This window comes from Otolemur garnettii, unplaced genomic scaffold (assembly GCF_000181295.1).
Source record: "Otolemur garnettii isolate 467f Iridium unplaced genomic scaffold, OtoGar3 scaffold00015, whole genome shotgun sequence".
Classification (NCBI taxonomy): domain Eukaryota; kingdom Metazoa; phylum Chordata; class Mammalia; order Primates; family Galagidae; genus Otolemur; species Otolemur garnettii.
This window is the reverse complement of record NW_003852410.1, coordinates 2,508,452-2,652,630: the sequence shown is the minus strand read 5'-3', so window position 1 is coordinate 2,652,630 and position 144,179 is coordinate 2,508,452. Positions and strand designations below refer to the sequence as shown.

The following is a 144,179-nucleotide window of genomic DNA, read 5'->3' as shown; positions in this document are numbered from 1 at the left end:
CTGGGAGGGCACTCTGGGGGCCCTTACGGCCTCCTAAGTCAGGAATGTTCAGGCCTGAGCAGGGCAGAGAAGGAAAACACAGGAGAGCTGGCGAGAAGGGAGAACACTGGACAAGTCCAGGCCAGACGATTACACTGCAAACAAGCAAAAACAAAAAACCCCACACACAACTCAGTTATGGTCCTTCAGGGGAAATGCCTGCTCCTTCATCCCTCCACTCCCCAGGCCCCACCGGATCCCATCCTCTCACCTTTCTGGTTAGTGTGAAGCCTGATGCTGAAGAGAGTTTTCCCGGCACAGGAAAATAAAGTGGAAATGCTTAAGAGAAGGACTTACTCCGCTTCTAAGAGCCAAGAGAAAAATCTAACCCCACTGGCCCCAGACAGCAGCCCCAGGAGGGTGCTCTTTCTCCCTTCCTCAAGGCTGCTGCCAGGAAAGGCTGCTGCCCCGGAGACGGCCCCGCCAGGAAGCCCACGGAGCAGACACAGACAGTCTCACAGCCACTCTGTCCACAGAGCAGACCCGTCGGTAAATATTACACCAGGCACATACCAGAGACACAGAGCAAACAGTATGTCATCCCCGTGCTGTGCTGGAACAGGTCCATGAGGAAATGTTGGACTCAGGGACTGTGTGGCCTGGTTCCCAAGTTACAAAGGATGATCTCCTGATACAGCGGGGCTTGCAGTGGGATTTGTACATCTTGCTACCATGGATTCTATTAAACATTTGGGCCCCACATCTGCAGGTCCTACATCCTAGGATTCAACCACCTGCAGATCAAAAATATTCAGGAAAAAAAACAATAAAAATAACAGTAAGACAATGAAAATAATATGAACTTAAAAATACATCATAACAACTATTTACACAGCACTTACGTTGTATTAGGTATTATAAGTAATCTAGAGATGATTTAAAGGTGAATGTGCACAGGGCACCCAAAACTATGCCATTTTATATAAAGGACTTGACCATCTGCAGATCCAGGGATCTGCAGGGGTCCTAGAAACGATCTCCTGGGATGTCGGGGGACGACTGTACTGAGTATCTCCCAACACATAGCCTAGCAGTGCTGGTGGCAAAGGAGATGTCAAGTTACTCTGGAGAGAAATAGGAAATTAACGGGTGAGTTACTTCCCCTCGGTGGCTGCCTCAGTTTTGCTTGTCTTTAAATGAGTGTAATCTGCATGTCACAGCATCATTGTGAGCAATTCAATGGGATAAAATAAGTTAATAAATGAAATAAATGTGTGGTTGGCAATAACAGCTTCACTTCGCGCTCCAGTGTATGTGTATAAGGTGTGGCATCTGGAGCTAAAGGTATTCATTCTAAGCGCATATTTGTATACCACATGTGAGACCAGAACTTTTCTTATTTTAGATACACTATTTCTATTAAATAAGCATAAGGGTGTGTTAGCTTTCTCAGTACATACCACTGAATACAACCACAAAGTGATACCTTCCCCTTTCTATTTTTTTTTACATGAACTGCAGTAAGCCACATCCCTGGAATTTTTACTGGTGTAACTGATGATCTGGGTTCAAGTACTGAAATGTCAACCACCCCAGTTAATCCCATTTTGTTAGATTGAGGCCCTAGCTCAGTCTAGCAAGATCCTTTGAAAGCTGTCCTCTGTCCTCAGAGAGCTTGAGGTCTGGGGCAGTGGCTTTCAAAATGCAATTTTCTGATTCCCTGAATCTGATTGAACTGAGATGTTTGTTAACAAGGCAGGTTCTATGCCCTTGTCCTAGACCTAATGAATCAGAATGCCTGGGAGTGGGTTCCAGAAACCTGCATTTTCGGCAAACTTCCCAGCTGATATTCATGTCCAATAAAGTTTCAAAAATCAATTCTATTTCCATTATTTATACATTGAAAAAAATTGGCTCTTGGACCAGCTGGATTTGACTCTCCCAGATGCCTGTCAGGAATGCCGGTCTCTGAGCATCCCTCACATCTAAGGAATCACAATCTCTGGATTTAGGAAGCAGTGTGTGTAACAAGCTCTCCAGGTGGTTCTTACTCTCACCAAAAGTGAGAACCAGTAACCTAATGAGTTGTAAAGCCTAGGAGCCACCCAGAGACCTTGTTAAAGCAGAGATTGCCAGCCCACCTCCACAGTACCTGCCTCAGGAGGTTTAGGGAGGGATCCAAGAATTTACATTTCTGACAAGCATCCCCCGCCTGGTGATGTAAATACTGCCAACATGGAAACCATACTTTGAGCAGCAGTGGTGTAAAGCAGATGTTATTCTCTATTTAAAAAAAATACACCCACATACAGAGGGTGCCTAAAAAAGTGTTAATACAGAGTTTAATGCATTCAAAGTTAGACCTTTAGTGCTGAAAATTTTCCATTAAAATTTAGGGTATTGGAGTGAGGGGCTGCATGTGATCCCACTTAATGGGCACAAGGTGTATGGCACACCTTCTGAGTACAGGACACAACTACATCAGGGATTCTTCCTAACAAATGCAGACATTGTAAACTAATTGTATCCTCATGTTAACCTGAAATTTTGAAAAATATCGGGGTAAGAGCCTGCAAAGAGAATTTAAAATGAATGTCCATTCAGTGGGGATCTGGAATGACTTCAATATTGGACACTTACTTGAATCCAGAATGTGTTTCTGTTTTTACACATTTATTACCTGCAGGTGAAATAACCGCCAAGCAAATGTCTCAAATGCAAATAACCACGAGGTCAAATAGGTAACACAAAATCTGAACCCGAAGGAGTGAAAGATGTTAGGGCTGAGCTGCTTGTTTTGCAGTCAAGTGTAATTTCTGCCTTGTTGTGTTGCCTATTAACTCACTGGACAGGTGAAACAAAATGGCAAAGGCCACCATTCTAGGAGCTGTGACAGCCTTCACCGAGACACGGTTTACGATTCCTATGTAAAGTGTCCCCCCAATTTTGAAATGAACTAAGTAACTTGCTTTGTGAACATTTCCAATCCCAAACAAAGAAAACATAATTAAGGGGATGTCTATTACGCGCCTGGGCTTGTCCATTTGCTACACCCAACGTAGTAAAAGAAAGAATACAACAGGAATGAATCAGCCCCACGGGACCAATCGCAGACTAAAAATTATTTGTTCATGGATACCTGAATTCTTTCTCAAAAGGCCTACAATAAAGAGTATAATAAGTTTATTAAAATAAATGTGGGAATGGTAAATCCAGACAAAGGAAAAGAGAAGAGGGAAAATATGAAACATGACCACATAGATAACAAAGAATTAGTGAGCAGCATCAGATTTGGCTGTGAGCTTCCTAGCAGCCAGAGGAAAAAGAGGAGATACTACGTAATTCTTAGTATCAGGACTAATGATTCTTAGATCCTTAAGAAAGAAAGTATTTTTTTTTTAGAAAATATTTTTTCTTAATGACAAGTTCTAAAAAAATTCTCAAATGGATAGAATGTCTCCTAATGATTGAAACATAAGGATTTAATAAGTTTTTTCTGAAAACTGCCAGTCTACTCTTACTGCTTTGCCCCTAACATTTTACAGCAGCGCCATGCAAACTCAGAAAGATACAAGCTATAGCTAAGAGAATATGGTGTATCAGGAGGCTGGTGGGAAGGACTCCAAGAGCTCATCACACATTCACAACACACACCCCTGGCAAAGCCATCAGCAACATCAAAATTAGTCTGCCCTACACATCTCTGACAATGGGGCAGATTGTCCCATCTCTGACAGTGGGACAATTCCAGAGTTAAATAGCTTTCCAGGAAAACAGAATGGATACTCTTCGAGTCCAGAAAAATGAACAACTCCTTTTTTGGAAAGGAAGAACTGTATTGGAGGCGTGGAAAAGATACATTCCTAGAGGAAAAATCAAGATATATGTCTCCTAGTTAGATGATGTGTCCTGAAGCAATAGATCGTTTCATCACCAACATTTGATGAAGTACCAAAGAGAGAGAATTTCTTCAAGAGGGGATTGCTGACTCTTTCATTTAATGAATCCAGTATGCCCTGGAGTAACAAGGACATTGTCAAGTGAAATGTATGCGGAAGTGGGAAATAGAAGGGGGAAATGTAGAAACAAGGCGATCGTGGTAAAGCAGAATTTTCCATTCCATTCTGTGTCTAAAGATACTTTTCGGTACTTGGGTTAGAGTTGTTAAGTCTAAATTTCACAGATCGATCACTGTTCCATTCAAAGTCTTTTGTAAGCAGCAATAGAAACTGCTTCAGGTTAACTTACGCAGACAACAAACTTTAGAGGGGTGACTCACAGAATCAAAGAAAACTTAGAAGATTTTTTTTAAGACTTCAGAAAGTGTACTCCATGATTGCATTAATGTACACAGTTATGCTATAAGAAATTTTTAAAAAAAGACTTCAGAAATTTAGAAACCAGGGCTCCTGAGAGCATGTTGGTGAACTCTGCCCCGTCCTTAGTATACAGCGTTCTTGACTAATCAATGCCCACCATGTGTCCCTCAGCTACAGAGTTCAATTCCGAGGAGGGAAGAGTCTGATTATTCCAGATTAGGCAAGTATCCACGTTCCAACCAGAGGAAGGCACCTCGTCCAGACCAGTGGTTGTTTTTTTGTTTGTTTGTTGTTTTATTAAATGATAACTGTGTACATTATTGCAATCATGGGGTACAGTGTCAGAACAGTGGTTGTTAATCAGTAGCTGTTTTGCCCTATAGGAGACATCTGGTACTGTCCACAGACAGTTTTGCTTGTCACGGCCAGGGGGCATCCAAGGACGCTGCTCAGTAAATAAGCTGCCGCGCGGAGGAGGACGGCCCCTTACATCAAAGAATCCTGCCCGCCGGCTTCCCAATGGCAATAGTGTCAAGGCTGAGAAATCCTGGATCGGATTAGCCTGACAGGAACACAGAAGAGGCAGCTCCTTAATGGAAAACGGAGGTGTGTGGCAGACAAGTCTACTGTCCACTTCACCAAGATGTCTTTAAATCCCTTTGACCTTCTCTCTGTCCCCGTCCTCCAGCTTTCCTTCTCACAACTTCGGTTCTACGAGCAGGCACCCACAATTCCAAGGACAGTCCTGGGCTACTCGAGCGATTTGCAATCTTAGAGACCTGGGAGGCCCTGAGAGTTTACACCCTGCATGGGTGACCTTTGGGGGTAAGAGAAAAACTCAGCTCTCTTGCTCCAGTCTGGTACATTTCACACTCCAGAGCTCCCGCAGGGGCGGGTGGGGCTGGGAGGCTGGGACAGGACTCCAACTTCACCCTTGCTTGGGATCTTCTCTGCCTCTACTTACCCATTGTCTTGCCAGTTTCTTTGGAGAACTTTCTTAATAGCTTACTTATACCCAAATCCTCTTTTGGGATTTTGAAGACCTTGGCCTAAGACAAGGTTCCATTACCAAAAAAAAAAAAAAAGAAGAAGAAGAAAAAGAAAAGATCACTGGATAGTCAAAAACAACAGAGGTCTCCTGCCTGGATTTCCCTGTCTCCCCTCACTCCATGAAAAGATGAAAGAAGCCTCCTCTCCCTTAGAAGTGTTCTAACCATCTGTTATCCAGAATTACACTTTGATAAGCAGAGCAAGAGACGTAGGGGCCCAAGCCAGAACCAAACAAGTTGATGTTTTCTACTCATTAATAGCAAGTTGACACTTTCTAATCAATAACACAAACAACAAAATCACCACTGAGGCTAAGCGTCAGACTTCACCCATGGGGAAGGCTAGAGAAGTGGGCTAGCCAACTCATCCAGGCAGGAAGAGAAGATTATTTAGAGGGAGAAATATGATGCTTAATCACAACAATGAGATGGGGAAAGACATGGGGAAAACCAACGTGTCCACTCCTGGGAAGCCGAATTACTGGTTTCCTGTAAATTTGAGCAGCTGAAATGCAAGGTTTAGATGAATGCCTTATGAATGAAATAAATGATTACTGGCCTGTAGATAATAAATTAGACGTTTGCAAGCAGCTGTAAAGAACCAATGGGAGTAAGCAGTTTCCATAGACCAGCAAAGTCCTCCAAGTGAATTGAAACCAAAGGACGTTAAAAGATACCTAAAATTGGGGTATAAATCTAGTCTCAGCATTGAAAGAGAAAAAGAAAAAAAACCCTCCTGTTTCAGTAACGACACTAAGGACTTTAAGTAAGAGGTGATGCCTCTTTAAGTAAGAAGATGCATTCTTCTAAGGCTTATAACTAAGACAGTAGCCAGTAGTCACATGGAAGATATTTAAATTTAAATTATTTAAAGTAAAATAGAATCTGAAATTCAGTGGTTCACGTGCACTGGGCTGTATTCCCAGCTCAGTGACTCGCTTAGGTAGATCACATCTCTCCCTGGACCTCACAATCCTTGTTGGTAAATAAGGGGGACTTATAAGGAGGTCTGCAAGACCTCCAGCGCTGATGTTGTACATTCTGTAGTCTGTCTCAGAAGAATGACTCAGAGGATCCATCTTGAAAATGATTCGTAGGGCTTGCATACCTACAGATTCAAGAAGGGCGTGTCCCAGTATACCCAGACCTGTGTTTCCCAGACCCTCCTTCCGGGAAGGATTTGTTGCCTCCAGGTCTTGGCTCTCTGGGGTGGCAAAGAGTGGTCCAACCCGACATCACAGGCTTCTAGGAGCATATCCAGTGACCGAGTGGGGGGAGGGAGCATAAAGGCCTAATGCCCCCACTGGGCTCTGAGAGCTTTGTTTGGCTTGCATAACACTTTAGCTTCCCCTCTGCGCAGCCCCCTCCGTGCCCACCCTTTCATTGGTTTTGGCCCCTACAGAGCATGGTGCACATAATAAGCATCTCGGGACCTACTTCCAGAAAACCCCATCTGTGCCAGTGTGGTATTCCAGAGGGGGCGTGGTGAAGCCAAACAAGTAGAATAAAAGGATTCGGTGACGATCTGACGCCATTACACCGTTGATAGCAATCATAACCGTTAACAATTAGGCGGCACTAACTAGCACCAGGCACTGTTTCATGCACTTTACATCTGTTAACCCATTCAGTGTTCATCTGACCCAGTGAATAAGACACTATTATTACAGATAAGGAAACTGAGGAACAGAGAGGCCGAACAACTGATCCAAAGTCCCAACACTAGGCTGCAACAGGAGCAGGATTCAAACTCCTGCAAGGTTGGCTTCAGAGTTGACCTTTTTATCCACCAGTTGGAGCCATTATTACCCATAAGCCCTGAGTAATTAACCTCCTGGGCTTCACTCTCTTCTATTGTGATGTGAGAAGCCTGCATAGTCTCTCCAGCCCCTTCCAGATCCACTCTTTGATGCCCTCTCTCCTCCCTGATGTGTCCATGGTCACCCAGAGCTGGTCACAGAGTCAGGCCTGGAACCCAAAAGTCACTGCTGCCCCCACACCCTGAGGCCCTTTGCTCTACTCTGGTTTGGCTTCCAGACGGGTTCTAATCATGTTCCACGCTCTTTTAAGGTGGGATAAATTGCTCCAGAACCACCTCCATTCCAACCCCCACTTAAGTCTTTGATCCTCTTCTCCCATCATCACAGGGTTTGACAGGGAATCCTGTCATGTTGGCACCCTGTCTCTCTGTCTCTCCAATCTGTCTCTGTGTGGGTCTCTCTCTCTCTGTCTCTCTCTCTCTCTCTCACACACATACACACACACAGAGACATACATGTACACACACAGAAAATGTGAACTGGGACTTTCTCTTAGGATTTAATATGTGCCAGGCATTGTACTAAAAGCTTTACATGTATTGAATCATTTAATCCTTACTACAAATGTGGAAATGGAGGCTGGGAGAGGGGAAATCATTTTCCCGAGGTCGTGAAGATGGTAATGTCAGAGCAGGATCTGCACCTGTGCAGATTCCACCACCTGAGCTCTGGATCTTGCTGACTCAGAGGCTTTAAGACACCCCCCCCAATCCCTACTGAACAGCCAGGGTAGTACCCCCAGTCCCAGCCTCACCCTTCCAGGTGCCAGAGACTAAGGGGGGATGGTGGAGAAGAGAGAGGGACAGAAGAGAAAGGAAAGAGAGACGGAAACAGAGAGATGGCTGCGTTGTTGGCCAGTGGTGCCTGCCGGTCACCATCTGGTCATCTAGTCTGATACCTGCTGAGCCAGCAGCTGGAATATTCCTTCCTTTTGCAGGGATGATAACTGAAGAGAGAGATGGTGGTGGAGGGCTGGAAGCAGAGGACAAGGATAAGTGACTGGTGGATCAAAAGGTCAACTCTGGAGCCAACCTCACTCCTCTGGTTAGGACCATGCCTGTCCTTGGCATAAGCACTTGGCCTGTGTCCATTCATTTAATTCCCACAACTTCTCCCTGACATAGGCACTTTATATCCCCATTTTTCAGGTGGGAAGAGTGAGGTACAGAATGCTAAATGTTTGCCCACAATCGCATGGCCAGTCGGCGTTCCCCCGAGTCTCATCTTTAAGTAGTTAACTATTTCCCCTCTCCTTGGTTATGAATTACCAGCATAGCATAGCGCCCAGCAGTGCTCGCCCACAGTGGGTGAGGAGAACACTGAGGAGGAGCCAGGAGACCTGCTTTCCGGTCCCGCTTTTGTCCTTGCAGATTTTGACCTTGGGCAGGTCCTTCTTCCCATTCATTAAATGAACTGATTGGATCAAATCAAGTAGTATTAGAAGTGGTGGTAAAAGTAGTAGTACATGTACTAATAGTAATAGTAAAAGTAATGGTGGTAATAGAAGTAATAATAGAATAATACTAATCATAGAACGGGTAATATTGAAGTATTAGTAGAAGTAGCAATAGTGACAAGTAAAATCATACCAGTAATAGACACTGTTGTCACAGCAGTAACAATGACAGTAGGATTGGTAGTAAAAGAAATAATACTAATGGCGGTTGTGATGGTAGAAGTCGTAGTGACAGAGTGGCAGTAGCAATAAAGGTAGTTGTACTCAGAGAAAAGCAGGAGGAGGAGGAGGAAGGAAGCCCTCCAGCATCGGTCCATGTGGCCAAGTGGGCCCCGTGACTGTCCTCACGTCTCTACTAGCTAGCCACTCACCATGATGCTCATTTCACAGACGGGCAAACTGAGATTTGGAGATGTCAGCCTGTGTAGGTGGAGCCTGGGCCCTGGTGCCACACCACACCACTGGCTGCCTCTCTCAGGACACACACTCCAGGCAGAGTGACTGTGTCCTTTCAACTTTCACAATGCTCGTTCCAAAAGTCTTGCTATATCCAATGGTTTGACCCCCTTGTCCTCTGAATCAGAAGGAGTCTTAGAATGGACTCCCCCCCAGAGAGGCTCTTGTAGATACTTTCTGTGGAAGGCCCTCTGTGCTTTACTTGAGAGACAGGCACGGGACTTGTCACCCAACTCTCTGTTGACATTTCCTTTCTAAAGAACATAACATGCATTCTTGGACTGGACTCTAACATTCTTACATTTTGCTTTTTAAAAAGGGAACTATTTATGGAAAACCATCATTATTGGAAAGGGTAGGTGGTAGCCCTGGGTCCTTCCTTCCTCTGTGATGATGATGGTTTGCAATGTCAGCCCTCAACACCCCTAGGAGAAACACTCTCCCCTCCAGCCCCACCCTTAAGGACAAAGCATCATCACAATAGTAAGTGAGGGTGCTGACCAAATAATTAGTGTCTTAGAAGCAGTGTGAAAACATTTTATACCCATCTTTTCATTTAATTCTCACCATAACCTCATGCGATTGGGTTGTCAATGTCAGCCCCATTTTACAGGGGATGAAACTAAAGCTCACAGGCCATAGGAAAATCACCAAGTTCCCCCAGGAAGGGACAAAGGAGGGCTCTTAGACACAGGTCTGTCTGAATCCAAGCCAGGACATGCAGACTGAGGGAAGGTAGCTGGAAGCTCCCCCTAAGGAAATGTACGTAACTCTGGAGAAAATGAAAACTTCAGATGAAGGACTAGGCAGCCACTGACCCATGGAAACAGTCACAAGAGAGCGCTGGAAGCACCCGAGCCGGGCTGGGGAGTGGGCAGGCTCTGTGGACATCTTCACATTCATCCAGCAGGGACCGGTGAAGAAGTAGGGCAAGCAGCAACACCCTCAACAGGGGCACAGCCCCGCGGGAGCTCACAGCTGAGGGGAAGGCAGCCAGTCCCCAGGCAATTGCAGTCCAGTGGACGAAATGAAACACTAACATTAACACAGAGGACCTTTTCTTTTCTCCTTTTTTTAAAATTAAATCATAGCAGTGTACATTAATACTATCACGGGGTACAGAGTGCTGTTTCTATATACAGTTTGAAATACTTTCATCCAGCTGGTTAACACAGCCTTCTTGTCATTTTCTTAGTTATTGTGTTAAGACATTTATATTCTACATTTAGAGAGATTCACCTGCACCCTTATAGGATCTTTAAAAATCTGAAAGAGGGACCAGATACAGCCTCAGAGGTGGGAGGTAAGAGCAAAGATTTCCTGGAGAAGGTGCCGCTAAACCATTATTTGAAGGACAAACAGAAGTCGCCAAGTGAATGTACCATGAAAGTGTCCTGGGCAGAGACAATGGCAGCACAAAGGCTGGAGCAAAGAGGGAACAGAGAAGAATGGAGAACTCTGCACTCATGGTCTGCATAATCTGATGATAGAGATGGAGACTTTGGTGACATGAGCCACTGAAGTCAGACCACTGAGAGCCAAGTCCCTGTTCCAGCTCCAGACTCACCACTTACCCTCTACTTGTCATTGGCTTCCCAGGCCGATTTATTTATGGGAAGAGAAGGTCTAGACAGAAGTTATATTTCAAATTTAAATTAACAAATTGATTTTCTAATTCTTGTTTACCTGTCTACAGTGAATTTGGCTATTACTCCTAAGTGCCCTGGAGCCCAGTCTCCTCAATGTCCAAGCCCACAGAGCCCAAAACCACGCACAGGACACAGTGTCCTCACTCTGTGTGGACCTACCTCGTGAGATGGATAACCTGCCCAGCGGCACCTGCAGCCAGGTCACACATCAGTGTTTGTTAAGCATTCATATCTGCTAGAATCTTTTTGATTGTGATCAATTTTAAAAAATAATAATTTAGAGTCTTAACAACAGGGAATTTATGATTTCGTATGCACAGGACCCCAAGTGGGTAAATTCAGTAGCTCAACCATGTCAATTACCAGATTTTCTCTCTCCTGTGGCCTTGCTACATTCCTGCTGTCTCCAGCAGAGATAATATTGATTAGAAGAGAGAAGAGTTTCCTGCTCAGTTCTTCACCAAAGTGCCCTGTGTCCAGTAGATTTCCCCTCACACTTCATTAGCCAAAAATTGATCACATCCCTCTTCTAAGTATTCAAGATTTGGTTGAAGAAAAGAAAGGGAAAAATAAGGATTTTTAGACTAGATCCATTGTAGGGAATAGAGAAAGTTTCGCCATGCCTGGCTCATGGCTCTAGGCAGAAGGACAAAACTAAATGACCAGAGGCTCTGCCAGCCAGGAAAAGTTGGGGGTGGGGGGTGGAAAATGGATATGGTTCATTGTGTGCTACGGTGCCCATTTACCCAGCATTCAGCAGGAGATCAATAAATGTTTCCTGAATGAAAGAACAGAACAAGCAACTTGGCATGGTCACAAGAAGTGGGTAACACAGTGGTGGTAGACACGTACTCAGCACAGCCCTTGGATTGCAAGAAATAGAAACCTAAACTAAAAGAGGTTTCAGAGAAGAATAAATTATATTTATCGGTTCATATAATTGAGAAGTTCAGGACTGCAATGGCTTCAGGCTTGGTTGGATCTGGGGATTCAAACAATACTTTCAGGAATTCATCTCTTGACACTGCTTTTCACAAGGTGGTCAACAGTAGCTGCAGGCATATGTCCTCCCAGCCAGCCCAACAACCCCCCCAGGACTTCTCTTCTCCAAGCTTCCAGTGGAAGCATCTGATCTGTGGCTCTGTGGCCTGACTCACAGCTCGGGCCCATCCCTGAGACACAGGCTGTGGCTGTGTGGGTGCCGATTGGTCAGGAGTGGATCACGTGCCCCTCCAGGTGGGGCCACATGACCCCCATGGGCTGGGGAAGCAGGAGAAGCCTATTCAGAGGTTTTCCTTAGCTGGTAGCTTAGCAAAAAGGATGTAGAGGCAGAGCAGGCAGGAGGCGCAGCAGGCAGGTAGAGGCTGGAAGAGACATGTGAGTTGGCCCCTCTCCGTCACTTTCCATTGCTTCCTCACAGCCTGGGCCTGATTTTACTTAGGGCAGATAAGAAACAACTGAGAAGTCGGTACCTTTCCTAGTCTCCTCTCCCTGCTGAGTACCTAACAAAGATGCCTTCGGAGGATCATTCTAAACCGAGAGGAGGATGGGTGGATGGAGAAAGACGTTCACATCTGATTAATGGAAGCTGAGGGTCATGAAAGAAGGTGGGTGGTAAAAACTTCCTCTGCCCTCGGGTTAGAAAGGGAATACTTAAGTGATAATCAATGAAGTTTCATTCTTTTTTTTTTTTTTTTTTTTTTGCAGTTTTTGGCTGGGGCTGGGTTTGAACCCACCACCTCCAGCATATGGGGCCAGTGACCTACTCTTTGAGCCACAGGCGCTGCCTGTGAAGTTTCCTTCTTTATGGCTGCAGAGAAAATAAAGGGGAAGTGTCATTGGTGTCGTTTGGTTCAAATGTGGCAATCTGGTCAGAGGCAGTGGTGTTCAGATGGGGAGGTGTGGGGATGGAGCAAACACAGCAAACACAGCAGGCACGCGGTGACAACGCACAGCCTGAGGCAAGTGCCAAGCGGCCTGTTTGGGAAGGAAGTTCTGAACACATGAGTGGTTTTCATGTAATTCGGAACCCACACTAAACACGCTCACTTCAAGACTTTCAGAATGGGGTCGTTCTGCTCCCCAGGAACCTGTAAGCTGCATCAAATCCCACACTCCCCGGAATGATTGTGTGACAAGCAGTAACAACAAGTGCACGCCTTATAAGTTTGGTTGGGACATAGTCCATGGCCCAGTGTTCCCAACGTGACATTCACCCTGTTCTCCCCTCCTGGAAGGCCCTTCTCTCTGATCTCTGCACAGCTGGCCCATCCTTGGTCTTCAGCTCTCAACCCAAATGCCACCTTGTCAGAGAGGTGTAGACCCCATGATTACGTGGCACTATTTTATTCCTCAGCATGTTCCCAGCTCATATATATTTGGTTTTTATTGGCACGTTCATAGAATTGTTTACATTACGGCTGAGGATGGCCGCATGAGGGCAGAGCCTGGTCCAATCTTTGTCCCCAGTAGATGGCTGATGCTGCCACCAACAACCAACATTCTTTTTTGAAAAGATAAATATTATCTCTGGCCCCTTCTTTCTGGCACGTCGCCCCTACGTGAGCTGTCTCAGACTTACTGGCTAGGCTCCAAACCCTTGCATCGGCTGTTCCCTCCACCAAAAATGCACATCCTTATCCACCCCCACACCACTGGACTACCTGATGAATCCCATTCATTCTTTAAGGCCAATGCCACCTTCTTTCTGTAGGCTGCCCAGATCCCCAGCTCAGCCCATGGGAAAGTATAACAGAAAGAGCACAGGCCATGAAGTCAGGAGGCCCTATGTTGGGCCAGCACTTACTATTAATAGTCATGGGTGCTCAGTAAAATGTTTAGCTTTCTAAGCCTCAGTTTTCTCATCTGTAAAATGGGGATCATAATAGCACAAAGTTACAGAATTTCTGCAAAGATTTAATAAGATCTAAATACATACAAAGTGCCCAGCTCCAGCACGTAGCACTATTGTTTCAGGATTCTGGCATCGATCCCAGCTATTTGCAGATGTGTCTACGCCAACAGGTTTTGTGAGCTCCTCTGAGAAGAGACTACGTGCTGCTTCCCTTCCTGTTATCCTGGCTTGCATTTTGCCTGTCACACAGTAGATGCACAGTAAATTAAATTGGGTGTCGTTCCAGCATTACCCAGGCATTCAAGTAGCTTCTGGGCCCCTTCTCCTTGACCTGCAGCTATCCAGAGAAAGCAAACCCACGTGGCTCATGTCTTAAGCAAGAATTTAAGAAGAAATGTTGCCATCATGAGAAAATAATCACACCCATGTTCCCACGTCAAGTTCTAGTCTGTGCACTCTGCCCCTATAACCCGCGTTTATTGATGTGAGCGATGAGGAGGTTACTGAGAGCACAGAACAGGCAGGAAATAACATTTGGGTGGTATCTGAACCTCTCGTCTCTCTCTGAAATGGGCACGTCTTCAGATTCACTTCTCAGGCTCAGATCTGTCTCCCCCACAAGTGGCTCAGAAAACACAAGACCTAATGTCCTAGCCTTTTGCTGCCTGGAGCTGCCAACCCTTCCCTTCTTCAGCCTCAAAGACTATGTCAACTTTAAGATCATGACCACAGGGCCACCAAGGAGCCAGACATGCTAACAAAATATTATTTGCTCTGCTGGTTTCTGGGGCATTAGACAGGAGCTTTCAGCCTCCAGAATCCCAAGACTCCACAAATTCCTGTTCCAACCCAGAGCTTCACCACTCACTCGGGCACTAATCATTTTATCAGACACTAATGGTGGCTCCAGCACCTCATTCCAAGTTCTGACTATGCTTTATTTTTTCCAACATTATGAATGTGTTTCCTTTTTAAAACATGTTTTTGTTGGAAAGCTCTGTATGTCCTCATTACTATTTTTCAGACCTGACCAGAGCAGAATATGCCCCTTAAAAAATCAAATACAACGTATTAAATACTTTTAATGCATACATTTAACAACAAGGCAATGAAATATGCTACATTACTCAAAGATGGGAGTGGAATTGGGAAGAAGCAGTGGGGACGGGTGTGAGGTCAGAACTCTCCATTGGGGACCATTCTTCATTCAGCAAGCTGTCACTTACTTGAAATATCTCCCCCGTTCCAGGGATTTTAGGCATATTTTCACATTCAATGGGAAAATAGAAGGAATAGGTCATTGAGATCTTTCATTTTTCTCATTCCAATCATATAAACATGAAGAAACTGCCCTCTCTTAGAATGTTGCTAAGTTAGGGCAGCCTAGGGATATGTCAAGCTTGCATTCTGGCCATTTCTCTCTGTTTTCTGTGGCTCCCTTTTCTCACATCTGATGAAAATAGCTCTTTCCATGGCAACACCGCATAGAGATATGGCAGGGGTTTATTATTATTATTATTATTATTATTTGGTTTTGCTTAAGCAATACTGCTTATCTTGAAACTGAACCAATTTCTCCCCCTTTTCCTCTCATTCCACAATCACACCAGTGTTGGCAGTGTCTCTCAAGAACACGTGAGGACACTTAGCCACTTGTACCAAGGAGTTGTAGTTCTCCTTTTCTGGTCCCCCAAATAACATTAGTCCTATATACTTGTAAATAGTTTTATCTTTGGGTAAAACTAAGGGCATATTATGCTCTGGCAAAGTCTGAAAAACTATAATGAGGGCATACAGAACTTGCTAGTGTAAGTTCTCAGCTTAAAGTTCAAAGCCATTCACAACTGCCCTGCTTGCTTCTCAAGTTTCATATCAACAATTCCTACATTTTACCTTGCAGGTTAGCAATCCTGAGCTGTTTGATCTGTGACCCAAATGTACCTGGACTTTCATGGCCAGCCTGTCATTGCATTATGGTCAAGTTCAAAATATTCACTCACCTCAAGCGCACATACTGACACACATATACACACAAATATATAGACACACAAATCTAGTCCCTATAGGATTTGGACAAAAAAGTAAAATTTTACTGAAAGTCTATGGAGGAAAGACTGAGGGAGGAAATTACACTGAGCATCACTTGGCCAGGTATCCTTTATAAATACCTTTTAGGGCAGGGCGTGGTGGCTCACACCTGTAATCCTAGCACTCTGGGAGGCCAAGGCAGGTGGATTGCTTGAGTTCAGGAATGAGACCCCATCTCTACTAAAAATGGGAGAATAAGCCAGGAATTGTACAGAAGCTATAGTACCAGGTACTCAGGAGTCTAAGGCAAGAGGATCACTGGAGCCCAAGGATTTGATATTGCCGTGAGCTATGATGCCACAGCACTCTACCAAGGCAACAGAGTGAGATTCTGCATCAAAATACACAAACAAAAACAAAACAAAACAAAAAAAACAAATTTCTTTTAAAACATTTTTTCACGTTTCCTTTCCCTGTAATAACTGTTCAATGTCTCTTTACCACTCTCACCAAAACTGCTGTCCAGTTGAAGTTAACTTTCTCCCCACCCCTCCAACAGCCCAAATATCTCACTGAATGAAATGAAATCCAGCTAGCTAGCTGAGAGGTTTCAGTAACAACAGATGATCAGGTAAACCCTGAAAACCCCTCCTTCCTGGTGAGGCCTGGGCTGAGGAGAGGTGGGCACTGATGCCCAATTCATGCCATTATGTACAGTTCACAGATGTACCAGACATCTCTGGCTTCAGGAGCACACCTGTTGTTCCTTCTCCCTAGAAGACCCTCCCCACATTGCCTATCTGATGGATCCTTTGAGGTTTCAAGATCCAGATCAGGAATCAACACTTCTGAGAAACCTTGGGGATTTCAGACATGTTACTTTATCTGAATGTCCAGAGCTAACCACTCTGACTTAGCACTGTTCACAACCTCTGGACTGGTGTGCTTATTGGTGTCTCTCTTTGCTTTATTTTCCTTTACCTGAAAGGGAATGTCTTCCCATCTGAGTCTCCAAATTTGGCGCAGCACCTGGTACAGAGTTTGCACAGAAGTATGCACAGAAAATGTTTGCCAGATGGCATTTTATTCTTTCCACACACCCAGGGGTTAGGCGGAGCAGGTGTTATGTATCAATAGACATCTTTAGGAAAATTATCTCCCCTTTCTGAACCACAGGGTATATTACGTGAATACTCTAATTGCTTTATATGCATTAACACATTGAATCATGAAGAGAGTCTTAGGAAATAAATACTAGTATCTTCCTCATTTTATAGATGACGAAGTTGAAGTTTAAATTTTCCTTTGGTAGATTTTATTATGGTTCCAAATGTTTGTCACCCATCCTGGGGCACCCCTACCCATAGGAGGATCATATACTCAGCCATGGCTACATAACTTGCTTTGTTCTATGAAAAGTAAGAAGTGATGCCTGTCATTCCCAAAGCTTTAGGAATCATCCCCCAGTCTGCCCTCTGAGCCACCTTTATTTCACCACCACAGGTGCCAGAATAAAGATGATGTAGAAAAAAAAGTACAGCTGACCCTTATGGCCACAAAGCACAAGCAAGAAATTAGCCTTTGATTTTGTAAGCCACTGAGATCTGGGGGGTCATTTGTTATCTCAGCATAGCTTATCTAAGCTGACTAAGCACTGAGATCTGGGGGGTCATTTGTTATCTCAGCATAGCTTATCTAAGCTGACTAAGCTGACTAAGCACTGAGATTTGGGGGGTCATTTGTTGTCTCAGCATAACTTACCCTAAGCTGACTAAGGAACTCTAACAAACCTGGTCTTTTATCAGTGTTCCCATGTCAGTGAATGAGATTAACATCCATCTTTTCACAAAAGTGATGAATCTGGAATACAGCTCTAGTGCCTCCTCTTTTTCCTCACAATAAACAAACAAACAAAAAAAAACAAATAAACAAACAAACAAAAACAACCACCAAAACCAAAAAACAAGCCCTGTCAGTGCAGCCTTTGAAATCTCCCTGGAATGAAACGTATCCACTTCTCTCTTGGTTTGCAATTCCCCACCCTAGGTCTAGACACCCGTTCTCTCTCCTTGATTGCTGAAATGACACGTCTACCCCCCAGCTCCATATTCCACCTGCCTTTTGCTCTCCAGCAGATGCTCTGTTATAACCTCTATTGTAAAGACAGCATGAATCCCCTTACCATGGTGCTCAGGCACCTCCAGTGCCTCCCCATCACTCTCTCTCGGTGACAAACCCTTCCAGGACCAGGCTCCTGCCCACCTCTCCAATCTCTTCTTACTCCATCCTCTCCATTGAACTCAATGATCAAGCTGCTCTCCTCTTCTTCCCACTCTTAAACAAACCATGTTTTCTCTGACCTGCTAGCCTTGCATAGGTTGTTCTTCTACCTGAGATTCTCTCTCCTATCCACCTTCATTCTCTGCCTCACAACTCAAATGACACTTCCTTGAGTAAGCCTCCGTGACCCCACCATCGGGGTCATGCCCGTTTACTACTTGTCTTTCATAGTGTTCTTCACAGTTGCAATTTTAGATGTATTTACAGTTTTATTAAGCTGCCTCTCCAGTGAGACCACAAGCTTTGTGGCAATGGAAATCATATCAAATTCATCTTTTCCCCTGGACATGCGACAGAGACCAAAACATGGTAGATGCTCAAATAAATGTTTGATGAATGAAGGAATAAATGAATAAGTGAAGGAACACCCTTTCCATTTTGATAATCTAGGGCTCCTTGTAAGGCTTAGAAAAATAAACTAGCTCGCTATCTCCCTTAAACAGGAATTAAAGACACCCTCCCCATTCAGCTTGCTGGGTCAGAAAACCCAAGGTAGCATAGTCGCCACATTTTTCTCAGTGTTTATCAAGGCATTTTCACATGTAATCTCATCCAGATGAATTACATCCATTTACGGTCATGCCCAGTCTCATCTGAACATGCCCAAGTTCATCTGATCTTGGAAGCTAGGTAGGATTAGGCCTGGTTAGTCCTTGGAAGGGAGACATTATATCCGAGACTTCCCTGAGACAGGGCCTGAACCTAAAGCAAATAAAATGAACGTGAGTTCTAGCAGGTTGGGCTGGGTCACAGCCGTTTCAGAATTAACTTAGTCATTCACTAAAATAGATTGTTGTCTTTGGGAATGTGTAGAGATGGTGACCCGAAACGGAGCACGGGCTGGTATTTTTCCTTAACAGCTAACGAGGGCTTTGGGCATCCCAGGGGTATGTTCCGGGCAGTTGAATGCAAACAGCCCCAGAAGCCCTCGGCGGGGCCCCTGTGTTTTTCTAGGCCATCAGTTGGGACATCGGCTGTACCACTGCTCCCATGGATGGTGCTGAGAGGGAGACGGGCTGGGCAAGCTGCTAAGAGATGCTTAGTGATTGGCAAAGCTCTGTTATTTCACAGAGTTTCAACCTGAGTTCTAGAAAACTGCCTTGTCAAAGTTCGCAGCACAGGAAAGACCAAGTTTGGCAGCAGCACAATGGGAGGAGCCACGTTCTGCCCATTCTTTGGGTTCAAAGCCTGGTGGCCTAGCCACTGACTAAGGATATTAAAGTTGGGCAGGTCATTGCATTTCCCTGAGCTTCCCTTGTCACACAGTGGGTGGGGCAAGGACAATTCTTTCAGCCTCTGGGAGGATTAAATGGCGTGATGCCTGGGAAGCACCTTGCACTGGTAGGTCCTCAGTGAACAGCCACGTCTGCTCTCCACCCCAGGCCTGCAGCCAAGTATGCGGCAGAGGAGAAGCCTCAGCTTTGTCTTCATAACTAAAAACGTGATTCTTTGAACCTCACACTCCCGTCTTCATTTTAATGGAAAGGATCAAGTTTTTTAGTTCCTTCCTAAGTATGACAGTTGAGGGTGAACTTGATGAAAACCAATGGAACGTTATAAAAATGGATAAATATTAAGCAGTCTCTCTCCTTCTGTTGTAGAAGCAACGACATCAATAACTATCTCTTCTTGAGTGTCCCCCAGGCCCAAGCCCTGAACTGGGTTGTTCCCATTTCTGTTACAAAGCACCTGTCTCTGCCTCAAGCTCATCTACTGTAAAGAAAGGTCACTATTAAGGTGTACGTAATAATACCTCCAGCACAGGATTGCTTCAGAGACTAAGTGGCATACCCTTAGATTTCCTTAGTACTATATGCTTATAAGTCCTCAGTAAATAAGTGATAGATATTTATTTGTTCATGAATTTTCTGAAGCCAGTACATAGTGACTCACAAGGAAAATTTGTGTGCATTTCTTCCCAACTGTGCTCAGTGACATCAGCCCTTGTGTATATATTTACACCACAGAAATCAACAAATACCACAAATAAGAAAAATAATTTTTTTTGTTGTTTTCCAGAAATCCAGTTAGTAACTATTTACTACATGTCACTCTATTCTTTCTGTTTTATTTAAGAAGAAAATTACGCCACTGGGGAGTTCAGTGACTCACCAAAGGTCATGCAGCCTGTGAGTGGCAGAGTGGAGGGTAAAATTAGGTCCATATGACCCCAGGTCCCGTGTTTCTTTTCTTTTCTTTTTCTTTTTTTTTACACAATAAATATGCTGACATTTAAAGTAAAAGAAGAGGGCCTAAGCCTGGTGGCTTACACCTGTAATCCCAGCACTTTAAGAGGTCAAGGCAAAAGGATTGTTTGAAGCCAGGAGTTCGAGACCAGCCTGAGCAATGTAGTGAGACCCCTGCCCCCATTTAAAAAAAATCCTAGCAGGCCCAGTGGCATGTGCCTGTAGTCCCAGCTTGTGAGTGTGAGACAGGAGGGTCATATGAGTCTGGGAGTGGAGACCACAGTGAGCTATGACTGAGCCACTACACTCCAGCCTGTGTGACGGAGCAAGACCCTGTCTCTCATTAAAAAAAAGAGAAAGAAAGAAAAAATAAAAAGTAAAGGAAGAGGATGCAACTTGCATTTTTGGTTCCTTATGTTATCATGCAGATCTTCAAGAGAATCAAAATACATGACCTACTGTTTTTTTTTTCCATTTTTTAAATTAAATCATAGCTGTGTACATTAATACTATCATGGGGTACAGTGTGCTGTTTTTATATACAATTTGAAATATTTTCATCAAACCAGTTAACATAGCCTTCCTGTCTTTTTCTCAGTTATTGTGTTAAGACATTTATATTCTACATTTAGAGAGATTCACATGTACCCTTATAAGATGAACCATGGACGTGATCCCACCAATACCCCTCCCTCCACCCATTCTCCCCCCTCCCCTCCCCTCCCTCTCCCTTTTCCCCATATTCTTGGGCTATAATTGGATTATAGCTTTCCTATGAAAGCTATAAATTAGTTTCATAGTAGGGCTGAGTACATTGGATACTTTTTCTTCCATTCTTGAGATACTTTGCTAAGAAGAATATTTTCCAGCTCCATCCAGGTAAACATGAAGGAGGTAAAGTCTCCATCTTTCTTAATGACTGCATAGTATTCCATGGTGTACATATACCAAATTTATTGATCCATTCGTGGGTCGATGGGCACTTGACGTATTGTTTTTAATTTACAAAATCCTACAACATCATCTAACTTTACCAGAGCTTTCCAAGTAGTAATTCACGTAATTCTAGTAGAGCTTATAAGGGCACTGTTATTACTATTTCACTTTACAGATGAGGTCCTGGAAGCACAGGCAAGCTAAGTAACTCGCCCAGGGCCACGCAACACAGCAGTGGTTCCAACCCAGATACACCAGACCCTAGTTTCTTGGCAATGGAGCTGGACTGTGCCTCTGTGTTACCAAGTGTTTGCTCCAAGCGTCGACATGAAATCCAGCCCCTTCCTTTGCCTTGGGAACTTAGTGGCACTTTTAAAAAGTATTTCTGGATGTTCTACACTTGCACCATGGGGGCAGAAGTCAGCTTGGACTGGTCTAACATGTGGATTCCTTCAATCAGCGAATTCTAATTATTTCCCGGGACAGCCCTGGTGCTGTTGAGAGCCCACGGCTGGGGCCTGTGAGAGGGCTGCCCGCGGAAGTGCGTGGGAAAGAGCTGTATGGCTTTTTTAACTTTGTAATACAGAAATTTCCAAACATTCACAGAGCTAATGACGTAGATCACTTTTGATTGGAGTACCAATTTCTTTACTCAGTGAGAAGTTAGTTTTCCATTCACAAGGTTAGGAGGAAAATGAGGTAAGTCCCAATATATTCAATTTCCAACCATGTCTCCCACCTCCACTGCTGGAACTTAGTCCAAGCAGATAGCACTGGTCCCTGGAAAACTTCCATGGCCCTGCTTGTGGGTCTCCTCTGCTCTTGTTGCCCTAAACTCTGTTCTCCGTAAAGTGAGCCCCGTGAAGTATAACCTAGATTACATAACACCTTCCTGGAAACCCTCCAGGGGCTTCCCATCACACAGGAATCAAATCCATTCAGGTAAGGTACACAGGACGCTGAGGCAGCCTCAGCTGTGTCCTCAACCTCCTCCCCACCAGCTTCCTCTGTTCTCTCAGCACCAGACAAGGGTTTTCAGTTCTTCAAACAGGCCAAATCCTTTCTTAGCCTTAGGGCCTTTGCATTTGCTATTTCCCTACCTTAAAACCTCTTCTCTCAGGGCAGCGCCTGTGGCTCAAATGAGTAGGATGCCAGCCCCATATGCCAGAGGTGGTGGGTTCCAAACCCAGCCCTGGCCAAAAACTGCAAAAAAAACTTCTTTTCACAAAATCAGGCCATGGCTGGCACCTTGTCATCATTCAAAGCTGAGCCCGAACACCACTTCCTGAGAGGCCTTCCTGGACTGTCCTTTAAAGCCCTCCTCTGATGTGCTCTAGCCATGTTCTGTGATCTTCGTGGCACTGGTCACTTGCTCAGGCCTGTCCTGGTTTGGTTGTCTGTTGACTCTCTCCCCTAGCTAGGATGTAAATTCCACGAGAACAATTGTGTCCCCAGTGTCTGAAATGCTGCCCAGCCCCAACAGGTGTTCAGTCAATATTTGTCAAAGGAACTAACGGGCAATGATGAGAACACACAGTGGGGATGACGCCCAACCCATGTCCGACAGTCTTGGAGTCCTTTTCCCAAATAGTAGGGTCGTTGTGGGTAAGAACGTGCTGTGGTTTCACTTCTGAATATAGTAAGAAGTCTCCGGAACAGAGGGACATCCAGCAGGAGGTCCTCAAGGAAGCAAAGCAATTTAAGGGGCAAAGAGGTGCCTGCCATCTGCCTGCATTACCTCCAGATTGGGAGGACTATGTGACAGACAGGCCCTCCTGCTATTCACGACTTCCTGCAGTCCCCCCACTACTCCCCGAGTGTGAGTGGAACCTGTGACTCACTTCTAACCAGTCAAACATGGTAATCATTCATTCATTTGCAGGAAGAGATTAGCCATCGTCATCCTATGATGACGTAACTCCTACATAATACTTCATTGGTGAATGGATCAACACAGGGTGATATATGTATACCAGACAGTACTACTTGGCTAGAAGAAGAATGACTTAAAGCCTTTTGCAACAATTTGGACAGACCTGGAGTGAAGTCTCTAAGGAGTGGACAATCAGACAGCACGTGTGTTCCCTATTACATTGTAATGAACTGTCGAGCCCACATGAGCACACAGGGGACTAAAACTCAAAGGAAATCAAGGGATGGGCAGAGGGGCTGGGAAAAAACCTACCTACCAGGTACACTTTTAATCCTGACACAAGCATTACAAAAGTAATCCATGTAACCAAAAACACTTAGACCCCCATAATACTTGGAAGTTTAAAGAACAGACTTCATCTCAGCAGACTGGAATGAATAGTTGCTGGCTGCTCTGCTGTGAGAAGCCTACGCACGGGGTGAGTGGCAGGGTGCTGCAAGTGGCCTCTGGGGCCGGAGAGTGACTCAGCTGACAACTAGGGAGAAAAGGGGCCTCAGTCCTACAACCACAGGAGATCGACTCTGTCAACAACCCACGGGGGCTTCGAAGAGGTTCTTTCCACAGGTGAGGCTGAGGTGAGGCCACTACCTGGGTTGCGGGCTGGTGAGACTCCCAGCAGAGGGCTCAGGTAAGCCGTGCCACACTCCACCAGAGGCAGTGTGAGGTAATAAACACTCGTGTTGTTTCCAGTGCTATATTTGTGGCACGTTGTTACCCAGCAATAGAAAACCAAATCAGAGGGGATTGTAATCATTCATTCATTTGCAGAGAGGCACCCTTCACTAGAGCTATCTGTACTAAGGCCAAGTCAGAAGCAATCAGAATTTATAGAGCTCTACAATGGAGAAACTAAAGAGCACGATGCTTTTATTTACCATTTCCAGGGCTGTCAAGAATTGTTAACAATAGCCGGTAAGGCTGTGTTGTCCCCTGGCAGTTAGAATTAAGTTAAGCAAGCAGGCTCGGCTCCCATAGCTCAAGTGGGTAGGGCACTGGCCATATGAACCAGGGCTAGTGGGTTCAAACCCAGCCTGGGCCTGGTAAACAACAGTGACAACTGCAACAAAAAATACCTGGGCGTGTAGTGGGCCCCTGTAGTCCCAGCTACATGGGAGGCTGAGGCAAGAGAATTGCTTAAGCCCAAGAGTTTGAGGTTGCTGTGAGCTATGACACTACGGTACTCTACCCAGGGCAAGATAGTGACACTCTTTCTCAAAAAAAAAAAAAAAAAAAAAAGTTAAGCAAACAGTCCCTATGGACTTGCTTCCTGGAGTGGCAGGAAGTGTCTGGAGACTTGGTCTGCCCCCAGCCAGGCTGGGGAGGAGAAGGTCCCAGTGCATGGGGAATACGGTGGTAGCTACTGAGAAGCAAATATACAGGCTGGCCATAAAGTTCGTGTGCAATTTAAAATAGCCAACTGTTTCAAATTACACACAAATTTCATGGACAGTGCTCGCTTCGGCAGCACATACACTAAAATTGGAACGATACAGAGAAGATTAGCACGGCCCCTGTCACAAGGATGACACCCAAATTTGTGAAGCGTTCCATATTTAAAAAAAAAAATTTCAGGGACACTCTGTAGTGGGCTGAGAACCTGGACTTGAAAAAAAGAAAGAAAATTTGTTGTGCACAATGTGAGCCCCCAGTATAAAGGGGGTGCTTATCAGGAAAGGAGCCACTGGTAGGTGACAGCGTAGTTGCTACCTTTGTCCCTCCCTCTCTTTTCTGTCTCTGTCTCCCACACCACCGAGCTGGCTCAAGCAGGAGCTTAAGTGCATGCCCGGGCACCCACAACTGTGGTCGCCCTGGCACGCCAGTCCAGTGGGTTGAGCTGGGCTCAATGGAAGTCACACAGTGGTTCTGAACAATGCTAGTACTGGGCAGAATTCTGAGAATGAGTTGGGGGTTAGGTCCAACCACTTCCCAAAGTCTTGTTAAGGCCCCATGGGAGCCATTTTCGTCTCTCACAAGCCATTAACGTTGGTGTTTGGTGATGGCTGCCACCAGGTACCAAATCTGCTTGCAAAGTAAAAGTACAAAGATGTAACACAGATGAAAAAATCATTAACCAGCCGAGAATAGAGCCGTGAGACCCATGAACTTCCTAGGATATTATCTGTATGTTGACTGCCATCTCCATCCTGCACACGGCATGTTTTCCTCTTGGAGGCTCTGATTCAGCTGCCCTTGTTATGACCAGTGTCTCACGGCGCTAGGGAACAGGAGAAGGAGAGAGGCGCTCTCTGGGGGAAAGGGAGGCTTCTGAATCAAGAGAGCGATGGACGAGCTTGAGAGGCAAAAGGCAAAGACGTTGGGACAGGATTGACATGAAACCAGAGCAGGGAGAGAGCCAGTCCAATCTCAGGCAAAGCCATCACTATGGATATCAGCCTCCAGGAGTAATCATTGCCCTTAAAAGTGGCTCTCAAAGTGTAGTTCTGGTACCAACACTATGAGAATTATTTCACAATTTGTTAAAAGGACAAATTTGGGGGTCCCACCTCAGATGTACCACACCAGAAATTCTAGGGGTGGGGCCCAGCAATCTGTGTGAACAGCGCTTCCAGTGATTCTGAAACATGCAAAGGTTTGAGATCCCTGCTTTTGGGTGTCTGGTGCCCTCCCATCATCTCCATGGGCCCAAATCACTGCCCCATCAGGAGCATGACTGGGCTTTGCCTCTACTCTCTCCACTTCTCCTAATGTGTCCTGTCTGCCAGACCTCCCTTCCTACTCTCCCTGGACTGAGCCCCTAATTCGTGCTCAGCTGGTAACAGTGTCACAGATTGAATTATCAGACCAGTTCTTCACCCCTCCCTGCGTCTATCACTCTTTGCCACAAGAAGCTGTGCGGCTCCTCCCCAAAAGGCAGCCTGCACAAGCCAGGTCCTTCTCTGTGTTTCCGTTGTCCAACGGGATGTTAGCAGATGTGACGCAAGCAAGGGCTTGAACTGTGCTGTGCACGTCAACTTGCGGCTCCTAGCTCTGCTGTGCTCAGGAAACGGGGTCCCCTGGGGATGTATGTCCCCTGCAGCCTGGTCCCAGAATGAACGTGTGGAGCAGAGACAATCCAGCCACCTAAGCCAGTGTGCAGACCTCTTTATAAAATAGACAACCCTTCGTTGTAGACCACAGATTCTGGATGGTATCCAGCCATAGCTGCCGTGCATTGAGCATCCGTGGATTTTGTTGCTAATTTTGCAAGTGACCTATGCCCCTACTAGACAGACCTCCTGGAATCCCAGTGCCATAAGGCAGAGAAGGACTTATAGGTCCTTGAGAGGAGATAGTGATGAATAAACCACAGGGTGCCGAAAAATGCACACACACTTTAAGAGATGTATTACTTTTTGAAGTTGAATCGAACTGCAGTAGCGAGGTATGATCAAAAGCTGGCCTTGATGCAATGAATGCTGGTGGCACCATGAGACGGGCAGGATAGTTGAAGAAAATGGTGGAAGCGCTGTTGTCCTCCGAGGAGCATCCAAGACCGTTTTGACGTGGTATCTGAAATTTGAGAACTTCGTGGAAGTACGATGACAATGGGGACCTTAAAGGATGTAGTGTACCATACAAAACCAGCTACTCTGGTGGCACTGGGAAAGAAACAGAAATGGCATGTGCTCAGTGACAACGGGGACACTTTGGTCACTGTTGCTCAAGCAGTAGGTCACTGTAATCAGAAGTGCCTGGACGCTGACGATGACCACTTTGAGTAGCTCTTGTATTTGCAGAAGTCAAACATGGCTTGTATTCCTCTGTCGTTACTGGTATATATGATGACAAGTTGAATGCAGGTTTTTCCCTTTCTTAAAATGTGCATACATTTTCTGGCACTCTCTGCATCTTAGAATCAGTTTGGGGGGATAACAAGCTCCCACTTCTTTCAAGGACCTGTGAGCAGGGCTCCCCTAACAGCCACCTTTGGTCAGACAATGAGAAAGACCCCGAAAGCAGAGTGGGAAACAGGATGAGAAGGAGAGACAAGATTGGACTGGAGAAGAAAAGAGAGAAGAGGTTAGGGTAAGAGGAAAGGGGCTGACCAGCGGCAGCCGTGCTGTCACATCTCACCCCCACTCACCGCTGCTGGTCTCAGCTCCAGCCCAGCCCGTCATCCTTCACTCCTGCTCCTGACCTGGCTGCCACACGAGGACGTGCCTTCTGCTTAGCAAGCTGGAATTGCAGCAGAGCCTGGGAGAAGAGGGGCTGTCCTCTCCTCTCATGGGAGGTAGCTGGGTTCTATTTGTATTCAGTGAATTACTCCCTCTGAAAACCAAGCACTCCCACCCAAATGCTTACATTGCAATTAATTGTTTCTGAAGTGCTTCCTTAGATGGGGTCATGACAGTAAAACGCCACGTGTGCTTCCACCCAGCTGCCTTCGGGTCCACCCAGGAGAGGAGCAACGTGGGTTTTGTGCCTGCCTCCCCACAGAGACGGCTGAGGCCACTCTAGGCTGTGGTCCCTTGGCTTCCCTTTGCACTGACTGATGCTTGTTCCAGGCACAGCAGAGGCATTTGCCCTATGAGTCAAATCCTATCAAAAGGATAAATTATTTAATAATTTTCTGGGTACCCGGAGGTCAAGATTTAGTCATTTTTAGGACCAAAGTGGCAGTGTCTGAGACACGCTGGGATGTAGCTTTTCCTCTCGGTCCCAATCAATCCAGTGGTCTGTGCTGTAGGGATATCATCCACCTTACCCCCAGCTCAGGGCTGGGGCTGGATCTCCCTTCTCAACAGGAAAGGGAGGAGAAAGGCAACACTATTGGTTAAACCTTTGCCAAGTGCTAGGCATTGTGCCAAGGGGTTTGTGTAAATCGCTGTAATTCTCCTCCTGACTCTGGGAAGCTGCCATTTTACAAATAAGCGTAGTGAAACTCCGGAAGGAAAAGCAACTTACCCTAAGCTCACATAGTTGTTAAATGGAAAGCCAGGGTTGGAACCCAGACTTACTTAGAAGCCAACCTTTGCATCTTTGCTTTACTACATTACAGGAACTTGTTTATTTCATCATTGGTCACTTCACTGTCAACTCCTAGAGGACAGGAGTGGGTCTGCTCTCTCCCTGGCCTGAGCTTACATGCTCTGCCTCACCGAGTCTTCTCAATACTAGTGTTGTCCTCTTTTATAGATAAAAAAACAGTAAAGCTCAGAGAGGTTAACTTGCCTAAGATGACACACAGAGAACAAGCAATAGAGCCAGAATTTGAGCACAGGTCTGGTTGCAGAGCCTGAACCCCTGATCCCGTGCACATTCCTTATGTGTGGGTGCCTGTGCATTGTGGCCTGATCATACCAGCTGAGAAGAGGTTCTGAGTCAAAATAGGGAGCACTCCAAAGAACACAGCTTTCTTGGGGCCACAGTAGACACCCCGCCCTCCCAGTGGCCTTGCTAATGTCTGCACCCAGAGCAACTCCCAAGAAGCCCAAGTGCCCATCGACCCATGAATGGATCAATAAATTGTGGTATATGTACACCATGGAATACTATGCAGCCCTAAAGAAAGATGGAGACTTTACCTCCTTCATGTTTACACAGATGGAGCTGGAAAATATTCTTCTTAGCAAAGTATCTCAAGAATGGAAAAAAAAGTATCCAATGTACTCAACCCTATTATGAAACTAATTGTTAACTATCATAGGAAAACTATAATCCAAATGGAGTCCAAGAATATGGGGAAAAGAGGGGGGAGGATGGGTGAAGGGAGGGTGATTGCGGGGATCATGGCTATGATTTTTCCTATAAGGGTACATGTGAATCTTTCTAAATGTCAAATATAAATGTCTTAACACAACAACAACAACAAAAAGAAACACTTTGGGAGCGAACCCTCCCCCTCCCGCGGCCATGCTGACCCAGACTTGGGAGCTCACCTTTGAAAACACCAAGAATGAAAACAATGACAGCGTCTATAAAAGTAAGTCACTTCTTGGATGAGAGACAATATTAAAAATATATTCCAAAGGGTCACATTTCCCCAACCTTAAAAATATCCGAAAATGGAGATAAGAGAGAAAAATAGGAAAGGCACAGAAAGAGCCCTGTTCCAACATAGTTTTGCCCGAGTTAACCCAAACTCTTTCTAGCTCGGAGACAGAGACACTGAGGTTTTCATGAGGGCATTTCAGAGCTCCTGGCCGGAGCTCATTTCATAATAAATGAAGCCATCTTTTGATTTCTAAAAACCTGCTCTTTTAGTTTTGCTCCTTTTCCCCGAGCCTGCCAGCATCTGTCCTCTCTTCTGGGAGCATTACCGTAGTTTTCCTAGAGGGGAGCGACCCTCTCCCATTTGGGCTCATGGGTGTGGGGTGGGCAGCTCCACTCCCAGATCCGAGGGAGCCCAGGTAAGCCGGTCTCTCCAGTTGGCGTGTGTCCCTGGCCTGGCCACGCTGGTCTAGGACAGCCTGGCAGCTCGATGTGGTCCACTCAGAGGAGGCTGAGGCCAGTGGGGAGCAGCCCCCAGGCAGAGTGGCTGTCCTCTCCCTCCTGCGCCTGGAGCTGCAGGCGGAGGATGAGGACACAGTGAGGGGTGCTCCACCAGGGAAGAAGTGGAGAGATGGGTGGGGAGACACTGACCACTGCGGATGTGGGCCCCTTCTGCCAGCGGTAACCTCAGCTTCCCGCATATGGCCAGGGTTGTATTGTGAGAAATGCAGTTCTGTCCTCCATCAGTGGCCACCAAACTATCCTAACTGAAATAATATTAATGAGTTAGAATCCAGGAAAGAGACTCCAAAAGACACCCCCTCTACCCTGTGGCACTGAACTGAGAGAATCTAATATTAACTCAGTTCCTCTCCACACCCTGGGCCAACACTGTTCTTACGTTGAGGACAACAAGACTTGCTTCTACCCAAGTGCTCCTTCTTCCTGGAACGATCTCTCTGCTCATCTGCATCCAGGACACCCCTAACCACTCTGCAATACCCTTTGTCATCTCCTCTCAGAGCTAAGCGGCCCCTCCTCCAGGGGCCACAGCTCTGTTAAAACTGTGTCATGTTTTTTTTTGTTTTATATCTGCCTACACAGTGATTTTTCTTTTTTTAAAAGACAGAGTGTCACTTTATTGCCCTCGGTGGAGTACCGTGGCGTCACAGCTCACAGCAACCTCCAACTGCTGGGCTTAGGCGATTCTCTTACCTCAGCCTCCCGAGTAGCTGGGACTACAGGCACCTAGCACAGCGCCTGGCTATTTTTGTAGTTGCAGTTTGGCCGGGGCCAGATTGGAACCCAGCACCCTTGTTATATGAGGCCCAGCACCCTACCCACTGAGCCACAGGCGCCGCCCCACAGTGATGTTTTTGTTACCAAAGAGATATAATCAGTATAAAATTTAAAAGATCCTAAAGATACATGAAAGAATTAGATAAAAAGTGAGATCAATTTTCCCCTTTCAACCCGGAGGGAACCATCACCACTTGATACAATTCCATCCAGATGCACCTCGATCTGACTACACTGAATCTCTGCCTGTCCCCAGACATGCAAACTGTCCAAGGACGAGGATTTGGCTACACTTGTCTTGCAATGGTACTGTGGGGACAGACGACCTTGATTCCAAGGTTAGCTCAAACACTTACTAGCTTATGACTTGGGGTGAATGAATGAAACTCTGTACCTTAGTTTCCCCATTTGTAAAATGTGGCTTATAATTGCCATCTGTCTCATCAAGTTCTCATGTGGGTGGAGCAAGATGGCGGCTGAGACAGGGCCACCTCAAAGGTGTATTTACTCTTGCGTCTAATCTGTGCTGGGACGACTCCAACAGTGGGGGCCTGGAAGAGCTGGGGCTCCCTGGGCATCCTTTGCTGTCTGTTTTCTCCCTACAAGGAGTCTCCATGTGGGAGCCTCAGAGTCCCCAGGCTTCTTAGATACTGGCTAAAGCCCCCACTCAGAGTTCATGTCCAAAAGAGCTAGATGGCCTCTTCTATCTATGTGGGTCCTGGGACTCAGACAGCATCACCTCCAACCCATTCTGTTTCTTGAAGCAGCCACAAAGGCCCACTCTGCTTCAAGAGGAGGAGATATTGATACCACTTCTTGACTAGAGGAAAGGGTTTGCAGATATGTTACCACCTGGACATTAGCCCTTATGTTAATAATGAGAGAACTGGAGCGCAGAGAGGTTAAGGAACTTGGTCAAGGTTGCCATCGCTAGTAAAAGGCGTTTGACTCAAATCTGTCTGACACCTAAGGGTAGTATGGGCCCAGTGGGCCCAGTGCATGGTAGGTCCTTAATAACTATTTGTTGAATGGACAAAATAAATGAAGGCTATCATGATGATTTTCCTTAATTTTCTCTTCTGTGATGCTTAATCTATGTCTCCCTGGAAACTACCATATCCAGGAAATGATAACCAAGTATCATGGCAAATGATAATCAAGGAAGCGTAAACAAGAATCTAGAACTATCTTTGTTCACTCCAGACTCCCTAAACTTCAAAGCAACAAAGACCGATTGTCCAAGAGCAGGCACACCACTCTGTGTAGGGACAGGAGGGAGTGGGGACGCAGGGGGACCATTCCCTCCCCCACACATAGGCCACTTTGATACTTAGTAAGGAGAAGAATCAGAAAATTTGGAGACAAGTCCTCAGAGGGTTTGCCAGAAAAAAATCCTGTCATTGTACAGGTGAGAAAGCAAGCCCATAGATGGGGGATCCCAAGCTCTCTACCCCGTTGGTGGTGTACCAGGAACAAGAACCAGACCTCACACTGTAGGTCCACAGACTTCTCAGTAGGAAGACAGCATGGACCAGGTACTTCAGGGATGTACCACATCAAACAGGCCTGGGGCCGATGCTGCTCTGTGTCTGGCTGCAAGTCACTTACCCTCTGGGACACTCCATTTCTCTAGTGATAAAATGTAGATATTAATTCTTTTTGGATTAGTAAAAAGAACAAAGAACACTTTTTTAAAAAATCAGTAATAAAAAGTACAATAATTCAATAGGAAAAAGTAGGCGAAAGAAACAAATAATTAACAGAAGAGGAAACATAGTGTGTGTGGACATATCACCCCCAATACGATTCCATCCAGATGCTCGGTTACAGACGACCCTTCATAGCTGACCACCTCCGCAGGCTTAGTTCTTTATGTTGGCCACTTCCATATATTGACCAGTGTGTTAGAGTCCCTTGGATGGTCAACTTACAGAGGTTCTACTCTGTGTGTATGTATAAATATACAAAACACACATAGCACATATATGTGTGTGTGTATATATAGAGAGAGAGTGAGTGAGAAAGAGAGAGAGAGTTGTTCAATATCATTATTGATCAAGGAAATGCCAATCAAGACCACATTGAAAGAACACATAAGCCCATTAGAGAGAATGAATGGATAAATTGTGGGATATTGCCACAGTGTGATATTCTAGGGCCCACGGTATCTATACAGAATATAGTGACAGTGTATATGAATAAACTGTGCTATAACATATGGAAGGATCACAACAATTATTAAACAGATAACCCCCCTACAATCATATAGAGTATAATTACCTTTATGTAAATTTAAAACAATCATATACATATATTTACGAACATAGATAGATGCAGTAAAATTATCTAAGAAGTAAACAGGGCAGTGGACATAGGATTCAGGACAATGGTCACCTCTGATGGGGGTGGCAGGGATGAGACAAGGGAGGGAGCCCCATGCTTAGATGTAGGTTATTGTCGAAGTCCCAGATTCTGTGTGAAATTCATGAGTGTTTATTACACTGTTGAAATGTGAAATTTTCAGTGTGTGTATGAACGAAGAACCATGATTACTTTAATTCTGTGAAGCTGAGGACCCGTGGCAGCAAAAACCATGCTCCGCTGAGATGCTGAGAGGATTCAAAATAAGTAGCTCACTCTTACCCAGCTCCCTAGCACACAGTAGGCCCATAACAACCGGCTATGGGGTGTTTGAAAACAGCCTGAAGTGGGCCAAAGAAAATAAAATCCACCTTATGGCCCAACCAATTTTGTGAATAAATACAATGTCTTTAATCTCATAGGGTCCATGCTTTCAAACATTGCACGGCTGTTTGTCTGATAGATAAAAGGACACAGTTCTTTCCAAATCTGCAGCAGACTTGTCTTAACAGAGAGTTCCTTAAAGGGCTGCAACACGCCTGCGCCATCCTTTCCTTCATAAAGAGCTCTCACAGTTTGGTCTCTGGCCCCATCCTTTTAAAAGATTTCACCTGGCCTAGACTTTGGGTTAAAAGGAAGACTGGCTTTCCACAGAGGACGGGGGTGGCTTGTTGACAGAGCTATTCCACCCTGCTGAAGGTAAGAGTTCTCTTTATCCTCCCATGTGACCCAAGGAACAGAGAAGTCATTTAAGCCTTATAAATTCTGGCAGGCTCCAAAAGCAAGTCGCCAGCCTTGAAAACATGTCTCTGTTTCCTTTGGCTAATTTGCAAATCCAGTAATATTTTCAGATAAGAAGGTAAACAGAGGGTGGAGGAGATTAAGGAGGCTTGTCTTAGGCCAGGATCTTTATAGAGAGGCAAGGAGAAGAAATGTTACTGAAAATCTTTCCCTTTCAGGGAAAAGAATAGTAACCAAGCCTATAATAGCCTCAAAGCCTGGGAGGGCGGTAGGAGGAGGCAATTCTCTCTGTACCTTCAGGAAAAATGGGCACGCCAGTGAATAGGGAGCCAGACACATGTGCACCAATCTCAGGCACAAGGGATAGAGACCAGGAATAGGGTGGAAGAGAAACTTGGTACAGTCTGTAGTCAGAGCTCCAGGATGAAATGGGTTATCTGAAGAGGGAGTGAGTTCCCCATCTTTAAAATAGATATATCCATGCCTCGCGCTAAGTCCCTTTTTGTAAAGATACTGAGGAACATTCTCAAGATGGTAGAATCAAATCAGAAGTTTCAAGCCGGGGCTTGGAGGTGGGGAGATGAGGAGAATGAACTCTTTAAAAGCTAAAGGTAAAAGTTTGCATAGTCTAACTGAGGGGCCACGGCTTCTATAAAACTCTCACAGAAGTAGTTTATACACGATCCTAAGAAAAGCAGTGAACCAACAATAGAAATGATCTTTCTATCTCTTTCCTCCAGCAAACCCTAAGACCTGGAATATTTCATGTCTCTGAATTCAGGCTGAAGGAAGCAGATAGTTTACAGACTTAGAGATGGACCCACCTAGAAGGGAGGCTGCATGAAGACAAGGCTTTGTGTGTGTTTCCTTCACTGCTGCGTGCCCAGCAGCTGGAACAGTGGCCAATGTGCACTAGGTGCTTGGAGAAGAGACGGTGGCAGTGGGAGGAGGGAGTGGTGGACAGCAAGGGCTGATCTGAACACCATGACACGCCTGCTGCAAAGTTAGACCCCTCAAATCATCATCTCAATGAATCCTTTCAACAGGACAGACAGGAAGGTTTTATGGTCTCCATTTTATAGATTAGAAAACTGAGGGCCAGGTACAGTTCAAGGTCACACAGCAGAGGTGTGACCAAGCTAGGACTTAATGCCACCGCACTGGGTTTCACTGCCTCTCAGATCCTGTTCCTCTCTCTCCTCTCTCTCCTGTACCCTTCCCCATAGTAGGAGTGTGGCTGTGAGTTAAATGGGAGTCCCTGGGCTTGCAGAGAGGAAACCACATCATTCATGTTTCCACGCAGGTGGACCGCAGACAGTAAAGGCTGGATGTGGAAGTGGGGAGTGGTGGGCAGCCCAGAGAACTTGAACCTTCTTTGGAAGGCTGTGGGGGCCGGGGCAGGTTGGAGGTGGTGGAGAAGCGAGGCCAGGCCTGTGTGTCAGACGCAGCACGCTAACTGCGGTCCGCAGCCTTCCTGGGGCCCTGAGTAAGACAGCACCACGGGGCTGAGGAAGTCGCCTGGCCCACGACTGGCACTCTCGGAAGGAGCAAGCCTGGCAGAGTTCAGCCTCATAACCCAGTCTGGGAAGCTGGCCTCTGCAGGGTTTGGCAAGGGGACATGCATGAGCTCAGTGGTGGGGAATGCAGTGTCACTGGTTTAGAAAGGAAGAGGATTGGCTGAAGCAGGGCCACAGCTGGGCCACCATACAGAAGGGCTTGGCCCTGTGTCAGGGCTGCCTTTGTTTTCTGGGACATGAGGTAGCACATCCAAACCAGAGGTCAGCTCATCCTTGCTGCACGGGGGCTTAATGCTCTAGAGTAACGATCCCCGTGAATTTTACTACTCTAAGTACAGTCCAGAAACCAACAACAGGAACATCACCTGGAACTCTCCAGAAATGCAGATTTTCACGCTCCACCCAGCCCTGCTGAATCAGAACCTGCATTTTAACAAAGCCCCTCACCCCCACGGTGATTACTTTAAATTTGAGAATCATGTCCCAACCTGCTGAATCAGAATCTCTAGAGGTACTTTTCTCCAATCTGCGTACTTTCTAAGCTTAACAGGATAATCAGAAACATACCGAAGTTTGATAACCAGTACAGGAAACGAATGAAATAGCCTAAGAATGTTAACTTTGCATCATTTAAACTCTACCTTTCATTTGCCTCCCCCAGGAGTGTCACAGAAATCCCCTCCGAGAGCACATGGGGAATATCATCAGTGGATTTGCAATCTCTCAGCTAAAAAAAAGGATTCGTGACAGTTTATCAACAGAGTGTGTGATCAGCTAAGGAGCAAAACAAGATGTTCTAGGGAAACCCCACAGACTCACAACCAACTGAGCACCCCTCTTCATACGAGGAGGAGTACAGAGCCTAAAATCCCAGCACTGGATTAACCCTGTGTTTCTTTTTAAAAATTACATTTCCTTTCTTTTTTTTTTTTCCAGACCAAAAAAGCTCAGACAAAGTTGCTGGTGCCTTCTCAGAGCCTGCTTTTCCTGATGGCAATCTGTCACCAAGTACTGTGATTTGTTCTCCCTCCAAAGAAAACCTTGGATGCTAAACTTCTCTCCACTTCCACAGCCGCCTCGTATCCCATCTCATGCCTGCAAGAACCTCCTACATGGGCTCTCCGCTCCTCCACCTGCCTTCTCTGGGCTCTGCCCCACAAAGCTCTCAAAGTGCTTGTTGAAACATGTAAGTCAAATCATGTCATACCCCAGCCTGAAGCTAAGAACTCCAAGAACTGGTCCATCTTGGAGATAGTACTGTGTACTAGCTCTGGAAGCCAGGAATCCAAAACCATAACATTGGACTGGCATCGAACTGTTAGCAGAGACATGCTCCTTTTAGAGAGGTGAGACGGAATCCACTCCTTGCCTTTTCTAGCCTCTAGAAGTTGCCTGCATTTCTTGGCTTGTGGCCACATCGCTGCCATCTTTGCCCCATGACTATCTTCTCCTGTCCACACCAACTCTCTCTCACATGTGATTACATTGAGGGCCCACCCAGATGATCTCCTCATCTCAAGATGCTCAGCTTATTCACATCTTCAAAGCCTTTTTTTTTGAGGGGGGGGTCACATCAGGTTCCAGAATGTAGATCCCTTTTGGAGACCATTACTCAGCCTCCCATGCCACCTTCCATTACACCTAATAAAATCCAAAGTCTTACTGTGGCCCATCAGGCCCTAGCAATCTAGTCCCTGATCCCCTCTTGGGCCTCATCTTTTTCCACTTCTTGCTCTCCCAGATCCCCAGCCCACCCCTCTGATCTGCTTTTAGGCCCTCAAGTTAGTATGTCATCCACCAGGGCATTCATTCTTGTAGTTCTTTTTGCTTGGAATGTTCTTGGCCTTATATGCTGAAGAAAAGGAAGAATGAAGGAGTGAGTGAGTGAGTGAGTGAGTGATATCTTGTTCCCAAGAGCTCAGGAAACTTTTGGTGGCAAAAGTAGAATCAGCAGCACAGTTGGAGATTGCTTCACTGCCTTCTCAATTTGGTGGCTAAAGATGTTTTCACCCAGTCTTCTCTCAGTTGTCAAATACCTTGACTATCCCCAGCTCTGAGCATTTGCAGACCCTCTGGGAAGGAGTTGCTTTACACAACTGTAGCAGTCTGAACCGCGTACCGTCAGGAATAATGGCACATTCCACCTTCTCCAGGCTCTGTGTTCTTAGAGAAATAAGACAGTCCACGGTATGAAAACTTAGTTTGACTTTTGGAGCGGCTGCTTCTTCTAGTGGTTGATGAAGGCTCACAGTTGACTTTGATGGCAAAGGGCCATTGCTAATAGTCTTCATCCTGCCTTGGAGACAGGCGGCCTGCCCATGGCTAAATGACGTTTAATTAGCTCCTGACTCTGAAAGCAAAACTATTATTAAGTAGAATTTCTAGCAGGCTATTATGGTGAATTCATAAACAGGAGTCTCACTTTCCCCAGAAAGAAGGATTCTCCGTTATGTACAATTATACAAATCAATAGCAGCCGCCCTATTATAAATGTGGGTTATCTGGAGTGACCAACTCAACTCATTCTGGGTTGCCTGGGACTTTCTCTGTTAGCTTTGTAAATCCTACCTCCTAGGGAAACCCTTAGTCCCAGATAAACCAGAACAGCTGGTGGCACTAGTGGCAGCTAACTGCCTATGTCCCTTCCGCTTGGTGGACCCAGAGCAAAAGGGTATATAGGTGGAGGCCCACATCGTGTATATATAAATATAGAACAGTCATAAATCAAGCTAACACACTTTTGAATAAAAATGTGCTCTGTCCTCCTACCATGACAAATGTTTTTGAAACAACTAGGAAGGTCGGGTTTGAATTCCAAGTTCTTGATCTTTTTCTGGATCTTGGTCTGTCTCTATCTCCTTTTCCCAATCCTAGCTCCATCCCACACCATGAAGGGTCTTTTGCATGTAACAGACCCATGTTCCACTCACACCCTGTAAACAGTAGCCTCCTGGATATTCCTTGGGCCAAGAGCTAAACTGTTATGTGGTCCATCTTGGAGGAGACTGGACCCATAAGAGGGACCCCAAATGACCCACTCTGATCTCAGTGTGGCATTAAGGCCCTTTAAACAAGGAATTATGGGGTCTAAGGTACTTACAGTCCAGGCTAGAGGAGTAGCTGTCCAAAGGAGGGCCAGAGTAGGGTTCCCAGAACTGGAGCCACTCTTACCTGGGCCTAAAGTGATACTAGCAGTCACCACTCACCGGAGACCCCTTGCAATTAGAAGCCATGAAATAATTTCCAGTTTTTCAATATGCGACCATGTCTTCCTGGGCAGAGGTTAGAGTTGTTCAAGCTAGAATAAATAGAGTTCACACAAAACTATGTAGTTGCCCTTGGACTAGTTCTAGAAAACTGACAAAGGTTTGCATTAAAAGAAATGAAACCAATTACTCTCCCTCCACCCATCTCCTACAGTGCATCTTACAAGGGTACATGTGAAATTTACTAGGTGTAGAATATAAATGTCTCAACACAATAACTAAGAAAAGGCCATGAAGGCAATGCTGACCAGTTTGATGAAAACATTTCAAACTGTATGTAAAACCAGCATATTATACCCCATGATTGAATTAATGTACACAGCTATGATTTAACAAAAAAAAAATAAAAGAAGTGAAACCCCTATACATAGAGAAAAGACATCAGATAGCCAAGGGAAGAAGTATTCAGAGAATGACCTCAGGTCTGGAGATTTATAAGAAAAGCATCTGCCATAGGTAAGACCAGGAACTTGAAAAACTCATCCTCCTGAGTCCATGCTCATGCTAGGATTTCTGCTTTCTTTCATAGGATTGACTTAGATAGATGATCCAGAGTGCAGTTGAAATAACAATAGGCTGAAAGGACCACATGCTGTAAATGACTTTGCTCTTTCAATCTCACTCACATGAGCACGGCGCGTGTTAAGTAAATCATGACCTAGATGATAGGACATGGTGGAAAAGTGTGTGAAGGCAGAGAGCAACCATGTCACAGTGCCAGGTAAGTTGGGTTTAGGTAATGCCTCCACAATTCACTACCCAGGAAACCTTAGGTGAAATATTTTGCGTATTTGAGCCTCAGTTTCTTCCTGAACAAAATAAGGATCCACATAGTATCTATCTCAAATAACTGGGATGCAGATTAACTGAGATATAGCATACAAAGACCTTGACCCATGGCATGTCCTGTTTTAAGAGAAGACTAAAAAAGAAAAAGGAAAAAAAGAAAGGACATCCAGGGCCTATAAAATGGTAAGTGTTCCAAAGTACTGCTTATTAGTTATTCATATAAGTGACGGTACTAGTACTTGTTGCTGTCAAGAAGAGGCACTGGGGTGTTCTAATATAACATGTAGGCACACTGGTTAGATGCTGAGGCTCACTGTTCTTGAGTCTGGAAGGCAAGGAAACATTTTTCATGATAACTGAGATACAGAATAAAAGAATCCCTTGGGGAAGGAGATGACCTGTTACCAAGCCTGTGGTTAATTGCAGAATGACCAAGGAGAACTGTCAACAAGACCCAGGAAACACTCATCATTCACTCTGCTGTTAGAATACACAGAACCACGGCAGCCATGACCACGAGCCCGGCAGCCTCCCAAACCACGTGGAGGTCACCACCAAGAGAGGCTGCTGAGGAAGCTCGGCGTGGTATTCACGGTTGTACAGTCTCCACGTGAGTCATCCCAGCAACTCAGTAACATCTCAAAAGATAGAAGGCAGGTCACTGACTAGTGAGCCTGGATCCACAGCACCATTAGCAAGTGTCCTCAGTTCTGGCTGAACTTAGGTACTACTCAATTCGTAGATGAATCACTTCTAAATTAAGAATGAAGATTTCCAAATTAGTTCAAAATGATCTAACATCTGGACAGAAGGCACATATCACCGAGTTGGAGGGAGGGAACATAGCAGTGAGAAAAAATAGAGAGAAGGCTATGTTCTTTGAGAAAACAATTTATTTTCTTTTGAAATATGGAGTCTATTTTTATAAAAATGACTGACTCACTTTATTTTTTTGAAAAGGAAAGAGAGTGGGTATAATGGATTGCTTTAGAACCAAATAAAGATGTCATGTGGACACTGGGCTTTCTAATTCTGTTTATATTCTTTCCAGCTACGTTCGAAACGCACACAGGAGTGTAAGACTGATTCATTTCTGGGTTGCGTTGCCTAAAGTCTTCCTACTTTCAAAAGTCACTTCCCGCAATCCTTTCTCATGCCTTCTGGGATGCAGGAGCATAGTTCACCTTCAGATATTCTCTGACCTGGTCACCCAAGTTCTCTCTCTTGTTCCTGTGGGTTGTGAGCCTCACTTCAGGGGTCCTGGTTTTGGGGGAGTAATTGAAGAAGGTCCAGAGATTCTGCTTGCCCTGATTTTTTGGCGACTTTTGCCATAGGTTTTCCAGTTTCCAGGCATAGGGAGGGGCATTTATTGTTATTATCATGAGCACTGGAATTGAACAGGCCAGTATTCGACTCCTGGCTCTGCCACTTGGCTGCACAAGACCACAAACACTTTGTCTGCCCTCTTGAGTGTCAGCATCCTCATCTGTGAAATGGGGCTCCCTAGAGTCCCTAACTCACAGGATTATTGGGAGGATTAAGTGTGACTATCTTTGCAAAGGGCCTGGCTCAGTGCCTGGCCTCATGGCAAGAACTCCACAAATGTTAGCTCTTACTCTTCCTAATGGTGGAGTGTTCCGAGTTATTTATTTAGACGCCCTGGAAGTTAAGCCACTGGAATCTGATGCTTTTTGGTAATAGAAAACTAAAAGCTTCATCCAAACTTCTGTTGCCTCAAGGCCCATCCTTTTCCTGTCATAATGCTCCCCATTCATTACCTTTTGTTGTAATTGCTTGTCTAATATTAGTCTTTTGCAGAATCTCATGTCTTTTCTGAGGCTGCATTCCCAGCACCCAGCACAGCTCTTGGTACAGAAAAAGATGTGCCATAGTTATCTGTTGAATGAATGAAAGACTGAACAACCAGTGGGCAAATGGAATGACAGACTGAACCGCAGATCGGATGAAAGAATAGCTAACAGAGTGATTCTATGAATGAATGAATGAATGAACTAAATGATTGAAATTGGTCACCTTCATTCAACAGGATTATAGGAAAGTACTTTGTTAGCATGAGAATAGGTAGAACTACTCAATACTAGGTCTTATCTTGGCAGCAGTAAGGTTTGGGCGGCATAGATAATAACAACTATTTTTTACTATCTTTAAGAATTCAAATTTTTTTTGTTCCCCATCAGTGATAGGAGGGGTGATAACATCCTTCTGCAAAGTATTACTCACTCCGCACTCGGTGGCCCTCAAATTGCCTGTCCCTCCCACCTTTCATCATAATCCAGATCTGTTTGACAGCTTCTGGCCTCGGCCTGTCTATCCTGGTCAGATGACATCATGGCCAAGCCATGTGTCTTGGGCTGTGAGAACAACTGGGGAAATCAACAGGAAGCCCCAGATCTTTTTACTGCTCAATTTCTGATAACTAAGAATCTTTCCTGAAATCTCCCATCCACCCCTTCCTTGGGTGAGCTCATCCGGTCTTTCCAGAAAGGCTGATCAGTGGCACGGCATGGCTGGACTTCGTCAGGGGATTTGGTGTCTTCATACCTTGTTCATCAGCCATGGACACACTCATCCTTCAGAAGCTTTGGAATTCTGCCCATGGCTGTCCGGGCATTCCACTGCATTCCCAGAGGGCCTCTGAGGATGTGTACGTTAGCCACAGACGACCCAAATAATGTTTTTAAATTATAACGTGCCTTGAGTGAACACACGTAAAATGACCATTGAAGAGTATGCTGACTATCCAATTCTCTTAAAAATCTGTGATTGTAATGACATATGTGGAACCCATATTTAACGTTGTGTTCTGTCAGGAGGGATGAAATGACTTCCAAATTCAAGCTGAAGAAAACCTTAAAGGTCACTAGGAAGATTTTCTAATAGACATGATGACTACCTACCTGGTAATTAGTGAATGATAATTACACAGTGAACGGGTGTCAGACGCCTCCATGCCAGGCACTAGACGGTGTGTTCTATACCTCTGGCCATTCACCCTGTATGACAGTACTGTAGTCCTGCCTCTATTTTTCAGACAGGTACACTGAGGCTCATAGAAAGTGGTCAGCCAGGAATGTGAATCAAATCTGTCTGACTCCAAACCAGGTGTTCTTGGGGCTCTACAGTTTCTACCAGAGCCCACTGTGACGGGGGAAAGGACCATAGCCAATAAAGTGGAACATAATGGAGGGAGGGAGGGAGAGAAGACAGCTTGAATACGTGAGTGTAGTTTTCTAATAGCTTGATTGTCATCATGCCGGAAAGGAAGAGCCCTTCAAATAGATTCCACAGGCTGGAACGCACAGACGGGTGACAGCACTAGGCAGGCAGATACCAGCCCATGGTGAAGAAGAACATTCTAACAAGAGCTGTCCAAAAAACACCTTGGGAGTGTCTGGTGAGACAGTGAGCTCTTTGACACAGAAAACACCCAGGCAGAGGGCAGCGCATCCCATCGGGGTGCCACGGAGGTGGGGGGAGGATACCTTGGAGCCCCTCTCTTTGCTTTGGGAATCATCTGAGCATCTTACTCTTTGCATGGACCCAGCCAGCACCTGTGGTGGGCATGTCTGTAGAAGAATCTTTGCAGATTCAGTCTGATGTGACAATGTTACCTCCCTGGAAATAGAGAGGAGGCAATATGGGAACTGTTAGGCTGAACCTCTGTGTGATAAACGAGGAAGGATTAGGTGGGCTCTAGAACCAGGGGCATCTTGGGAGAGGAAGGAAACTACAGGTGCTACTCTGTGCCCCGCAGTGGGTGGGCACTTTGTACACACTCCCTCACTTCAGCTGCATCCCTCCCCCTCCAGGCTGGGCTCATCCTTCCATCTTACAGCTCACACAACCTGCTAGAGATAAAAACTTGCCCGGGGCCACATGGCTAACAAATGGAAGAGCCAGCGTTGAAACTTGGATATGCCTGATGTGAAAACCTCACTCTTTTCTCAATAATATGCTGCTGGACAGGGCACTGTGAGGATGGGACTCAGGATAGGTAAGTTTTGACAGAAAGAAAAGGAATAACAGGCTGAAGCATGGAGGACACAAGGTCGGAACGGATGCCCAGACTGGTCCCTCAGCCATGGAGGAAAGGTAAGGGTCAGGGAGGAAATGAATCAAGCTGGCCATCACCTGCTTCACAACTGAGTCCAACCGTGGCTTGAACCCGAGCCATGGAAATGGTTCCCAATCACGAAAGCTGCAGGTGCATTGTCAGGAACTCAGAAGCAGGTATCATACGGAAGCTTCTTCACCACTTTTCCCCCAGAGAACAAAGTGATTTCAATATCCCGGGGGGGAATCTTACCAGGTAACACAGTATTGGAAGGCTTTGGAAAATTAAAATGCCGACATGGCAAACACGATGGAAAATAAGATAATGGGGAAAGATGCTAACGACGGCTTCACGTTCGTTTTCATCGTCTCACCATCGCTCAAGTTCTCCTGAAAACAGGTGCTACAGTGCTTCCCTGCCCCCCTTGCTGCTTGGAGATTCCCTGATGGGTTCAACAGGCCTGGTTTCCCTCATTATCTTGTGTGTAGAATATTATTCGAACATGGGACAGTATTCTAAATAGTCCTCATAATTAGGTTGTTGAGGGTCACCTACGATTAGCCCGCAGGTGTCAAGTGGTAGGGAGGGAGGACATAAAGCAGTTTTTATTTCTATGCCAGGGATCCAGGCCACACAGCATAGCATAGCTCGCCACCTCCAAAACCCTGCCTTGCTGATACAGGGTTCCCTCATTCAAGGCTGGACCGGGGACCCCAGTTTTCCGAGGCTTGAGCAAGTTCATGAGCTACCGCCCTTCTTCCCTGAGCTGGAAGGTCTGTATTCATTCGTTTGTCAATAACGCTCATGAATGATGAAAACATAGTTCTAGTTACCAAGTCTTGCCAACCATATTTCTCGAGACCTAATACCCCTAGATAAAGGGCCCACATGGAGACTCAGTTGGTTCTTTCTTCTGCCAGAAGCTCTGCCACTTTGTACTTCTTCTGGATTCCTTTCTAAGAAAATCCTGTCTTGCTGCTGATCCATAGTCCATGGGTTCGTTCTGAAATTCCCGAGACCAAGGAGCTACTGAAGAGTGAGATTCCGGTAACGCTGCCTGACGGGGAGGCAGTGGGGAAAATGGTTGCTGGTTGGAAGTTGCTCTAGTTTTTGTCAGGATTAACTTTGAAGCATGGCACAAATGGGCTCAACTTCATGTTTTGCAACCCGCCAGGTGACCTTGAGAAAATTACTTGATGTCCCCAGGGCTCAGTTTTCTCTTGTGTAAAATGAGAATAAGGCTGCCTGCCCCAGGAGAATGTTGGAAAGATTTAGGGAAATTTTGGCGGACAGAGCCGGGCAAGGTCACAAGGGTGGTAGCTCAGTAGCTCCAAAAGGGTGCTTGGTACCAATTATCCTGAGCGCGTCTCTTGAAGCTGACCAGTCCTCTCTTGGACAGGGCACTGTAAGTCAATGACCTAGCTGCTCTAAGTTAGTCTGGCCCTCCTCCCATTCCTCCAAGGATGAAAATGATTCTTAGACTAAGAATTGAAACTGCAATATCGCCCCCTTGGTCCTGCTTAGCACCCTCCTCAGTGAATCACAACCCACAGGGGCCACACAGAACCCCACAAGTGCTTTGCTACTTCTCGGCTGGCAACTCCATGAGGGTTACCTAACTACAGTGATTCAAGCTCAGGGTCCAGCTCAGCAGATCACTCCAGTTCCCACATCTCACACCCAACCCTAGTCCCCAAGGAATCAGGACAAAACCAATGCAAATTGTCGCACAGCCCAGGAATTCTGTGCAGGTGGAAGGGTCACCAGGACTCAAACCATGTGTCAGCACACAGCCCACATCCACTCCTCACAGCAAGTGCCATTCTCTTAAAGACAATTTGTATTAACAAGTATTTTAATGGCATTCTTTTCTTGCATCCCCCACGTGTATGTCATTTTCACGTACAGGCATTCCTGAGTATAAGAAGGCTGATGGCCTGCAATCAGACTGGTTCTCACCTGACCAGTGCAAAATAGAAAAAGGAGGAAACCTCTCCAAGAAACGTTTGCCCACTGGCACCATCTGCCCAGGGAGATATGCCCTGGGGCTATGTTCCCTGCCCCCGTGGGGGGACTATCTGCCTCTCTCACATCCTTTGTGCTCCTTTTGTATGGAGCTTCCCATACTTGAAGAAGCCCATCTTTGAAGATACAGGAGCTACAGGGCCTCAAGTCACTGTGGAGGCTGAAGGGGAATTACAGCCCGTCCTTCTGACCCCAGAGCAGCCAGCCGAAGGGAAGGCGCCTGAACTTCTGGCTTGCTTTCCCAGTGCCTCCAACTGGCCTGGCTTTCCTATTCTAATTAATCACCAAACCTCAAATTCTTTTAATTAATTCCCATACCAATACACAAAGAGAATACAAAAGAACCCCACAGCGAAGTCTACATGTGAGCACGGCAGGGAAGGCTGGTCCGGGGAGTCCCTGAAACTCACTTCTGCTTCTGCAGTGGGTCCATGTTCTGCTTGGATACACTCGAAGGGGTGGCTGAAGGGAGACTAACAAAGGAGCCATTTAGAAAGGAGAGGACAGGGTTCAAGGAACCCCTAGGGAAGAGAGAAACACCCCAGGACCTGAAAACACTAAAGGAGAGAGCTGTCACCAGACCAGCAGGAGCTGTGGTGGTAGGTAGGGAATGCAGCCCCCGCTGAAACCCTGACCAGCCTGATAGGGAGGCAGGGGAAATAAACGCCCCCACTCTGCTGTGGTCTCCATGGGCCACTGGCTGGCTTAGCCCACGGGAAGACAGCAGAGGAGCCATGGGTGGAGAGCAAGGGTCAGCCTCTGGGCACGATCTGGAGGAGGAGGGGAAAGTGGATCTGCAGGGCACACACCCAGAGCAATCCCCAGAGTCATCCAGACTAGTCCTCATCTGAAGCCAGGGGGTTTCTACGTGATCCCAGGGTGGGTTTGGATCCCAATTACCTACCTGTGAGGCCCAGCTTGGGGGCTTCCGTTTGTCATCTGTAAATAGGAATAACAACATCGGCCCATTGGGGTCATTTTAAAGAATAATCTCGTAAACACTAATGGCACAGAGGAAATACCAGGCATGCGTTCCCCTTCTTCTGGCTACCCAGAACAGGGATGGCTCCAACTGAAGCTCCAGATGGAGGTTTTCACACACACACACACACACACACACACACACTCCAGGAAGAAGGTATCATGAAGTATTATAACTGGTTAAGTTAAATTTGTAATACGGTTAACCCTCCAGGACCATAACTAGAATCCTCTCTTTGAGGCAAGTACAAGAGCAAATGCTTTATCATAAACAGCAGCTCCTCAATTCATGGAACAAATTGTCCCAGGAATCTGTAAGTATAGAGAAGTTTATCCTTGAAAAGGAAGTACAAAACTTGTTTTACTCCAAGACGTAGTACAGAATTAAACCTTTAAAACAGACCCAGGAGTTGTGGGATGATAGTGCATTGGTTTTCTATGCTGTGTAACAAAATATCACAACCTTCACAGCTTAAAACATTACTCTCACCATCGCACCATTTCCATGGGCTGGGGGTTAGACCTGGCTTAGCTGGGTACTCTGCTGAGGGGCTCACAAGGCTGGAATCCAGGTGTCAGCGAGGCATGAGGTCTCCTCTGAATCTCAGGTCCTCTTCCAAGTTTACAAGGTTGTGGCAGAATTCATTTCCACACAATGATAGAACTCACGGTGCCTTCTTTCTGGTCCCAGGACAAAAGCAGAGGTGACTTCTATCGTTCACTTCTAGACCTTCTTTTAAAGGGTTCACCTGACTAAGCAGGTCCATTGGGAAGATTTTCCTTTTCATTAACTAGAGACCTTAACGAAGTCACAAAAGCCCTTCACCTTTGCCAAAAGACACAACACAACCCTGGGAGGGATCTCCCAACATCGTCGCCCTGTTCCATTAGTTAGAAGCAAGTGACAGGTACTACCCATACTCACAGGAGAGGGCACAAGAGCCCAGGTCACAGAGTTCACCTTAGGATCCTGCCTGCTACAAATATAAACCAACAAGTGGATACACTTTGTAAGCTGGGGGTAACAAAGATCACTATTTCCATTTCTCAGAGACTCAGAAACTCTCAAGTATCTTCCCCAAATCAAAGGGTGTCTAGGACTAAATGTTACGCTTTCTTCACTTCTTTGGTGACCTGTCAAAGAAGGCAATAGCTCTGCTGTGCCAGCAGGAGGGATGTGTATCTGAAGATCAGGGTAAATGCATTACTCACCCCCAGGAAATTATAACAAATTTGAGCTGCAAGATGATGGTCAGCCACATCATTTTTAGCAGAGACAAGATCAAAATGCAGCCTCCCAGATGCCTGAGTCATTGTTATTTACAACGGGCACGTTGTATCTTTCACTGCCCCTGTTGAAGACTAGAAGGCAAGACACTTCTTGGGTCCAACAATCACGTTTTGTTTTTATCCAGATGTTTTAACTTTACAGGCAAAGCCTTTCTGGATCTAGGAGGCCATCCAAAAACCTGGAGAACATTAGATAGTTATTCTAAAATTAAAATTACCATAAGAATGACAGGATAGAAACCAAAAAGTTTAAGTTGTGAACAATTCACATATAGATGGCACAAACGATGGTCCACGTTGATACAAAGTAAAATGTATTATAGGCTTCATGAATATTTATATTAGTTAATTAAAATACATTATACGGTCCATGGATTATTTATGTCTACTGACTGGTATTGTTAGGTAGTTCTAATGAATACAATATGTAAGAGAAAATCATAACCAAATAGAAGCCATCACTCATGTTTGCACATTGAAACCATTTGGGCCGTCCTTGCTACATTGTAACAATAAAAACATCATTGTGAGCACGATTATGAGAGATTTATGAATGTGTCTGGCATGAAATCAAAAGCTCTGGGTTCAAGGTCTTTCTCTGCCCCTTTCTAGCTTTGTGACTCGAAGCAAATCAACTTGTCCCTCCCAAAACCATATTTCAAATACGTAGTAAACCATAGTACAGTGATTTTCAACTGGTGTGCCGTGAGAGGATCTTAGGTGGGCTGCAAAAATTTGTAAAGATCATTAATTAAGTTATTTTCAAAAAAAGTTCAAAGCACAGCAAGTGTATTTTTTACTCTTTTTTTTAATCAACATGATTTAAGTGTGCCATGAAAGTTTAACTATAGCTTCAAATGTGCCATGAGATAAAAATGGTTGAAAAACACTGCCACAGTAGATCAGTTGCTGGTTCCTAGCCCCTCCCTCTCTCCACCTGTTAGTAAGGCATTGTTGGTTACCAGCTACCTTTCTATTAGAAAGAACCTCTTGAGGGCCTTGCTGTGAGTTACATGGTAAATCAGATACCACCCTGCCCATTCCATTGCTTAAAACTCTCTGTTAGTCATATGGTCGTCCTGGCCCCATATTGGCTATATTATTCTTTTGCAGTGTGGGTGATCTGAACGGTGATGTGTTGTAAGTATAAAATAGATACCAGATTTCAAAGATAAGTTACCGAAAGTAAAAAATACAATATAAGCCATCTTAACAATTATTTCTGTCAGTCACAGGTAGAAATGTCACCTTTTGTTTATATTTGGTTTAGTAGAATATATAATAAATATTCTACCTGCTTCCCTTTGATTTTTTAATGTAGTTCTTAGAAACTGTAAAATCACATACATGGCTCACATTATGTTCCAACTGGATAACACTGATGTCTAATATCCCACTGTTCTCAGAAAAGAATTTAAACTCCTTATTGTGGCTTACAGAGTCCATGATTCACCTTTGGCCTAACTCGCCCAGGTCCCCTCATGCCATGCTCCCTGTCCCTGCATACTAATGTCATGATCCCAGACACACGAAGCCTGTGCCCACCTCAGGGTCTCTGCCCTCATGACTGTAGCCTCCTGGAATGGTCTTTTCTTGGTGACTCTACTCATGGCTGACTCACTGTCCTTCTTTAGGAGCCAGCTCACATGTCACCTGGGCCACCTAATCTACAAAGACCACATCCAATGAGTGGTCCTTGATTTCCTCCAAGGCCCTCATTGCCATCCTTCATGCCTTCACCACCAGCAGCATAGAAGCTGGGTGAGGGGAGAGACTTTCCTGTCTTATTCACGGCCACATCTTCAGCTCAGAACCTAACCCACAGTAACTCCCAATCCTGTTTTTATTTGTTTAATTAACTAATTCATGAACAATAACAAAAGCACCTGACTCAGAGTCCAAAATCCCAGGTAGAAAAAATCTGGTGATAATGATGGCAACAGCATCATCTGACATCAACTGCTTACTCTTCTGCCTATAAACAATCCCCTATAGTCATTATGGGGGGCCATGTGGAATAGCAGAAAGGACACAATCCAAAGTGGGAAACCCTGGGTTTGAATTTCAGCTCTGCCACTCAATAGCTGTACGATCTTGGATAAAGCTCTTGATTGTTCAGAATTTCCATTTTCTCTGAGTGTGATGGTCTTGAAGTTCAAATAAGGTAAGAGCTTGGTCAACCAGAGAGCCACAGATTTAGGTATTATACCAAGATATTCTGCAAGGAGAAAGATTATTTTATTTGCCTGGGTGTCCCCAGCACCTATCACAGGGCTTGGCTTCAGGGAGCTGCCCTAAAACTCCTTGATGGGTGACTGAATGCTTTTCATGGCTGAAGTAAGCACAAAGCAGGGAATCTTGGGGAAATCATTCTCTCTACTCTTCCAACCTGGAGAAGATACCCCATTTCCTTTCAGAGAGGAGTGAGAAGGAGGGGACTGCAGAGCTGGAGGGAGGCTCAGGTGCAATGACCACATCTCTCCCATTTTTCTGAATAGTCCCAAGTTGGAATAGTGTGTCCAAGTGTCTGGCCAAGTCTCTCACTATAGGTCCCTGGAACAAGTGGGTTGAGAGTAGGGTTTAAAGGATCAGAGTCAGTATCCTCATCTGGGGACACAGCAAGTTCTCACAGAGAGCAGAGATCAACTCTCTGCCTACATCAAACAGTCTCTTTCCAGAAAGGAGAGAATGGGCCACCCCAAGCAGCAGGTCCTGATTCTCCCTTTCTGAAAACCAGTCACACGATCTGCCTCTTTAATTGTATCTAGAGCCAAGGTAAAAACATGGAGACAGGAGGGAGTCATGTGGTTGGAGCCAAACAGTGTTAAACTTGATGAAATTCATGTTATTGTGTGGAACAATGATTTTTCAAGATGAGGCAAGAAGGGTGGCTGGGAAGGGAGTGGGAAATGACCTCACTGAGTCAGCCTTTGCTTCGTTAAAGGAATAAAGCTCGTCTTTGTTACACTCCTGGCTTCTGTTCCCATAGCTCTGAAGGAGAAAGGCTTCTGGCATGACATCCCAGTTTAGCGCTATTGTTTCTAGGATTTGTTACTGAAAAAGGACTATTCACGTGGAAACTTCCTCTCCCTGGCCAGGCTTCTGTTGGCTACTGTTTATTTACATGCTGGTTTAACCCACAGTCCACCTTGGAAGTTTGCCAGCAAACTTGGAAGCCCACAAAACAGGCCAGGGGTAACACTGCACCATCGCTCCCCCTTCTCACCTTGCCTGCTCACTGCCTAGAGGTAGAGAGTAGAAGATGGTCACCTGGGATTGGGATGGGGGGGTGAGGGATGAAGAGAGGTTGGTTAATTCGAACAAACATGGTTAGAGAAAAGGAATAACTTCTAGTATTCAATAGCACAAGAGGGTGACTGTAGTTAAAAACAATATATTGTATATTTCAAAATAGCTAAAAGAGAACATTTAAAATGTTTCCAATGCAAAGAAATAATAAATGTTCAAAATTATGCCCAAATACCCTAATTTGATCATTACACATTATAAATCATGCACCAAAATATCACATGCACCATCGTTACATATTAATCCATTGATAAATAAAAGCTAGAACCCAACTTCCGTTCATGCACCAAATGCATTCTGAGCCTCCACCACATGTTAGGAGTTTGAAGCTATAGCTGGGATCAAGCAAGATAAAAGTTAGAGCAGAAATCCAGGAAAGAAGAAACAGGCCATTTCTCATCCTGGAAAAGGCAAGCCACAAGTGGAAAGCCCATTCCGGGAAGGTAAAGTAAGAAATCACAATCTAGGACAAGAGCTAAATTGGAGGAGGATTTCAAAATGAAAGTCTCCGGATGGTGCCTGTGGCTCAAAGGAGCAGGGAGCTAGCCTCATATACTGGAGGTGGCGGGTTCAAACCCAGCCCGGCCAAAAACTGCAAAAAAAAAAAAAAAAAAAAGGAAAAAGCCTCAACAAGAGAGAAAGCCCCAGAATGTGACCTGCACCTCCCACACCACACCTGCCAAATCTATCCCAAATGGTGCACTTTGAGACACTCCTCAGTCTCCGGGCAACAGAGTTTTATGTTAGCCCACTGGAACCCAGTTTCTGGCAGGCGGCACTGCCAAGGTGGGTTACAGGATGAAAACCTCCCACAGTAGACACAGCAGTATTCTCTCTAGGATGAAAAGGGCTTATGTTTAATCCTCTGTCAGGCACGGGGCAAAGGTGCCTCTGGGAAGCCAGTCTGTGGAGCCGGCTCACTGGAGAGATGTGGCTTCACCGGCAACCAGTGTGGCACAGCAGGGGGACCCGGCCAATTTTGTCTGATGAGAAGGGTTATGATAGATGTTGCAAGGACACTGCACTCCAAGGAAATGCAAAAATCATATGGAATCTTGCTTGTCCAGGGCTGCTTGACCCCATTAATCTAGAAATTACTAATTTCCTAGTTTATAAGCCTGTGCCCCTGTCTGGGTGAGTTTTTCTGTCCTTCTCTTAGGCGGACCAGTTACTACTCTCTTGGATCATTTCCTCATCTATCCCCTCGGAGTCATAATAATAATACCTGAAGCAATTATGAGATGAGGGTACAATGAGAAAACGTGGCCACAGGATTATTTATAAAATCACGGTAGCGTTCTCTTCCTCACAGACTAGGGAGGATTTATGTTAAAGCAAGTCACGAGAAACCAGTGTAATGCTTTAGAAATGTTAAGTTTCTAAAATATCATAATTCACTGGAATCTTATCTCCTGTCTGATGATTGACGAACTTGCTAGTGATGGGGAAGTTGGCCAGGGTAGGCCACGCTCCTGCAAGCCACCTGCCCCCACCCGCTCCCGCTACGACAGGGCAGAAAGGGTGGGAAGGGGAACACGGCTCAGCATTTATTTTTGGATCCAGCTCACTAAAAATACTTCGTCCCTCCCGTTTGATCATTCTCCTTTTTGACCTGAATGGATCGCGGGGGCGGCGCCGCTCGCCCCACCCTCAGTCCGCTGCCTTTAAAGGAGAAGGGCGTGGGGACGGATTCCTGCAGCTCTAGGGACTGGAGTGCGCCTCCGGGGGCGGGCAGGGGCCGCAGCCGCGCTGACGTCAGGGCGGAGGCCACCCAGAGGGAGGGGGTCCGCCTCGTGCTGGGATTGGCTGGCCAAGAGCGAGCGCCCGTGCGGATTGGCTGGCGAGGTTTTAGAGGGAGTCCCGCTGTCCAATTAAAGCGGCTCCGCTGCGCTCGGCTGCTCACAGAGCTGCCCCCGGGCCCGCGAACTTGGCCATTCAGTCTCCCCAGTGCTTGCTGCGCGCCCTCGCGCCTCTGCCTGAGAAGCCAGGCGCTGTGTCTCCACCCGAGAAGAAGATGGCAAAGGTGGCTAAGGACCTCAACCCAGGAGTTAAAAAGGTGAGCGGAGACCTGTCCGTATTTAATCCAGAGCCTTTCTTTTCCCTGTTTCTCTTTTCCATCTGTTCGCGGGGACTTACCTAAAAGTGATGAGTAGGAAAGTCACTAAATTCCAAGACTGCACAGAAAACTAGTTAGGAATGTACGTTTGGGCTAACAAGCACACTTCTCAAAATGCACTCTTTAAGCAATTGTGTAAAGTATTTGCAAAGGGTTTGTGACAATGCTGGTTCAGATGTAATTAAGGTAAAACTTTTTTTTTCTTTGACAATATTATGGTATGCCGAGTGAAAAACCCAAGCTTCTCTGCCCCCGAAGAGGTTGACTGGAGGTGTGTAATGGAGAGCAAGGAGTCTCCCTTTTTGCCATCAGCCTACTGTTTTGTGGTTTTCTGCCACACTGCACACACAACTTGTGCGCACACACACACCTAAAACCAATGATTTGGGTTGGTGATGTTGGCACTAGCCACCAGTCCAGCACAAGGAAACTAATTTCTATCCCCAGGGTCTGCACATTTCCCTTTCATGAAGGGCTGGCCGGCAGCCCAGAAGGTCATGGTTAAACTATCACACATGGGGCCTGTGGCTGTAGCTCTAACACCCACTGGTTGCTTACCTGAAGGCAGCTGGGAGAAGACACAGGCTAGATACTTAGAGGAAATGTGAATGGGAACGAAACAAAGAGACAACCTAGGCGTTACAGATTGGGAAACTGAGGCCCAGAGCAACAGAAAGTTAGTTCTCCAGCAGGCAGCAGAGTGTAAGGAAAGCCTTCGGCATTCAAACCCGGTCCTGCCACATTTTAACTGCACAGTATTGACCAAGACAATTTGCTGAGCCTCAGTTTCCTAGCATCTAATGTAGGGGTGACATGCCCCACTCCTTCACTCTCCATAGTATCAGGGAGGGAATAGTGATACTGTGAGTTAAACTCCCCACAGTGATACTGTGAGTTAAACTATCGCTCTTACACTCTGATCTCAGGGAATTTATTTAGTCTTGCAGGGCAAAGCCCTCCTTAAACATCTCCCCTTACCTGCAGGGTAGAATAATGGAGAGGGGGGTACAAAAATTCATGTCATAACCAGAATAAAAACACAAGCCAGCCGCCGAGAGGCTCAGCATTCTCTATGTAATTTACAGCTACACTTTTCTACAGACAGCAAGACCCCAATCTTCACACCGAGTCCAGAGGACCTTTCTGAGTGTGTACACCCACTCAGTTTTAATCTAGGCATCTTTCTGGAGTGTACGATGCCTTGTTGCATTTCCCAGACTAGTTGCAGAACCAAGTCACCTCTCCTTCTGTAGAATTCCCATCATACTTAGACCTCTGGAAGATACTTACTAACTTCTACCTGGTAGGGGGTTATGCATGCCATGCTCCTATTTTTCTACACATTTCTGAACTCCTACCGGCAAACCTTACTTGCTCATCTGTGTTCCAACACAGCACACCATGGCACATACTGCAGGACTCAAAAAACTGAGTGAACCAGTGGGAATATCTGTTCCTCTGAGACTGTAGTATTTGTATAGGGTACATTTTATGCCTCATTTTTTAACTTGTTGTAGCACGGTGATATTGGGTATTTGAACTGCCTCCCCAAGTTCTGTCAAAGTAGAAGAGTTCAGGAGTTTAGGAACTAAGGAGGCAGAATTCCATTGTCCTCCGGAAAGTAAAATGATTTCTGGGTATTGTGAATACATATCAGCTGACTGATGCTTGCCATGAGGACTGAGATGATATACATGGGGACCCCCTTCCTCACTATAGGTCTGGCCCACTGCTTGGAGGAAGCCTTGTTTTTATTTTCCTTTGCGTAGGAGAGTGCGATTATCCAGATTAGAGGTGGAACATGTTCTCCTTCTTGTCACCCTCTAGTGCCAACTTCCTTGGCCTGCAAAGGGTGTATTTTCCATTTAGATCCAATTACAGGCTTAGAGAAAGAATTTGGTGGGTAGAGATGAAAGGGCAGATATTTTTTACCTCTTGGGACTGCGACAATCAGGAAAAAGATCATTGCTTTGTAGATTAACCAGTGCCTTCAACTCTGAAAGCCTAGGGAAGGGAAGGAAGCTGAGAGCTGAACCGAATGTTATAGAAGTGATTAAGTACTATGTCACATTGGCAGCATGCTGAAAAGTTTTTATTGCCTATTTATTTTTTAAATCTACAACGGTGGGGGGGGGTTTACAACATTTGGCTTCAAGATGCTTAATCACACGTAGACATTTTGAAACAATTTCATAGGCTCTTAGAACTGCAAGGGATCTATTTACAAAATGAGAAAATGGTTTTAAATGACATGCATACTGTATCTACTGCCCTGACCTCCAGGGGTGAAAGGGTGGCAATCTGCAGCAAATGGAAATTCATAAAAAGATCTTCAACAGAGAACATTACATCCCAAAACTGGAGCAACCTTAGAGGTGATCTAACCAACTTCAGACAGGCTAAGGGACTTACTATAGGTCCCCCTCCCACACAGTCAGAGAGCTTAGAGGTTCCCCCAACTTCTCTCAACCTTATGAAATCAAATGCTCCTGGCTGCTGTTGAGCGATCATTTGTTTTTCTACAAATGAGAAGGAAAGAGAAGACTTCACAGCACAGAGAATTCCCATAGAATGGCGAAATTGCCAAAATTCCTTGTTAAGAGAGGGCCTTGAAAGCCAGATGCCATTTCTTTTAAATTTCAACATATTTTGTAGGGGTACAAGTGAAGTTTTGTTACATGGATATGTTGTATAGAGGTGAGATCTGGCTTTTAGTGTACCCATGTCTTGGTGAAACCAATCGCTGACGTGGATGTGTTCTTCCGCTGTTTATTAAAGATGCTGGTGACTAGTATAGGGTTTGTCCTCTGATCCAGGTTCGTATGCCAGGTCTACGCCTTACTGGTTGCGGGCTCTTAGGCAAGCTAATTAACTTCGAGTTGATATCCTCACCTCACTGGAAAATTGAGGAAACAATGCAGCATCTACCCCCCAAGGTGGCTGTGATAATTAAATGAGGACTTGGCACTTGAGCACTCAAGTTAGCCACTATCAATTATCCTTGCGGGTGGTGGTATATTTCAGCCTGTATATGGATGCTGAAAGGAGTCTTTTGGTGAATGAAAGACACATTTTTGTTTATGACCGTCCCATCTAAAGTGCAAACAACTTTTACCCAGCCAATCCTAAGCCAGATTCTCAGTCCTGAGAAGCTATGACAGTGACCCATGATCTTGCCTTTATTCTTACCCAACAGATGCACAGCCTGGTTACACCAAGCAGCATCTTTCCTCCTGAACATGGTCTGACAGTCATTGGGCATTTCGTTCTGGAGTTATGGAATTTTAGGCTTACAGAGAAACTTGGAGCTCTCTTTTCACTTTTTAGATAAGGAAACTGAGGCTCAGAGGGGTCTGGCTCAGTATCAGAGGTTGCTGGGAAGGTGGAATGATGTCTGTAAGGCTCTGGAAGAATACAGACCCTTTGACTATCTAGGAGCCATTTGCAGGAATTTTGTAAAGGCTAGAACAAAGAGATCTAGATGTTCACTGTTGACTGCGCAGGTGCCAAGTGAACTGGCTCCAAAGGGTCTGTTTTTCACCCCACAACATAATGCCCAAGGAGCATGGAATGATTCCGTCTCAGTGTGCTGCTGGGCGTCTCTCTCCACACTGCTCTGCTTCACACCCCTCTTGGCTTTCCTGTCCTCCGGGCTAGTCCTTCCCTCCACACTCAGCCCTTCCTGCTTTCACCTCCAGTTCCTGCAGTGCGCAGAACTGCTGGCACATCCCCCGGGCAGGCCGGTCCAACATAAACACAGCTCCTCCAGAACTGTCGTTGGCTCCCTCAATCTTAAAAACATATTAAACTGTCACTTAAAGACCTTAATAGCCAAGACATTGGAGACATGCCCATAGGTGTATAAGCAACTTAGCCCAAAAGTAAGCCTTATTTCTTTTTAAAGAAATAAATTATCTATGTGTTTCTTAAAAGATTTCCAAAAACAGACACTCAGGATGTTACCTTGCAAATTGCAGATCTCTGTCTTAGTCTGCAGGTGTATCTGAATATGTGAGGTTGGAGGCTGGTTGACTAAGACCAATGTATCTGTCACCTGTGGTGGCAGGAGTCAGGGAGAGGCACATGGTCTCTGGGTTTTAATTTCAGCCATCTCAGCTCCCAGGCAAGGAGACCAGCCTGGAGCTTACCAAGTCCCCTCCAGGTAGGAAGGTGGGGCATTCCCCACTGAGGATCCTTAGTTTGATCTTCTCTCCACATTACTGACCAAAGGTGGCAAGAAAGAAAATGAATAGGCTGATTGAGCAAAGTCTAGGGACCAGGAAAGAGGGACTGCCACTCAGGGTATCACGTGTGTCTTTCTTTCTAACCCAATTCCAGCCACTTTTGGTGAAGAAAAAGTAGAGAAATGAGAGACAGTTCTTGCCAGAACCTGCTGAAGCCAACTGGGCTCCAGAAGAGGTATCTGATTTGACTTTGGGAAGGAGGATCATCCTTTCATTCTAACTTGCATATTCAAACAGTTTATGTATAATGAAAGTGGAGATTTGCTATGATAAGTAACAGGTCTTGGGAGTTTTTATCTCCCCTCTGTTCATCCAACACTATTTAAATCTTTATTTTAAGAACAGACTTCTGGCAGGGAGGCTGAGTCATTACAATAACCACAGCCATTTACTCACCAGGTGACTTTGGATGTGTCACTTTTCTAGGAAGTGGCAGAACTTGGATGAGAACCAGGCTGCCTTCTGCCTCTAGCCCACTGACCTTTCCTTTACACCAGGCCGGCTCCCAAATAACAAACGATGATGGCAAAGTAGGCCTAAAACGCCATTCCACTGGAGGCAGAATTGTGGAGAAACTTTTCGGGACATCCAAAACAAAGACAGTTGTTGGTCTTGAAGAGCCTTCAGTTGGAAATCTCTCCTAAGGATTTCGCCAATAGCTGCCACAATCTCACCAGGTACAGGGCCACCAGCCACTTCTACAGAAGTCCCTCAAGATCATGACATTTCCTTAAGTTTATATGGAATATTTGGGGTGTCCTGAACCAGTCTTGGACCGTCACAAATACCAATAGCATGGAGAAATTAAGACTGAGCATTTAAAATGATTTGCATAAGGTCACGTGATGACAGGTTAAGAACTCAAGCTCAAATTCCCAAATTTAAGCTCTTTCTACTTCATAAGAAACAAAAAGGCATTCATCAGGAACAGGAATCTAGCAAAAAAGGACTAAGGTGATTACTGGGAGCTTCACACACAGATCAATTTCTTTCAACCAGCTGAACTCATGCGAGTCTGATTCAGAAACTGCCCAGCATTTGCCAAACATTACCAGGTATCTGTCCCTCTCCAATATCTCTTGGTCACTACCAAGGAGGTACTTTCACCCATTCTAAGTCAAGCCATTTTCCCAGTATAAAATAAGGCCTTTCTAGATTTCTCCTGGTTTTCTAGAAAGTGTATGACCTCTTTAAATAAAAGGCTAATAGAGACATCTTTTAAGGAATCATAAAGATTCCTGACACTTAAAAAAAAAATTCTAGACGTCCTAGTCCCAGAGCATTCTGGAAAGTTTAGCCTGGAAATAAGTTTGGCCTCTGCATGCCTGACTCAGAGTGTACCCAATAATATATAAATAAGGACCAAGCAAAACATGGCGTGGGCCCCCTCTAGGACATTCTTTAAAAGGAAATGAGGTTGCTAAGGCTCCATGTGGCAAGTTACTCTTTTGAAGGACGAAGGAGCATCGGTGTCCAGCCCAAGGCAGCTGTTTCAAATTCACGTGATTTGTTTATAGATTAATTATTTTTTCTCCTCCTGTTTTAAAACACTGAAACCTTTGTAAAATTTATCTTGGGAGACAAATGCTAATGAATCCTTGTCTGAAAGAGCTTAGCAGAATCTAGTGATCTGTTTGTTCAACCTCTTCACGTTACAGATTGGACATGGGGGAGAAGTGGCATATCCGACATTTACACGTGATGTAATTGAATGATGCCAGGACCAAGATGTGTTGACCCATGGCATCTTTTATGAATGAAGGAGAAAAAAAGTATCTTTTCTACTTTGCCACTTCTATACCCAGCGTGTCCCAACTGTGTGTCAGTCTCATACCCTCAGACTTCAGACGGTCAGGTGGAAATTTGGGGCTGTGAACTCAGTTTTGGCAACAAGATTCAGAAGCTGCTTTCAGGAGCAAACATGAAGATCATGATGTGACCGGCAGTTCTGCCATTTACCGTGCCTGCAAACTTTGCCAAATTACATATCCTCTCTGGACCTCTGGTTCCTCATTTGAGAAAGAAAACTAAGAGTAGTTATACATTTAAAAAAATATCTGAATCAGATAAAGTATATAAAGGGAATAAATATTTCTTTCTGCGGTTACTGGTGTCCCGTCTCATCAGCACAGTGCAAAAATCCTGTAGGTTGTTGCTTGCTGCAATGTGGAAGACCAAGTGTCCAGTCGACCTACCTACATCGCATGTGATTTCTAAGATATCAGATTGCAGGACCTTCTCTTGATAGTTAAACTTGGTCCTCACCATAAATGTACTTTGGCCACGTCACATGCAAAATTGTGCGACTGGCAACAATGCTTCCCCTTCCACGGGGGCTTTCCCTTTGCTCCATACCAAGGGCTGATCCCTGCTGTGTAATCTCATACGGGTGCTTACCTGCAGATGTCTTGCTTATTAGGTAGGGTAATAGCCACCCATTTCTTTACAGAACGAATATGCATTTAGCATATATTATGTAGCAGGCACTGTGCTGAGTGCTGAACACAAGACCAAGAAAGCTTCCGCCCCAATCATGTAAACTAGAGCCTGGTGGAGTTTATTTTTCATAGTCAGGGGAACTAATGTCAGTATTCTGTGATGCTGTGTATTTCCTGAGCCCTCTCCTCCCCAGTACGCTCACATAGCTTTCCCTTCCTTTTCCCATCCACACCTTCAGAGCCACATCCCGACTCTTGTCATCTCCCCAGGGCAGCTGTGGAATGTATATGATGGTCCTCCCAGTCATCATCACTTAAACAGGGGCTTTGGGAAGAAACTACTGATGTGAAAAGAAGGGTAAAAAGCCTGAGGCAAAGGGGGGCTGCTGGCAGCTCTCAGGTCCCACCACTATCTTATCTCAGCTTCTCATGTTGGTAGACCAGTTGATTCTATGCCCTGCACACATCTTCAGAGCAGGTGAATGTCCTAAGCTATCTTTTTCACAGTACAGATAACAGAGACACCAAAGGGCAGGATCATGGAGAAAAGGATCCTGGCTGACTAACAGTGCTGACAGAAACCTGCTCTTAAGAAGAGAGCAACTATTTGGGCTGGTGACTCAGTGGCATTTCTAGGTACTGATTCATGAGGCTGAATGTCTAGCAGGGTGATGGCCCCAGGAATCTGCTGGCTGAAAGAAGTGAAGGGAAAGTGGATCTGAGCTCTGCCCTTCCCCTGGGGGAGAGCGACCCCACCTACCAGGACACGCCTGTGCTCCCCGCCCTGGCCTGGCTCTGTGGCCAGCAAGTCTCTTAGTAAGGGCATCTGGCTCTCATGGGAGGAGAGGTCAGCACTGGAGAAAGTATGAGAGGGGAATGTTTTGAAATCTCGTTCATGGAGAGAGGAGAAGCTGTTACTCAGGGATCTATAGATAGTATCGAGAATGTCAGGGAACTTAAATGATGAAAAATATTCTATCCTTATATCCCCAACTGAAATCTGGCACTTCCTGCTATTATGAGTGAAGGCAAAAGCCTTGGAAGTTTAGCAGCCCCTGTACTTCTGTAACCAAAAGAAATCAGGTGTTTTATAACGTATTACAGCTAAGATAGAGCCTTCACATACCATTCCTACTCATCCCTGCTCTGAAATGATGGTAATTAGATCCATTGGTCCTTTGCTTGAGCCTACTCATTCATTTGATAAAGACACATATGTGACTAAGTCACAGATTTGTTTTCATATGTTTATACTATTTTGGGAATACTGGTTTTCTTTATAATTTTTATTTTATGCATTTAAAACATTATTCAGAGGGGCAGCACCTGTGGCTCACTGGGTAGGGCACTGGCCCCATATACCAAGGGTGGTTCGAACCTGGCCCCCAGACAAACTGCAACAACAAAATAGCTGGGAGTTGTGGTGGGTGTCTGTAGTCTTAGCTACTCGAGAGGCTGAGGCAAGAGAATCATCTAAGCCCAAGAGCTGGAGGTTGCTGTGAGCTGTGACACCACAGCACTCTACTGAGGGGGACAAAGTGAGACTGTCTCTAAAAGAAAAAAACATTGTTCAGAGAAGAGATGTTCTCATGTCAGACAGCCAAAAGAACCCAAAAATATTAAGACCCCCCTCCATCAAGACAAAATTTTAACAGTATTATACACACAGAGACACACACACACACGTCCATGTGTGCATACATAAACATACATACATGTGCAGCTATCATAGATTGAGATCTGAGGCTCTTGGAGGAAATTAACTGAGTTCAAATCCCAGCTCTGCCACTCTCTCCTGTTACCTCAAATGAGCCACATGAGCTCTGATCCTCAGTTTCTTCATCAATAAAGTAGACCTGAAAGTTATTAGACTCATAATAATGTACGGAGATTTTTGTTTTGTTTTGTCTGTGTGTATGTTTTGTTTGTTGGTTTGTTTGTTTGAGGCAAGGCCTCGTTCTATTGCCCAGGCAGCATCATGGCTCATAGCAACATCAAGCGGTTTTCATACTTCAGCCTCCCGAGTAGCTGGGACTGCAGGGACTCACCTCCACAATGGGCTAATTTTTCTATTTTTTGTAAATATTACCTAGGCTGGTCTTGAACTTCTGGCGTCAAGTGAGCTTCCTGCTTTGACCTCCCAAAGTGCTAGGATGACAGGTGTGAGCCACCATGCCTGGCCAATAATTTAAGTTCTTAGCACAGAACTTGACATATAATGAATGTCAAACAAAGACATCATCATATTAAAAGAGCTAATGAAGAATGAAATGGTAAAGAGAGTAAAAACATTATTTTAATGAAAACCTTTTTAACCCACCTCTCATTTGGCTAACTTTAAGATTTGTATCTGGTTCAATCAAGTATCACATAATGCGTTTTATGGAATGTATAGTGCATATTACATATTATTTTATGCCAGCCAGTGAGCTTGGAAACAGAAAAACAAAAGGAAAGAAATACCAAACTCTGATCCTCTCAGAAAAGGGACAGCCTAATCAAATAATGAAAGAACCATAGCAATATCTGAAGACCTTGACCAGAGGTGCAAATGTGGGGCTGAGGGAGATGGGAAAAGGGAGTGCATAATCTTACCTGGGGAGGTCGGGGGAGGCTTCCCCAGGAGGGGACATTTGAACTGAGTGTTGAGAGATGAGGATGAATGAGCTGTTAGGATCTGGTCACGGTCAAGTTTGACGCCTTCCAAATCTGACACCCATATTCTCCATCCTATCTGATTTACAACTTGGGGAATATCATCCATCTTGGGCTGTGGAGACACACATTCTAATATATCCATCATCCATGGATGCTCATCTTTTATTTTCTCATCTGAGAACTTGTTCTTCCTCTGAACCAAAACCCTTTGGGGTACTAGGATGGCAGGACCCGCCAAGCTTGTGTGTAGAAAACGTCCCACGGCATTGGCTTGCAGCTCCCCCAAGCCCAACAACGGACCGGCAAACTCACCTCCACTGAGTTTGAATGTTTGCAGGAAGTTATAGTTTCATGTTGTGACCTCAGGGGGAAAAAAAATAACTGGAGATACAACATACAGGGTGTCTATAAAATTTGTGTGCAATTTAAAATTGTCAACCATTTTAACTTTCCATATAAATAGAATGAAATGAAGACACACAAACACACACACACCCTGTAGGAGACCCAGCACGTTGCACACGTGAGCAGAGCACACACACGGCACTCAGCACCCCCGGGGTGTGTCTGTGCTGTGCGAGGCCTGACTTTCACCTGGACACTCGGAAGCCACTTAAATGATAACAAGAGGGGAAAAAATCCCGCAAATCAGTGTTTTGAAACATGGATCCGGAATCCTGCATCAAAACAACCCCTTTCCCACAGTTCTCACTTCAGATTTCTGACTCAGTCTGAAAATGTGGGTTCCTTCGAGCTGCATTTCAGAGCAGGTGATGCCTTTAACTGAAACACACGGTTTGAATGTTGAAATGCCACGGGGACGATTGTGCTTGATTTTTGCCAGTTGCATATGGTATAAGAAACAGAAAAAAAAAATCCCAGGTGATTCCCTGCCTATTTTCTGGAAAATAACATTATAGCCATCATCCCTGTGTTTGCAAGAACCTGCAGAAAGGGCAAGTTTTGATGGAAAAGCGTTGTTTCCTCAAGTCTGTCCTCCCACACAGCCAACAGGCCCAAACAGCCCATGGGGAAAACATGAGCCTGTGAGATTCATAGCTAATTAGACAGCTGTCATCGCCCACCTCTGCACGTCTCCTGAAGCCTAGTGGAGGGATGGGCGCCTCCCAGGGGAAATCATATGCTCATTTGAGAAATGTGTGTACTGTGCATCTCAGTAATTAAAACTTGAAGAGGTGAAAAGGGTCTTCGAGATTCTCTAGGTCAATTTCCTTCTTTAACAGACTGGGGAACAGACCCAACAAGGCTAGATGACGTACTCAAGGCCACAGAGCTAGTCCATGAACAAGCTAGGATTAGAATTCAGGGTATCCGAGCATTTCAGGTTCAGAAAGACTTTTGAAAACTTTATTTTACATAACTGCTTCATCTAAGACCTCAAAAGTGAGAAGAGCCCAGCAGCCAGAAGCTGTCAGAATTTTGTTTAAACTCCTCTCAATTTCTTTATTGAGCTAAAGTCTCTTTCTCTCTCTCTCTTTCTCTTTTTGTCTATTACTTCTCCCCATTGATTCTCTTTGGTTCCGTGGTAGGTTCAACCATGTGGTGACCACTATTTTCCTAAAGTTCCAGTGCTAGTTTACTATATCCTACATATTGGTCAGGATTAAGGCCAGAGCAGCTATTTCTTTAGTTCTTTCCCACCTTCAGGGACACCTAATGTCAGATCTTAGCTAAGTGAGGTGGCAGCACACATCCCCCAGTGTTCCTCTGGGGATGAGTTTTGTGACTTGTGCCAGGTTCTGGCCAGGATGGTCCCCTCTCCTTGTGTCCTCTCCCAGTTGGGAGGGCCACTTCCCTGCCATCAAAACTATCCTATTTCTTAAAAGAAGATTTTCCAAGTGACAGAGCCTGGCAAGAGAGAGGGACTAGGCAACATTAAAGCACCAAGAGCAGAACTTTGAGCCCATGTCATAAACAAAAAAACTCAGAGGCAAATCATCTGATTTTTAAAGAACAAAACCGGGAAAGGATATGTATTTAAAATCAGAGAAGCCTAAGGAGGCGAAGATGAAACTCTTGACATATGAAGGTAATATCCAAGATTTTTTAAAGATTATTTGTAAAATTGTCATCACTTATTGCTGAAGGAATGCTAAAACAGTAAAACAACAATCAAATGGTGCATCCTGTGACTTTTCCACGAGAGAGAGTACTCAATAAATAAATAATGAAAGCTGGCCATCAAAATGAACTTGAATTCATTAAGAGATACTACTACGAAAGTATAAGGCAATTCACGGAAAAAAATACTTACATTCATAGTATGTATATATATGCGTGTGTGTGTGTGTAGAGTGGCCATAAAGTTCGTGTGTAATTTAAAATAGTATACAATTTAAAATTTCACACAGACTTCATGGCCACCCTGTATACATAGGTTGTATGAAAATATACAAATAACTCCTACAAATCAATTTAAAATTAAATTTTTTTAAAAAAATAGGTAAAAACTTAAATAGGCATGCACAAAAGAAGATGTCTAAATGGCTGAAAGTATAGGACAAGGAGCTTGACATCATTATTAATCCGAGAAATACAAGTTAAAAGAATAAGGAGATAGCATTGCCTACCCAGCAGAATGGTAAAATTGAACACTGACATTACCAAATGATGGAGAAGATGTGGAGCAACTGGAACTCTCAGACATTGCCAAGGAGAATGTGAAATGATACAACCACAGTGGAAAGCTGGTGGTGTCTAGTAAGTTAAATACATACCTACCCTATGACCCCACAATTTCACTTCTAGGTATTTGTGCCAAAGAAATGAGCATACATGTTCACAAGAAAAACTTAGTTTTATTCATAATAGCCCCAAAGTGGAAATGATTTAAATCTCCATCTTCTTGCAGGAGAATGGCTGAACTAATCATTAAATGTTTATATAATAGAATAATACTTAGTAGTAAAAAAAAAAAAAAACTCACCTAATGTATGCAACAAATGGGTAATATTAAACATGCTGAACAGAAGAAGAAAGCAGACACAAAAGAGTATGCATTCTATAACTACATTTATGTGATGTTCAAAAATCTAATCCACAGCAAAGGAAATCAGAATAATGACCCCCTTTATTATAAAGAGATGTTTATTACTAGAAAGAGGAATAGGGACCTTTCTGGGACACTGGGCATGTTCTCTATCTTTATCTGGATATTGGTTACCTGGGATATATACATGGATTGAATACATGAATGTCACTTTGAGCATAAGGTTAGAAAACAACAGAGATGATATTTGATAAATAGAAAGTCATATGCATCCAAGCAGGAGAAGGACGTGAGGATGAAGGCAGAGAAGGCTTAGTTTTGCTGCCGGCACATGCAGGTATCATGTTAAGGGAAAACTTTGTCCCAAGGAGCTGCCACTAGGACTCTTTCAGATCTTCCCATTGACTTTGGTCTATATTAAAGTTGCTATGTGATGGGACCTTTTCAGCCTCATCTTCCACGGCCAGATTCTGCCTCACTCAAACTGATTTGTCACTCATTCCCTGGCCAACTATTTCTTGGACACCCGCATACCAAGGGGGCCTCCTTTTCCATGACCCAAATCCCACCCATTCCTTTAATGCCTCCTCCATGAAACCATTGATTCAGACCGTGTTCTCTCTCCACTGAACTCCTAGCAGGGATCTCCTGTCCTACCAAATGCTCCCTTGATATTCTGAATGGCCCTGGAGCATCTGCCACTGCTGTCTTACCTGTTTAACTCTTGATCCATCATGTCCTGTTGATGTTCAAGTTCTTCATTTGCAAGTGCCTTGAGGACAGAAAGATGCCTCATCCTCTGTGTGTGCCTGGAAAGTGCAGCAGGTGTTAAGGGCTCAGTAATGCTAATGGACAGAAAAGGGAGTAGAAAGGAACCAGGAAATAGGAGAGAGAAGGAAAGACACTGAAAGAGATAAGAACAGCCTGCTCTCCTTGACAGGGACAGAGTGTCCTGAGGGTCTGGAAGGAGAGAAAGAGAATACAATTGTAGAGGAGACAGAACAGCCATGAAATAGAGTTGCCATTAGTCTCTTTTGGTGCCCTCATTGGGTCCCCACAAATGTTGCTTTCTGACTCTGGGTCAAGACCAGAACTGGGAAGGTAGGACTGGGCCAGGGAGAGTGAGGGGGAGACTCCTTGGTGGTGTTTCTGAGGAATCTAGCGATGAAAAGGAAATGAAAGCAAAGGAAGGAGAGAGGGCAGCCTGCCAAACCAGACCCTGAATTTTTGACGTATGGTCCCAAGTTTTCTTCCCTTCTTCAAACTTGCCTACAAACAGATTGGTTTTAGGATGGTGGATGAGCCAGGCCTTGATTCACTTCCCTTTGTCAAACACCTAACTCGAACCTTTACCCGAACTCCCTCCAGGCCCTCTCTTTCTGGATCCAAGTCTCCTGAGAACAGACTGTGATGATTTCCACAGTCTGGGGAGGCAGTTGGCCCAGATCACTGAGTAGCAGCAGCCGCCACATCTCGGAAGGGCTGGCCCTCCTGAGACGAGAGCCAGAGGGGCGCCTGAAAACAGGCTGAAACTGAGTCCAAACCACTTATAGCTCAGACCAATATCTACTTTAAGTTTCTAGTCCTTGATGAATATTTATACCAAAATAGGGCCAGTGGAAAAGTTCCATCTGCACGGATTTTAGGAGTTGTGCCTTTCCTTAGCCACGTTGACCAAACTCAGGAAAGTGCCGGAATCATTGCCAAGTACATGCTCTTTGAAGTGCAAGAAATTCTGAGAAGGCCCTGGACTCATCATATTTCTTCTTATCCTGCAGACTTAGAGTTGGCACTCTTCTTTTTTAAAAGCATTTAATATCAACACCTCTCTTTGCTTTATAATTTTAGCCAAGCCCTTGACACCACACTGACCATGAATATTCTTTTGAAGGCATAGATAGTTCTGTTCAAAGTCTTACTAGGGGAAATTGCTTTGCTGGTTGATATCTTTAAAATATTTTAAAAATCTGAATGGTCCGATTAATCACTTTAATTGTCCTCTTTCTAGTAAGAGAAATGGCCCCCAATTTTCTCCTTAGTTTCATTAGTCATTTCCTCTCCTCAGAACCAAAACACTAGCAATTTCAACCACGTCCTGCCCTTGGTGTGAGGGATGGAACTATAAGCCATGCTATTGCAAGAGACATATTATCTGCTCTTACCAAGCATGGGCCATGTGCCAGGCATTGTGCTCCATCTTTTTGCCTAATCTTTACAACCACCCCAGTTTGCAGATGAGTAAACTAAGACACAGAGGGGTTCAGTAAATTGCCATAGTTACCTAGTCAAGATGAAGGTGAATTAAATGCAGGTGGTTCAGTCCACACCTCTTCCTCTTCCCTCTGCCCAGGCAGAGCGTCCCTCATCTGAAAGTCTGAAATGCTCTAAAATTGGAAATTTTTTGAGTGACAATGTAATGCCACGAGTGGAAAATTCCACAATTCACTTCATGTACATAAACTTTGATTGATGCACAAAATTATTTCAAATACTGTATAAAATTGCCTTCAGGCTATGTGTATAAGGTATCTATGAAACAGATGAATTTCATGGGTTTTTTTGTGTGTGCGTGTGATCTTATCCCCCAAGGCATCTTATTATGTGTATACAACTATTCCAAAATCTGAAAATCCAAAATAGTTCTGGTCTCAAGCGTTTCAGATACTCAACCCGCACTATTTCTTGTCTATACTTAACCCATTTTTAGTGTCCCAGAAGTGTGGGTCGTGGACTTGTTGGTCACAGATGAATTTAGTCAATAAACAGATGTGCATTAGCAATACCCAACTGTGTTAGTCGGGATCTTTCTCTCATTTCAGGTCTTTCATCTTTCTGATTATATCAAGGAGAAAGTCTCCATCTGGTGCTAACATGCCTTTAACATCTCAAATACTTGCCCAGCCTCACTTTAAACAAACAGCAAGTCGCCCCCAGGCTCAGCGTTTTTAGAAGGCAATAATCATATCTAGCTAGAATTTAATGATTCGAATTTATTGTATTTGTTATAGTTACTTCCTATTTTGTATACACTTTAAGGATAAAGTTTTTTTTTTTCTAAGAAATAAGTTTTTAAAAAGTATTCTCTTTTTTTTAATTAAATCATAACTGTGTACATTGATGCATTTATGGGGTTCAGAGTACTGATTTGATATACAATGTGAAGTGCTTCCACTGAACTAAGTAACACATCTGTCACGATTATACGCTTTTCTTAATAGTTTTGAAATGTACCATTGCATCATGCACATTAGGTGAGGTCCCCCCAAATACCCTCCCTCTTCACTCCTCCCTCCTCCCCTGCCTTCTCTCTCTTCTTCCTTTCTACTTTCTGGACTATAATTATGTTTTACCATTCATATGAATGTGTAGGAGATTATATATTGATTTCCTAGTAGTATTGAGTACATTGGACACTTTTTTCCATTCTTGAGGTACTTTACTAAGAAGAATATGTTCCAGCTCCATCCAGGTAAATATAAAAGATGTGAAGTCCTCATCTTTTTTATGGCTGCATAGTATTCCATGCTGTACATATACCACAATTTGTTAATCCATTCATGGGTTGATGGGCACTTGGGCTGTTTCCATGTCTTGGCTATTATGAATTGGGCTGCAATAAACATTCTGGTGCAAATGTCTTTGTTGTAAAATGATTTGTGATCATTTGGGTATATACCTAGTTGAGGAATCTCAGGATCAAATGGTAGGTCTACTTTTAGTTCCTAAAAAGTATTCTCTTTAAAGAAAAGTTATAAGTCAATAATCATACAGGACAAAGTCATGAAGGAGGAACACGAGGTTTCATAAGCATCTACTGCAGTGTTTTCAACCTTTTTTATCTCAAGGCACAGTTGAATGTATAGTTAAACTTCTATGGCACACTTAAATTATGTTGATCAGAAAAAAGGAATTAAAAAAAAGAATATGCTTACTGGGCTTTGAATTTCTTTCAAATATAATTTAATTAATGAGCTTTAAAAATTTTCTTGACACACCGGCTGAAAATCACTGATCGAACGCTTGATTATCCCCAATATCTAGGGAGCTTGGTAGTTTTCAAAACATCCTACTGGCATTATTGTACTGGATTCACAGCCATCCCGTGAAGCTAGTAGAGATTATGGCCCATTTTAAAGATGAGAAAAAAAACAAATTTAGCGAGGAGAAACTACTTGGGAGGTCACACAGGTACTGAGTTTGCAGCCAAGGCTCAGGTTCAACTCCCACACGCACAGACCTCCCCAGCACCTCGTCAGCAAATCATCGGAAGGGTAGGAGTGAACAAAGGGATATCCAAAGTCGCGAGCCAAGACCCAAAATGCTGTGGAAAGTCTGCAGAGCTTAATGACGCTCACCAATTGGCTTCAGTTTTCGCAATTTCCCGGTACTTGTAGACCTCTAAAGTCTGGTTTTCTCTCTCCAATGAGCTGCTTTCCAGAAGGTGAAAAAATTGACTTTCCCATCAGGGGAGCATCTTTTACCTCCAGGATCCACCACACAAGGGATGAGGCTACTAGAAACAGACCCCGCAGTGAGGAAAACTTGAGCTTTGCTGCAGTAAGAAGGGCATTTCTTTCCAAGTCTCCTTGCCTTGGGCAGGTGAGTGGGATTCAGACGTCAGGTCCAGGTGACAGGGCAGGCCGGGATATACAACCACAGGAAAACCAGTGGGGTCAGGAGGCAGAGAGGGCGACTTGGCAGTTCCATTGGTCTATCCACAAAGGGATTCCAGGAGCTGAAAACACTCCTGGAATAAACATGAGAGCCGGAGGGAAGAGTTGAAACTATTGGTGTATATTCCAAGAGGAGAGGAAATGATCCATTGCTAGAACCTGGGCGGGAGAGGAGGGTCTTTGAGAAAGGCAGAGAAGGGGGTGGCCAGAGGACACCAGGGTAGCTCTTCGTCCTTCAGACTCTGCCTACAGGCATCAGCCTCAGATGCAGAGTGTCTAACAAGTGTTAGCTTTTGATGTGCCATGAAGAAGCGTAGATAGAAGGCAAAAATCAAAGTGTTATGAAAATCAAAGTGTTATAAGAGAATCTAGGCTGGGCGCGGAGGCTCATGCCTATAATCCTAGCATTCTGGGAGGCAGAGGAGGGTGGATTGCTTGAGCTCAGGAGTTTGAGACCAACCCAAACAAAAGTGAGATCCCTGTCTCTACTAAAAATAGAAAAACTAGCAAGGCATCATAACAGGCACCTGTAGTCCCAGCTACTCAGGAGGCTGAGGCTACTTGCTTGAGCCCAAGAGTTTGAGGTTGCTGTCAGCTAAGACAATGCCATGGCATTCTACCCAGGGTGACAGAGTAAGACTCTGTCTCAAAAAATAAATAAAAAAATAGAGAAAAAGAATCTATCTAAGGTTACTCCTGCTCAAAGGAGTAGGGCAAAGGCTCCATATGCCAGAGGTAGCAGGTTCAAACCCAGCCCGGCCACAAAAAAAAAAAAAAAAGGAATCTATATAAACAAACTTTTATTGAGGAGTTATTACTCACAAGGCACATTCTTCTGGGCATTGGTAATAGAGAAATGAACTAGACATAGAGGGACCCTGCCCTCCTAGAACTTACAGTCTAACAGGAAAGAATGGCATCAGGAAGTTACACACATGACTAAATAATGACCATTATCATGGGCACTATAATACAAAGACATGCAAGGTGTGGGGCCTTCCAAGACCATATGATAGGGGTATCTTATCTGAGGGACAATAAGATTTCCTAGGTGAAGGGAGAGAGAAATAGTCCAAAAGAAAGGAGCTGCGTGCAGCCAGGCTCAGGTGTGCAGGACTTTGGCCTCTTTCCTAGACCATATAGTTAAACGAATAATTCTAAATTTACACAAGAGATAATTTTTTATAAAGCAACTTGTCTTCTCTAGTTCTGTTTTACATTTGAATTGTGTCAGATGAGTTTTAAAAGACCTTGAAAGTGAATTGTTTGCTGCATGAATGACAATTTGCTAATTTCTGTCTCATGAAACTGAGCTTAGGAAAATTTGGCCTCAATACTCTTTAAGATCCTGTAGAATCCAACCATATATAGTGTGTGTAATTAGATAATTATGTGGGTAGAAAATCAGGAAAGGATAAAACATTTGAACTAAAAAGTGTATTTAATATTAGTTTTAAAAATACATAATATCAAAAGAGAGAAGAAGGGAGTCATTTATAAGTAAGATGTTTGTTTTAAACCAGGAAAACATCTTGCTAAAGGTGAAACATCAGTGATCTTTTACTATCAGGGCACCAATGTTGGTTGAAGGAAATCCCTTTCCGTGTGTGTGTGTGTGTGTGTGTGTGTGTGTGTGTGTATCTCAATGCTTCCATTGTTCTACAAGTTAGCCTTGGAATTTAGGCCTAAGATTCCCAGCAGGAAGCATTAGTGTAAGCAAAACCTTCAGACTTTCAATAACAGTCTAGTACATTTATACAGCACATTTCCTTTTAAGATATTAAGATTCAGACCGGCAAAGTTAAAAATCTTCCAACCTAGTACGCTAAGTCTCCCCCTGTCCAAAACTAACTCCAGTAAAAAGTGTGTTATCCTTGGAAAGATCTGTAATGCTGCAGATAGTATATCGACACACACACGCACACCAAGTTACGTTCTTATAGGGTAACATTCTTAAGACATCAGGCTGCTAAAATCAGGAGCATCTTATAAAACTGGGCAAGTATATTAAGTAGGTATTGCCGGCCTTGTTAACAGATTCATCCTTGAGAAAGAGCCAAAGTCTAAGAACCATGAAACCAATTAGATTTTAATTTCCAAGGGTAACTTGAAGATACAAGGCCTGGGGACATCAACAGCTTATTCTCATTTAAGAAAGGGAGGTGAGGGGAGTGAGATGGAATAAGGAGTCCCTGGGGAACTTTAGCTTCTTCTGTCCTGACTTCCCTCAAGCTATTGGTAAATTTCCACATAAGATTCCCAGGAAGGCTAGGTAACATCTGGCTCATAGACTAGTGGCCTTACTGTATTGTTCCCAAAGCTGGCAGAGCCTATCTAAGGAAGAAAAAAGATGACTCAAGGAAAAAAAAGATTGCGTTGGAGTTTAGAAGCTCTTAGTTCAGCAAGACTATGCCAGGTCAGTGCTTGCCCTGTTCGAATCTCTCTCATAGACCATCACCACAGTGCCCATCCTCTGGGGATCCTTATGGTCTCAAAAGACCCACAAAAAGGAGATTCCAACCAAATCAATTAAGCAGTTAGGCCCTCAAATAATGAACCTGGCTTTTCTAGAAACTTGGGAGATTCTCAAATAAATAGCAGAGAATGGCTTTGTCCCTGGGCTGGTTTTTGTCAATCTGTGCAACTCACCATTCACGTTGGCCTGGGCAGCGTCTGTAGCTAGTTCAAAGGGAGCTGGTGTCAGAGGAAAATATTAGTTCAGTCTTAAAAAAATCGTATCACTCCAGTCCAACATGGCTCCAAAAAACGTAAGATCTGTAGGCCTAATTTGGAGACAGTGGCGGGTAGACATCGGCTATCAGCAAAAAGCTGGCAGCCACGGAGGCCGGGCTCCTGCTGCCCTCCGTTGTCAGCTCACCCTGCCAACAGAATGTTAAACAAAAGAGTCCGTGTGCTGGGCTGAGACCTCCAGCTTCCTAGATTTTCCACACGCACATCCAGTCACCCAGCAGCGAACCGCTCGATTCAGGATTTGGAGCGTTTTGCCTTATTCCATGCGCCTCTTTTTCAAAGCAATCCCAATTCCATCACCTTCAAAAGATAAAAGAGATATTCTGTGACTATTTCCAGGCTCTGCCTTTTCAAAGGCTGTCCCCAGTGCCAACGGGGAGAGGGAGCCTGGCCACACAAATGATGTCATAGAATTGCTATAGCTCCTCTGTCCAAATATCCCTCACATCAGGCCTTTCCAAGAGTTACATGCCCTTGAAAAAATGTACTGATTTGAGTCTTATCACCTCTTCGCCTATTTTTGATGAAAGTGATAAAAATGCTAGAGTGTTAGTATTCAAAAGGCAGACAGAGGAGGGAAAAGACAGGAGAAGACAGTGCCCTGTGTTGGGCACCTGAGCACCCAGTGTTTGCTCCGTTGTGCCAGGTGAAATTGTGGTAAGAGGTAGATGATCCCAGAGGAGCCAGTTAGTAGACCAGATGGTCAAGGGAGCTGTACCTGCAGTATTGGGTGTTTTAATCAGGAAATGTCTAGGATGCAGATGGTAAGGACACCTGCTGAGATGACTTACAGCTTTAAAGCCACGGTCAGCTAGTCAGCTAGCCCAGAGACAGACTTCCACCTGCTTACTCCAGCTCTCAGCATCCCAGCTGTTCTGGAACCAGTCTCCAACCAGTGGCCCAGGTGGGGAGGGAGGAGTAGGGTAGCATCTTAAACGGAGAAAGCTTTCATTTTCTGTTTCCTTTCTACATCTGGATTTGCTTTTCTACTCTGTTTTTATAGGCAGATTAACCCTTTTCGTTCACAGACGATGTTAACTTTGGTGGTCTCCAATGATTCCTTTCTCTGGATGGGAAGGCAAAACCATGTAAGTGATTATAAGTGTAGTGGTGTTCCCATAAGGGCCATCCGCTGTGGTTAGGAGAGCCTGGAGGGAAAGGAGGTGGGTAGATAGTCTAGGAACGTTAAAAGCTTCCCTGAGGAAGTGGCCTCTTCCAAAACAGCCCCAGGGCCACAGTGATTAGGGCCCACTTCAGGAACAGCTGGTTCAGGGGACAGCAGAACAACCTCTGGTCTCAAAAGGGGTCTGGCCCCCTCATGCATCCCTCTACCTCCCAGGCTCTCTTGTGTGACATGTTGGGCTTCCATGAATTCATTTCTGCTTTGCAGCCTCCTAGATTCTAACTTAATCTTACCTTCTAAACACGACATGTTGAGACCGGGGTTCAAAAAAGAGAATATGGTATGTTTTGTCCCAACTACAAATTCTCCTATAATTCAGCTATCTTAAGAGACAAAACTAATGGTTTAATTCGAAACATTAAAAAGAAAATGTCATTTCTTATAGAGAGTAAATTTTCTTTCATTCAGCATTTGTTTAAAACTTTATGTGGGACATCAGAAACCCCTAACATCATGAGATAAATCCATCTGACTCCTTCAACTACAGCCAGTCCATGGGATAAATTTAACGCACGCAAACCTATTTTAATATGAAAAATAATCGAGTCTTTTTACCCTGTAGGGACTTCTGCCACCAGCTTATCAGTCACCAATTGTGGTCCTATTTTGTTGCTTTAAGTAGAATGATCTTCAAAGACAGAAAAAGACAGAAGAAGTTTCCACCCATGGAATTCTCAGTACTGTCACAGTGGAGCTGTGTCAGTTCTGTGTCTGTGAACTTTTACTCTCATTATACAATCCAGGGAAAGGGCATCTAAGTCGTAGTGATTTCACATCTGTGCTTGTCCAGAGGAAGGGAAGTGTCCAAGGAATAAGCAACCCCAGGGTAGAAATTAAAGATTAGGACACATGACTTGGCACCTGTAGCTCAGTAATTAGGATACTGGCCACATATACCTGGGCTGGTGGGTTCAAACCCAGCCTAGGCCTGCTAAACAACAATGACAACTACAACTACAACAACAACAAAAATAGCCAGGCCTTGTGGCAGGTGTTTGTAGTCCCAGCTACTTGGGAGGCTAAGGCAAGAGAATCACTTAAACGCAAGAGTTTGAGGTTGCTGTGAGCTATGATGCTATGGCACTCTACCGAGGGCATGACATAGTCAGATTCTGTCTCCAAAAAAAGAACACACACAGAGCTCCTGGAGGGTTATGTCATCTGACCTCTAATGTAGTCTTTGGTGCCATCTGTGTGGAACTTGCCATGGTTTTAGGATGTATAGATTTCAGGTCACCATGGAGAACATAGTTCAGAGGGTAGGGAAAGGAAGTCCCAGGATAGAGAAAGACAGCAGCCAGTTCTGCACATCCGTCTGCCTGTTGGTGTTGTGTTCTAAGCCAGTCATCTTAATGTTGGATAGGATAAAAAATAGATACCTCCCGCCCCCCAGGACTGGGGCTGCAAGTCCTGTCGTGCCCAGAAGTTCCACAAAGACCACACTGCCAGACAAGGCAAATTTACAGCAGAGTCCTTTTAGTGAAGAACCAGCTGGCCACTGCCTCAGTGTCCCTGCATGGGGTTTCTAAGAGCAGCCCCGAGTGCTTAAGGAGTTGGGTTTTTAAGGCTTGGTCTGAATCCTGGTTGGCACGCAGGCTGTCCAGGCGCATTCGGGTGGGGTAGCAAGTAAGCATTGTACAGAAGCAGAATTTTGTGGTTAATTAGTCATACGTCGGGCAGCACCTGTGGCTCAGTGAGTAAGGCTCTGGCCCTATATACCAAGGGTGGCGGGTTCAAACCCAGCCCTGGCCAAACTGCAACAGAAAAATAGCCAGGCATTGTGGCTGGCACCTGTAGTCCCAGCTACTTGGGAGGCTGAGGCAAGAGAATTGCCTAAGCCCAAGAACTGGAGGTTGCTGTGAGCTGTGATGCCACAGCACTCTACCGAGGGCAACACAATAAGATTGTCTCTAAAAAAAAAGTTAGCCAATACGTCATACATCTTTGTTTTAATATTTTCTCATACATCTTAGTTTCAGCACTTTTCCTCCATATATCTGTCTCAGTATTCTCTCCATCTAGTATTGTCTAAAGGGCAGTTTGGAGACAGTTGATTTATTTCCCAGGCCCAGGAGTTAGTCAAGCAAGAAGTTAGTGAGCACTTTCCCATCTATCTTGGGAGTGAACCAGACTTACTCCATTTTGTTGAGGGCTTGCAGCCCAGGAATTTGCAGAAGTTAACTGGTATTTTTCTGTTATAGCCCAGGCCTAACAGTCCCACTCCTTCATCTCATACTAAGGAAAACAAGATCCTCTTGGCCGCAGCCTGAAGCCCTCACTCGGGGCTTCCCAAAGCCTGGGGAGTGAGTGAGCAAGAGCCAGAGGGCAACACTGCCAGAGGGTGGTTCTACTTGAAGACTGGTGGGAACAAAGAAAGGAGCATTTGTTTTGCATTATAAAAGAAAAAAAAATATATATATATATATATTATGGAATCCGGTGTGAAAAGTCCCCCAGACATTTAAGATCAAACAGACTGGAAGGGTCTTCGTTCACCTTTCCCCAGATCCCTGGGTGTCCCGCCCCCTGACTGGTGCCACACAGGACCTGTCCAGAAGGAGTGATTGGGCAGAGGGCCTAGCTAGGTTCAGGAAGGGCAGCAGGTGTGGAGTTTAAATGATGGGCAGACAGTTACTATTTGGTGAGAATACAGACTTCATTGCTCTGTTAAGATTGTGTTTTTTTGGCTCAGCGTCCATAGCGCAGTGGTTCTGGTGCCGGCCACATATACCGAGGCAGGCGGGTTCGAACCTGGCCTGAACAATGACAACTGCAGTGAAAAAATAGCCAGGCATTGTGGTGGGCACCTGTAATCCCAGTTACTTGGGACTTGGAATCACTTAAGCCCAAGAGTTTGAGGTTGCTGTGAGCTGTGCTGCCATAGCACTCTACCCAGGCTGACATAGTGAAACTCTGTAAGATTGTGTGTTTTTGCAACTCATTTTTTCAATTATCGGGGAGTTTCAGAAAATGGAAGAAGTGTACACCCTTGTGAAGACCCGAGGGTTCCGAAGCCAGCAAGTGAAAACAGCCTTCATGGCCAGGCCACTACCCCCCGGAGAGCATATTTCTTAAGTGAAAAAAAAAAACGAAAATAACAGTGACTTCCCATGCAGCTTGTGACCATCTGGGTGTAGGTGTTCCCAGGTTGGGCTCCTCTGTCTAGTGGGGCTCCTGAGACCCCCCTGGAGTTAAGGAGGGTTTGGGGACATCCCTGGCCTCAGTGGGGACAGAGGGTCTCATATCGATGAGAGCCCCAGAGAAGAGACAACCAGCCCGTGGAATTTAGAGGAAGAGGAAGGGCTGTGGTTTCCCGTGTATCTGGTTGCTGAGAAAATCTCTGCCTTTGGCAGTGAAACCTGTGGGGCGGGCTTGGGCCAGGGCAGATGTGACCGAAATGAACCGACCATAACAAAAGTCAAACTTCCTGTGAAAACTCTCCTTGTACGGAATAGTCCCTGACCTGAGTGTGAGAAGGGGAACTGTTTTGCCTTTCTTGAGGCTTAACAAATAAAAAATTGTATCTATTTAAGGGGCACAACTTGACCTTTTGATAGACATTGTGAAGTAATCAAACTAGTGACCCGTCCATCACCCCATCAGAGTTATGTTTTTTGTCTTGTAAAGAGAACACTTCAGATCTACCCTCTTAGCAAATTCCAAGACACAGTGTTAACCACAGTCGTGAGGCTGTAGGTTTAGAACTAACTCCAGCCTAACTGAACCTGTGTACCCTGGGACCATTGCTCACTCACCTCCCCAAGCTTCGGGCAGCCGCAGGGGAGGGCTTCAGGCTGGGCCCAAGAGAGTCTTTGTTTTCCCAAGTATGAGATAAAAGAGGCAGACTTGGAGGCCCCTTCCCCTCAACTCCCTGGCACCCACTGTTCTACTCTATGTTTCTCTGACTTTGACTACTGTAGACGCCACATGTAAGTGAGATCACACACTATTTGTCTTTCTGTGCCTGGTTTATTTCTCCTAGCATACTGCTCCAAGGTTCATCCGTTTAATCACGAATGGCATTATTTTATTCTTTAAGGCTGAATAATATTCCAGGGTGTGTATGTGTGTGTGTGTGTGTATTCGTGTGTGCCTGCCACATTTCTCTATCCCTCTGTCCACTGGCAGACAATTAAGTTGTTTCCCTGTCTCGGCTGTTGTGAAGATTGTTGCAACGAACCCGGGAATGCAGATACTGCTTCAAAACTGATTTAACATCCCCTGGATGTGTCCCCACAAGTGGGACTGCTGGATTGTATGGCAGTTCTATTTTTAACTTTTTAAGGACCCTCATACTGTTTTCCATAACAGCTGTACCAATTTACATTTCCACCAACAGTGTGCGAGTGTTTGGGGAAGGGAATTATTAAGCCAAGGAGCCAAGAGCCTCAAAGTCCAAGTCGGAGCAGCTGAGAGGACATGGGTGAGACCTAGTGATTCGCAAACTTGTCTGCACAGCAAAATCCCCTGAGGAGCTTCCAAAAATACTGATGGCTGTGACCAACCCACAGAGATTATGGCTAAATTGGCCCAGGGTGCAGCCTGGGCTTTGAAAGTATTAAAAGATCTCCAGGGGATTCTAATGTGCAGACAAGATTGGGAAACACCGGGGTAGCCCCCAGCTACTCAAACTGTAGTCCCTGGGAGGTTGGTAAAACTGAAATCAGGCTTGCCCCAGACTTGCTTGTGCATTTGAGCTGTCCCCGGGAGATCTTAGGTTAATCAGAGTGCCTGGTTCATTTAAGAAGCACTGTCCTCCAAGCACACCCAGACCAGGCCAAATCCTCCAAAGTACAATCTCACAGCACGCTGTTTTTCTCCTCCTTAGCACTGATTGTGTTTGTAATTCTACACTTATACGAGTAAAATGTGACATCCCTAAAATTCTTGGCATGGAACTCAATGAAAAACAGTATGAGGAAAACAGTTATGGAAAACAGTATGAGGGTCCTGACAGGGCTTCATTAAATTAAAACGTGGGTTTGGAATTCAAATCCAAGCTCTAGCACTTTAATTTGACCCTTTTAACCCTTTTTAATTTGAACCTCGCTTACTAAGGGTTACTCTAATTCTTACTAGTTTGTCTCACACTTCCCTGGTTTTAGTGTGTTAAACTGTTTATGTCCTAAGCACTAAACAGCCTGAGGCCAACTGAGACAGTTACCCTATGTAAATTGGGGGTACTGACAATGTATCAGTGGTTCTCAAACTTTAGTTTATCAAAATCACCCAGACGTCGTGAGCAGGGATGACTGGACCCAACCTGTGGAGTGTCTGATTTCACAGGTCTGGGCTGAGGCCTGAGAATCTGCAATGCTAGCACATTCCCGGGCGCTGCTGCTGCTGCCTAGGGCCCACACTTTGAGAACGACCACAGCACATTTACCTCTCAGGGCTGTTGTAAGGTATGTGTGAGCTCAGGCTCAGCACAGCGCCTGGAAGCCACAAAGCCCAGTACTTGTTACAGCTGCTTTTATTTCTTTTTATTATGGAAAAGGTGAGACTTGAGCAGGTTCCTAAAGAGCGGGAGAGGTCGAAGCCCTCTGAGGTTTAGATGAGCCTGGGCCGAACCCCAGAGTGTGGAGGGAGGACTCCAAGAGGCCCAGATGATTGGAAAGAAAATCTAGGTAGAAACTGTAGATGATATGGAACTAGAGACATGTTTGGACAGGTGAGATGGGCCATAGTGCGGGAGCCCAGTGGCATTTAACACCCTGCAACCTTATTTCCTTTAAAAGTGGTTTGATATAACGTCAAAATGAGACAGGCACTAGTATCCTTAATATAGACGAACTATTAAGAGTGGGAACAGACCCAGAGATGACTTTCTTCTTGTTTATTACGGATTTTGTTCTTATTTGTGTGAGTGAGAGCAGTTTCTAGGAAACAGTTTCCAACATGTAGTCCCACAAGCCGCTGTCTGTCCAGGCATCTCCATCACCTGGGCCCCAGTGTAAGCTCCAGCTCCTGCGTTTGGCACTAAGCATACGCAGCCCTGGCCTCCTCTGGCGTCCAGGGAGTCCCACGCCCTGCTGCTTTGCTCCCACAAACTCTGCCTGTGGTTCTGATTCACTTTCTTCTCTGTCACCTCTTCATCCCCACTTGAAGTCTGTTTGCTGCCTTGAATATCTGACACTATTGGGTAGACAGGAGGTGGTAAAAACCCTGGGGCCAGGGTGAATGTGTGTAGCTGTTGTCCCACCGCCCCCAGCCCAAACCCTTCCAGGGCCTCCCATCCCTACACACTGCCCTCCTCTTTGGACACAACCAGCCTGATGCCCCCAGTCAGGACCAGACTCATAGGAGGCTGTCCAGGGTCTGGAGCAGTGGTTCTCAACCTTCCTCATGCCACGACCCTTCAATACAGTTCCTCATGTTGTGGTGACCCCCAACCATAAAATTATTTTCATTGCTACTTCGTAACTATAATTTTGCTACTGTTATGAATCATAACGTAACTATCTGGTATGCAGGATGGTCTTAGGTGACCCCTGTCATAAGGTCGTTCGACCCCCCCCAAAGGGGTCATGACCCAGAGGTTGACAACCCCTGGTCTAAAGACTCCTGATACGGTAAGAAGTCACAGGCTCTGGGATTGCAAAGACATGTGTGTGAATTACGCCCTTAGTAACAAATCCTGTCAGTTCTATGAACTTGTTTCTCTAATGAGCAGATATAAAATGCACATTTCCTAGGACTGTTATGAAAACTAATAGGGATATGAATATACTTTATAAACTGTGAAGTGCCATTCCCCTGGTGGAAAATGCTATAGCAGATTGGTGAGACCATAGCTCTGATGTAAGGCTTGCCTTGTTTCACATCCTGGTTCCCCCATTTCCTATCATTGGTTCTTAAAGAGGAGTCTTAACCTCTCTAAGCCTCAGTTTCCCCACCTGAAAATTAGGTTAATAGCTTTCTGATAATGTTATCAAGAAGCTTATAAGAAAATATGAACATTCTTGGCATGTGGCTGGCATGTAAGTGATACTGGATTTTTGACTTTAGATTTCCAGGCTCTTGGTCTTGACGATTCCATGAATAAATCGATGGACCACAGGATGGACAGTAAGTTAGGTTTTATTTACAGAAGTATGATTACAGCTCTTACAAAGAGCCAAACCTTACAGAACAGGATAAGATAGGTTTTATAGTGTCACAGCTCTTACAAAGAGCCAAACCTCCTTGCAGAGCAGGGTATAAGTGTTACAGCTCTTACAAAGCGCCAAACCTCCTTGTAGAGCAGGATGCAAGTGTTACAGCTCTTACAAAGAGCCAAACTTCCTTGCAGAACAGGATCCAAGTGTTACAACTCTTCCTCTTCTGTTCTCTCTCCTTCAGTGGTCTGCGATGATCTGCTGAAGTCTTGCTCTTCTGCTCGCTCATGCTCTCTCTCTCTCTCTCTCTGAGGTCAGCTACAATCTGCCCCTAAGCTCTGTGCTCAGGGGTTTATATAGGGGCAGTTGTCCAGTGAGTTGAGAGCTTAGCTGATTGGTCTATAAAATAGACCAGTCAGGATCAGGATTGAAAATGGACCAATCAGGGATGCACTGGAGGAATCGCCAATGTTTTCCCCTGATAGGCCAGGTCTTTTTTGTTATTGGAGCCTCTGGTGGGAGAGGAAAGCTCCCCCTTTTGCTCCAGCCTGCTGGTTTCTGTGCCAGCTACCACCAAGGCAGAGCCACCAGGTCCTCTAGTGCCTCTCTACTGGAGCCTCTGGAGGGGGAGGGATGCTCCCCACCACTTGCTCCAACCTGCCAGTTCCTCTGCCGCTGCTGCCACCAAGACAGAGGTGGCAGGTCCCCCAGTCCTGCTCGGCTGAGCTGGCTGGGGCACCACTTTTCTGGTATCATAAGTACTCAATAAATGTTAGCTATAATCCTGATCACTGGGAAAGATAAAACATTTTTGCTGAAAGGCCAGTACAGGATGAAGGTTGGAGCTTCCCTCCCACTGTGTCCAAAGGAGCGCCCATGAGACCACTCCAGATGGGCAAGTCGTGCCTCTACCCAAGACTCAAAGCCGTGCATCATCTGATTACTAGCAACAGTGATTATACCTCAAAGAAAGGTTATATTTAAATTTAAAAAATGACTAAGGGGACTATAACGCTGTTATTATTAAGGTTGTTGACAGTATAATAGGGTAGTTTCTGATCACTTTTCTGTCTATAATCCCACTTCTTTCCCATCCAACCCCTTTCACCCCATCTTCTCTCCTGGAAACCTTAGGGTAAAGTTCATTTTAAGTAACAAGAAATGTTGACCACTACTCTTTACTAGCACCTATGCTTCTGCTTAGAGAACTTCCCAGTAAAAAACTAGTCTCCATTGAATAAAATTTTGTGCCACTTCTGAGCATGCTACTGCAGAAAGCAAACAGAGGGCCTGGGATTGTGCTAAGACGTTGGTTTCAAAAGGCAAAATCATGACTCTTGTGCAAACATAAAAGTGAAACTTATCAAAGGCTTTATTTGACTCATGAATGAGGGAAACTGATGGATGTAGGTCAGTTTACAAAGCATTTGAAGAATAAGGTATCTATAGGTGAGTTAACGTTAGGACAAGATCAATGGATTAGTAACAGAACTAATTAAGGTCTTCCAAAACAATAAGCCATAACCTTTGAGGTTGTTCTTTTTTTCAAAAAGACAAATTTTTATATCTCTGCTAGACCAAGATCTCCAAGTTAATATCTAACTTTACTGAGTCTTGGAGCTAAGCAAAGTAAATTTCTGTAGGTAATCTTTATGGGGAAGGATTATCTGTAATAAACAAGAAGAAAACCATTTCTGAGTTTGCTCCCTACTCTTAGCCGCTGTCTTACTGCCACTGTCACTATGTGACATTGAGCGGGTGTACCATCCACCTTTCTGCCTTATCTCCAAATTTTGGATAATTTTTTTCTTTCTTTTTTTTCTTTTTTGAGATAGAGTCTCTTTGCCCTGGGTGTCATCATAGTTCATAACAACCTCAAATTCTTGGGCTCAAGCAATTCTTTTCTCTCAGCCTCCCGAATAGCTGTGACTACAGGCATCCACCCAAATGCCAGGCTAGTTTTTCTGTTTTTAAACAATGGTAAACATCTATTTAATTTTACAAACAACCTTTTAATTTTACAGGATGCCTCATTGAGGCAACAAAAGGGGGGGGGAATAATCCAGTTTTCAGAGGAGGAAACTGAGCTGCAAAGAGAGCCCCCATTTTCTAATTCAAATCCCAGCTCACCCCTAATCTCTACATTGCATTTCCCCTTTACAATTCCTCTTAATCTTACATTGTTCTTGGTGACATTTTTCCCCTGAAGACATCCCTTAAAGGAGAGAGCTGTCCACAGTCGCCCTCTGCACCTTACATCTCCAGGGGCTTCTGGTCTGACCTGAGTCCTTTTAAGTGCCTGCCACAATTCAGTTCCATGACACCAATCAGATGAACCACATGCTACTAACCTGAGCCAAAGAAAATTGTCAAAACATTTCTTTTCCTCCCCTCGGGAGAAAGGGCAGATTAGAAGCTGCATTCCAGCAAATCTTTGTTAAAGTGATCGTTTCTTTGGAGTGCCTCTGTTCTCAGCTACTGTGAGACACTGCTGTCTTTCAAAGGAGACAGAGTCCGCCTCAGAGAACCTACTGTTTATAAACTGGAGTACCTCATTTGGAACACTCTTGCCAGCTGATGTTTTCCTCTCCTCAGCAAATGAGATCATTTGCTGTGTTGAAGATAGCTGGGCTTGTCTGGCTCCTGCATGAACGGCACGCAACCGACAAATGGCTATTTACCCTGTTAAACAGCCAGCCAGGAAACCGGCTGCAAGTGCAGCCTGATGGCCCAAAGCCACTTCTTCCTTGCAAGGGCATTTATTTTTCTCTCCCAGCGACTATTGTTGCCATGGAAACCATTCCCCTAGCCGGATGGAGACTAGGACGGAGTCTGCTTCCTGCACCTACATCTAGTCTGGTGTCCTGGCCTCATAGGGCCAGATTTTTACATCATCACTTGCCTTACTGTGCTGGGCTTTCTTTGTGCTGCTTGTGATTTTTAATGTCAATTTTCTTCGGGTGATGGAGCATTTTAAGGGCAAAGGGCTAGGAATGGCTTTGCTTGTAAGTTAATGATTTAAGTATGGAATGTGTGTGTAGGGACTTAATTCTTTTTTTTTGAGACTGAGTATGACTTTGTCACCTTTGGTAGAGTGCTATGGCATCACAGCTCACAGCAACCTCAAACTCCTGGGCCCATGTGATCCTCTTGCCTCAGCCCCCCAATTAGCTGGGACTACAAGTGCCTGCCACCATGCTTGGCTAATTTTTCTATTTTTAGTAGCGATTGGGTCTCACTCTTGCTCAGGCTGGTCTCGACTGAGCTCAAGCAGTCCACCTGCCTGGGCTTCCCAAAGTGCTGGGATTACAGGCGTGAGCCACTGTGCCTGGCTTCTTTTTGCTTTTTAAAAAACCTAGTCAGAGAAGCATCTCATATATGTGAGATAATAAGAAAGAATATAAGGTGTGCAGTTAGAAAAATAGTTCTTCTGAAACTTACTCCTTCCCCAGAATTCTGAAGCAGCTAAACAAATTTTCTTCGAGAACATGTAATTTAGGGTCTCTCAGTCTGTTTTCCACACATGGTAACGAGAACAGCATCAACAAACACTCGGCTGCAAGGCGCAGCCACCTGGTGAGCCCTGCTGTAACTCTGGAGGCAGGTGGGGCTCCTTTTATCCCCACGATGCAGGTTAGGACACTGAGGGAGACTCACCGAGTCCAGTCACTTGCCCAAGTGCAGCAGAAGAGAGGACCTGCCTGATCCCAAAGCCTCGTCTCTGAACTTGAAATAGCTGCCTGCTCTCCACCTCTCCCCCTGCTTCTCTACTAGCCTGGCGGGTGAAAAGTCTAGAACCCTCTCTGCACCCAGCACCCTCCCTTTCTCCGTTTTTATTTGACCCCTCAGTCCTCCCTCCCACCCCCAACCACACACCACTTTGTAACACCTCACAACATGAGTATCGAGTGGAAGAGAATTTGGGCAACCCTGATCCAGGCCAGTTTTCTCATTTAATGGAGGAGAAACTTAGGCTGGGCAAGGAAATGACTCCTCTCCAGTTGCACAGCTAATAAATGCCAGGGTTGGCACCATAAAGCAGCCCCTGCATCGCAGGCCGGTGCCCTGCCGTATGGGCAGCCTGATGTCACTGTTTCTACAACAGACCCTGTGCCAGCAGACAGAATTGCAGCCCCACTCCCGGGCCAAGCACTGGGACTAATCCCCTTGTAAGATGAGAGTTAAATCAGCCTCTTATTAGGAGAACAATAATGCTCAGGCATGCAGGGTGTTTGGCCACTTACGAAATGCTTCCACATATCTCTTTGGTATGTATCTGAACCCGCCTGACAATGAAGCCTTATTCATGAATTGTATGCTTCCCAAAATAAACTTTGGATCACTCAAATTTTAAGTGTGGGAGGACCACTATATTTCAACTAGTAGAAATGAAGGTGTCAAGGAGATGTGGAAAGGAGCAAGGTTGTATGCCAGTGGCTTTCGGGAGCAAAGTCCTGCCTGCAAATGAAAGTTCTGCAGCTTCGGGTGATGCCTTAGTGAGGGGTGTCGTCTTTATTTTCCCATTCAGTGTGAATCTAGCACTGAATAGGCCGCAGTATGAAGATACTTCCCTCTACTCGGTTCACCACATCTCTTACTTCCCAAAGCGGCACACTGTACACGAGAGCTAAACAAAACAGCAGAGTCTGCAGAGACATAGTGTAAACAGGAATCTCCAAATGGGAGGCAGGAAACTAGCATTGCTGGGGGAGAGGTGGGATGCAGGGGGAGAGCTGTCTCTCTCCACGTCCTTCCTTGGATTCTAACTGGCGATGAGGATGGCTCTACAGTTTAACTGCTTGTTCTTTCCCCTCTTAAAAGCAAAGAGAATAGACTAGTTATGCTCCAAAGGGCACAAATTGTGACACCCCACACAGAGTGCCTTTCAGACCTTTCTATCCTTGTGCATTTTATCCTTATGCTGGGCATTGCCTTCTCTCCACCTTGAACAGCCCGAATCCAAAGTCACCCCCTCTAAGAAGCCTCCTTAGATTTCCCATATAAATGTACGAACACCTTCCTCTGTGCTCCTGAAATCTGTGTGCAAGTTAGTAGCAGTCACCATTTCTAGTGCCTAATGTGCTCCTGCACTTTACATATATTGTATATCACATTCTCTCTGTACCCATTTGGCAGGTAAGGAAACTGAGGCTCAGTTTGTTCAAGGCCACACAGCCAATATGTTGAAAACCTGGATTTGGAATCCAGATCTCTCAGACCCCAAAGTGCACACCCTTCTACTACTTACTAAGCACCTGCCCTTACCTCAGACTTACCCCTCCCATTGTGAGATGACTTTTCCTCTCTATGTCCCCCTACCTAGGGTCCCCTAGGGTCCACCTGTGTCTTATGCTGTATCCCCTGTGCCTGGTACATAGTAGACGCTAAATAATGGTTAAATGAATAAATATGTTTGTTGAGACCCTTTACGTTAGTAGTAATGTAATTGATTGAGTAATTTGAGCCCTGCTTTTCTTTCTTTTTTTGGGGGGGGGCAGACCCTCATTCTGTCACCCTGGGTAGAGTGCCATGACATCATCATAGCTCACAACAACTTCACACTCCTGGACTCAAGTGATCCTCTTGCTTCAGCCTTCCAAGTAGTTGGGACTACAGGTGCCCACTACAATGCCTGACTAGTTTTTTTCTATTTTTAGTAGCAGGGTCTCACCCTTGCTCAGGCTGGTCTCAAAGTCATGAGCTCAGGCAGTCCTCCTGCTTGGAACTTCCAGCGAGCTAGGATTATAGGTGTGAGCTACCTCATAAGCATACTGAGCTGAGCCCTGCTTCTGATAAAATCACAAAAAAAAGGGCATCCGGGTATCAAGGTGTCCCCACCCCCACCTCTAGGGGAGAGTTAGGTGAATTTCTCAGCCTGCAGTTCTATATACTAATCCACTATTTCTCCAGTTTGAATGTAATACAGATCTCCTGGGAATTTTGTTAAATTACAAGTTCTTATTGAAAAGGGCTGAGATGGGGCCCAAGGGTCTATATTTCTGGCAAGCTTCTAGGCGATGCTCCTGGTTTGAAGATACCATTTGAGAACCATTAAGTCTAAAAACCTCTGCAGCAGCAGCCAATGCACTTTCGTTACCTTTGACTGGTGACCGGTAATAAAACCTGTCTCCTGCATTGTTCTCCTTCCAAAGGAGATTTTAAATGCTCGTGTGATTTTTTTTTTCAATGCTTTAGCAAAATATTTAAGTTATGCTTTGAGCTATAAACATTTGGCAGCTCGCACATTTGTTTGTGCCTGTAGGTTGGTTTAATCACACCCTATGAATAAATCACAAATAAAGGAGGGAGAGGAGACAGTGGAAGATTCCATTTCCATGACAAGTGGATGGGGGGGATGGGCACGGGTGGGGGAGGAGCAGATGGCCACTCACAGCAGGATAGTTCCAACCAGTCTGGATGGTTTGTGACAGCACTAGAGGTTGGGAAAGATGAGCCCTCCACTGCATTCTCCCTGGGAAGGCCTCACTCTTCTACCTCTGCCAGCCCTAGAACCACATTCCATATCCAGCCTGGTCTCCGCTGTTCCTAGTGAACACTTGGTGATGGCTTATTGATCTCCAGCCACTTTGAACCCTGCGTGGTCCCGTTGCCAGCATGCCAAGTCTCTTGGAGGTCAAGCATCTCCACCATTGCAAGACTTTTGGAAGGAAAACACCCTCTTTTCTGTTCCTTTTCCAGATGTCCCTGGGCCAGCTGCAGTCAGCAAGAGGCGTGGCATGTTTGGGATGCAAAGGGACGTGTCCGGGCTTCGAGCCACATTCGTGGAGGTAACAGATTTTGTCAGGAAGGACTCTGCCTGTCTTTACTTCTTGGCTGTCCTCTCCGGGAACTCTGGTTGCTTTCTCTGCTGGGAAGGCTTCGGGTACATGCACTGCCAGGGAGGGATGGCTACAGAGGGAGGCACTCCTGCTTGTCCGATTCAGAAACGTGGAAGAAGTCCTTTAAGGAGGAGCAAAGATCTGAAGGAGCTTCCTAGGCCATTTCGTGGTGGGGCCACCAAGCCCAGCCCAGCAAGGACTGCTCTGGCAAGATGTGGGCAGGGGTCAGCTGGTGCCTGATGTGCGTGTGGTAGGATGGTCTGCCCCGGGGCTTGGTGAAGGGGATTGATCTCCCCTCACTGTACCACTATTCCTGCTGGTGGGATTTGGTCTGGTTTAGCCCCTGGGACAGAAATGGGGGTCATTTTGTCCACAGTACTTAAAAGCCAGGGCCTGGGATCCGTGTCCACACAGGAGAGCCATAAGAGCCAGCTGGACCTGGACTTGCAGTGTATCTTTCTTTTTATTCACTAAGGGTTCTGATAACAAGGGGTGAGGCCAGCACATTGCACAGCTCCAGGCAGTATTCACAACAGCATCTATGGGGGTGGCATCCCCCAAGAGTTGTGCAGGGCACAGCCTGCATGTCTGTCCCTGCAGCCCTGGGAGAAGGAGGCTAAAGTCTGTGGCACACCGTAGCAAAGAAGGTTTTTGCCATCATTGCCATAGTGCTCGCCTTGGGCGCTCGACCAGGGCAACAAAGTTTGGGAAGTGTTTTCTCAATGATACTGACTTCCATTGTGTGATGGCTATTACAGCAATCCCAACTACTAGTGAACGGTGTGAAATCTTTTATACTGAAATGTTGAAATAAGCCAACATCGTAGGTTTTCTTGTCTCCATCTTGTAGATCAGGACAGTGAGGGTGGGTAATGGGGAGATTGCTACTAACGGAAGGATCTGAACTCAGATATACAGGAAACCCAGTCCCATGCTCCTGACCATTCTGCAATCCTATGGGCCACAAGCTTTCAAAGCAGAAGACCAGTCCTTGCCTTCATTCTCTGCCAGTCCTCAAGCTCAGAGCAGCTTACTTGGTCTCTTAGATACAGGAGACCTTCAAGGTCATCTAAATCAGCCTTTCATCCCCTACAAAAAATTCCTTCTAGCTACTCGGGAGGCTGAGACAAGAGAATCGCCTAAGCTTAGGAGTTGGAGTTTGCTGTGAGCTGTGTGATGCCACGGCACTCTACTGAGGGCAATAAAGTGAGACTCTGTCTCTACAAAAAAAAAAAATTCCTTCTAGAACCAAAACACTCCCATGAGGGGAACTCTCCACACTTTTGGGCTACTTGAGCTCTTTCTGGCCTGGAAGAAAGTTAGCCTCCCTATTATTTCAACTCCACTGGTCCTGTGTCTTCCTTTAGGGTCTCAGGACAGTGTGGACTCCTCTCCCGCACTCTGAAGGCATCTAGAATGTCTCCTTTTAAAGTTATCTGGGCAGGGAGAAAATGTTCCCTAAATGCGTCCACCGAGTCTATTCAATCATGTTTCCCCTTCTCTCCGGGATCACAGCCCTGCACAGCCTCTGCCCAACATCTGGAAATGGTCTTTTAATATCATCTTGTCTGGTTTTCTAGTTGTTTATGGAGGGAGGACAGTTTTGGATTCTGTTCCTCAGGCTAGAAGCAGAAGTCTCTTAGCGTTGTTTTAATCCCTGTGTTTCTTTGTCCTCCAACCAATGATTTGGACATCAAGTGGACCTGTCTTTGAGAAATGCATATTCCTTGCAGGTCCTCATGTCCAGGGTCACCTCTGGGTTAAACAATCCTCTAGGGACTTCAATTCAATCCATTTTGAAGCATTGACCTCTCAGAACTTTAAGGGTGAGCCCTTTACACTCTAATTTTTAGACTCTCAGGGGCTTGAAAGATATTTAAAGGATCCAAGTTTCACCCACCCTGGCTTAATAGGAAAACCCCCTCTAGTTATTCTCATGGGACAGAATCCAGTTCCAAACTGTTGGAGACAAATAGCAGAAATGTCCATTTTAATACCATTGGGGATCTTTGGGGGGTGTGTCTGTGTCCTCCACAATTGGGGTGCCTGGGAAGAGTAGGGTGAGGCAAGTGGGTGTCTTCTCCATCTATAAAGTCCCAGCAACATGCCTGGCAGCACAAACAGCATGAATAAATGGGGTACTGATGTGAACACCATCTCGCATTTGTTAAAATTGCCTGTTTCAAATGTTTTGCGTTCCCGACGTCTCTAACGGCATCCTGAGATTCCACGTTAAACAAAAAGGCAAAGCTCAGCTTCCTCACCCAGTCCCATGCATGAAGGTGTTTGGGAGGCCAGCAGGTTGGTGGGACATGGAGGACTTGGAGTCGGGCCCTCCCTCTGGTGCCCCTCCATGCGGGGATTGCCTTTGCTCTGACTCTTCATCCTCCTCTACCTCCAGCTGTCCGTCCTCACTTCCCACTCTAAGCCGCTGGCACTGTGTATCACCCATCTTCTTAGAGAAGCAGTCTCCTCAGTTTGGCTCTGAAAGGGATATTAATTGCGAATAAAATGCCCCAATTCTGCAAAACAAGCAACCTTTTCTTCTGAGAAGGAGAAGACTTCTCATGTTTGCCCTGCAGCACCATCAGGGTCATTCTCTCTTTTGCCCTGCTGGAATGAATCCTTGAGCTCATTGATTTTAACATTTCTCAAATTGCAGCCCACTGAATGTGAACTTGGACCACAAGCCTCTCAGATAACGTTCAAAATGCCACAGTGTATATCAGTGCGTTGAAGATAAGGAGCAGCCTTGCCCCAAAGAAAGGGGTTTAATCCTCCTTAACTCATTGTTTTCCAAACTTGTGACCCATGAAACTGAAACCTCTTTCTATGTACCACCTGCTAACCTCCTGGGGAACGGGTCCAAGCCAGCAGCACCACCCCAGATCACGTGCAGCTCTCTTCTGGCCCAAACTTACTCTACATTACAGTTTCCATCTGATTTACTCTTCCTCTCCTCCACCAACTAAAAGGTCCTTTAAGGTTGCAACAGGGCCTCCTTCTCTTCCTATTAGATCAGGGTCTCCCATTCTCAACATAGTTGACATAATTTTTTGTTGTGGCACTGTCTTGTGTAATGCAGGTTGTTTGGCAACATCCCTGGCCTCTGCCAGACTCTAGCTGCCGGTAGCAGCACCCCCATATCCACCGCATTCCCCATTCCCCACTGGAACAAACAAAAATGTCTCCAGACTTTGCTAAAATCCCCCTGGGGAACCTTGGTTGAGAACCACTGGTATAAACCATCAGACTGCCCCTGCTGGCCCACAGTCAATACTTATGAAATGTGCATATGACTGAATGTGTCCATCACGTGAGGAAAGGAGAGGAAAAGAGTTCCAACAACCTGGAACTGAATTCTGTCCCGTGATGGGATCGTGCAGCTGCAGAGAGGTCTCCCCCGCTTTGGCCTTCCCCATCCCTGCATCCTGCGGTTGGTCTTGACCTTGCTTACTTTACTTAACAAGCTCTTAACGTGCCTGTGTCAGAGCATGGACACAGCACAGCCTGCCCCTGGTGAAAGGCCAGAAGGGGAGGGGAGCAGTTGTCCTCTCACACCTTCAAGCTCTGGATTTCTAAACCTCACCAGCATGACACAAAGCAGCCACTTCTTTTTTAATTGTCAAAGAGAAGTGTGGTGAGGCTTTCAAGTAAGTTTGAACTGCTCCCCGGGATTCATTTCCTTCTCCTGCCTCCTGACAAAGCCTTCCCCTGAGAACATCAATCTCCTGCCACTCCAAGGGTTTTCCTCAGCTAGCTTCCTTCCCCCGAGTCCTGTCCACAAGATTTTTGAAGAAAATTTCTGCTGTATTCTAACTTCAGCGTGTATGCTAAAAAGCTTAAAAGTTGCTGAAGTTTCCTGGCTCATGAATCTTGGGAGACAATTTTAATAATTCTATAGCATAGAGGTTAGCAAACTTTTTTTGTAAAGGGATGGATAGTAAATATTTTAGGCCTGTAGGACAGATGGTCTCTGTTGCAACAACTCATGCGTAGACAATATGTAAATAAATGGGAATGGCTGTGTTCCAATAAAACTTTATTTACAAAAGCAGATTGTGGGCCAGGTTCAGGCTATGGGCCACACAGACTCTAGGTTTAGAACATAACTAAGGAACAAACCAATCTTTGCCATGGCAACCACAGGAGGAAAAACGTGCTACCCTTCTTACCAACAAAAATCACATTCCTCATTCCACCCAAATAGACGAATAGAAAAACTGCTGTTTCCAATCCCAAAGTGCAATTTCCAATGCCAAAGGCATTGTCTCAGGTTACCACTCATCTACTGCTTAGCATTCCAAGTTACTAAAGTTAAATTTTGAACTTGCTTTCAAAAGGGTAGATCCTGCTAGTGGAAGCCTCCGCCTCTTTTCTGGAAGTTGATCTTCCTTGTTTCCCACACCCTCCAGGAAAATATGCAAGTCTTGCAGATGCAGTCAGGAAGACCACTGCCTCAGCTCCGACCTAGAAGATGATCGGAAAATTGGTCGCTTGCTGATGGACTCCAAGTATTCCACCCTCACTGCCCGGGTGAAAGGCGGAGACGGCATCCGGATTTACAAGAGGAACCGAATGATCATGACCAACCCCATTGCCACTGGGAAGGATCCTACCTTCGACACCATCACCTATGAGTGGGCTCCCCCTGGAGTCACCCAGAAACTGGTAAGACAGCTTCCCCCAACCAAATGTCAGTCATGGCATGGGTTTCTGAATTTCAAAGATGCGGTAGCCATCTTGACCTCTCAAAGGAGGTCAAGGTCACAAAAATGGTAGGGTGGCTGTGGTTTCAGCCAGGCTCCTACATTATGTTACATTGAAGTGAAGTCTGGGCCAGTTTTCCTCATCCATGAGATGAGTAGGGAAATGCATACAAACTCTTAAGGGGTCTTCCAGCTCTAGTGCAGAGACATTTTCTGTTTTCTTTAGGTTCCTTATTTCTGAACACTCAAAAATCTCAAAAGTCCTTGTCTTCATCGGCAAGATGTTCATTTCCTCTCAAAGTAGCCTGGGGTATATACCCTTCAGAAGCCTGTAAGAGAGCAGAAAAATAGTTCTTTCCTCTCTAAAAGCTGAAGCCTCTTGGTCTTAGAAGGAAGAATAAACTCGTTATATGCAATCCTGGAGGAGAGGATCCCCGAGAAGTCGGGGACAAAAATGGTCAAAGTGGCCTTCAGGAGGGTGGAAAAGACACTGGCCCAAAGAGAACAAATGACTTGCGTAAGGTGGCACTCTGGCTGCTCACTATAAAAAGTCCCCATGCTCCGGTCTCCCTCTTGACCACTGAGTCAAAAGCTCAAGATTGCAGAATCCAAATCACTGTATGTGAGCATTGCAAATGACTCCCCAAGTGATGCCCCATGTGGCCACCTTCAAGATCTGATGCACCAGACCAGGGCTCCCTAATCTCCACATGCATGTGAACCATCCCGGGAGCTCATTAAAATGCTCCCAGCAGGGGTAGAACCATCCTGAGACACTGCACGCCTAACACTCCCGGGTGATGTTGGTGCTGCAGATTGCCAGCCCACACTTGAAGTAACAAGGGCGAGAGCAGCAGTTCTCAGCAGTATTAAAGGGTCTCAGCATTAGGAAGGTTGAGAACCACTGGGCTACAGGACTTCTACAGGTCAATAAGATAAAATTTTAAAAGCTTCATCAATTTTAGAAAGGCAAGTCTTCCTTTCCTGGAAGAACTTCAGAGTCCCACACGATCCTGTCCCTGCAGGCTCCGACTACTCCCTGCCCACTCAGTGCCTTAGATTACACTGACTTCCTCCCTCGGGTTCCAGAACACACCGAGCGCTCGCCCTCCCCAGGGCCTTTGCCTGGCAGTGCTCTCTGCTTGAAACCTTCTTTCCCTGCTCTTTGTGTGGCTGAGCTCTTCTCACAGGCTTCCCCTAATTACTCAATTTACAATAGAGGCCACCCCACCTCCTACCACACGTTTTCTCTTTGTTTCTTTTGGACACTTTTATTGCTCTGGGCTTAGCTCTCATCTCTTCTCCACACTGGGGCAAAGTGAAGCCCACAAGGGCAGACAGACACCCTGCCTGTGCTGTGCACCCTGACACCCCAGCACCCGGCACAGTGCGGGACATGCTGTAGGCATGGCAAGATTGCGCCCTGTCCCCTTCCAGGACAGAGATACTGCAGGCACAGGCTGTGGACTGGACCCCTTCCACAAAGTCCCTGTAACTGGTGCATAGTGAGGAAAGAACAGAAGTTGAGAATAAATGGGAAATTTTTCTAGCAATTTGACATGCAACTGGTGATGAGAACTCATCTCATTCAACAGAATTCTGTTGTGGTCAGACTCACATGAGTGAGCCCACAAATCATGCTGCATTAAGTGGAAAACAAACCTTGATCCTCAGCCATAGAGGGCTGGAGAAGTACAGTTCCAAGCTGTCGCTGGAGTGGAGGGACGGGATCCCTCACAGATAAAATGAAGAGACACTATAATTTTTTTCTTTTAGGACCTGTACTTTTTTAAAAACATAATGCACATTTTAAAAGAACACATCAGCATAAACACAGCCACCCCGTGAGGCAGGAATTTTATGTGGCAGGAAACACAGAATGGCTAATCGGCCCTCATAAGTTTTCAGGGCTATCCAGGGCCTATCCTGGGCCCACAGAGGGTGGCATCAGACAACAGCAGAGCCAGGACATGCCAGGTGGTGCAGAACTTGGGCCTGCCCCCAGGCCCAAGCCTGGGTAGGCGATCTAGTGGGTCTCTAAGATGTCAGGTGAAACTGAAGCAAGCAGCTCATAAAAGCCCTCCCTGGCTGTGGGCGTCAGCAACTGGCTGGTGAAAACTCCCAATGCCTTTGACCCCAGACTCATCAGGAGATGGCACTGTCAGGTAGTGGTTAATGCTGGCTCATAAAACCACAGGGCTATTAGAGCCCCTCTTTCTGCTCTGCGCTGGGGTACAGGTCACTTTTCTGAGATTAACTCCGCCTTCCCATTCCTCCTCCCAACTTTTTAAAATTACCTAGTGATTAGGACTGATTGTATTTGGGGAAGGGCCCTGAATTTTGCTGTCATCCCTCGAAGCCAAAGAAATGCTTCAGCCTTTAAAGACTAGTAACAATAAGCCTAATTGCCAGTATTTGATGAGTTTTTACTATGTGCCAGCCACTGTGCTAAGAGCTAACCTTGTATAATCTCATCTAATTTTCCAACACCGCTAGGCACGTACTATTGTTACTCTCATCTCCAAAGGGGGAAACTGAAGCTCAGAGACGTGATGCAATGGGTCAAATGTCCCACAGCTAATGGCAGAGCCAGGATTTTTTTTTTCAAATTAATATGAGAGTATAAACAATTAGGTTACAATATTTGCATTTGTTAGGTAAAGTCCCTGTTGTAGTTGTGTCCCACACCCAGAAGGAGTGCCGTATACCTTTACATGGTGCCCATTAGGTGGGAGCACCCCAAACCCTCTCCCTCCTCCCTTCTCTTCCCCTGTCCCTCTACATCCTTCCCCCTCCCCCAGCTTGAATGGAATTGAGTTTTTCTCTTATGTGGGCATGTGTTAGTTTGTCTACTGGCTTCATAATAATATTGAGCACATCGGGTACATACTTTTCTTTTTTTTTCCTTCTTTTTGTTATTATTTTTACTTTTCTATTCTTGTCCTACTTTCCTAAGAAGAATGGGTTTCAACTCCAGGTTAGTACAAGAGTTGTGAAGTCTCCATCGTTTTATGGCTGAATAGTATTTCATGGTATAGAGCCAGGTCTTTAACTCTGGCCACTCCTTACTAGGGCAGCCCAGGGGGACTGGCAGGTGGGAGAGGAGGCAGGAAGGAGCAGGTGACTTGGTTTAGCATTCCTGGGGGACTCTATCAAGAACAGGGAGGGGTTGGAACTGGGCTTTAACATCCAGCCAGGATTTGGGGCAAGGCTAGAGGGAGAAGATGAAGGAAACCAGCCAGCATGCGCCGAGCGTCTTGCGGGTGTGTCTCCGCAGCAGCTTGCCGCTCCCTGTGTCCTGAGCATGTTACAGCTCATTTTACAGCAGGCAAACCGGGGTCTGTGAGGAGCCTGTGCTGGGTGGCCCGCCCTCTGCTCCCACACCCTGCAGACACTGCTGGTCAGTCGGAGCCCTGTTTCCCACTGAGCCCTAATCAGCCCTCGGGATCCTTCTCAACACAGCACTCCAGCTCCCCACTGTCAACTGGGGCTGACAGGGGAGATGAAACCCATTCACGTCCTTGGCTGACCAGGACAGGGTCTTCCCGTCCCAGAGCCCACGCGTGTTCTGCCGCCTGACTCGGGGTAGGAGCACCTTCCCTTCCACTTTTCTCTGCATTTTTTATTTCTCGCCTGGTACAGACAGATTCTGGGAAGCTCTCCACCCACGATATCCCAGCCAGAGTGTAGAAAGGTCTTCAGGAAAAAGTTAAAAACCTAAAGCAATCTTTCCAAGTGGTCTGAGAAAATGCCTCGTGCATTGTGAGTTACGGGAACATGACCTCAGTCACTCCCTGGAGTGTTACCTGGGAGATTTGCTCCGAGGGTGAAAGCTGCAGCAAGAGGCTGACTTGGGCCAAACCGTCCTTGTCGTTCCCTCCCCAAGTCTATGCCAGTTGAAGGTGGTTGCCAGGAGGACAGTGTTGAGAGGGCGTCTGAAATCCTCATGGGGCGAGGGCATTGGTGGGTAGTGCCTGCCATGGATGTGACTAGGGGGAGGGGACAGGGGCCAGCCCGGCAAGGCCAGGCCACAGAGCACACACTGGTGGGGACAGCTCCACACCGTGGCTTTGGTCATGCAAAGAGGAAAGTGGCGCCCAGCTGGGTCTTCGAGCTGTGACAGGAGCACTGGGGCCTGGGAAGGAGAACTCCCTTTCTCCAGGGTCCTAGCTGGGAATTCCGTTAGCTTTACAGCCGCAGCCAGCACAGAGCTGGGACAAGACACTGTGAGTGTAGAGATCAACCAGCCACCGGGGCTGCTGCTCCCGGTTTCCTAACACAGCTTTTACGTGTAAAGTTGAACAGGGAGAATGCAGGTCCTAGAAGGCCAGAAAAACAGACACGTCCTGGGAATGGGGCATCCTGGCCCTGGGATGCACAGCTCACTCACCCTGAAATGATGACTGAGGGAATCACCCCCAGAGATTGGGAACGTCCTCCTCTTTGAAAGTCCTCCGCATCTCCTAGAAAGGCAATATAGAGCCGTTTGGGGTCCAAGCTGCTGAGTTCAAAGCTCTCTGTATGGCATCCCAGCTGTGTGGCCTTGGGGAGGCAACTTAAGCTGTCCGTGCCTCAGTTTCCCAAGGGGTAACATTAGTACCTTCCTCATAGGAGTGTGAGAATGAAATGGGTTCCTGTGTGTCAGGCACTTGGAAGGACGCCGGGAACATAGTGAGCGCTCCCTCAGCATGGGCTACTCCTGTCCTTCCTCAAACCACGGAACCTGGGGGAGTAGCCGTCTTCTCAGGGAAAGCAATGACTCTCCCCTGAGCTGAGTCAGCCTACGCCCGGGGCTGCTCAACGCTGGGAGTTAGTAAGATATTGGCCAGGCCTGCTGCCCACTCTGGCGCGAGTGAACATAGCCCTTGGTTCCTTGTCTCCAAAATCTTTCTTTAGATCCTGGGAGCAGGGCAGGCCCTGGGCAAGAAATTGGAAAGGGATGGTGTGGGTGTGTTTGCCACCCAGGGCTCTGCCCCCACATCCCTCCCCAGGGCCCTCTGCCCTGCCCCAGTCTATGGGCTATTGGGCTGCCCCTACCCATTGTCTCTGATGTGCCCACCCCCTTTCCTTACCCGCTGTCCCCACAGAGGAGTGTCCCTGCAAGTTCTCACTCCAAACCTCCTTCATTAGAATCCAAGAGTGGGTTCAGAAGCTTTCCCAAAGGCCTCCAAGTGGCTCTCATGCACCCCAGAATTTGAGAGGAGGTCCTTCAGGCCTGTCTGACATAGTTCTGGAAGCCCCCTGTCATTCCCTCGACTGATCAGGAGGAAAACCCACACACACCACAGTCTCCTAAGGTGGGGTCAGGACCGAGCTCTTCCCAGAGGTTGAGTTCCTGACAGGGCTTCTGTTTGGCTGTGTGCCCAGTGGAGGGTCAGACAACAACAGCAAATGTTTATTACGAATTTCCAGGTGAATTCCCACAATTTCAAAATGAGCCTGGCCCCAAGTGATAAGCTATGGGGCAGGGGAATTCTCAGAGGGTAGAACCTGACTCTCAGGCTCAGAGTCAGGTTGGTGCAGAAATGGAAAGCGCTTACCCCAAGACTAACAGTGAGCCCCTCGCAGGTCTTAGGCAGTAGCCCTGACCTCTGTCTCCCCCTCAACTCCCCATCCCTGGGACCTGCCAGGTGGGAGATTTCTGTGTCATAAAAATGAGTAATACATGAAGCCAAAGTGGACAGCTACCTGTAAACACATTAATATTCAGACAGTTCACAGTCGGGTCGAGGGGGAAACTCATTCACTGGACACCCTGTCGATTCTATTAGAAGGTGCCTTTGCACATTTTTAAATTAATAAACCATGAACTACCTTATCCCCATAATAATACGGTTTACGTTTCTAAGAAAAAGCAATTTTAAACTAGATTAACTCTTTTTAAATTAGAGGAATACTGCCTATGAAGTAAATGAAGTAAAAAATATTTCGTTTTAAAGGAAATAAAATCCATGTTGCCAGCAAATTTAAACTTTAGACTCTTGCAGACATCTAAAGAAGCCAGAATCACTCACTGGCCTCTCCTCAACTCTCTGCCCAATGCTTGAAAATCACAGTTAATTTATCTCATTTGTCTCTTGCTAATATTTTACTAAAATAGTAGTTCAAGTAAGGTCCAGGGGCCAACTTTTTACATCAGAGTTACCCAGGATTCTTGCTTAAAATGCAAATTCCGGGGGGAGGGAATGGCAAGGGGGAGGGTATTGGTAAATCTCGCCTAATGTGCCCAATGTAAGAGTACACAGCACATCCCTGGATGAAGGGCTCAACTACAACTTGAACTTTATCTTAGAAGTGCAAACAGGCTCGGCGCCTGTAGCTCAACCGGCTAAGGCGCCAGCCACGTACACCTAAGGTGGCGGGTTCGAATCCCCAGCCCGGACCCGCCAAACAACAATGACGGCTGCAACCAAAAAAATAGCCGGGCGTTGTGGTGGGCGCCTGTGGTCCCAGCTACTTGGGAGGCGGAGGCAGGAGACTCGCTTGAGCCCAGGAGTTGGAGGTTGCTGTGAGCTGTAATGCCACGGCACTCTGCCCAGGGGGACAGCTTGAGGCTCTGTCTCAAAAAAAAAAAAAAAAAAAGAAGTGCAAACAATATAGCCTAATCATCTGTACCCACCTATTAATCTGAAATTTAAAACAAAAATTAAAAAGAAATAAAAAAAATAAAATGCATATTCCTGACTGCCACATCTCAACTACTGAATTGAGATCTTGATGGGGGTTGAGGGGTGGGCCCTGGGAATCTGCATTTTAGTAACTTTTCCACGATTGTCCTACACCATGTCTTTTGAGGAAGACGGCTCTGAGTTACGTAGCTGGTGACTCTCGAGGAAGTCACAAATCTAAACAGATAGAAAAGTCAGAGAGAGAAAAGTGAAAGGAAAGATCAATAACACATGCAGTGTAGATGCTGAAGGTCTGTTCACTAACCCCACAGCCACTCTCGGTTTTATGATCCTCATTTTTAGAGTTGAGAAGTCCGAGCACAGGGAGGCAGTGACGTGGCTGTGGTCACACAAGTTAGCATGCCCAGGACCAGGACTCGGACTCAGGACAGGCCGACTCCAGAGTCTTTGCTCTTGCTGCTAATGCAGAAGTGACACAGCCTGTCCTCAGAGAGTGAATGGTCCCAGTAGAGAGTCAACTCAAATGTACTCGGGATCCTTAAGGACCAGGGAGAGGCCAAAGGATACGGCACTGCTTGTAAGAGCAGGAAAGACAAGATTGGGCCTTTTCTGCCCTGAGCAAAAGTAGAAATGAAGCACATCAACTGCAGAGCCAGTGAGAAGACAGTCCCAAGCGGGGCAGCAGGTTTTATGAGGTCAGCCAACTTACAATATTTTTGTCATTGTACTGTAAGAGTTTTGTCAATTGGCGTCTCTCCAGAAAATGATAGTAGAAAAGAGATTTGGAAATAGCAACTTTCCCTGGGCGACAGAGGCTGACTTGTAATTGTAATTATTACCATTACTCGAAAGTCAGGGAACAAAGCAAAATGATCCTTATTTAAATTCTGATGGATAACTTAGCCCACGAGTAAATTTAATAAGATGCCTTTATCATCCCAGTGCTATCCAACAGTGAAAGCTAAGTTAGTCTTTGGAGGATAAGAAATAAAATAAAGGTTATTATTATTAGCGAGGAGAGATCTAGCTAGTAAGTGAACAGAGCATCAACAGACAGATGCAAACAAGTGTTTTTTCTCAACGTCAAGATTGTTCTCTAACCCACACAACGAACATGGGCTATCACAGTCATAGGAGAAACAGAAGCTCCGGATCAAGAACTCATTTAAGTGGCACACACACTGAGAGAAAGTAAAATTCAAATAAGTTTTAATAAATACAGACAGGAAATAGTCTGTAAGGATGAATGCAGAATTGTCATCAAGCGATCATCATGGGCCTCATTGTAATGAGGTATAATTTTTTTATATGCTTTTTAAATCAAAGCATGGTCAGGGCCTCTTAAGAACAAGGATTCATTCTGAGAAATGTGTTGTTAGGTGATTTTGTCATTGTGCAAACATCATGGGATGTACTTACACAAACCTACATGGTATGAAGATTTGAGAAAGACCGTGTTATGGTCCGTTATTTCACTTCCCAGAAACACAGTCGAGAGCATCCTTTCTGATTCACCTGTGGAGGTTTCAATTTGCTGGGTTTATTGGTGCTGCTGAGAGGGCTTCATTTGTTCTGTCTGTATAGATTTTAAAGTTCTTGATTTTTATGTATCTCAAAACTTTCATAATGGCCCACCTATAGCCTACCGCATGCCTAGGCTGTATGATATTTCCTATTGCTCCTGCGCTACAGCTTTTGACTATGCTGATACTGTTGGCAATTGGAACACAAATCACTAAGAGATAGTTTTTCAAGTCTGTTGTAATCTTACGGGACACTGCACTATGTGGTCCAGACGGAAATGTCCTGTGGCACATGACTCTATAACACGTATACAATCAAGTGCGTGCATCTGAGTGTGTTCAGTTGTTGACACAGACACACTTTCCTGGCACTGCCACCAAGATCAAGATATAGAACATTTCCTACACGCACAAGGTAGATAGACGATGCATATTTTTCCTGTCCATTCTTCCTTTCATCTGTGGTGTCTTATTTAGGACAATGGACAGATATTACCTTCTTAATTTGAATAAAGAAGCTACATTAAGTTAAAAAATAAAGCCCATGTATTTCAGATGCTGACCATGTTGGAAGATACTGCGTTTTGAGTTTTCCCTGGTTTCTGTCATTGTTTCTTTGACGGAGGGAGTCCTGTCCACATCACCTGTCTCTCCCTCCTCCTCCCAGGGCCTGCAGTACATGGAGCTCATCCCCAAGGAGAAACAGCCAGTGACGGGCACCGAGGGCGCCTATTACCGCCGCCGCCAGCTCATGCACCAGCTCCCCATGTATGACCAAGACCCCGCTCGCTGCCGCGGACTTTCGGAGAATGAGTTGAAAGTGATGGAAGAATTCGTCAAGCACTATAAGAGTGAAGCCCTCGGCGTGGGAGAGGTGGCCCTCCCGGGGCAGGGTGGCTTGCCCAAGGAGGAGGGGAAGCAACAGGAAAAGCCAGAGGCCACAGAGACCGCTGCCCCAACCACCAACGGCAGCCTCGGAGACCCATCCAAAGAAGTGGAATACGTAAGTGTCTGCCATGCATCTGGCCCGGTGGAGCCTACTAAGGCCCCGGGCTGCACAGTCAGGGCCCCACCCTGAGGCTTAGTCACGACTTCACGCGTTCTGCATATATTTGTTGCTCCTTTATTCTGTGCCAGATACTGTCCCATAGAAACTAATGAAAGGTCACTGCCATCCTTGAAAGGCTCATAGTACAGTGGAGGTCACAGGTAACCAAACTGTCACGGCCTCCAATCTTGCCTGACAGTGAGGGTGGGGCTTAGGAAGGTGGTGAGGCACCAAGCGGTCTCTGAAGAATGATGGGGTTTGCCCATGCTGAGGGGAGGATGTATACCCCCTTAAAGAGGTGATTTGTGTACCCCCTTAAGGAGCCACAGTGTGATAGAGCATGGCACAGAGGCTTAAAAGAAGCGCCGTGGGACTCAAAGTGCGGCACACCTGGGGACCTGGGGATGTGAGGCTGGAGGGTGGTGGTGGAGCTTCCCGGAGAGCCATGCCACCCACCCACTCATCCTTCAGAACCTGACTAGCTTATATTATCTGTCAACTCCCAGGGAATCAGACAAGCAAAAGACACTGCCCCCAAGTTGCAGAACAAACCCTGGACTTAGGACTCTATTTTCAGGGTGGCAGGAAGGCTACTAGTCAGAAGTATTACATGGTCCGAGCTGTGCTTTCCAAAGTTTCCTGGAGTAATGCCATTGTCCACTTTCTGCTGCTTATAACAGAATACCTAAAATTGGGGAATTTGCAAAGGAAAGGAATTTATTTATTGCAATTATGGAGGCCAAGTCCTAGGTCAAGGAGGAGCATCTGGGTAGGGCCTGCATGATGGTGGGGACTCCCTGCACAGGGGGCATGGGGCAGCATGTGGTAGCACATGGTGAGGGCCTGGGACTGATTATGCTCATGTGGGCTCTCAGGTGTCTCTTCCACTTCTTAGAAAGTCCCTCCCATGATAACCCAGTTTATCCGTGGATCCGTGAGTGGATTAATCCATCCATGAGGGCAGAGCCCTCCTCACCCGGTAGACTTGTAGAGTCCCCATCTCTTCAGACCACCACTTTGGGGATTAAGTTTCCACGTGAGTTTCGGAGGATCTGTTCAAACTGCAGCAAGTAGAGATGTGGAAGTGCTATTTTGAGAAAAGGCAAAAGAGCAGCCAGTATTTGGGAGGTGAAGGCGTTCATGAGGAATAATTTGAGATTGGTGCCACATAACACTGGGGCTCACTCCGTTCCTGGCCCCCAGCTTCCCCTTTTACTTTTTTTCTCCTCTGCCCCCCACCAGCCAAGTGACCTCATTTGCTTCTACTGTATTTGACATTTAGAGATAAAGTCCCAACATACAGGGTCCTGGAACACATCACCTGCCTTGCTAGGACAGGCTGACAGTCACTAGTGAGTCAGACAACCCAAGGAAAGGCCAGTCCAAACAATGCTGTGGCCACATCCAGAGAGGAAAGGTTCCTTCTGCCCTGGGGTCACTCAAGCTAGTTGTCCAAAACTTGGGTTTTCCATCTCCAGCCCCATCTCATTAGCACAGCCTAGGATTGCCATCCAAGGAACTGTGAGCTCGTGCTGGTTTTGCTGAGAACTCTGAAACAAAGGAACACAATTTTTTTCTCTGATACAGATTTGACAATGATGTTGAAAAGACCCATTTCTCAGGAACAATATGTGTCCTAGGGACTTTTAAAAAAATTAACTCTGGTTACCACTTTCATATGGTAGTCTTACACGCTTCACTCCTGTCCTGCCCTCTGTCCTGGCTCAAACACTGTCAGTATGATCATTCCATGTTGGAAGATCTCTGAACAATTGTGCCATTTCTAAATTGCCGTTGCTGAGAGAGATGCTGATCTGAGAATGTATTTTATCCTTAACTCAGCCTGCATATTTGTTCAGTGTGGAACAGGGGCAAGGGTGGCCTGAGATCCCCAGTCCTTGCCCCTGACTAGCTTTAGGAAACACTTGGGAAGCATTCAGATAACCATACTAGGCAGTAAATGGCAAATTCCACAGTTAGAAAATAAATAGGGAATCGGAAGGAAGCCTGTTACTGGCTGGGCTGGGCTGGCTGTGGAAGGAAGACCTCTCCTTCTTTGCCGTAACCACAATTGTAATTCAGTAACTGTGTAGCTAGTAGATTATTGTCTGTGACCCCCTCTAGAAGCTGAGGTTTTATTCATCTTTGTATTTGCAGCAGGTATCATGGATAAAGATAGTAGATGCTTAGTAAATATGCCATCCACGAATGAATATGTGAAAGATGGGACCTATCTGGGTGCCATGTCGCCCGGGGGGTGGTGAGATTCTAGCTCCGTGTCTAGTAAGCACCTGCCCAGTGCTGAGCACTGTGCTCCCACTGTCAGGGTCTTTCTTTAATTTCCACAGTTGTCGGGTAAGGTAAATTTTACCAAACCCACTTTACAGGTGAAGAATCTAAAAGGCAGACAATAGTTAACTGTTCCAAGATCCCGCAGTTTCTAAGAGGCAATACTCTTTTGTACTATATGGTGCCAAGTTATTTGTTCTGGGAAGAAAGAAAACTGGGTGCTCTTATTGAAGTCCCTGTTTATCTCTCTGAAGCAGAGGAGCAAATCCTGATAAAGGCGGTTAATTAGCCAGTGGGCCACTAGGGGTGGACATGGGCTGTGCTGGCCAAACTGCCTTAACCCGACAGCAGCCACGCCGGGTATATCATGTGCTGGACGTCCTGTGTGCCTGTGCCCCTCTCCTTCCTCTGGTAACACCATTCCTAGAGTCAAGCATCAGGCAGGGAGCCCGATTCCTGCTCCCCTGGGGAAGGGCAATGAACTTCACAGGCAGTCGTTGGGGCAGTGTACTGGAGAACCCAGGTGTGAGGAGGAAATGGTAGGACTCAGCCTGACACCCCACAACAGAACAGAGATCTGGAAGAGGGGGAATGACGAGCAAAAAGGGAGATAGGTAAAAGTATCTGACTCTTCTGGTAACACCTGCCCACTCCTGGCTGTGATAGTGATTGTGACGATAGCTGTCACAGCTACGACTTGGCGAGCGTCATTCTGAACCAAGGACCGTACTAAGCACGATGGTGTCTGACTTACAGCTTAACAACCACCCAGCAATGTGAAGAGGCCAGGCCTCCGGGGCTGCTGGGCCTCGGAACTGGATTCAGACAACATCCACTAGAAACCAAGTCCATGTTTTTCCTAGTTGTCAAAGAGTATTCCTAGGGACACAAACCCATAGTTTTCCATAGAAGGATCCTGCGGCCAGTTTAGGAGCGATTAGAGTGAATAAAACAACACAAGTATCCTCATGGCAGGACTTTTCAGAGCTTTTAGTAGGTGATTTAGGTGATTCATAAACTAAATGCACGTGGAAGGGGCTTGTCACACTCCAGAAGGCTGGATCCCACCCCAGAGCCCTCTCTTACTAAGCGTGGGATGGGGCCTGGAAATCTACATTTCTGACAAGTCTGTGGGTGATGCCAGTGTTGGTCTGGGGCCACACATTGAGGACCACTGCTAAGAGGGTTTAAAATCTGCCTAGATGTGAGCTCAGCAGAAATGACATCACCCATTTGATACTGGGTATAGTGACAGTCCAGGAGATGGTGACGGGGCACTTTCTAGATGCATTTGGCCTCCTGGCTTTATTTCTGTATTTATTTGTTTACTCAGGGGAGCCCACCTCAAGGGAGCCTATCTCTGGGCAGGCTGCCCAGCATTCTCTGTTCCCTTCATTGTCTGTGGGAGGTTCTGGAAACACAGACACAGAATCTACCACACCCTCTACACCCCACCCGACAGCCCTTATCCTTGACGTCAGAGTCTCAGTGGCGTGAGGCCCACCAGCCCCACTTTCTTCCACACTTTGCTCAGCACAAGCACACTTGGTGTCCTCCCACTGCCCTGCCAGCCTGCTGGGCTGATATCCTTCCTCTGGGGCTTCAGGAGGAAGGTCAGAGCCACGGCAGGGTCAGCCTGCCACCGCTACCCGCTCACCATCCACCAAACTGTCCCCAGTAAAAAGCATTATCCACACCAGAGGAGCGATACATGTCATGCTAAAAACCTTTTCCTAATTGCCTGTGTGAAATTCTGGCAAAGGGGTTGTTTTGAGGGGAGCCAAGTAACAGCAGGTCAGCCAGGCTGCAGGACACTGAGCTGCTAGAGCCCAGCCCACCCAAATGGCCGGGGCTATGGCTGGGGCTATCTGGTTGAGCAGTTCCGCACCCCCGCCCCAGCTTTCAAGCCCCAGACCCTGAGTCAGGACCTAGAAACCTAAAATTAGCCTCGGCACTTCTGTCTACTTGAGAAATGAACCCGAAAGTTGGGGCTGCCCACACCTACCTCAGACAGACCCCTGAAAGCTTCATCATTCTGAAGTTAGGCCTGTGGACACTATGGGAAGTGCCTTCAGACACCAAGTTGCCAGAGTAATTGTTCTGGAAGAGGAAATAGCAGGCCAAAAAGATCCCAGCCCCAGAAACCAACTCACCCACTGTCACTCCCCAAGAGGCCCTTTGTAATCACTGAGACCGATTAAAGCCTGACAATATCTAGCCTCCCTCTCCCTTTTCCTTGCATATGGTGGAGGGGACAAGCTGGGAGTAGGGAGGAGAGAGGGGCAATGCCCCAGGTGCTACAGGCCCTCCTCAAAGTCTCAATCTCTTTAAATCTTTGCAACAACTGCAAGAGACACTGGGATTGCTATAGCCTTGGGGGATCAGGGTCCCAGTTTCCTGAACCCAATTGACCTGGTTCAGTTACTCAGCTGAGCTAGAACGTTCAGCTGAGGCATGGCAGCAATTGAAAGCAAAAATGAATGGAAGCTGGAAATAAAACCGAAGCAGCGCAGGCAGCATGAACAGAGAGCACAGTAACCTGCACAAGTCCCGGTGTAACAGAGATTTTATGTAAGAACAAAGAGAAAATTTAGAGCACTTCCAAAAAGACTTAGAGGTGGGTCCCTCTCATGATGGAGAGAAGGCAAAAGAGACAGAGACACAAAGACTGTGCAGAGGTATAGATACCCTCTTTCCCTCCATTTGTAACTAGCTGCAAATCTTTCACTGGTCTCTCTGCGCCTCCAGGAATGATTGCTCTTTTCTATTGGTCATTGACTACTGTCTCTTTCTATTGGTCCTTGGTCACCTAGGTTACTTCACACTCATATCCCAAGGGCCCTCCAGACTTCTTTGTTCTGCAGGCTGAGCTTTCCTCCCACCCTCCTTGAAGCCCTTGTCTGAGTGTCCTTTCTCAATACCCATCACACAGATGGGGACCCTGAGGCAGAGCGAGGTCCACCAGAGCCGGCCCCAGGTCTTTGTGCTTTGCTTTGCTAACAGTGTGGAGTCTGAGCAGTCCTGGGGTGGGGCCTAGGCAGGGTGGGGCCAGCAGTGCAAAGGGGTGTGTATACGTAGTGTTTAAGTTTGCAGTGACTCAGCTCAGCCACTGAAGACTGTGAACGCCTCTTATCTGGGTGCCAAGAACAATGGAAGGCTTCCCTGGCCTGCCCCAGTTCCCTCCAAATGGGGTTTCTGGGGGCATCAAAAGGGTTCCATGGCCAGACTGCTGCTGGCTCCAAGAACCTGGACCAATTCACACAGTCTTGGTCAGAGCCCCTTATCCAATCGCTGGGCCCTGTGCTCCCTACCTGGATGGAATTTCTGGGCCCCTGCACTGTGTGGGCAATGATCTTAATGCTCCAATTGTTAACAGCTCCATCAAGCCGTTTCCCTGCATTAGAGAGCTTACTGGATATTTTCTCAGAAATTAAATACACAGATTTCCTGGGCATGCTTATTTTGCCCAGGAATTTCCGCCCCTTCCCGCACACCAAACTTGTAACTGTAGAAAGGGGAAAGAAAGCCAGAACCCAGAACGCAGCGCTGAATGTAATCTCTACTCCTTAGTATGTCTCCTTTCTGCCAGGAGCCTCCCCCCACCCCCTCGATACCCCCTTTCCCAGCCTGAGTGGTTGCCCCAAAGAGAGCAAACTTAGAAGGAGGGGAGTGATCTGAGAGAGGTGAAGATGCTTCTCTTCTCGGGCAGTCATAAAGGTGTGTGACTATGGTCTCAGCTTACCCACCAGGACTGCTCCAGGAGCACAGTCCGACCCCTTTCCCCACAAAAATGCAGAGGTGGGACAGAGGCCTGGCGCCTCTCCCTCCCACCAAAGGTTTCAGATGGAAACTTACAGCAGCTGGCGGCTCAGCCTGACTCCAGCCCCAGCAGAGGGACATATTTGTGGGCAAGGGACTTCCAAGCCTTTGTCTGAGCAGATGTTTGGCTTGTGGGCTCGGCAGGCTGGCTGGCTGGCTGTCCTGCCAGCCCCTTTGGGAATCTGAAACCGCCACCCTTCCCCCTTCTGTGCTCCCATTTGAGCTGGACAATGACAGGAGGGTGGGAGGCTCAGAGACAAACCTGGGGTCTCCCAGCCTGAGGAACCTTTGCTCCCCACACTCCTGCCACCACCTGCCCCCAGCATGTATGGGCAAGGGCCTGGGAGTAGCCTGCAGAATCACCATGGTTACCAGCTTCTCAGCCTCCCCCTTCTTTCAAGTGGAGATACTTTAATGACATTTGAGATCTTTTTTCCAAAGAAAATTCCCTTTCTCCCACTTTTTATACTATAAATACTTTCCTGTGTTGCCACATGGCGTTCCCAAGTATTTTTTTTTCTTCTTTTGAGTGGGCCGCATAATGTCCCATTGACTAAAACTGGGGTTAAAAAACTTTTTCTGTAAAGGGCAGATTGTGAATATTTAAGGCTTGGTGGGCCACGTGGCCTCCATCTCCACTAAACAGCTTAGTCCTTGTCGCCCTGAAGCTGGGACAGACAATAGCTAAACAAATGACCATGGCTATGTTCCAATAAAACTTTGTTTATAAAAATAGGTGGTGGGCCGGCTTGGGCCCACAGACAGATGCAGTTCCATAACTCCTGAACCAGGAGAATTATAAGAAAAATAGCTTTAGCCTTTTATTAATTACTCTGGTTTTAAAGAATTTTGTTTTGCTATTTATAGGTTAAGAGAGGATGATGATGATGGTGGTGATGATGTGTGTCATCAGCCATCCACTGACTAAGTGGTGCCAGGCCCTGTGCCAGAAGTTTTACATGTTATTTTATTTAATCCTAAGAATTATCCTACAAAGCATATCATCCCTCTTTTTACGGACAGCAAAATTAAGAGACATTCTTAGAAAAGTTTAACAGTGTTTTCAAACTTCAGGTCACAACCCATCAGTGGATAGTACATCCATGTTGTCACTTATGATCAGATTTTTTTTTTAAGTTGAAAAGAAAAATTGTTTGGAGGGTTAAATTTTGGGGAGGAGGAATTTTTGTTTCAGGTGTGTGTATTGGAGCAGGACATAAAATGTATTTCCTACTGTGGATCATGGACAAATATAAAATTTCAAAACCCAAAGTTAAAGAAGTAATTGGAGCTCCCATCTCCAAAGCACCTGTGCAGCGCTAAGCATTGTGAGGCCACTGCAGTAGAGATGAACGCATTTTTCCCTTCTCAGCCAGGGACTTTTATAGACTCGAATCCCTAAAGTGGAAGCACAGTTGCAGAAATGGAATTAAATTCCCCAAGCAGCATCCTTTCCCAAGAAGCCAGTCCTTGAGCCCATGCCCATCAAACCAGGATTTGAGAACAGTCCAGACTGTGTTCTCTCTTACATGTGGGACGTTTATGAATCCTTTCTGTCTCCATCTCCCCCTTCCTCACATAATGAGTGATGGAGATTCAGTTAGACATGGCTAACATTTTGCCTTGCTTGGGACAGAGCCCTATAACTGGTAACCTGCCCCAAGAAGCATCTTAAGGAGAAAGTGTTGGTTAACGGTAGTGACCACCAGCACCAATGTGAGACATTTTCTACAAGTCAGGCCCTGCCACAAGTTAGATGAGGAAACCGAGGATCAGAGGGGTGGAGGATTGTCCAAGTACTTCACCAGTGATGAAGCCGTGGTATGAACCGAACTCCACAGCCCACGCATGACCTACCATCACACACCCAGCCTGCTCATGGCACACCACAGGAGCTACAGTCTGGGGGAGCAGACTTAACGACAGCTGAGGATGCCAGAAGTGATGCTAGGCCAGAAAAGGGAAAAGAAAAAGAAAAAACACTCTGGGATACGTGAGGCTGCAAAGTAAAGATGGTGAATAATCACCATAAGAGGAAATGGGGAGATGCTGTTTATAAATAAATTGTTGAGTATTTGCTTTGGAAAGAACCCAGTGCCTAAATTCAAGGCCTTTGTGTTAATATTTACTGTATTGTAATAGTGAGATTTTCACAAGGCTCTCTGGGTTTAGACTGAGTAGACCTTTGGATAAGAGCCTTCCAGAAGAAAACAGCATAATTGGGACAGAACTTCTGGCAAGCCCACAGTAGAGATTATGGCTGGTTTAGGAGTGTTCTCCATATCTGCTGCTCCCTTTCTGAAGGCCAACACAACTTAGTCCCTAGAGACGGTTTTGTAGCCATGTAACCCTTGGCCACTGTCCTGAATCTGCTGTTGCTGAAACACTTTGTGTCTTGGTTACTACCATTTCAGAAGGCTTAATAGTGCTTCATGTCCCATTATGTAACGCTGCATATCCAACTGTCCCGAGGCTCAGTGGCTTAAACCAGCAATGTCTATGTTGCCCACTAATCAGCATTCTGGCGGGGCAGAGGAGGGGACACCTTGTATCTATGCATGTGGCATCTCCTGGAGCAGCTCACAGCTGGGGGCTGAGGTCATCTGAAGCCTGTTCCTTGTGTGTTTGGCTGGACGCTGGGAAGACACACAGCTGGTCCTTGGGGAGCTCTCTGTCTATCTCTGTGGGGTTCCTCCCCAGGGCCACCTAGCATGGAAGCTTCAGTATGTTAGGGCCTCTTTCCTGTCCGCTCAGGGATCCTGAGGTGTGTGTACTGAGAGAGAGCACTGGGCCAAAAGCTGCACTGCCTTTGTGACTATCTCGGAAGTCATATCGCGTCGCTTTCTGCCACATTCTGTTTTATAGACTTGAATCACTAAAGTGGAACCCCAGTTTCAGAAAGGGAATTAAATTCCATGTTGATTGGGAAAAGTCCAAGAATTCACCACCCTGATTTAAGTACTCACGGCTAAGGGAGCCGCACACCCAGCCCTGCAGAACCTTAGCTTTTGTGACAGTTGAATGTACAGTGTTCTTCAGCTTTCTCAAAGCTGGTGTTCACAAATTGCAAAGGCCCCAAGGGCGGCATATTCTACAACTTTCGACTTGGCCCTTTAAATGAAGAATCTCACACCATTTGAACCAAGTATGAGGGCACAACTTGCCTGGCACAGGAGAAAGCCCACATTAGTTCTACTTCTGAAAGGTCTGTGCCACGCCTCCGCTCCGGAGGGGAAAACAGTCTGCAAACAAGGTTGCGTGGCAAATGTTAGGAGCATTCCCATGAGCAAGCCGATTTTAGAGAGCTGGGAGTATCCACAAGACCCACCTGGTCTGCTAAGGATAAACCCTCCTTCTCTGTTCCTTTTACCATAAGCCCAAAGAACTTCCACTTGCCCATACCAGCTCCTTCGGAGGAAATGGTCTGAGCATGGCCACTTTGGGTTTTCTGAAAAATAACCTAGAACTGAAACGTTGTAGGAGTTCAAAGTGGCCTTTGTGGTAACCAAACCAAATTGATGATGCCGTTTTTGCTGAGCTTATACATAAGGTCATCTTTAAACACTCCGTGACAGTGGTTCTCAGAGGAAGGCCCCTGGCCATGCCTGCATCCCCTGGGAACCTGCAAATCCTTGTGCCCCATCCCTAATCTCCTGAATCAGGCAGTGCTGGGGTGGGGGAAGCAGTAATCTGTTTTAACAAGCCCTCTAGGGGAATTGTGAAGTCAGCGCAAGCCTGAGAACTGTCTTACAGGGGGTGGGGGCAGAAAACAGGAGAGGTAGACCCTGCCAGCCTGAGAGCTGGGTCTGGAGAGGCAGCAGACGGTGAGGCCATGTGCTTCTCTGGCCCTGCATAGAGAGAACGGACAGGGGAAATGGCAGAGCTCATAGTGCCAAGAATGACTCTTCCTGCTGGTCTCCAGGCCTGTGGCAGCATAGAAATGAAGTCCCCCTCCTAATCTGCCTCCAAAACGTCCTTGTTTTCTTAGGGAAGTGATATAAACCCTCTGATTCTTAGTTTCTAGCGTGCAAAGCAGGCTGAGGTAAGGATAACAGGCTAGTCATCACTGAGCCCTTAACAGCAGCGATTATCAACCTTTTTTATCTATGGCATACTTAAACCTATAGTTGAACTTCCACGGCACCTTCAATTATGACAATCAAAAAAAAATATATATGCACTGCGCTTTGACCTGCTTTCAAAAATAACCTAATTAATGATCTTTACACATTTTCGTGCTGCAGCTGAGATCCTCTCACAGCATGCTGGATGAACATCACTGGCCTATAAAGTCCCCACATTTCATTATCTCATTTACTTCGTGCAACAAACCCCATGATGTTGCTATTATTACTGTCTCCATTTGAGTAGTGAAAAAAAACTGAGGCACAGAGATGTTAGGTAACTTGCTCAAGGTCACACAGCTACAGCCCAGGCAGCCTGACTCAAGATCGCCCTTCCCAGCCACGCACTGCAATTCAGAAATTGTAAACTTTGGTACCAACGACTGTGGGGAAGAGATTAAGTTTGTGCAGAGAAAAATGGGGCCAGGACCATAGAACCAACCCGAGCAGGCTAGGCATTCAGATCTTGGTTGCCAGCCCCTCCCTGGTGCCTGAGGGGCCACCTGCTGACAGAACCAGGACAGCTTCAGCTATCTCATCCTTTTGAGACAGCTGGGAAAAGGGCACAGAAAATAGCTCAAAGGCAAGGAGAGAAAATTGCTTCCTGACCCACGCTGCCTGCCAGGACATCTTGTTTTCATAAAATGATAGTGACACTGTTTGCTTAAAAGTGCTGGCTACTGGTCATAACAGGGCTAAGAGCCAGGGATGCTAGGGAGAACAGTGAGGGAAGGGAAGTCTCCTGGGGGGGGGGGAGCTTAAGAAAACACTTTCTAACAGATAAGAAGGTTGAGACCAAGCTCTGTGAACATGACCCTTTCTCCCTTCCTCCAAGCTACCACCAGAGTTCTCTCCCTCTAGTACAAATCAGAACATCACACTCCTCAGCTCAAGAACCAGTGATGGCTCCCCATTGCCTCCAGAATGAAGTCCCAACCTCTAACCTGGGTTCAGACCCACCTGTGATCACCCCAAACTATCTTGCTGACCACACATTGCCCTCCTTCCCCGTAGGTCATCAAGGAGCCTGCAGTGCTCCCCAGACAAGTTCAGGTACACTTCTATCCCTCTCCCTTCCCCTCCTCCTTATGAAGCCACATCTAGGCATTCAGAGTTGAGAGCCCCATGGGAACATCTCAGGAATACCCGACTGGGAGCTGTTGGGTGTACTTGACAATGAGGCCTTTCTATGTGGGTGAGAAAAGGCTAGAAATTTCATTCTGTAAAACTTAGAAGCCAGACAGGAAACTCACTTTGTACTCAGACAGCCCTGATGAAATAGTTTTCCCTTCCTGGCTATACTGAAGGGATGGTGGAAATAAGTGGACACAGACTCGTCACTTGCTCTTCCCCTGGGACTCAGTCCTGTGAAGAGGAACAGGGTTTTCATTCCGGAGGACGACTGACACCATTATTCTCTCGGACATAACCGAAACCACTAATCTGGCATGTTCTGAGGACTATTATCAGGCAGTCGGGATCTGGTTCTAGACCTATCCGGTTATCCAACACATTCCTTATATAGACACCCACCCACGACTGTGACACTCAGAAACTGCTGTCAGGACACTGACATTCTTTGTTTTTCAATTTTCTTTTCCTAATTTTTGCCATTTTTATTTTTATTTCCTCTTCAATCTGTAAGGGTGTATTAAGTACGCGCTTGCAGCCTATAAGTAAAGAATAGTAAGTGTTCTGGTCTGAACTTGTGCTTCCCCATCTCTATGTGGCAAATAATAAATAGTTGTATTTTGACTGACACGTAGTTAGTGCTCAGTTAAGTCGTAATTATCATCTAAAGCCAAGGTCAGAGGCACTGTGCTAAATATCTCAGGAGTTTTGAATCAAAAGCTAAAATTGAGGATATTAGATAGGCATTTTATATAACAAGAGAGAAAACAAATTTTCATAAGATTTTTATTGATGCAAGTGAAAACATAATATTTGAGCATGGTTTTCTTTTAAAAAATATATAGTTCTAATAAGAAAAGTGGAATTCTTTTTTTGAAGAGAACATTTCACCTAATTGGAGGGCAAATGTAAAATCCATCCTTTGTTCTCACGGGTTTTGCAGGGACAGACAGGGGCCCGGTTTGGCCACGGGCTGCAGATTGCTGACGCCAGATCTAAAGGCCACAGGATGCAGGAGAAGGAACTTTGGCTTTGGAGTCAGTGTGGCTGTCAGCTGTGTAGTATTGAGACGATCCCTGAATCTCTCCGAACCTCACTTTTGCCATCTCTAAGAAAGAAAATAATGATTTTCCTAACAGAGAAATAACTCTGGAAGGGGAAGCAAGTCTTTTGGGTTTGTGTAAGAGGTATTGGTGGTGAGTACCAAGTTTTGAGTTCAGTGCTGGTTGTAGGCATGCCCTAAGGACAGGACAGCCATCATCACCATGAGCAGCAGCTCTGAAGGACAGGGGATAATTCCAAAATGGCCCAAGAAGATTTTATGGATTGAGAATGTCAAGTCCTCATTCTTTAGAGAATGAGAATAGGCAAATTATAAATGCGTGATGGGTGAATACTGAATGAATATTTATCCACTCTCTCTGCTCCCGGGATCAGGCAGAAGAGAGAAATCTTGGACTCTCACAGTTCAGTTCTCCCAGACTCCATCACCCTCCCCTATGAAGTCTTTTTCAGAACTAAAGCTGAGGAACAACATGCACTGAGTTCCACCTTGTCGTGGTTCCCAAGCTAGCCAGTGAAAATGTCACCAGTAGTAAGAAACAGATAAAGGAGACCCAGACAGCAAGAGGAGCAGAGGCAGCTCAGGGGCTAGCTGCGTTACCTACCAGAGGCCTGTGGGAAAGCTGCTTCTCACCTCCAGGCCTTGGGCATGCTATTCCGCTGCCACATCAGAACACCAGAACGCACTCTGCTGGGGACCCTCTTAGCACTTCAGACAATTCCCTGACTTCGGTCTCCCCACCAGACCCAGCTTGGTTCCCACAGAAAGCCATGGAGTCAAAGGTTAAAGTTTGAATCCCAGCTCTGTTTCTTGTCTGTGCCCCTTAGACAAGATATTTCATCTTCACTGAGCCTCATTTTTCTCATCTGTAAAATGGGTGCATCCCCTATATAAGTGCATATCCTTCCCAGAGGGTTGCCAGGAGGACCAGGTAGGAAAGTGGCTGACTTCTAAGCCCTCTTCTCCCTGAGAGGCCTCTCCTGCTAAGGTGCCCCTGCTGGTGCCCCCCCAAGTCTCTCACTCTCCATTTCCTTATCTTAGTACTTGCCACACTCTGTGATTATCTCACCTGTTTATTTATATATTTTTCTTCCTCCCCCTCACCCCAACACACACATAGTCCCAGGCTCCCTGAGGGCCCTGGCTGTATCTGTCTAGGTTGCTCTGTATCCCAGCACCTAGCCCAGGGGTTGGCACACAGTAGGTGTTCAGTAAGCAGGGTGAGTCACTGAAAAGCAAGAGAGCTGTCCAGACAGCTGTCTCTGGAGCCCAGCCGCCTGCCACACCTCATCTAAGCCTGCCTCTAAGGTGCAGACAGGGCATCACCTGCTAATGTTTTCCACGGTTGTCTGTTGTCCCCTAGGTGGGATGTTGGAGGGCAGAGGTCACCAAATATTCACTGCGGCTCTGCTGCGTGCCAGGTATTGGGTATATATCATGGCCAGTAGAATCAGATGTGGCTCCAGGTCCCAAGGTGCTTCTGTCTAGTGTGGACAGAACCTATATCAAACAATCATACAAAGAAAGGTGGGAAGAGAGGCTTGCATACAGGACTGACCGCACTTGGGGGAGGGTCAGAAAAAGCTTGCCCAGAACTAAAGATCTTTAAGTCTGATACTCCAAGAATGAAAAGGAATTAACCAGGCGAAGAGGAGTTGGAACAATGTTCCCAGAGCGGCAAGTGCAAAGGCCCTGTGGCAAGTGGCGCATTCCTTTAATCAGCAACTACGGGAAGGAATTTATGTTCCAGGCCCTATAGATGGTCCTGGGTCAGAGCAGTGGCTAAGCAGCCTTGTTCTTCCCTCTGCAGCTGACCACCTACCTACACAGACTTGAGTCAACCCATTACACAGCAATCCAGAAATGTTATTAGCTAACATTTACTGAGTCCAGACAATGTGCCAATCCATGGCTCTCAAAGTCCTTTTGGTGAATCTGTGAGATCAAAGTTTTGCACGAGTTCCAAATAATTCATATAAATAAACCCACCCTTGAGGAAGTAGAGCAGTCTATACATGGGGAATACATAGTGACTTCCTTCCAAAGAGAACAAGGTGGAAAGGAGGAGCAAAGAGTCACTTTGCAATGCAGACTCTGACAAACTGCCTCTGCAGCCCCACTGCAGTAAGTCATGGCGACAGCACACACCCTAGGTAGGAGGTGGGGAGAGCGGCAATTTGCCTCTGTGACCTTCCCCAATGTAATCTTGATAATAACATTGGCCAAATTCCAACTAAGAGACCTTTGACGAACTACCTGGTGGGTGCTCCTCAAAACTGCCACAGTTATGGAAAACAAATTCTGAGAAACTGTTACAGCCAAGAGGAACCTAAGGAGACAAGACCACTCGATGTAGTGTGATATCTTGGATGGGACCCAGAATAGACAAGGGCGTTAGGTAAAATCTATGAACATCTGAATAAGGTTTGGACTTTAGTTAATAATAACATATCACCACTGGTTGATTAATTGTGACAAAATACCGTATTAGTGTAAGATGTTAAGAACAAAGAAAACTAAGTGTGGGGCACATAGGAATTCTGTGTACTATTTTTGCAATTTTGCTGTAAAGCTAAAACTACTTAAAAATAAAAAGCTTATTAAAAACTAATTATGCCTGGCTCATGGCTGTAATCCTAGCATTCTGGGAGGCTGAAGCAGGTGGATTGCTTGAGCTCATGAGGTCGGGACCAGCCTGAACAAGAGGGAAACCCCGTCTCTAAAAACTAGCTGGGAATTGTGGCAGGCACCTGTAGTCCCAGCTACTCAGGAGGCTGAGGCAAGAGGTTGCTCAAACCCAAGAGTTTGAGGTTGCTGTGAGCTATGATGCCATAGCAATCTACCAAGAGTGATAAAGGGAGACTCTGTCTCAAAATATAGATCCATTCCAAGTGAAAGGGGGACCAACAGGTTTTAACATAACCAAGTAAGAAAGATTCATTGATACGCCTTTTGATTTCGCAGTGCAACTAACTTCAGAAACTACCATCTGTTGAATTCTATCACAGTATCAAAAAAGAATATACCCACAATTATCTGGAAAAGCTATTACAGTAGTCATCTCTTCCTGCTTTATATAAATACGAGGGCAGATTTTCTTCATGTATTTCCACCAAAACACCATAACGCAGAAGATGAAATGCAGAAGCAGCTGTGGGAATCCAGCTGTCAGGAAAGAGATTTGCAAAAATGTAAATCAATGTCTTCAATTTTTCTTCTCACTAAATTTTTCGTTTTGGAAAATATAGTTATTTTTAGTAACAAAGTGTTACTAAAATATTTGTATTTGTTAACATCTATTTTAGTAACATTTTGTTAACTAAAAATTGTTATTTTTAGTACATAATGTTTTATATATATATATACATATTACAAAATGTTACTAAAATATATTACAAAATGTTACTAGAATATATTTTAGTAACAAAATTTTTAGTTAACAAAATGTTACTAAAATAGATGTTAACGCGTTGTAGGTTTATTGTTGTAATTTTAAATACATTAATGAACAGATATTGAATTTTTTCTCAATTTATAATTTCTTTTGTCTGATAAATATGAATAGCCTTTACCCACATGAACAAAAACTCTGAGGGGATCTCACTAATTTTTAAGAATCTAAGAGATCTTGAGATTCACCAGCAATTTGTGAATCACTGTGCTAAATGAATAACTTTCTGTTAGTTCTCACAAAAAACCCATTAGGTAGGCAATATTATCATCCCATGTTGCAGAGACAAGACTGAGGAGCAGGGAAGTATATTATCTTGCCCAAGCTCACCCAGGAAACAGAGAGGCTGGAGCTGGGATTTGAACCGTGGCACAGTGCATTCCTGACTTCTTTGTATCTGGATCTTTCCCCACCTTCCAGGTCTGTGAGCTCTGCAAGGGTGTCGTCCCTGTTGACAGCCCCGTGGTCTACGCAGACAGGGCAGGCTACAGTAAGCAGTGGCACCCGGTCTGCTTTGTGTGTGTCAAATGCTCTGAGCCGCTGGTGGACCTCATCTACTTCTGGAAGGACGGTGCGCCCTGGTGTGGCCGCCATTACTGTGAGAGCCTGCGGCCCCGGTGCTCCGGCTGCGATGAGGTGGGACATAGTGGGCTGAACATGGGCTTAGGGGGGCACTCCTACTTTTGAGGGGAGGGTGTAGAGCCCAGTGGGAGTGTGGCTTTGTTGATGATGTGCTGTACAGATAGGGAAACTGAGTCAGGCCTTACTACATAAGGTCTGCCTCCATTTTCTCATCTGCAAAATGGGGCTAGTACTAATTCCCACCCTTGAGGTTGCTGGGATGGGTCAGACCCAGAGTGCCCTGAGTCTTGTCCTTGGCACAACGTTTGGTACTTAGTATTCAGAAGCACATTAGGGGGTGTGCCAGGAGGAGGCTGCCCACACTGAAACAGGGATCTGCATCTATTAGTGTGGTCATGTGGTTGCCTAACCCTCATGCCTCAGTTTCATCACATATATTAATAAAAATGGGGATGAGAATAGTGCCCATCCCGTGAAGATATAGGAGAAATGCGTGAACATGCTCGGCACTGAATGCTAACCTAGTAACTCATAAATGGTAGCTGCTATCCTTCTTATGATTATAATATAATATAATGCAATAATTTAGCATTAATGTAATACAATACAACGTAAAGTTGTAAATGCCACAGAGGGGATTCAAGTCTCTGATACAGGTTTAGAACAGAGAAACTCCAAAGTGTATTAATAATGATACTAATGACAATAATAGTAAGTACTCTTGAAATGCCATTGGTAGCAGCAAATGTGCTACCTTCATCTTTGGCACAGATGAGGGCTCAACAGGTCTTCATATTCAGCCAAAATCTGCTTCCTAGAACCTTCTATATATTGGTCTCTGTGTACAGTTAAAACTCTGCAATCCTCTTGCCTAATAACTGGGTTATCAGATGGTATTAAGAAAGAAAAGGGCTGTTGCAGGCCTGCCCATACCTCATGTTTCAGGGGACAGTGGTATATTCACAGTAACAAGTCTTCATAAGGACTTATAATGGGTCAGTAATCTGCTACATACTTGGTAAATATCTCACAATAATCCTTTAGGGAGACTCTTACGATCTCCATTTTACATGTGAAGAAAGTGTGGTTCAGGAAGGCCGATGACAGTCACATGGCGCTGACTCCGTGTTGGTCACGCCTCCAGACATTTTATATAGAGGAGGACAATTAGCATCCATAAAGCCTAGGGGATGGGAAGTGTCCGTGTCCCCATTTTACAGATGTGGGATCTGAGGCACAGAAAGGAGGTACTTTGCCCAAAGTCAAGAAGCTGATAAATGTGTAAGTGACAACTCGTACCCGGTTCCTGTTTGACTTCAGAATCAGAGGCCTGTTCACCATTGTGCTATTCTGTTCTTCCTGAGACTTGGGGGCTCCTTGCATATGTATATTCCAAAGTGTCACTTTATTCCAAGCCCAGGCGACCCCCATACTCTGGCTCTTGGGGTTGGCCATAGGCAGCTGCTCTATCATTAAGCTGTCTCTCCTTACCAGGGTGTGTCCATTTTGGCCCAGAGAGTTTCACAGATTCTCGATAAGTAAAAACTGCCTGTGGTGAAGGACTTCTCCTTCCATCTGAGAAGCTAAAATGTAACCATGACCCTTAGCAAGTACTGTACTTACTGCCTCAAATTTACAGCAGATTTCTCCACTGAGGCTCTTAAAAGTCAGAATAAGAATGGGATGGGATGGGACGACCACCTTCCTATAACTTGTCCTAGACACACCGTCTCTCCCTAGGGATAGAACCCGAGTCATGTATTTCTTCTGCTCCCCTCCCCAGATAATATTCTCAGAGGACTACCAGCGTGTGGAAGACCTGGCCTGGCACCGCAAGCACTTTATCTGCGAGGGCTGCGAGCAGCTGCTGAGCGGCCGGGCATACATCATCACCAAGGGGCAGCTTCTGTGCCCAACTTGCAGCAAGTCCAAACGCTCCTGAACGGCTGCCCACCTGCAGCCAGAATCCACAGGATTCCACCAAGAAGGAGAGAGCCCGGCACGCTGGGCCATCCTAAGCGTCTAACGCCAGAGCCAGTGAGCAGCATAAAACAGTGATTTGTTTGTCGGTGGAAAGACATATAATATATTCTAGGTTAGGTGGTGGTGGATCCTGGAGGGTCAGTAGTTTCAAAACCAGAAATGTTCCAAGAAGTCTTAGGACGGAGTTCTTTTCTGGTTTTGTTGTTGTTTCCCAGCTGCACCCAACTAAAGACATCCTGCAAGGCATCCGGCAGGGGAGCTCAAGGAGGAATTTCCCAGAATGCAATTCCGAGTGACCGCATCACATAGCTATAGAATGTGAGTGCCTTTCTGTGGACATGGGAGCTCCTCCAAGAGCAGGCTGGGATCCCAACTATTGCTTGCTTCCTCTTTTTTCAAGTGGAATTTGAATTTTAAATAAACAACCTTTTTTTGTGGCATGATAAACATATCAATAAAAGTTTTGTGAATTCTATGTACACTCTTATCTAATTATTTACACTATGGCAGTAATTTGACGACATCTATTTAACCCCATGACCCTGGTGCTGGCAGAAAATACCTCCAATGATACTAATGAGTCTCTTTTTTCACGCGTCTCATCAGATTTCCATTGGGAGCGCAGGCCCTTGGGCAGAACCTTCCACCTGTCTCCTGAGTCTATATACAGTATTCCCAGATCACTGATGGAACAAGCATGTCACATTTCTTGATATACCCAAAAGTGGCCTCCTGGAAACAGATCACCTTCTCTTTAGCCAGGGACCTGACCCAGCTGCCCTCAGAGCCCAGGCAGGTAATGACTGAAACCCTCTAAGAACAACACCAGTGTTTGGGAAGCCACCAAACATAGCCACTTAAGCTCGACCAGTGGGTGCCGCTTTCATGTGAAATCTCTCCATTTTTAAATGTTGCCAACTAAACATTGAATGAGCCAAATAGACTAGGTCTTTGGGCCAGATTTTGTCTCCCTTTTACGGTCTCTCTGAGCCTTTTCAGCCCTCAAATTAATTTCTGTCCCAAAATTTCTAAAGAAAAAAAAAACGAAAACCTAACTTTCCTACTGGAGATAAAGGATGAAAAAGACAAACGTCCTGGGAGCTCACAGTCCAGTCACTAGTGGTTTTCTTTCTTAAATGTCCCCATCTGCCAAGTTGCTTCAATTTCATCTTCCAAATTTTGCACTCACTGTCTCTTTTTGTGGGCTTTCCAAGTTTGATCAAAGCTATTGCGATATCCTCCTAAGGTGGTGGTTTTCTGCTTCCAATTCTCTCTAGTCACCCACAGTTTCCCTGTTGGGTCATCTTCTCAAAGATGGGGGTCATTTCTCAAAGTAGTGTGTCATTCTTTAGTCATTGGTTACTCAGGATACTTCATACCAACAATCTTATGGGCCCTCCAGACCTCCTGGTTCAGCAGACCAGGATTTCCTCCCACCCACCTTGAAGCCCCTTTCTTGGTATCCCTTCTCATCGAGGAAGACTTTCCTGCCCTCTCCCTTCCCTTGGGTGTTTTATCTTTACCTTTATCTATAAGCTCTTAATACCCTGGGCATGCAATGATTCTTGCATGGCTTTTATTATGCTATAATTACTTGGACAGAAAAGGTTACAACTTTGAACTTCTTAAGGATAACTATTTAATCTTTGTTTCCTCAACCCTTAGTACAAACCCTGGCAACTAAATAAAAAAATTAACAACCTAGGGCTCTTGGGTGGTTTGTTTTTGCTGCCAAAATCCTCAAGATCAAAAATAAAAATTTTAGACCAAGGCACACACTGTTGGCTGCCTACACGTTAACCATTCTCCACCTCTTCTTCCTCCTTCTGGGGAGAACTCAACCTCTGCAGTTACAGAAAGGTCATGTGACTCCACACCGGCCAATGGGGCTCCATGGGGGAGTGTCTTAGAAAAGTTCTCTTCCTTAAGGAAGAGGTGTCTGGAGGAAAGGCCCCTGCCTTCTGCTTTGTTTTTTCTTTCTGTAGAATTTCAAAAGAACTTAAAAAAGTTACAAGAAGAGAACAAAGAACCATGTGACTGTTTCTGACACAGTGCTCCACCATCCCTGAATATTTTAGTGTGTAATTCCTACAAATAAGGACATACTCCTACATGACCACAGTACAACCATCAAAATCAGGAAATTAACACTGACTCCTTGGTATCATGTAACCTTGAAGCATCACCAACTGTCCCAATAATTTCTTTTTTACCAAAAAGAAGTCCAGGCTCACATTTCATTTACCGATCTTGTCTCTTTAATCTTCTTCAATTTGAAAATGCTCTTTGTTCTTAATGTTCATGACTTTGACATCTTTAGAGATGAAAGGCCAGTTATTGAATAGAATGTACTTCAAATTGAATTTGTCTAATACGTCCCTGTAATTAGACCCAGGTTATGCACTTTTGGTAGGAATACAACAGAAATATGCTGTTTTCACTGCATCCAATTAGATGGAATAGGATTTATATTTGTCCTATTGGTGTTGATATGAATGTTGAACATTTTCTTCTGCTAATATCTGAGTATTTTTCCATTGTAGACTTATGCTTTTTCCCTTTGTATTTAAGAAGTATTTTGTAGAGAAGTACTTTGAGGCTGTCAATATCTTATTCCCCATCAAAATTCCACCTACTAATTTTTGGCATCTATTGATGTTTCTTTTTTTTTTTTTGAGACAGAACCTCAAGCTATTGTGCTCTGGGTACAGTGCTATGGCATAACAGCTCACAGCAACCTCCAACTCCTGGGCTTAAGTGATTCTCTTGCCTCAGCCTCCCAAGTAGCTGGGACTACAGGTGCCCGCCACAATGCCCAGCTTTTTTTTGGTTGTAGTTGTCATTGTCATTTGGCAGGCTTGGGCCGGATTCGAACCCACCAGCTATGCTGTATGTGACTGACACCTTAGCCACTTGAGCTACAGGCACTGAGCCTCATTGATGTTTCTTGATTCGATTATTACCATGATAGTTACCAAGTGTTGATTTTTCTAATCCGGTCATTTCTTCAGCATTTACTAGCATTCCACAGTAAGGATAAGCTCTATCTTCTATCTATTAATTCATTTATTTATATCAGTTAAGCCTTTGGGTTCTCATTTTATTAAATTGTTTACAATTTAAAATTTTCCTTTTTTTTAAATTTTCCTACAAAATAAAATTTTCCTTTTGTTTTAATACTTCCATTGCCCAAATAGTCACCAAAGGAAGTTCCTCAAGTTTGTCACAGTGTCCTTCTGACATGTCCCATCATTCTTTGAACACGTTTTACATTCTGGGACAATAAAGTGCTCTAGGTTCATCTTGTATTTTCCCTGCAAGCTTTGTAATCAGGCATTTCTCAAGGAGTTCCCTGCAGGGGTGGGGGAACCTATGGCCTCAAGGCCACATGTAGCCCTCTGGATCCCCAAGTGTGGCCCCTCAACCCAATCCTAACTTCACAGAATAAATCCTTTCAATAAAGGGATTTGGAGCCAGGCACGGTGGCTCACGCCTATAATCCTAGCACTTGGGGAGGCCAAGGCAGGTGGATTGCCTGAGCTCAGGAGTTCCAGACCAACCTGAAGAAGAATAAGATACTGTCTCTACTAAAAATCAAAAAACTGACTTGGCAGTGTTATGACAAGTGCCTATAGTCGCAGCTACTGGGGAGACTGAGGCAAGAGAATCACTTGAGCCCAAGTGTGAAGTTGCTGTGAGTTATGATGCCATGGTAGTCTACCCAGAGTGACAGAGTGAGACTCTGTCTCAAATAAACAAATGAATTTGGATTCAGTCAAAAGGCCACATGTGGCCCCAATTTGTTATATTATGGAGACAGTGAACTAACTTCTGGACTTCTTGTTACATGAGACAATTATTTCCTTATTCTTTGTACAGGGCAAGTCATCTCCTTGTTGTTTAATGTATTTCTCCATCATATGGTTTTTCATTAGTCTGGATTTTGTTAATTGTGGCCAAAACCAATGGGATTAATACAAAAAAGCTTCACATTATAGTTTGGGTGAATTACACATTTCTGAAGCCATTGCACTCCCTAACTCATTTGGATTTGTTTTTAACTGGCAGACAAAAATGGATATATTTATGGTGTACAACACGATACGATGTAATATGCGTACATTGTGGAACGGCTAAATCGAGCTAATTAACACGTCCATTACCTCATGTACTTATCCTTTTTTGTAGTGAGAACATTTTAAACCTACTGTCTTAGCAAATTTCAATCAGGTCCCCTTGGGAACGCAAGCAATAGTGACATGGATGCTTGACTTACAGACTTATCAGACTTTGGCTCCAAATGTTTGGCTTCAAATATGAGAAAGTTACATGAAAGATGAGACTGTACAATGGCACGTGTGTTGGCCTTTTTGCATCTTTCTCTGCCTTTAACCAGCCGAGACTAGAGATAACACTGTCGAAGAAAGAAGTACGTTTTTCTCCTTTTTCACAACAGATGTTTGCCTTCACTCAGATTCAGTTTGAAGCAACCTGATATCTTGGTCTGATTTCCTTAGTTCTCTTATAGGAGAAACTATAAGTGTCAGCATAAAGTATTTCTTGGTCCTGACTTTGGTAAAACATTGGTTCTTGAAAGAAAGGATTTAGACTTGCAGGCAGAAGAAATATTATCTTGGTCTTGACTTTGGTAAAACATTGGTTCTTGAAAGAAAGGATTTAGACATGCAGACAGAAGAAATATTATCTACGTCTCTCCTTGTGAGAGTGTGGGCGTTCCAATCCACACCAAGCTTTGGTTAAAGCAAACCAAACAAACAAACAAACAAAAAAGGTAAAAAGGGATCTGCAGTCTACTATCTATTTTCTAGTCGAAAAGTTCAAGAGATGAGCCAGTGTCAGGAACAACTGGATCCAGTAGCTCAGTAGCTCAAATTACAAGACTCTGCTTCTTCACTTATAAGTGGGAGCTATACAACAGGTACACACAGACACGCAGAGTTGAATAACAGTCACTGGAGAGGCCAGAAGGTGGGAGGGATGGGAGAGGGGTGAGGGATGAAAATTTACCTGTGGGATGCTATGTGCACCACTTGAATGACAGAGGTACACGAAAAGCCTAGGCTTCACCACTACACAATATATCAGTGTAACGAGTCTGCGCTTATGGTTATCAAGCCTATAAAAAATTCTGAAGTGAAAAATTTGAAATTAACTCTGCTTATTTCCATCTCTTACCTCTGTTTGCCTCCAAGATGACTCCATTCTCAGGCAGGTTCACCCAGATGGTTGCAAACATGGCCGCCAGCAGCAGCTGGGCTCACTTTTGTACCTGTGTGGCCAGAATTTCTCTCTCTGTTTCGACCTTTTGATCTCAGGGCCTGAAGAATGAAACCATGAACCACGCAGGTCAGCAACAGGACAGAGTTTACTGATGGAAAGGTTGATAGAAAGATTGATTAGCAAAAGAGGGAGAACAGAGTTTCTGGTAGTGGAGGGGGGATTTCAAGTGGGAAGCCCCCTCCCCCTCTTATTTTTAGTCTAGGGGGAGTTAAGTCCTATCCTGTAGGCAAGGGGTTTGGGGGAAGTATGTCACCTTTTGGTCAGAGGACTGCAGGCAGAAAATAATCCTAAAATAATCCTAAGACTTACTAAAGGAATTCATCCATTCAGTCCTTGCCCCAGACAAGAAATTAGGGTCGGTGTTTCCTATTCCGGGAGGAATTGCCGAGAACTGATCAGGTTGCTTTGTTCATGACCTTGCTAGAGCCCAGAGGGTGGGGCCTAGAAAGGGGCCTGTTTGTGCCTAGAGATGGAGTCTGTGATGAAACTGATTTTCTGAACTCACCCAAGCCTAGAAAATGGGGTCCCTATCTAGCCCTGAGCAGCAGGGGAAGACTATCACCTGGAGCCAGTAAACCCAGTGAAAAAGGAACATTTCTTCCTGGGGCTTTCCAGGGATGATTTTGATAGTCTCATTGTGCATCCTATGCCTTGCCCAGACAGCCGGGGTCCTCTGATTGGCAGTGCCTTGATCACAGGCCAACCGGCCAACTACTGTGAGGGAGGGGAGGGATTAGAAAAGACAGCTGGCTCAGCTTTCCAGAGAGCTGGTGGGCATTCCAGGTAGGTAAAAACCAGAGCCAAGCACAGAGAAGGAGCCAGGTCTTAGAGAAGAACCAACCTGAGGAATCTTAAAGACCAAGACTGCATCATAGGCTTGGGGACTGGGGGCTTGAAGGAGGCCTGGGAAGAGGTGAGCAAAGAGCCAGGAGGAGAGCCAAGTCCAAAGCTCATCTCAGAGTAATTAGAACGCCACCAAAATACTCATTTGTCTTGATTTTTTGTAATTACTAGCAGGATAGGACAAATACCAGTAAAGTGGTATTCTCTGAAGGCAATATCTAAAGGGTTTTATTGTGGCCCTTTGTTTTTAATTCCGTGGAAGATGATAGAGACTTACTAAACTGTTTTTATGGGAAAAGTTTAATAAATGTGAAGGATGCACTTCCATGAGTTCAAATATGGAAAGTTTTAAAATAGGAGAGTGACACAGGCAGCTAATGCTCCCAACATGTTAGATTGTGCAGGCTGCTGGCCCAACTTCCAGCTTTTAATCAAATATATAAATTATGAAATATTGCTACAAGGAATCCCAAGGCTTTGCCCTACAAGGGAATGGTTTGTGCTTCAGTTGTCAGGAGAGCTCTGCAGAGTTCATCTTCAGCCGATAAGTGGACATGGAGAAGGAGCGAAAGGGCAGCCATCCTTGGCCTACACTAGGGAACTGTCTGGGGCCAAAGCTGGAAGGAAGAATGTGCTTCAAACAAAGCCCCAGGCCAAGAAGCATGTCTGTCTGTTTAGAACCTCGCCTGTGTGGTCCCTGTCCACAGAGGAGGTGTCTGTGACATCTTGAGCCGGAGCATACAAACACTGAACTTGTGACTTGAACAGCCTCCTCTCCAGCTGCCCCTGCCTTCAAGGCTCAGCACGGCTTTCCCTCCTCCTCCAGGAAGCCCTGGCTGATTCCTCCACACGTTCCCTTACGTTCACAGAGTCTGGAATGACCTTGTGACTGAGTTGATCCTTGGCTGGATGGTACTGTCTCAGACTCTGTGTTTTGTCTTCCAAACAATGGCCACTCGCTCACACACTCACTAGATGATCTCCTATTCATTCCTACACTGAGCCCTTACTCAGCACCTACACGCTCCAAGGATTTATAAGGGCTCCTCGTTTAACAAATTTCAATAATCCCCTGTCTAATGTTGCCCCTTAACTAACTAGTTGACCTTTTTCAGACAAGCAGTTAGTTTCCCCAGAAATGTGGACTTTTCTGCAAGACAAAAGAGCTGAGATTCTGAAGGCCCCTGGGCAGGCTTCCTGAGGACTCACCGACCCCTACAACCTGCCCTCCATGTGCAGAGCCCCTTGTTAGTTATACCCCAACCGGCCCCAATGCCTGTGGCCCCTCCTTGAAAAGCCCGTGATCTCCCTCAGTCAGAGAGACAGTTGACGAAAGGACAAGATATCTGTCATATTAAGACATTCCTTTCTTTCTCGGCAATCCTGGTGTCTCAATAATTGGATCTTTGTGCAATGAGATCAAAACCCCCTTGAAGTTTCAACAACGCATCAGGCTAGACCTTGGAAATACAGGAGTAGACAGAGCAGACTCTGCTCTGGGCCTAAAGGAGTTACAGTCTCTTAGCAGAGAACAACAAACGGGCAATTATCCACTCAGACATGCCTGAACCCTAGCCCACGTTCCTTCCCTGATTGCTCAGCCTCCAAGTAAATAGGCATTGCGGGGCTGATCTTTTCCACTCACTCACCAAATAGATTCAACACGTCTGTTAGCATAACACGGTCAACAGCATGAATGCAGGAGGCAGACGGCCCCAGATTCGAATCCCGACTCTGCCACAGTGACTTAGCTCAGGCATTTCATTTTGTTCCCAAGTTACCCCATTATATTATGAGCTTGTTCCGAGGTTTAATGGCTTTATGCATTTTGAAAGATTTAGAACAGCTCTTGGCGCATAGTAAGTGACTAGGGATGGAAGGAAGTTAAGGGGCTACAGGCAGGGGAGAGAGAATTATGGCCTTCTGGACAAGAAAATTGGAAAGGGGGAATCAAGTATTTGCTGTTCCTGTGAAATGTAACATCTAGCCTGTGACACCTGTCCTGTAGCCTGTAAATGATACTCCCATAAAACAAAGATTAAGATCCCCCTTACTTCACAGAATAATGCTCACCATACTTGCCACAAACATGACAACAAACGCTGCCATACCATCCCTAGTAAAATAACAGTTAATAATTATTGATGCAGAGTAAAGAAAAACAATTTATGTGACAAGTGAGGTAATGCACAGCCAGTGAAACCAGGGCAGCACGCCTGAGGATCTCGGGGGAACCACCAGGAATTCTTACAGATGGGTGCAGGAGGGACTGGGATGGCAGTGCTCATGTCGCTGTGTTGCCTTTGTGTGGGGTTTCCTCTCACTCACAAGGGGGACCCTCTTCCACCTTCTGGAAAAGTCTATGCTTATCTATGCTTTCTTCTTTTTCTTCACTTTGAATAAACTTTGCTCCCATTCTGCTATATTGAGTCCCAGCTGCCTCATTTTCCACTCCTCCAGTTCTTAGCTCTCCCTTTGACTCGGCTGAACTTAACTAGTTCCACTGGGTGAAGTGAACCAGGTCCACTGAAGAGCCCAGTGGTGAGCTCTCACCTTGAAACACTAAGCACTCAGTAAGCACCAACTGTTAGCCTTGTTGTTCGTATTGCCAGCAGAGCACCCTCCCTGGAAGAGGATGACTCAATTGCTCTCTCCTGTACTCATAGAAACCGTGACTTTATAAAACATGTAATGCATGTTACTTAAAGAATTGCTCATCAGCTTTTGTCTTTACTCTGAGACCTTCTGGAAAATGCTCAAATATTACTTTCCCACTGAAAGGTATAAACAGTGGCGCCCAAAGACTGGAGCAGACATATTCAGGCCAGGTTCATTGAAAGGGGTGAGTGATCCACCCGGGTGGGTGCAAAAGTGGAGTCTGCGCCCCTGGGCAGTTAGAGACCCCTTTTATATGAGACCAAAGGGGGTGGGGAAATTCCACAGCTTGTCGGAAAGTTAGGGTCTTTGGTGTGAACTTCTCAGGGGGTGGGGCTAGCCGGATCCTTTGTCTTTGTCTTAGGAGCAGAGGAGGAGAAGGGGGAGGGGAAACGTTCACGTGTCACTACATCGGCCCCCCAACACTGGCTGAGACATTTCAGCATCAACATACACACTAACCTGTGAATGTACGTGCTCTTTCTTTTCCGGTGAGGTCCACCTTGCATCTTAAAGCCAAGTGTTGCCGGTCTTGCATGTTTGGAAAAGGGCAAGCAGCGGTATTGACCTTCAGACTCAGAAAGGGTCCCACAGAGTCCTAAGACACTCCTGGAGAGGGCTGGGAAACAGCATACTATGAAATAATAGGACCATATGTTTTGTGTCTCACATAACTCACCCTAGGATTAAGACACAGAAATCAGAATCTCCAAAGGCCTCCAATTCAGCAGGTGGAGACCAGGATTTGCCACTCACATTACTGAAGGAAGGTAATCTAGAGCAGTGCTTCTGGAACCTGAATGCTAATAAGAATCACCTGGGGAGCTTGTCCGAGCGCAGATACCCGTTCAGTAGGTGTGGGTGATGCCAGAGCTGTGGTCTGAGGACCAGGCTCGTGTTAGACGTTGAAAGGTGGCCAGGTGCTGCAAAGAACCCGCTGGAGTAGAGTTAAAAGCAGAGTCTGAGTAAGAGTGTCTGTGGGCAGATAGGCTGCCACAGAGAATGGAAACAGAGACAGCACTGAGTTAGAGTGAGGGGCCTCTTTCAAAGCAGTTCAGGGTGTGGTGCACACAGAGGTGGTGGGGCTGCTATGACAGAGATCAAAAGCCTCCTCCACACACTAGCTGAGTACCAGCTGAGACTATAGCTGCAAAGACACCTTATCTTGATTGCAGTATAAATCTAGCCAGGCCCTGTATTCAAGCTTCTGGAGGGGGAGCTCCTGGGGACATCCAATTTGTTTGCTCGTGGCTGTGTCCCCAGTGCCTGGCACTTCAACTGGGACAGAGTAGGTGCCCAATAAAAAGCAGCTTAGATCAACTGAGCAAATTCATTGTTATTGCTCTGGCTAAGTGTAGGTTTCTCGGGTCAGATATTTTCTAGGTAATCTCCAAATTTTCCAGCAATCCTGTGCTCCTCAGGACAAGAACCTGTGAAGATGGTCATAATATTTGCCCCAGTTTCATCTGTGCTTCCAAAGAATAAAAACAGATCCCAGATCCCAGCAGGGACTGGGACACCCTTAGGCCAGCAGCAATACCTGTTTGGGGTTAGGCATGTTTAGTAACTTGCAGGAATTGTGTCCCAGCCTGCCTATGAGGCCTCTCCACAGGGCAGGTAAATCCATCCAGTATCTCATAATTTTTACACAGAAAAATACATGAGTCATTATGAGAGTTTTAAAATACACAAAAGTCAAAAAATAAAATCTGCACAGACAGAAACAAATGAAGGCCTCCCAGCAACAGTGATAAGCCAAGCAACAGGTGAATGGGAAAGGATGTTGTGGACTGTGTCTCTTGAAAGTGAAATAATGGGACATAACACAATCTGTCTCAAAACTTTCATAGCGACCTAATGCCTATTTCACTTACGACCTTCTTCTACTGGCTCTGAGCTCAGCCACTCTTTCAAAACCCTCACTCAGGTAAGGAACCAAAGTGCGCTCTGCCACTGACTGTCCTGTGGCCACCCCTGCATTCAACTCGGATTTTTCCTATTTTGCTCAGAAGAGATGAGACTTTCTCTAGTTTTCTACTGTAGCTTGGAGGAAACACAGATCTGAAATGACTCATGCCTGGAAAAATGAAGAAAACCCTTGAGAGGCAGCCATTTATTGGGTTGCAGGTAAAGGTGCTAAGGAGACTAATTAAGGCTTTTGTCTTTAATTTAGGTTCAGTTTTGGAATGCTCCATTACACAAAGTCCCAAGGAATGTATTTGCAGTCTCAATGAGTTGGGCGCTAAGCCTCAAGCGAAGGAGCTAAGAGTTGAAGAAATCTGCGAACCTTTCAGGGTTTGATGGAGCAGTGTCGGGGGTGGGGCAAGGGCACCAGGTCCCTCCTTTCCTGCCTGCAGGAGTCATGACTCCCCTGTTTGTAGAGAAGGTCCCTAACAATATTCTTATATAGGGTGACCAGATTCTAACATCTGTAAGACGGGTCAACATGGCGGGGGGGGGCAGGGGGCGGCAGGGGACAGCTCAGGGCAGGGCCTGACAACAAGACAAACTTTGATAAGCAGTTCTCCATAATCACTTCTCAGCAATTATTTATTACAGTTTAACATTATAAAATTAACGAAAATAATATAAAACTCATATTCGGCCGAAATAGTCATATGGTGGCCGAAAACCATATATTCCCTTCTTCGTGCATTCTTTCCAAAAATCAGGACTTTTTTAAAACGCCGCAGGACACGGGACAAATTGTTGAAAAGCGGGACTGTCGCACCAAAATCAGGACGTCTGGTCACACTATTCTTATACCCACTCATTGCAGCGATGCAGATTCAATGCCCCCTTCTGCCCTGTACTTGGTGTTTACCCTGCCCAGAGGCTTAGCTTCTTTGAGTCTCAGTTCTCTCAACTGTAAATAGAAATTATAATGTTTGCCTCTGAGCTGTTCCCAAAATTGCAAAGACACATTGAGATACAAAAAAAAACTTGGTGAATGGAGACGTGCTTGTAAGAGCCTGAGTTTTCTTGAGTCGTATTTCCTATCTCTACCCCTCCTCCAAAGAAGCAATAAATTCTTTTAGAACCAGGTCCCTGTCTTGCCCAGCAGTGAAATACAGTTCAGAAAGAACAGACTTTGAAATGAGGCATACTTTGGCTCAAATGCATTATACCTATGTCAACCTGTAAGTTTCTTAACCTGAGACTGTTTTCTCCTCTGGAAAATGGTGTCGGAACATTTTCCACCAGGGATTGGTGTAAAGGTTAAGTATAATAACAAATGAACAGCAGAAGACAATTCTTGAATGTTCCGATGAATGGCTACTCTCTTCTTTTTCCTTCTCCCAATACACATGTTTTTATAACGCCGTGGTTATGAGAACAAGGCCTCTGTGGGCCAAATTAATGTTTTCTAGATAGATAGTTGATGCCAGATAAGTCCTTGTTCTAGTCTAGCAGACTAACTTACTGGACCTTGTAACATGGCAGAAGAGTCATTTCTCACAAAGCATTTCAGTCCCCAAATTACTACTTTCTTTCTTTTTCTTTTTTTTTTTGACAGTTTTTGGTCGGGGCTGGGTTTGAACCCGCCACCTCCGGCATATGGGGCCAGCGCCCTACTCCTTTGAGCCGTAGGCACCACCCCCAAATTACTTTCTTTGTGGGAAACCCAGAGGTGAGACTAACAGAGGTGATATTTAGTTAGCTATTAAAAGCTACAAGCTAGACTTCAGTGGTTCGGCTTGGAAACTATTATCATCACTTCTGTAGCCCTAACTCCATAGCACGCACCATCCTAAGAACTTTACAAATATTCATTAGTTTACTCTTTATAACAATCCTAGGCTTACAGGTGCTATTAGTAACCTCATTTTGCACATGAGGAAACTGAGGCACAACAGGCCTAAAGAAGGTCTCCACATACATGAAAGGTGAGACTCCAATCCCAGAGACATGAATAGCATTTCTTACTAATTTGAATGTGCACACATGAGTTTAGTTTATGAACTTAGAGGCACTGTCCCCAAGACCACCTTCTGACACTCACTGTATGTTGAGGAAGACTCCCCCAATCCTGAGGTTCAATAATTTTCTAGAAGAACTCAGAGAACCCACTGAAAGCTGTCTTACTCACAGCGAGGTATTCAAATTAAAATCAGCTGAGTAAAGAAATTCTAAGTGCCAAAAGCGTATCTCCCATTGTCATCTCCCCACGGAGTCATGGACATGTTACTCTCCTGGTTTCAATATGTGACAGCATGCACAGAGCACCACCAAACAGAGAAGATCACCAGAGCCTCGGTGTTCAGAGTGCTTATTATACAGGCATCATGGATGGATGGATGGATGGATGGATTATAAATGGATGGATGAATGAATTTCCCACTTGGTTGACCTAGTCTCCAGGTTAATCAATACTGCACGAAACAGAGCCTCCACCCTAAATCACACTTTCAGTCTATCTGGTATGGTCAGCCCACCTGAAGTCACATTGTTACCATCTGACTAGCCCAAAGCCCCAGGCAAACAAGGATCGCCTCCCATGAGTTGCAGGCAAAAGCCAGATAAATTGTCTATGAATACACAGAAAAAAGACTGGAATGAAACGTACCAGTGAAACAGTTCATGGCCAGAACTAAATGAAATAGAGCATACATATTTTACCCTTGGATTCTTCTTCTATTTGTCCATTTTTAAACTTCTAGTGAGAATGTATTTGCATATTGCTTGTGAAGATAATTCGCTTTAAACTTCAGATAATACAGAAAATAAAAAAAAAGAAAAGAGACTGTGCTGTGGCTGCAGCCAGCAGACAGGGCGCTAAGGTCTGAATCCCTGCATCGTTCTATAAATAGGATGAAATTTGACTTGACTGAGTGCGGAATGGCATGCTCTGGCCACAGCGCGGGAATTCAGAGTTGGGAAATCCTACTGAAAGGGCACAGTGTTTCAGGAGGAAGGAGAAGACAGCAGACCAGTCCAAGATGGGAGACAATCATGAGATGAGGATCTGGTCAACCGGCAGAGCCGGCAGCAAGGCTGGCCTGAGGCCTGCTAGAGGAGAAGTGGGGACAGTGGCAGCCTGGAGAACATGTAGCTCAGGCTTGGCCTGGAAAAGGGAAGAGGGGAGGGGAGGGTCAGAGGAGCCGGAGGCATCCTCCCCATCCTGAACCTCCCCTGCCCTGAACCCTGGCTGGCAGCCCGGGAAAAGTGAGTGGCAAAGCCACATGTCCCTCCTGTGTGTCACTGGATGGCACCATTCCATCCTCTTGTGCTAGCCACTCAAAAGTACATCCAGCTCAGCACCCGGGGTCTCCCTGCTTTACACCCCACCTCACAGCACAGAGCAGGATGGCCCTGGCCCAGCGCTGTTCACCAGGACGCACTGCTTAACTCCTGCTCTGAAGGCCCTGCTCTCCCCAACCAGAACCAGGCCTGGAGGCTTTGCCTTTGGAAACTCAGCTGCGTTTTTTCCCTCTATAAAGACTGTCTAGAAATCTAATTGCAAAGAAAAGCAAACATGCAGAAAGTTCCCTGTGTGAGAAACACAAATCAGAAATTATTTTGAAAACACGATCGAAGCACCTTATGGAACTTTCATCATTAATTTTCTTCTCCATTTTTTCCCTTGTTGGAAGAGTCACAGATTTTTTAAAAAGAATTCATAGTACTCTTAGAGGCAGAGCGCTGAAGTAATAACTGCGATAGTCCACTGTATGCCGTGCCCCGCACTCATTCAATTAATCCTCATCATGACCATGCAAAGTATTTCCCCCATTTTACAGATGTGGAAAACAGAGGCCCACAGAGGCTAAGAAGCTCAAATCCACACAGCCCGTGAGAGGAAGACTGCTGCACAAACCCCAGACCGTCTGATGTCAGAGTCTACACTCTTTCCAGAAGGAACTGGGAGCTCATGCCTCTCAAAGGTCCCGGGCCACAGACAGCCCCACTTCAAATAGATACCACTGACCTATGGTCAGGATTTGTCCCAGAATTCAACAGCATCATGAATCCCAAAACGACCTGGGTTGACCTTAAGGTTATGGTTACGGGGAACATACTTCCTAAATCTAAAGGTAAGCCTAGAGTCCAACAGAGAAATATTTTATCTTTCAAGTATGAAAGTAGGTCTACGAAGTTGTCATTTAGAATTCTAGCCACCATGATTGTCTGGTAACTGATAACCAGCTTTTAGTCCAAGAAAGACCTTTACCTCCTTAGGTTTCAACACCCTACTTTCCAGTCTCTGAGTCCTTAACTACAAAGGATGACTTCCCCAGGTAGAGGAGATAGCCAAGTCCTGCCATCCCTACTTACCACAGTATTTGTATTTGAAAATGAAAAGTTTAAGTATGAAATTGAAATTTGAATGAATATTCAAGAAAATACAGTGATCTCAGATTTTCTTGGATAAGTCCAACCATCATATCAGTGGACCCAAAAGTTGAGAAAATTACAATTTTGGCCTCCTAATTTAAACTCTAGATTCTAAAAGACAGCAGTTAGGTCAATAAATGCAATCTAAGATGAAAAAATAAAATAAAATAAAAATAAAGAAATAAAATAGATACCAAGGTATGGTCACTCCAGGGTCAGTTCAATGATTGGTGAAGGCCACAGGGCAGAGCTGCAGGCCCTGGGACCCCCCTCCCCAGCTCTGTGCTCCCATCGTGCCCTGTGCGCCCTTCCAGCCACCTCTTACCACAGGCACAGAGGCTGGTGACTGACATGTGTCCTGCCTGCTGGCCTATGACCTGGAGGATGAGCTGGCATTTCGGTCATCTATGAACCCAGGGCAATGGTGAGCGCAGAGGGAAACTGTCCAAAGGAAGGAGGAGGAGGAAAAGGAGACAGGGGAAGGAAGAGAGGAGGAGAGAGAGGGATGGAGGAAATACATACGCAGAGAAAGGAGACCTATGTCCCTGCAGCTATAAAACCACTGAGTCTGGCCCCTGGAAGAGGCTACACAGGGGACCTGACCTGTCTGAGGAAGTGCACTCCCCTTTCTCCTCTCTGGGGTCTGTTGTCACTCAGGACCCCACCCCATTCCCACTACCCCAGGAAGGAGCTGCCCCAGCTCAGGGCTCGCCTCCTTTCTGGCTTCCCGGGCCAACTGAAGTAGCTGACCCTCCAAACAGGCAGCAGGAGACAGCACAGGGAACCCCAGCAAGACCCCCTGGCCAGGGGTCAAGCGTAGAATCAGAGGCTCTGGACAGCAGCCCAGCTTCCCCAGACACCTTGTGAGCAGGCAAAAGAAAATGGCAGCTGCCCAACTGTACAGCCTGGGTGCTGAATGACCAGCACCCTTGCTGACACAAGCCTGAAAGGGCCACATGTGCCCAGCTCCCTAGGCATCCTCGTCAATGACGTGAGCTAATGCAGACAGCGCGCTCAGCTGCGGTGTGGGGGGCACTGAGCTGAGAAGAGCTGGCCAATGGTGAAAGAGAAAATTAGGCCCCCAAAATACCCAGATAGCGTGGAACAATAGAGCATGAGTCCAACAAGGTGAAACTTTAATGGGGACAGATGTCAGAAAGCTCTGAGCTTGTCCCCTGAAACACAGCTGCCCAAATCCCAGAGGGGGTGGCACAGCTTAGCAGCAGCATGTGTGAGAAAGACATGGGTGGGGGTGCTGCCAGTAGAGCTGTGGGGTGTCTGCCAAGCAGAGCCGTGCTGGCAGACGTATGGGGGTCACAGACAAGCGAGCTTCCTACTCCTCTTTGCAAGGATCAGACCCTCCAGGGCCCCACACTTTGATAGAAGGGCTGTGGCAAACTGGTGTCTACGCAGTGAAAATATTGAGGATAATGATGGGCACTGAAGCCATGTCCTGTGAGCAAGGGCTGGAAGAGCTGTGTTTAGCCTCGAGAAGACGCCCAGGGGGCAGGAGAGCTGCTTTCAAATATTTGAAAGGCTGTCACAAGGTGTCTCCACAGGGTGAAACCAGGGCAATGCCCGTGACACCAGGGCATACTTGGGTTATATAGAAGTCAGGTCGGTAAGGTCTGGTAGTCAGAGCCGTCCAGTGACAAAATGGTCTGTCTCCAGAGACTGAGCTCCCCGTCGCTGGAAGTATCTAGCACAGCCACAATGACCATCTCTGAGGGGCACTGGGAAGTGTGTCGGGGCAAGATGACCTTCATGGGCTCTTTCTTCTTCAACAACTGAGCCTTTTTGTCCTGGGAGAGCTCAGAAGGAAGAGCTGCGTCTAAAGCAAGGTGTTAGCAAAGCGTCTTTTTCCTATATTCTTGGCTGAACGAGGGAGCTGAGCACTTTCAACAGCTGCCATCCCACTGATTCCTTTTCCTAAATTAGGCTCCTGGGGGCCTCCCAGAGGCTGGAGCCCAGAGTCAAGGGCCCTATGTAATCCAGAAGGTAATTAAGTCCATGATATCATCACTCAACTTGTCCTAAAGAACACCGAAGCTGCGGGGGCAGGGGGCCAAGTTTCCTCAAATTACCATTCTTGTAGCAGATTTTGGCCTTTTGTCCCCGAGGGCCCTGGCCTCAGCAAAGCAACACATGCCAAAGGGCGACCAAAATAGAGCGGAGGACTGGGACCCAGGCTGTCACCCAGAAAGGGGACGTTCAGTCAAGGACGCCGGGAAGTGGCCTCCCCAGTGCTGGCCCACTTCTCCCTCCATGGAGTCTGCTACGGTTTCCTTCAAAGCAAAGGAAGGGAGGAGAGGAGACTCCCACCATGAGTGGGAAGTGTAGGAAGTGGGGTGTGCTGAGGAGGCAGGACAGGGTGCCAGTCGTGGGCGTGGGGACTCCTGAGAACACTCGACCTACTTGCTGAGCAGACAGGAGTGAGCGCTCACTGCATGCTACGTACTTTGATTTTACAGTGAGAAAGAAAGTGAATAGTCAATGCACAAATGCTCTCTCTGTGATATCGGAGGGCACCAGAGCCCAAAGTAGTCAAGTGACTGGTCCGGGGTCACACAGCAATGGCCAACAAAGCTGAGGGTCAGACCCAGGTTTCCTTCCATCCTGAAAGTATTCTCAGGAATGTCAGACCCCCTGGGCCCCAAGTACAAGGGAGGCCCTGTATCCTCCAGTGCACCAGCTTTCTTATCTCTGGAACCTCTTTATTTCAGGAAATCAGAATTTGTTGAGAATAAAAATTCCTAAGGAGGTAGAAAATATACAGTTTGGGGCACCTAAGGGAGTGGGTGGGGCCCCCCACAGAGCCAGGCACTGTCTGGAGACGCCTGGGGGTCCAAGGACAGATTCATAGTCGTCCCTGATCATGAACAGTTTTGCTCTCAGCAGTTCCAGTTGCTCTTGGGGAAATTTAACTGGAACCTTCAGTGGAAACTTCCGGAATGAAGTAATTCCTAAGTTTTACATGGCATGGCACTGTGTTGAGTAGCATGAGGAAGTCTCTCACCATCCTTCTCCATCCCACCTGGGACATGCATCCTTCCTTTGTCTGGTATTTCTGAGCTGTCTGCACTGCCCACACAACACGATTATATAGGGGAAACACGTAGGAGCTACAGGTTTGGGACCATCTGGGTGCAGGATCCGCTGGGGCCTTGGACATACCCTTCATGCATGAGGGGCTACGACTGCACGTCCTTCTCAGATGTTCCCTCTCGGCTGACTCTAAACACCAGAGACACGAGAAGGAAGATGGGACATAGAGGAAAACAATAAGATGAAGATGCTATAAAAATGGGTGGACTGCTTTATTCAAATAAGTCAGCTTTATCTTATTTCTTTATTTTTTAGAGACAAGGTTTTACTCCATTGCCCCAACTAGAGTGCAGTGGTTTCATCTCATACCCCTGGCTCAAGTGATCCTCCAGCCTCAGCCTCCGCCTCCCAAGTAGCTGGGACTACAGGTTTGCACCACCATGCCCAGCTAATCTATTTTTCCTTCCTTACTCTTGCCTAGGCTGGTCTTGAAATCCTGGCCTCAAGCGATCCTCCTGTCTTAGCCTCCCAAACTGCTAGGATTACAGGCATGAGCCACCGTGCCTGGCCCCCAACTTTAAATAAATATATTTGTCTATCAGAAAATACCATAGCGTCAACCTAATACATTCTGAAATATTTGGGGATTAAATGACATGATTGGAGGATTTCCTTCAAAACAACCTAGTGGGGTCCCAGAAGGGGGGAAGCAGTAAATAGGTGAAATAACCCAAGTTAATAATCACTGAACTACAAGAGGGCTCACTATATGTTCTGTTCTCTCTGCTCTGGCATGCTTGGAATGTTCTACAATCAAAGATTGAAAAAAGGAGATGTTGCCAATATTTTGAGTATCTCTGTTAATGTCACAGCCTAGAAAGAGAATTTTAAAAGGATGCAAATGTTTTGCAAATGTCAGATTTCGTGCCCATAATTATGTGTGAGCTTATTAGGCTTCGTGGAAGTCATCTGACCACACTGCTATTGAATAGAACGGGGGCTAAGAAAGGCACACTTATTAAAGCCGGGAAAAAAATGTTGCTCATCCTTCTTTCTTTTCTAGGGGACCAATTCACCAGTTTTAGCCTGTTTCATGGGAGGAGGGTCCTCTGTAGAAACTCCTAGAAATGTGGGGGGGTATTGTCCCTTTAATTGCTTTGCAGTGATCTCTGAGCTGGGCTATTACACCCTGGCTCCAGTGATGTCACCAGCAGGTCTTTTTGGAGATTTAAGCAATCTCTCTGCAGGGTCTGGCCCATCCCAAACCCAGCTGCTCAGATGCCTTCTCTAAATAGAAGCCTCATTTGACGATGCCTACCCTTTTGCCTGCCTGCAGAAGCCAGGCTGAGAGGCCAACCTGATTAGTTATGAGCTAATTTTTACCTGTGTCCACCTGCTAATGTCAATTTCCACAGGTCCCGCCTAGTGCAGCCACATGGTAGGCAGTATGACAATCTGTCTCTGGGGTGGGACTGCCCATGGTGTAGGATGAACATAACTAGCCATTCAGGAGATGGCTTTAAATGGGTCACAGACTTTGCATTAAATACTACTGGCTCACACAGAGAAAAATTTACCATACTCGATCACTTCTCTTTGAAGTTTGCCATTTACTTCAAAGAGAAAGTCTCACATTAGTGCCATTATGTCTTTAAGACCCTTTTAACACTAGCTAATCCCCTTTTCTCAGCAAAACCAAAAAGAAAATCTCAGGGTTAGAGTGCCTGCAGGCAATAATGTCTAGCTAAAATAGAATAACTTGGTTTGATTGTCATCATATTTAATTCTGGAGCCATTTTCTATTTATGGAAAGGATGTCGGTTTCCCGCGTACAACCCTAAGACACTGTAAAGAAATGCTAAGTAAATATAATTCAGATTTTGGCAAATTGTGAAGAAACAGAGACAGATTTAACCTGAGCCAAGGAAGTCTGCATGAGTCTTTCCTGAAGTCACCCCAGCACCACTCAAAACAAGAGACCACGTCTAAAAGAGGAAAGCAGAGAGAAAAGAGGGGGCAACCATACTTGATGGGGACTGCTCTATCCAACTTGCCAAATTCTACAGAAGCATAAGACTATATGCACGTGTTTCATTTTTTTGATCTTAAAAAGGACTTCCTCAATCACCCAGGCTAGAACTCCAAGAGAGTCAGCTGTGACTTTTCTCTCAATCTCACTAATCAGCTCCATCCTTCAGAGTCATAACCGTCATTATCCTTACCATCACCATTGCCATCTCACTCTTACCACCATCACCATCCTCACTGTCGTCATCCCCACCACCAGCATCAACACCATCATCATCACCACTGTTATGATCACTATCATCGTAACTGTCATCACCCCTGTCATCACCACCATCGTCCTCACCACCACCATCATCATCACCATCAACAACTAGTGGTGTGTACTGAATGCTTCTTATGAGCCAGGCACTGTGCTTATCCTCCATTTTAGCTACTTCTGTAGACCCCTCACAAGCAGAGATGCTGTGACCCAGCCTGTCTCACAGATGATGAGACAGATGTGGAGAGGTTAAGTGACTGGCCCATTTTTACACACCAAGTCAACAGCGGAGTCGGGATTTGAATGCAGGTCTGTCCTTAGAGCCCAAACTCTTAATCACTACACCTTCCCGCTTTTGGTTCAATCAATGACCTAGCGTTGACTTTCAGTATTTCTTTTCTGGACTTTAACACTACTAACCGATCTGCCTGATTCCTGGCTCCCTTGTTGCCATGGAAACCAAGCCATCCCTTCTGAGACACTGGTATAATCTACATAAGACTCAAATCTGTCCCTGACACTCACCTGTCTAAAATCTTTCAAAAGAGCTTCATCACCTAGGTGGGGTAAACTCCTTACACCTCTTAAGATTTCCTGATGGAAAGCAACAGAAACAACTAACTCTGATAATTTAAGAAAGTAAAAAAGGCAATGACAGGAAATTTATTGGAAGGATACTAGGTAGCTCCTTTAAGTTGATCATGGAGTTTACGATGTAGTTTCTTGAATGGATAAGAGAATGAGAGAATAAGTGAATGAATAACGTGGGCTGCTTGGCATATACCAGTGGCATGTACACCCACTATTTCCATCTGTTTATGAACAGAGAGAATTCATGTAAGACACGTTTGCTAAGGGAGTTTACCTCTTTAGAACCACGGGTAAAATAAGTATCTGCCATCCTACAAGTAAATAATGTGATAGAATATTAATTTTGAATGTGTTTTTACACACGTAAAACACATGCATACGCGCTTGCACATGTGCGCACATGCTCACACACACCCATGAGCACAGGTTATACGTGTGCTCAATGGAAAAGGCCCTAAAAAATTTTTCCAACACTAAGCCCCATGTGGATGAGAAAGCTAAGACGCCACGAGGTTGATTTTCCACTTCTTATACCACTGTTGACTCTGCTAACAAGGGTTTCTGCAGACCTATGTCTCCAGGTCACCACACCATGCCTACCCTTCCATCAACATCCCATAAATAAATCCTTTCTAAATCATGTCCCGTGCACTCCTCCTCCAGAGGGATCTGGCCTCCAGGAAGTCCCTGGAGGAGGCCATGGTGCCCTCTGGACCCCTGAGAGGCACGTGCAGATGTTTTCCTCCATGTGAACCGAATGTACAAGTGACTTTGCTTTAAGTGGGTTGGCACCAGCACACCACCAACCTGCCAATACTTTCCTGTGCTTTGGGCTCAAGCCCGAGGTCATCACATCACTTTCCAGGGAGTGGTAGAATTGGCCCCAGAGGGAAGAAACATCTGGAAAGTAGAAAATAGACACATATTACTCTGGGAACCCTTGGGGCAACACCTACGTACACTAATGTTGAGGCATTAGGATCATCTTTAAGATCAATGGAAGTGAGACTTGGGGGCTGGGCTGGAACCTGGGGTCTGGATCTGAGGGATGGGGCCTGGACTTGGTGCCAGAGCCGTTACCTGGGGCAAGGCTAAGATTTGGAGGAGGGGCTGGAACCTGGGAGTGGGGCTAGGACTTGCAGGTGGGACTAGAGCCTGGAGGTGGAGCTAGGGATAGGGGTGGGGCTGAGGTCTGGGGATAGGCCTGGGACCTGGGGGTGGAGCCAAGGCCTGGAAGAGAGGCCCTATCAAGCTCCACACGGGCAAAGGTACATGGAGACCTACAATCTCCTAGGGGCTGGAGAAATGGTCTTAGTAAGGTAAATCCTTACTTTAATGTCATCAATGGGTTCTTAGAAATTGCTACTTTAAGCAAAATAGTGTAAAACAAAACCAGTTTTACCACAGGCTAATTGATAAAAGAAAGAGTTTAAGTTCCTACAAATGTTTCTAGTCACAAATACATCATCAAACTTCTACATAAAGACCAAAACACCTTTAATATTAAACATGGAAATAAAAGTTAGCTATACATACATTTAAGAAAGATGAATGAGGCTGGGTGTGGTGGCTCACACCTGTAATCCTAGCACTCTGGGAGGCTGAGGCAGGTGGATCACTTGAGCTCAGGAGCTGGAGACCACCCTGAGCAAGACTGAGATCCCATCTCTGCTAAAAATAGAAAAACTAGCAGGACATTGTGGTAGATGCCTGTAGTCCCAGCTACTTGGGAGGCTGAGGCAAGAGGATCACTTGAGCCCAAGAGTTTGAGGTTCCTGTGAGCTAGGACCCCTTGCCACTCTATGAAGGGTGACTGTGTTTCAAAAAAAAAAAAAAGAAAGAAAGAAAGAAAAGCAAATAAGTAATCATTTACCCAACTTTTGGCAAATCAGTGAGTGACGGCAGTCTAGTGGTGGTGGCTGGTAAGTTACATCAAGGAATAAATGTTTGCAAAGCTAACCTCAGGAGCACCTCTACCACTCAGCAGTTCCAAACCACACAACAGCCAGTGGGGTGGCTTGCTCAGAGCTTTTCTATGGAATCGCTGAGCCTCATACTTTTGTATGATTATCATAGAATTCATCAATTTTTATTTTACAATATTTGTATTCAATAATTCATTTATTCATTCATTTTCCAACTTGCTTATTCCAGTTCCAGATCACAGGTAGCCACATATGTCTTGTAAGCTCAGGACACAAGACAGGAATGATCCTGGACAGGACACCACCCCATCACAGAGCGCACCCACACACTCCCACACTCACTCCAACTGGGACCATGTAGACCTGCCAGTGAATCTAATAGGCACGCCTTTGGGATGTGGGAGGAAACCAGAGCACTCCAGGGAAGCCCACGCTGACTCAGGGAGTGCATGAAGACTCCACGCAGACACAACACAGATGTGGCCCCAGAGAAAATGATGTTGAGTGCAATGATGTCATTTGGGGACCTGCTGTGCAACTTTTCTGGAAAGCAAGTCATCAATATCTGTCTTTAAAATGCTCACTTTTTTATCATGCTATAATTCTGTTTTAGGGACTCTGATAGGAGCAATAAATACAGATATTCAAGTACAAAGTCTGTATAAGTTAGTTACATACATACATACATACATAAGTATGTATCATTATATAATAGCCAAATATTGAAATTAGAGATAAAAAGACAACTATTAACTGCCACTATTATGGGAATGGTTATACAAAGAAATCATGGTAATCTATGTAATAGAAGAAATAACAATTAAAAAAAAATTAAGTTGATGAAGAATGTTTACTCATAATGCTAAGACAGAGATGTTATGAGAACAGCATGACCACAGCTAAATTGAAGGGGAAAGGCTGAAAGGAAATACCTTAAGATATAACTGAGTTAGGTCTAAGTGATAAGGTCCTGAGTGATTTTTCTTTTATGCCATATTTTTCAATATTCTACAGTGAGTCTGAATCACTTTTGTACTGAGAAAAAAGGGAACATCTTCTCAGTCTCAGCATAGCAGAGCCCTCCTAGCTGAGTTGCCTAGGCTTGATCTGTAGACACCCCATCTCTGCATCCTCTCTACTCGGCCAGCTCTAATCACATAGTTATTTGTCTGACGTCTCTGGCTGACTCCTTATTTTATCCTGGGTCAAACCCTGTTTTCATGTTCTACAGCTCTCTCAGTGATGCT

General features: G+C 45.6%; 1 protein-coding gene and 1 non-coding gene across 2 annotated transcripts; both read left to right on the top strand.

Annotated features, from left to right (window-relative positions):
• The first annotated feature begins 24,454 nt into the window (after nt 1-24,454).
• On the top strand, nt 24,455-24,562 carry LOC111723780. Its single transcript, XR_002772249.1, has one exon. It is a non-coding gene; the product is annotated as a U6 spliceosomal RNA (small nuclear RNA).
• A 27,810-nt stretch (nt 24,563-52,372) lies between these two features.
• On the top strand, nt 52,373-120,422 carry LMCD1 (LIM and cysteine rich domains 1). Its single transcript, XM_003785473.3, has 6 exons — nt 52,373-52,645; nt 87,459-87,547; nt 92,014-92,269; nt 101,127-101,462; nt 117,805-118,020; nt 119,750-120,422. Exons 1-6 carry the CDS (start codon nt 52,604-52,606, stop codon nt 119,906-119,908), a joined length of 1,098 nt encoding a protein of 365 aa, XP_003785521.1. The 5' UTR covers nt 52,373-52,603; the 3' UTR covers nt 119,909-120,422.
• The last annotated feature ends 23,757 nt before the right edge of the window (nt 120,423-144,179 follow it).

What these genes read in the sequence shown, in the direction of transcription:
- LMCD1 (XM_003785473.3), top strand. Translation starts at nt 52,604, where the DNA reads ATGGCAAAGGTGGCTAAGGACCTCAACCCAGGAGTTAAAAAG. An exon ending in CTGGAGTCACCCAGAAACTG is followed by an intron (nt 92,270 to 101,126) that starts GTAAGACAGCTT and finishes TCCTCCTCCCAG; the next exon opens with GGCCTGCAGTACATGGAGCT. An exon ending in CATCCAAAGAAGTGGAATAC is followed by an intron (nt 101,463 to 117,804) that starts GTAAGTGTCTGC and finishes CCCACCTTCCAG; the next exon opens with GTCTGTGAGCTCTGCAAGGG.